This window comes from Vigna unguiculata, chromosome 1 (assembly GCF_004118075.2).
Source record: "Vigna unguiculata cultivar IT97K-499-35 chromosome 1, ASM411807v1, whole genome shotgun sequence".
Classification (NCBI taxonomy): Eukaryota; Viridiplantae; Streptophyta; class Magnoliopsida; order Fabales; family Fabaceae; genus Vigna; species Vigna unguiculata.
The window spans coordinates 10948076-11080000 of record NC_040279.1 but is presented as its reverse complement, the minus strand read 5'-3'; the positions used below and the strand labels follow the sequence as shown (position 1 = coordinate 11080000).

Here is a 131925-nt window from a genome sequence, read left to right as displayed (position 1 = left end):
TAGAAGGCACGCAACATCCTGTCTACTTCGTTAGCAGAACGCTGCAAGATCCTGAAACCAGATATCAAATGGTGGAAAAGCTGGCCCTATCCTTAGTCCACGCAGCCCGCCGCCTACGCCCATACTTCCAAAACCACAGCATCACCGTCAAAACTGACTACCCAATCCAAAAAATATTGCAAAAACCAGATCTAGCCAAACGGATGTCATCCTGGGCCGTCGAGCTGTCAGAATTCAACATTCGCTACGAACCCCATGGTCCCATTAAAGCCCAATATCTTTCAGATTTTTGTCAATGACCTCCAGCACACACCCACAAAGGACCAATGGACGCTTCATGTAGATGGTTCCTCAAATCCAAAAGGTGTCGGTGCTGGCATCGTGTTAGAAGGACCCAACGACATCCTCATCGAAAAATCCCTGCATTTTTCCTTTAAAACATCAAACAACCAGGCCGAATACAAAGCTATCCTCGCCGACCTTTCTCTTGCCTGCGAAGTTGGTGTCAAGACGTTAACATGTAAGACTGACTTCAAACTTACTGTAGGGCACCTAAACAATGAATTCCAAATTAAAGACCACATCCTTCTACAGTATTACCACCTAGTCCGCGTAGTCATACAATACGCCTTCGAATGAGTCTGTATCGAATATATCCCAAGAACCGACAACATCAGAGCCGACATCCTCTCAAAATTAGCCAGCACCAAATTGAAAAGCCGCCACCGATCTTTACTACAGCAAACACTATCTACACCCTCCATCACAAATGCATGCCAAAACCTAACCTACACCCTAACTTACAGCACCACCCCTCCCCAAAACCATAACTGGATCACCCCCTATATCCAATACCTAAAAACCGGCAACCCTCCACAAGATGCAGACAAAACTTGGCTGGCTAAGGTCGCCAGGTATACCATGATAGGCGATGACCTTTACAAGCGCGGATACGGCCAACCTCTCCTCAAATGTGTCACGGCAGAGCAAGCGCAATATATCATTAAAGAGCTACACGAAGGAATTTGCAGCTACCATTCCGGCGCACGTACCATGGCTACAAGAGTCCTTAGAGCCGGGTACTTCTGGCCGACTATAGAAGTAGACTGCCAGGATTATGTTAGAAAGTGCAAACCATACCAGAAACATGGCAACCTCATCCACCAGAAGCAAGAACAACTACACCACATATTATCCCCATGGCCATTCGCTAAATGGGGAATGGATATCCTCGGCCCCTTCTCACCTGACAAAGGGCAAGTGAAATTCCTAATTGTAGTCGTCGACTACTTCACCAAATGGATAGAAGCCAAGCCGCTAACCACCATCACGGCCCAGCAAGTTCAGTAGTTTGTTTGGAAAGATATTATATGCAGATATGGTGTTCCACATACCATCATCACAGACAATGAACGACAATTTATAGATAAGGAGCTAGCCAAGTTCTACATTGGCCTGGGCATCAAACACATCACAAGTTCTGTAGAACATCCACAAACTAATGGAGAAGAAGAGGCGGCCAATAAAGTTATCCTAGTGGAACTGCGCAAGAGATTTGATAGCGCCAAAGGCTGATGGCCCGAAGAGTTAGTAGAAATGCTATGGGCTTATAAGTGCACCCCTTAATCATCAACAAACGAATCCCTATTCAGCCTAGTTTACAGTGCAGACGCCATGATACCGATTGAAATTGGCGAACCATCCCTGCGTTGAGAACTATACGACCCAACCCACAACCACCAAAACATGGCGACGCATCTCGACCTCCTACCTGAACTCAGAAAAAGCCCAGATACGTAATTTAGCTGCCAAACGATGAGCTGCCAGAAAGTATAATGCAAACCTATGTCCATGATCATTCGTAATCATGGACTTAGCATGGAGAATGGCCAGTAGTGCAAGAAAGAAGGATGGCAAGTTCTCCACCAACTAGGACGGCCCATACCGCATACGTGAAGGCACAGGAGGAGGAGCTTATCGCCTTAAACACTTGGAATGTGTCCCACCTCAAATTCTATTTTAGTTAAATGTATACTGCATTAAGCCGAATACTTGTAACCCTGGGTGTACTCTTTTTCTTCACCCGGTCTCTTTTCCCTAAGGAGGGTTTTGGCCAGGGAGGTTTTAACGAGGCACCCCATATTCAATAAATAAAACAAAGGGTTCTCAACTATAAAACTTTCCTATGTTTTTACTCTCATATTCGTTTAAGTTCCCCACCCTTACCACAAGTAAGCCGCCTGGGTCGAACACCCTTAACTTGTGTTTAATTCGCTTAAGTTCCCCACCCTTAGCACAAGTAAGCGGCCTGGGTTGAACACCCTTAACTTGTGTTACGCTCGCGTACGTTCCCCACCACTAACACAAAAAAGGCCTTTAACATCACCCTAATAACGTCTGCCTAAAAAAAGCCCAACGTTAAAAATGAGCGATGACATTTTTGTAAATAACGAGACATTTTTAACGTCTGACGTGGAGCGGGCAGACGTTACTTAACGTCTGTTAAAAAATACCCCGACGTCACTCAAAAAAGGACGTCGGCCCCCAGCTCGACAGACGTCCCTTGACGTCGGACTAGCACGCGCCAAACGTCCCTTTACGTCGGCCCCTCCCACCCCCGACGTCACTTAACGTCGGACATAACACCCCCGACGTTAAGTTTTAGTTTATCTCTGCGCGAAGCGCAGAAACCCTCGCGCTGTTCATCGTTTCCGCGAGAGTTCCCGCTGGCGACGCCATTTCCGACCCCCTCCAGATGAGTTTCGAAAGGTTTTCGCCATCAAACTTGTTGGGGTTTGATTATGGGTTGATTTTACGCGTTTTGAACCGATTATTTTCCGTTTTCATCCCCATTTGCAGCGTTTTGAGATTCGTCCCACTAGCTTTTCATTCCCATTTGGCCAGCAGTGTGCGGAGACCCTAGACTTCCTCCCAAAGTTCGTCTTTCAATAGAAGAGGTTAGTTTTTCATTGTATGTATATATTTGTTCATTGTATGTATAGAATTACTTGTATTAATTTATAAATGTCATTATAGTTTTAGTCTTGGACTATTTTTTTGTTAATTTTTTTGGCCTATTTTTTTATTTTATTTAAAATTTTATAATAATATTTGTAAAATTAGTAAATAAAATTATATTTATTATTAGATATATGCATGTTTAAATAATTCTCATTGCATTTTATTTTTGAATATTATTGTTGCAGTGTTATTTTAGATATGTAAATTTATTATACTTATAGTATACAGTGAGCGAAACTTAGTTCCCGTTTGAGATTTAATACAAATGATTAAATTTTTAATCGTTTGTATTAAATCTTGAATTGTCCGATTGGACAGTTTGAAAAAATTATTTTTCATAATTTGCTACAATGTGTACATTGAGGTTTACGCATAAATTTCATAAAATTTCGATTGAGGCTAATTTGTGTTGTTCTCTGGATGCATACTTGATTGTGATCATGATTAATCACTTTCATTTCGTGTACTTCAGAGACCAATGCGAAATGCTGTCGAAATTTTGTGAAATTTATGATGTTTGACTTATTTGTACATGTGTTAGCAAATTATGAAAAATAATTTTTTCGAATGGGTAGGGCCTCACCTTGTGAGAGTTAAAAGTTTGAGATTGATTGAGTTTTTTACGAACATAGTATGGATCGAAGCTGGATGAATGAGCGTCGCATAAGTGAAGAGTATGAAAAGGGGGTTTCTGAGTTTTTGGAATATGTTCAAGAACACGCAATCTCAAGTAACGGGACATATTTTTGTCCTTGTGTTCGTTGTCTTAATCAAATACGCCATGACTTAGGAACAATGCGTGATCATCTATTCATCTTTGGTATAATGAGAAGTTATACACTTTGGACTTGGCATGGAGAAGTATTAGACAAGCCTACAACGTCACGAGGAACAAATTATGTAGACGACTGGATGAATGATCATTTAGAAGATATGGTACGTGATGTTGGAGAGGAGAATTTTGGAAAAGTTCATTTATATGATTCTCTTAAGTCCGATTCAGAGGAACAATTGTACCCAGGATGCACTAACTTTACGCAACTGTCAGCAACTTTGAAATTATTCAGTTTAAAAGCAAGGCATGGATGGACGGATACAAGTTTCACAGAATTGTTAGAGTTGTTAAAGGAGATGCTTCCAGAAAATAACACGTTACCTATCCGTAATTACGAAGCGAAGAAAGTTTTATGTCCAATGGGTTTGGAATATCAAAAGATACATGCATGCCCAAATGATTGTGTTTTATACAGAGATGAGTTTGCTTCACTGAAGGCGTGTCCAACATGTGGTTTATCGTGGTTTAAAAAGAAAATTGATGGAAATAGTGGTGATGAAGACAAAGATGGTCCACCTGCTAAGGTGATGTGGTACCTTCCTATAATTCCTAGATTCAAACGACTATTTTCCATTAAAGAAGATGCAAAAAACCTGAAATGGCACGTTGATGGAAGAAAGTGTGATAATCTTCTTCGACACCCAGCTGATTCTCCACAATGGAAGAAGATTGATGAAACATTTCCAGAATTTGGTGCTGAGCCAAGAAACTTAAGACTTGGACTTGCTACAGATGGTATGAATCCTTATGGGAACTTAAGTAGCAAACATAGTTCATGGCCAGTTTTGCTGATGATTTACAATTTATCTCCTTTGTTGTGCATGAAGAGGAAATATATGATGTTGTCTATGATGATATCGGGTCCTAGACAACCTGGAAATGACATTGATGTGTACCTAAAGTCGTTGATCGATGATTTGAAACTATTATGGGAAGAAGGTGTCGATGTGTATGATTCATATTCTCAAGAATTGTTTTGTTTGCGTGCAATGTTATTTTGCACCATAAATGATTTTCCAGCATATGGAAACTTGAGCGGTTACAGTGTTAAAGGTCATTTTGCATGTCCCATTTGTGAAAAAAACACGAGTTATATTCAATTGAAGCACGGTCAGAAAACTGTGTATACAAGACATCGAAAGTTTCTTCCTCGAAATCATCCTTATCGTAGAATGAAAAAAGCATTTAATGGAAGTCCTGAGGATGAAGTTGTAGCGAGACCCCGCAATGGTGAAGAAATATACAACCAAGTGGAAAACATTGACATTGTGTTTGGGAAACATCCAAAGAAAAAGACCACGGAAAAAAGCATTTGGAAGAAACGATCAATCTTCTTTAATCTTCCATATTGGTGTAAACTTGATGTACGACATTGTATAGATGTGATGCACGTTGAAAAAAATGTATGTGATAGCGTCATCGGGACTTTACTAAATGTAAAAGGAAAGACTAAAGATGGAGTTAAAGCACGACAAGATTTGGCTGAAATGGGCATCCGTTCTGAGTTACATGCACAATCAATTGGAAGACGAACCTACCTGCCTCCAGCTTGTCACACTCTTTCTAGAAAAGAGAAGCAAATTTTTTGTGAGTGTTTAAGAAGTGTGAAGGTTCCCCAAGGTTACTCTTCAAATATTAGTAGCCTTGTTTCTATGCAAGATTTAAAGTTAGTCGGTTTAAAGTCTCACGATTGTCATGTGTTGATGCAACAACTTTTACCAGTAGCTTTTCGAGCCATCTTACCTACTTCTGTCAGAGGTATTCTAACACGTTTGTGTATGCCATATGCAAGAAAGTTATTGACCCTCGAGTGTTAGACGATTTGGAAAATGAGGCCATTAGACTATTGTGTCAATTGGAAATGTATTTTCCACCTTCATTTTTTGATATCATGGTTCATTTGATAGTTCATCTTGTGAGGGAAATTCGATTATGTGGGCCAGTTTTCTTGAGATGGATGTACCCAGTGGAAAGATACATGAAGATCTTAAAGGGATATGTCAAGAATTAGTATCGACCAGAAGCTTCTATTATAGAGCGGTACATTGCAGAAGAAGCCATTGAATTCTGCTCAAGTTATATGCCAAGTTGTGAACCAATTGGAGTTCCTAAGACTAGACATGAAGGTAAATGTGAAGGTAAGGGTGTGCGTGGAGTGAAGATTCAAAGTGTTAGTAGAAAATTAGTTGATCAAGCCCATTTGTACATCTTAAACAACACTGTAGAGGTCATTCCTTACATAACGCAACACATTGATGAAACGAAATCAGCACATCCACGAATGAGTGAAAAATGGGCACTTAATGAACATAACAAAACATTCTTATCATGGTTTAAGAAAAAGGTTTACGCGACTCCAAATGTTTCTGAAACTCTATTGAGGCTAGCTCGTGGACCGAACAATGATGTCATTACATATGGCGGGTACTACATAAACAATCATTGTTTCTATTCAAAGATGGAAGATGACAAAAGTAGAGTTCAAAATAGTGGGGTTACACTTCAAGCTGAATCTGTACATTTTGCCAGTTCTAAGGACAAGAATCCAATTACAGCATCCATGAGTTATTTTGGAATAATACACGAAATATGGGAAGTTGATTATGTGACTTTTAGAGTGCCAGTTTTCAAGTGTAAATGGGTTGATAGTAATTCGGGTGTTAGCACAAATGACTTTGGCTTTACTTTGGTGGATCTTAACAAGATGAGTGATACAAATGAACCATTTATTATGGCTAGTCAAGCAAGACAAATTTTTTATGTCATTGATCCAGCCAATCAGAAATTGTCAGTTGTATTAGAAGGAAGAAACATGCACGTAAATGATGATGAAGATTGTCTAGACATACTTGAGACAACATCTTTCTCATCAAGAACCATTCAAGACAAAGTTGATGATGTAACTGATGACATCCATGCTATTCGAAGTGATCACAATGAAGGCATATGGGAGAACACAATTTCTTGATAGGTGTTTATTTAATAATATTATCACATTTACAATTTTTTATTTTTCTTCCTGTTTTAATATAATAGAGGTTAATTGAGTATATTTTCATTGTTAACATTTCCTAATGATATGTTTCAGGTATGACAAGCTCCGGATCAGACCAGGAGGGACCTGGTAGATCTGTGACTCGGTTGCCGGATGTTACAAACCGACGAGAGAGGATGCCGGTCCACATTGATCCTCGATCGGGTGAACCCAGTGGCCCTTGGGAAAAAAAGTACCGTAGCTACATAGGAATGTTGGCCAAAACGAAAGTTTCTATTGCATATGCATGTTGGGATGACGTCGTGGAGGTCGAGAAGAACCTCCTATGGCAGGATCTTATGGTATGTTTACTTAAACCAACTATAGTATTTCTTTATGTTACTGTTAACATAACATATTTTATGTTTTAAACAGCACAAATTTGAGATTACTCCGAACACTGAGCGAATTAGAAAGAAAGTCTTATCTCACATAGCCACCAGATGGAGGGACTTCAAGGCAAGACTCACACGTTTATATGTTTTTGGAGATAGACAACATGACACTCCTTGTGAGAAGTACAAAATCTCGGAGGAGGAGTGGATGCAATTTCGTGCATGTAGAGAGTCTGGAGACTGGCAGGTTTGTTTGTTAAATTTGTTTATAATGACACTAGTCATACATTTCTGTATTCAAACTATTAAATAATGTTATGTGTGACAGGAAAAAAGGACAGCAGCCCAACAAAGACAAAGGCTTAATGATACACCACATGTACTCTCTCGAGGTGGTTATGCATTATTGGAGAAAAAATTGAAAAAGTCTCGTGCACAGTCTCTGGGACTTGAGTCCCCTGACCTAGTGGATGCAATTCCTAGGTACGAGATGTGGAAGGCTGCTCGGACTAAGTCCGATGGGCAAATGACATCACAATCAGCTCAAATTATATCTCAAAAAATAGTAAGTACAAACCTTATTTGACTATCATAGTTCATATGTTTCTCCTTTTGATTAAACTTTCTTTTGTGGTGTAGGATGAATTAATTGAGCAAGAGACTCAGGGTTCGTTTGTTGGCCATGGTCGGGACGATATACTCACAACGACAATTGGAAGGCCAGAGCACCCAAGACGTGTGCGTGGTGTTGGAGGTGCCATTGGTCTTCGAGATTACTTTGGTCCTCCACAAAGAAGTAATGAATCGTTGAGTCAAGAGGCCTTGAGGAAGATGGAGCAACAAATGGAGGAAAGATTCAACCAACGCATGGGAATTATGGAGCAACGTTTTATGGAACAACTTCAACAGCAACAACAAATACAAAGAACACTTGAAGAAAAGCTTCAGTCCATGCAGCAACAGAACATGTAATTACCCACTCAAGCTCCAACAGGACAACGTGTGAGTACAAAAGGTTCATGCTCTGGTGTAGATCATACTGACTACACAAGTCAGTATGAGCTATTGGTTGATGAAGACCCCCCGCGCGTAGTGGCCATAGGACGACAACTTCAGGGTGGGGAGACTATCCATGGTGTTCCTCTATTGTCCCATCATGCGCGTGTGATGATTGATGAAGTTCGAGATCCCCATGCCCAAGTGCCTGTGCCAACTTCAGAAATCCAATTTGTTGGGGAAGCTTTAGGCACATTTATTGCTTGGCCTAAAGCATTGATGATGCCATACTTTAGCCCACCAAAGGTATTATGACATCATGTTTTTAGTAGTTCAATCTTACAATTTATAAAACTTTTAACGTCAAACCTTTCTAAATCTTTATTTCAGTCCACTCGTCCTGAAAAACAGCCGGTCCGACGTCCACGTGTTATACGTGAAGATGATGAAATGGCAGAAGCAGAAGATGATCCTCTAGGAAAGCTGCTTCTGAAATTACACAAGTTGAAAAGAGGACCAGTAGAGCTAGAGTGGGAGTTAAGAGTATTTGGCCTCCATTGTCATGTCCCATTGTACATAAACCTGAATGATGCACTAGAGATCATTACAGGAGACAAGATGTTAAATATTTCAGTCATACAACTATGGTGCATGTAAGATTTTTTTTATTGTATTTCATATTTAAAGTAAGGAATTGGTACCTTTTAATATTATACCTAATTGTCTTCTTGTAAGTACATGGACAAAGTCATTGTGGACCAAAGTCGATCTTCCGTCTATGGATTCATTGAACCTCAAACAATTCAACCTTCGGGAAACTCACCTGACCAAATCAAACTTTATTTGCAAACATGGATGGTTGAGTCAAATAGAGAGATCTACTTTGCACCATACATTGATTCGTAAGTGTTTTTGCTAATAATATTTTGTGAAGTATTATTAATTATTTTGGCTAAGTACTTGTGATTGATGGTAGGTATCATTGGCAACTTTGTCTCATCATTCCAAGACAATGCCTAGTTGTATGGTTTTGTTCATGCCATAGGAAGATTCCACCAGCTTTTAAAAACATGTTACAAGAGTAAGTATTTTTTTTTCCAATCCTAACTTATGTATCTACTTAGTTATAAAAACTTACATATGTTTTATGTTTCCAAAATTTCATTAGAATTGTGGGTAAGCCTAGAGGCCAACAACTTAAAGTCATATATCCAAAGGTTAGAACTCATTCATTTTAAAGTTATTAATTTCTGTATGTCAACTTATGACTTTGATGTGTTTATTTTATTTGTAATGTTCAATGTAACAAGCAAGAAGATTCATGGGAATGTGGATATTATGTCATGTCTTGGATAAGAACAATCATTCGAGCTGCAGTTAAAGATGAATGGATAGAGGTAATTATATATATCTTTCGCATATTATAAATCATATCAAACTTTAAAGAATGATATTCATACATAATGAAATTGTATTACTTTTTCAGCGATTCAAGAATCTATCACCTCTGCCAGATGACATTATCCACACACTAAGACAGGAATGGGTGGCATATCTATTGGAGAGATGGAGTTGATACCACATGAATTAGAACTCCTTTCAAAAACTTTATTGTACAAGAATTTCATGTTGAAATTTTTAGTTTGTTGTTATTTATATTAGTTTAGAATATATGTTGAAACTTAAGTTCTATTATATATAACTGTAACTCCAGAATTGTGCTGAAAGTATGGATGTTGTAAAAACAGTCAAATTTAAAAAAAAAAATGGAGCAGTTTGACGTCTGGTGTGCCCTGACAGACGTTATTTAACGTCTGACCATACCAGGGTCGACGTTATTTAACGTCTGACGGGCTCTGACAGACGTTAAACTGCTCAGGTTTTTCCCTCATTTTAGCGCGAAAATTGACGTCTATGTTACTAGCCCCGATGTTGGATAACGTCGGACTCCTAAAAGACCGACGTCAAGTGACGTCTGCTATTTTTCCGACGTTATTTTGACGTCACCGGATACGACGTCGGTGTTTGGGCAGACGTCAAAGGTCGAAAATATCGGACGTTAAAAGGCTTTTTTGTGTTAGTGCACCCTTACCACAAGTAAGCGGCCTGGGTCGAACACCCTTAACTTGTGTTTAATTCGCTTAAGTTCCCCACCCTTATCACAAGTAAGCGGCCTGGGTCGAACACCTTTAACTTGTGTTTAATTCGCTTAAGTTCCCCACCCTTACCACAAGTAAGCGGCCTAGGTCGAACACCCTTAACTTGTGTTTAATTCGCTTAAGTTCCCCACCCTTACCACAAGTAAGTGACCTGGGTCGAACACCCTTAACTTGTGCTACGTTCGCTTAAGTTCCCCACCCTTACCACAAGTAAGCAGCCTGGGTCGAACACCCTTAACTTGTGTTTAATTCGCTTAAGTTCCCCACCCTTAACACAAGTAAGCGGTCGGGTCGAACACCCATAACATACAATCGAACGCGCCATACATACGTCACAAATCATCAAATTCCATCATACACAATAACATACAGAACATTAATCGCATTCAACATAAGTGCAAAAATGTACCAATGTAACGTAATGTACCAACTATTACAGACATAGGCTCAAATAATATTTTCAAATCAATAAAAACCGAGATCCTATTCTGCTGCATCAGGGGCCAGCTCCTCGACATCACCTACTCCCTTCTCCTCTTCAACCGCCTTCTCCTCCACCTCCTCATCCGCACTACTTTCGTCTTCCTTGACAAGCTTTCCGTCAATAACGTCCTTGTTCACATCAAACTTTGAGTTCGTGATGTCAACCTCTTGGTGGAAAAAGGTCGCTTGAAGTAGTCCCTTCTCAAAGCCGTTGATGTGCTCTTGTATAATATAATTCTTCAGGTCGTCAAGCTCACCTACAACACCTTTATACTTGTCTTTTAATTCATTATAGTCTTCCTCCAACTCCCCTATTCTCTTGTTCAATTTTCCTTCTGAATCCAAACAGCGAACCCTCCACGTTGCCAGTCTCTTTCTCTCTTCCTCCCAACCCTCCCTCTCCTTCTTCCACGCAGCCCTCTCTTCCTCAAACTTGTCGACATTCCCCTGCAACTCTTCTACCTTTTCCCGACCTCCCTCCTTCACCTCCCGCCGATATAAAGACCTCACGCAGCGGCTTAATATCAAAGCTTTGCTCCCAAACTCCATCATTGTCCTCACGATATGATCCGCCTCCATACCATCAATAGAGTTTATAATGGTCTTTGGGAGGTTAATCGTGATATCCTTCCTCACAGATATTTTCCGCAACTCAATTAAGCCAGACTCCGGTCCCTTGACCCCACTAGCCAACCCTGCCCCACTGGCCGACCCCGCCCCGAGTAAGGCCGCCCTCACTTTCTTCACATCCTTCCCTTTGCCGGGGAGAGGCAGCAACTCAGCTTTCCTTTTCGTTTCGCCATGTACATGTACTTCCACCACAGACTTTTGCAGGTTGGGAACGTTAGTCTTCCAAGCTGCCTTAGCCTTAGCGACCATCTCCTTCCTCAACGACTGAAAGAGCGCTAAATTCTTCTTCCCTGATTGCGCCATGTGCCCTACAATAACATATTAAACCCCGTTTAAAACAACTTAGAATCATTAACACAGTTTAAGTAACAAACAGATACCTTCAATATCTATAATCGGATCCACCGAATTATAAACTCTAACTAAGCCCTTAGTGGGCAACTTATCAGCAAACTTCATCAAGGTCTCCACCACCTCCTTATCCCCTACCGACAACTCGTCGGTCCCCATATCCTTGTACCGAGAAGGGGTACCCGTCCAACTAAATGGGAATTTTGTACTCCCATCTACGTTCAAGAAATAGGGCTTTCCTTCTTCCTTCACCACAACTTTGAAGTATTCGTCCTTAAAGTGCTTGCAAAACTGGGAAAATGCGTCCAGTCTGCTGATGCTAGGACGACTTATCAGAGACAGCCAAGTAGTCGGCTGGCGGGGTCTAGTATCATAGAAGTACAGGAAAGCGTAAGGTGAAGGCTCCAAGTATAGAGATTGGCACAAAATGCGGAAGGCTTGCAAGTAAGCCCAACTGTTCGTGTGTAACTGTGTAGGTGCTAGGTTCAGCACGCGCAACACACCCATAGTAAAATCATCTAACGGCAGCCGCACATGTAGCTGAGAAAAGTGACACATGTACATGTAGAAGAACTTCTCCGTGGCCCCCTCCTGCCCGTGACACACACGGTCAATAGCGCTAACCCTCTCCAGGGAAACGATATCCTCGCTTACACCCTTTGCGATGACAGGAGTACAATTCAGCCAAGAGTTTAACAAGCGAGACCACCGGAATAAAGATGATTGATTACGGACATCGGCAGCCACCCACCCATAACCGCCTTTGGCCAGCCAGTTGATAATGTTAATTTTTACCATTATCCAAGCTATATTTCATTAGCAAAATCATCTCTTCCAGAGCTTTTAACCTACTTAATCCTCAATTTTACCTTACTTTTGTAAATAAATACATTTTGGGTTACATTTATCTAAATATACCACTAATCCCCATTTTTTGTGTCCTTTTTGTAGATGGGAAGCTTTGTCCAAAAATCCAGATTAATGAGTGACTCGAAATAGCAAGGAGAAGAAGGAAAATGTCAACAGGAAGCGCCTGGCGACACGAAGCAAGCGCCAGGCGGAACAGACCGCCAATCAAGCGCCAACCAAGCGCCAGACAGGCGCCTCTGTTACGAACCGCCTGGCGGTAACTGGACACCACCGGGCGGTAGCGGCAAGACTTGCCCCCTGTTTGGTGGCTTGCGCCTGGCGGTGAGACCCTTCCGCCAGGCGCCCTTTTTCGTTGATGTGTCAAGTGACCCCTTTTTCTTCTGTTTTCGCGGAGGGAATCGGATCTTTGGCATTTTGGAGGCACGAAGAACACATTTGGAGAGCTTGGAGGAGTGCTAGGGCTTGTGGGAACAGCTCCATCTTCCTCTTTGTATCTCTTTCTCTCCATCTCTTCCATTTTTAAGCTTGAGCTCTCCATGGCAATGGAGAGCTAAACCCATTTTTGTTGGGGTTAGATGTAGCCACGAAACTCTTATGTAAATGCAAATGTTTTGATTTTATATATGACTCTTTCATTAATTGCTAGTCTTCTTATTTCTTCACTTAAAGCTTGCATTGATTTAGCCATCTCTTGCATGATTTTTGGTTCATTGGGTGTGGAAATATCTTTTGAAACCTAGATTTGAAATAAGAAAACTCAATGGAGCTTGTACCAAGGAATGGGGCTTGACCCATTGGTTGCATTAAAACCTTTGTGCATAAAGCAAATTTGCTTATTAAGAGTTCAAGGAATTGACTTTTAATAAGGAAATTTAGGTTCAATCTATTAAGGAATTAGGGTTTAAGTAATATTGTGAGTTGGCATTAGCATATTAATGAAGAGGATGTTAAATTGTAGTTGCATGAGAGCATAGTTGGTGAATTCTAACCCCGGCAATATCAAGTCATATCATTTCTAATCTTTTCCATTCACTAAGTGCCTTTAACTTCCAAAGTTCAATTTTAATTATTTATGCAAAGTTTAATTTCATACATTAAAACTCAAAATATGGATTTATTCGTTAGTTTAAATTAGTCACTAATTTTGCAAATATTTAGTATACACGAGTCTCTTGGGAAACGATATCCCGGTCTTACCGGTTACTACTTGCGCGACTTGGTACACTTGCCAAAGTCATAACACCAGTCACTCTCGGCCAACTCCTCTAGGGGGATCTTCTCGGACCTCCCTCACCATTTCCATAGGGATCCCGCTTACCATACCTCTAGAACTGGTACTCTCTTCATCAACTTGCCTACCTTTACTCCTCCCTAACTCCATACTGTCACTACTAGATGTAGACAATGACACGCTATCGCTACTAGACATACCTTTTCTCGTGTTTCCGGAAAGATGTCGGCTGGAATTGGGAACTAGTCGGACAAGAAAACGCACACAAGATCTTTGAATACAAAATTCTAGCAAATGAACCAAGTAAACCCTTGCTTGTTTTGAAATCCTTATTTATAGGCCATAATCCCAAACGGCAAAAACCCCTTCCCGCCAAAACAACAACTCATACCAATCGACACCATCATTACAAGAGGCATGACTATTAAAAACGACAGCGCCAAAACTCCCTGATTTGACCCCTGACACCCCTTCACCTACCATCAAACTGTTATCACCTTTTAGCCTTAACACTGTTCATCACACTTAAAGGCTGGGGGACTGGTGTACCACACCCAGCCGATCCCGTTAGCACACCAACACATAATCACCCTTCACCGACAACCCATATCGGCCAAGGCTGGGGGACTGGTGTACCACACCTAGCCAAACTCAACCAAATAAATAAACGATACATATATGTCAAAGCAGTCAAGTAGTCAGCCTAGGCCGGGTTGGCCTAAGTCTTACCAGATTGAACCGATAACATAAACCGTCAAGGAAAGTAGTTGGCCTAGGCCGACTACTCCAATATACTTAGTAAAATTAAAGCCCCCAAGTGTTCAATAGGTCCTAAGGGCCTAGGCTAGGGCCCATGCCCACTTACAGCCCAAACTAAAGCCCAAGCCAGGACCCGGCCCATGGCATAACCAAACATGATTAATACTCTATAAATACACGTGGACCCCAGTAATTAAAGGTACGCATTCATTAATCACTGATTTTACCTTTTGAGAGTTTTGACTCACTTGAGCTTCGGAGTCCCTTCTGCAGGTAACCCCTCTTAGGTCCAAACAGACATGTACCAACCGGGAAGAGGCCAACTGAGGAGATAACGGACTACATGGGTAAGGTGACGCTTGTGCCTAACTTATCTTGTTTGTTCTCTGCAGGAACAATACATATGACCAATCAATAACTTTATGTATGAATTTCATGTTCTTGTTAAAATTTAGGTGTTTTGTTAAATAATGTTTTATATATTATATTTTATGTTGCTTATTAATGTTTTTTTATGTTTTCATTTCACATATACATGGCTGAACATTATACTTCATCAGAGGATGAAGCACCTACTAAGAGACCCACCAGAGGAGCCACTAGGTTGAGAGAGCTCTTAATTAGAAGAGCTAAAGGTCAGAAACACATGTTGATATTAACGTCGACACTGGTGAGCCTAGTGGTCGTTCTGGGGACGTCTTCAAAAGCTATTTAGGAATGTTGGCACGAGAGAGAATATCAATCCTTACGCCTTTTTTTGATCATGTCACTGAAGTTGGTCGGGAAATGATATGGCAAGATTTATTGGTAACTAATATTAATGTTATTAACGTTATACTTTGATTTTGTTGATAATATGATAAATATTGTTGATGACATTTTCTATATTGCAGCTAACATTTGATATTCCAAATGTGGCAACGCTTAAACAAAAATGCTTGTCATCGATGGCTGAGAAATTTTGTGGTTTTAAGACCAAGTTGACGTCTAGGTATGTCTTTGGACATAAAAAGAATGAAAATTCATTGTTGAAATACACTTGGATTGATGAAGACACATGGCGTCAGTTTGTTGAGCTTCGGACATCTGAGGGATGGCAGGTATGTTTATTTGAAATCATCAATAGCACAATTGATAATTATGCAAAATTTTAACTAATTCATAAATTGGGTTTTATATGTTATAGGTAAAGAGAAAAAAAGGCTCAAAGCATAAGTGCTCAAAATAAAAACCCGTACATATTATCTCGTGGTGGGTATAGAAAACTTGAAGAGAAGATAATGACAGAAAAGAAAAAATCTAGGCCCCTACCTTCTGAGGGTGAAGATACTGAGCCTCCTTCACCACCATCACGTCATCAAAAGTGGAAGTTAGCCCATTTACGATCATTGGGCAATTACACTTCTGAGAAAATTGTAAGATACAATTCTTATCTAAATAGCTCGTTCATGTTTTATATTGTATTTTTTTTATAAATTTTTTTGTTACATTGTAGGATTCATTGGTTGAGCATACCTCCCAAGGAGGATCCATTCTAAAAGGTCGTCATGACATACTTATTGCTGCAATTGGACGACCTGAGCACCCTGGACGTGTGCGTGGTGCTGGATCAGGAGTCGGCATACGCCAATTTTTTGGTTCCTCCTCTCGTCAGTCTTCATGCAGTCATGGTGCTGATTATGAATAAAGAATGAAGGAAATGATCACGGCACAGGTGAGAGAAGAACTTATGCGCCAATTTGAGCATTATGGCATTTGTTCGCCAGTGGATCATCCGCCAGAACTAGACCCATTTGTGCCTCCCACGGGTAAATTTGCTTTCTATAAGTTATGAATTGAATAAATGATATTTAATAAAGTAATTGAATAACATTAATAAATCGTTGACTCTAACAGGTAGAAGCGGAAAGGGGAGTTGTTCAGCTCCACCCGGGGATGACATGGATGACACTCATCCATGTCAGCTATATATTTCGGATGGTACAAAGAAGACACTAGTGGCTCCTAGAAAAGTATTTGAGGCAGCCATAGTTCTTCATGGCATGGAGTTATCAGAGGATGAGGTTAAGGTCACGGTAGAGGAGGTTCTCATGCCGTTTGCTTTAGTTCCTGTGCCAACAGATGAGGTGTATACTGTGGCACAAGCATTCCGGTGTATCCTCGCCTGGCCTAGAGATTTGGTTGTTACTGACCCCCCGGTACAGACTCTTAAACCCACAAATACACTACATTTTTAAGTTTACATGTTTATTATATTCAAACTTAAATTATATTCCATTTTAACTGAAATTGCATCAATATAAGAAAAACCTCAATCAAAGAAGATTCTTCTCTCTTTGGACGATCCTCTTGGTGCATTTCTCCATGTAACATCCCTAAGGAATATTACTTATAATAAATAAATAAAAATCCGAAATCCAACAAGTGCCACATTTAATAAAAACTATTTCCCAAAAATGCGAGAAATTTAAATCTTAAACAATTAAAATCCTTAAATCCAGGAATCCATGATTCATAAAACTGGAATAAAAGTCAACGGCTCCTGCCGGGTTTACATAATATTCTCAAAAACAAAATAGTAAACGTATACATATGTATTTACAAAATATCTCATGCTAGCCCTCGCTTCGAGTCTAAGCATCTCCTGGCCCACCTGTCACATCATCTGCTCCCGGATAACAAGTTATCCGATTATCGCCACACACACACAGAAAGGGTGACCTATGCACAATATATAAATAAAACATGAATAAATATATATTTCCCAACCCAAAATAACATAATTAACTTCATAATTTCCAAATCACCCAAACCATGACCTCATAGTCCTTCATGAGTCATATGCATGAACTACGCCTTGGGACTTCCCTGTGCTCCCACGAAACTAACTCATTCGTGGTCCAACCCTATGAGCCTATCCCGCTCATAGTCCTGCCCTACAGACTCCTCGCCTGTAGTATAAACATCCAAGTCTCACACTTGGACCCTGGCACGCACGCAATCACCATACTATGGACTCCTCGCCCAATAGTAGCCGATTGGAACATCACAGTTCCTTGCCCATCGTGCGCCCGACACATGCAATCACCATACTAAGGACTCCTCGCCCATTAGTAGCTGACGGGAACTCAACTAGTTCCATGCCTATCATGTGTCCAACCACCGAGCAAATCCCAGACCCCTAATGGACTTAGTCCTTCAAGCCCGCACACCACAACACATGCATATACAATCTTATCCTAGTATAACAACCAAACACACTCACAAGCACATAGAAACATAGAAAATCGCATAAACTCGCTTAGGCTAGGGACTCCTCGCCCAAGCTAGACCCTCAATCTCGCTTAGGCTAGTCCACCTCGCCTGAGCGAGTTTAACTCAGCAACCAAAACACGTCATCTTGCTTAGGCGAGATCCTCTCGCCTGGGTGAGCCACCCGTTCGCCCAAACACCCATTTCCATCTCGCCTGGGCTAAAATACACGCAAAACACCACACATGACCAAGACATCTCGCTTAGGCGAGGCCATCTCACCTGGGCGAGACCCAAGTTTGCTCAAACCCATAAAACCCTCGCCTGGACGAGAAATCGCGCTCAACACGCGCAACTCCCTCGCTATCTCGCTTAGGCAAACCTCACTCGCCTAAGCGAGAGTCTATGTCGCTCAAAACTCATTCTCTTCGCTTGAGCGAGACGCTCGAATGGCAATAGGGTATGCGTCTCTACCAATCTCGCCTAGGCGAACCAAGCTTGCTTGAGCGAGAAATGCAGATACCCTCACTGATCACGCACTCGACTCACTCCAACCTTGTCCAATTCGCACCATAAAGCATACCAAACAGAATTCGAGCATACCAAATCAATTTACACAATTTGCAACATCAAATTGGCATAGTATATACTCTAGAAAGTCCCCAAAACCCAATTTTCCACCTCATTCCCGCATATTCCATGTATAACCCCTCTTTTTCATGCATTTAGCCCCAAATCCAAGACACATCAGTACCAAATTCACAACCCCCAATTTCCATCATAAGCATCACCAATTTCCGCACAAAAATCCATCAAAACATACAATACACACAACAATACGAATTTTGGGTTCAGCTCCCCTAACCTGGAATTTGTGCTCAAAATTGAGAAGACAAACACCTTGATTTCCAACCTCCCTCTTGCTTCAGCCCTTGCACACCAAAAATTCTGCTCACACTCTCAATTTCGTGTCCCTCACTTTAGCAGTTCACCACAAATGCCAAAACCCTTCCTTTAACCTAAATTTTGGCTTTTATAGGTGCCTTTTAGACTAGTTTTAAAAATAAAACGAGTTTGGGCTTTTTAATTCCTCCTCAATGTTACTTATTTGGTAATTTCCCAGCCCCCTTGGGGCCCCATTCTGCTAGGCTTTTCTTTACCCTTTCACATTCATACCACACCTATTAGTTAGCAAAAATAAAGCTTATTCTTTGCCCACCAAGGTTTGAACCCGTGACCTTCCACTCATAAGGCCAAAGCACAACCACTGTACCAATTCACTTTTGGTGACATAAACAATCATCACAAGTTTACATTTCAAATTCCACACTCTTACATATTATAAAAAAAAACAAATCATAAAACAACGACACATAATTGGCATATATAGGACTCGAACCCAAGTCCTCTCACACAATCAAAGTACTCTCAACCACTTGAGCTAGTACTTTTCCACGTCACATTATACAACAATTAATGTCATAAAGACGCCTTCCTCCCGCATATTTTAATTAATTAATTAATTTTCTCGGGTCTTACATTACCCCCACCTTTTAAAGTTTTCTTCCACGAAAATAAGACTTACCAGTAAAGAGATAAGGATAAGACTTCCTCATGAGTTCTTCCATCTCCCAAGTCATCTTTTGGGTTGCCTCATCCCAGAGAACTTTCATAGTCCGAATCTCCTTCCCTCTGAGTTGTTTGACTTGAGAATCTAGAATCCTCACCGATCCAACCCCAAGAGTCAGGTTCTCACGCACCTGAACATCATCCTGCTCCAGCACGTGAGTAGGATGCGCCACGTACTTCCTCAGCTGTGATACGTGGGAAACATTGTGCAGGTTTCCCAAGTGAGGTGGCAATGCAATCTCAAACGCCACCGGTCCAATTCGCCTCGTAATCTGATATGGACCGATGAATCGAGGGGTCAACTTCCTTGACTTCAATGCTCTCCCAATACCTGCTGTAGGTGTAACTCTGAGAAATACGTGGTCACCAGCCTCAAACTCGAGTGGCCTCCTCCTCTTATCTGCGTAGGATTTATGCCGACTTTGAGTTGCACGCATCCGTTCCCATATTACCCTTATCTTCTCAGTGGTCTGTTGTAAGAACTCTGGACCAAGTACCACCGCTTCCCCATCTTGCTGCCAACACAAAGGTGTTCGACACCTCCTGCCATACAAAGCCTCGTATGGTGCCATCCCGATGCTAGAATGGTAGTTGTTATTATAAGTGAACTCCACTAGTCGTAGCACATCACTCCAAGTCCCGAGGTGATCCAGAACACACGTTCTCAATAAGTCCTCTAGAGACTGTATGGTTCTCTCAGACTGGCCATCCGTCTAAGGATGGTATGCCGAGCTCATTCTCAACTGAGTGTCCAAAGTGTTCTGCAATGACTGCCAAAACCTCGATGTAAACCTCGGATCTCTATCCGATATGATACTCTCAGGCACACCATGTAATCTGACTACCTCCCTAACGTACAACTCTACCAGTTTATCCAGGGACATCTTCTGATTAATAGGTAGAAAGTGAGCGCACTTTGTTAATCTGTCCACTATTACCCATATGGAATCATGCCCATTCACTGACCTCGGTAGGTGAGTAACAAAATCCATGGGAATGCTATCCCATTTCCACTGAGGGATCTCAAGAGGCTCTAATGTACCACCTGGCCTCTGATGCTCTATCTTCGCTTTCTGACACACTAGACAAGATGCCACATAATCTGCCACATCAGTTTTCATACCAGTCCACTAGAAAGTTGTCCTCAAATCCTTGTACATCTTAGTCATACCTGGGTGTATGCTAAGACGACTCTTATGCCCTTCATCCAAGAGCATTTTCCTCAGTACCCGACTGTTGGGTATACACACTCTCTCTGAATCGCAGGATGCCGTCCCTACCCATCCTGAAGTCTTTTCTCTTCTCTGTGCCCAAATCACTAATGATATGCTGCAACTCCTGATCCTTACCCTGTTCCACCCGGACCTCGTCTAAAAACTCATTAGTGATCCTCAACATGTTGCACCGTATGTGATATGTCTCCATATCTAATCCCAGATTCATATCTCGTAGCTTCTCGATCAACTCCAACTCCTTAATCATCATGGAAGACACATGAGATTTCTTCCTGCTTAGAGCGTTTGCTACGACATTAGCCTTACCAGGATGGTATAACAGCTCAAAGTCGTAGTCCTTCAGGTATTCCATCCAGCGCCTCTGTCTCATATTCAATTCCTTCTGATCAAACAAGTATTTCAAGCTCTTGTGATCATTGAATACCTGAAATTGTGCCCCATACAAGTAGTGCCTCCATGTTTTGAGAGCAAAAACCACCGCCGCCAATTCTAAGTCGTGAGTAGGATAATTTTTCTCATGCACCTTTAGCTGACGAGATGCATAAGCAATAGGCCGTTTCTCCTGCATTAACACACAACCTAGACCTTGGTAGGAAGCAACACAGTACACCTCAAACGTCTTGGTGGTGTCATGAATAGCCAGTATTGGTGCAGTGGTCAATCTCTTCTTCATATCCTCAAAACAATTCTCACAATCGTTAGTCTAAGAGAAAGGCTGGTCCTTCCTAGTGAGTTTAGTTAAAGGACTCACCAGCTTGGAGAACCCTCCACAAACCGCCTGTAATAACCCGCCAGACCCAAGAAGCTCCTCACCTCGGTAACCGTCTGTGGCCTTTCCCACTTCACCACTGTTTCAATCTTCGCTGGATCCACCAATATACCTTGGGCTGAGATTACATGACCCAAGAACTGTACCTCATCCAACCAAAACTCACACTTTGACAGCTTCCCATACAATTTATGCTCTTTGAGAATTCCTAGCACCACTATCAGATGATCTGCATGTACATCCCGACTCTCCGAGTATATCAATATGTCGTCAATGAACACGACAACAAACTGATCAAGGTATGGTCAGAATATCCTGTTCATGTAATCCATGAAAATAGCAGGAGTATTTGTCACCCCGAACGGCATCACTACATACTCGTAATGGCCGTATCGTGACCTAAACGCCATCTTCTGCAAAATTTCTGGTTTCACTAAGATTTGATGGTATCCAGACCTCAAGTCAATCTTAGAGAACACTACGGCTCCCCTCAATTGATCCAACAGATCATCTATCCTCGGCAGCGGATACTTATTCTTTATGGTCAGCTTATTCAACTGACGATAGTCAACACACAACCTCGAACTGCCATCCTTTTTCTTTACTAGCAGTACCGGTGCTCCCCAAGGTGATGCGCTCGGCCGAATGACCTTCTTCTCATGCAAATCTTCTATTTGCTTCAACTCTGCCAACTCTGCGGGTGCCATTCTATAAGGCGCCATGGATACTGGGCCAGCCCCAGGGATGAGATCAATGGAGAAATCCGCATCCCTACTAATTGGCAACTCGGGTATTTCATCTGGAAATACGTCGACATACTCCTCCACGACTGGAATCACACTGATCTTCTCGACGGTACTATTCTTTTCTGCATGAGCCACTATCATAAAGCAGGTGGCTCCAGCTTCTGCTTCGTTTATCGCCCTCTGAGCCGAGATTAACTCCAGTCCTTCATGTTCTGGGAATACTAAACTACGCCATCCACAATCAATTATGACGTGATTGTTAGACAGCCAGTCCATCCCCAAGATTACGTTCAGTCCCTCCAAAGGCAAGCACACCAAGTTCGCATTGAATCTGCGACCTGCCACCTCCATAGAACACCCAACGCATACTGAACTGGTAGCCACTTGACCTGAGGAGGGAGTTGAGACAAGCAACTCACATCCCAAATCATGTGTCACCAATTGCAATCTCCCCACGCACACATTAGAAATAAAAGAATGGGTTGCCCCGGAATCAAACAACACCAACACTAAATTACCACACAGCATACAAGGTTCAAGGATAAGATTACCCGACTGTGCAGCCTCTATGGTGGTCAGAGCAAAGACTTTGCCCGCTGCCCTAGCCCGCTCTGCTGGCGATGCTGCAGGTTTCTTCGTGACAAGACTCTTCTTTTCTGGGCAGTTGTTGGCGAAGTGTCCTGGTTTGTCGCATATAAAACACTTGCGACGGTCGTCTAACCCTCCTACTCCTCATGCTAGTTGTGGGCAATTCCTTTTCAGGTGGGGTCCGCCACACTGGTAGCAAGTGGGACCCTGAGATGTCTGAGGTCGGCTATACGACTTTTTCATCTGCCTAGCCTCCGCGACATTCTTCTGATGTCGGCTCACAATAGGACCAGGGCCCTTCTCTAAATGTTCAGCACTCTTGGCCTGTTCCACCAAGACCGGGAATCTCCTCTCTATCAGAGGCGTCACCACCTTCTTCAATTCATGTTTGAGTCCTCGCTCAAACGTCAAGCACCTCCACTCCTCAGTCATATTCTGTGAGGAGTATCTCGCCAGATGTTCAAATTTGTTGATGTACTCCTGTACTGACATATCTCCTTGCTGCAGTGCAAGGAATTCTGCCTCTCGGTCCTGTCTAGCAGTATCTGGAAAATATTTCTCCAAGAAATGAATCCTGAAGTTTGCCCAGGTTGTCGGCTCCTCCCGAGTCTCCATTTGTTGTTGCATACCTGACCACCAATATTCTGCATCCTCATTCAGCAGATAGGTAGCAAAGAGCAACTTCTGCTCATCCTCACAGTTCATCACCCTGAAAATCTTCTCGCACTTGCGAAGCCATGCATCCACTTCATCAGGGGAGGCCTTGCCAGTGAACTCTGCTGGCTTGTGACGTAGGAAATCCTTCATAGTTGGCACCCTAACTGGTGCAGTCGCCGTCCTAGGCTGTGCCGCTACAGGTGGCTGCATCGCATCCACCATCCGGTGGATCGCCTCCGCGATGTCATCAGCACCACCACTCCTCCTCCTCCTGTTAGCAGCCATAGCCTGGATACGCCACATCACAACTGTTATAAATCAATCACTTAGTCAACAAAACCACACACCTCTTCACATTAAACACACAACAATTCACAATTAAACACATCGATAACTCACTCCCCACTAGCCCAAAATATTTTTAACAAAATATTTTCAAAACTTTTGCTCTGATACCAATTGTAACATCCCTAAGAAATATTACTGATAATAAATAAATAAAAATCCGAAATCCAACAAGTGCCGCATTTAATAAAAACTATTTCCCAAAAACGCGGGAAATTTAAATCTTAAATAATTAAAATCCTTAAATCCAGGAATCCATGATTCATAAAACTGGAATAAAAGTCAACGGCTCCTGCTGGGTTTACATAATATTCTCAAAAACAAAATAGTAAACGTATACATATGTATTTACAAAATATCCCATGCTAGCCCTCGCTCCGAGTCTAAGCATCTCCTGGCCCACATGTCACATCATCTGCTCCCGGATCATCGCCACACACACACAGAAAGGGTGAGCTATACACAATATATAAATAAAAAATGAATAAATATATATTTCCCAACCCAAAATAACATAATTAACTTCATAATTTCCAAATCACCAAAACCATGACCTCATAGTCCTTCATGAGTCATATGCATGAACTAGGCCTTGGGACTTCCCTGTGCTCCCACGAAACTAACTCATTTGTGGTCCAACCCTATGAGTCTATCCCGCTCATAGTCCTGCCCTACAGACTTCTCGCCTGTAGTATAAACATCCAAGTCTCACACTTGGACCCTGGCACGCACGGTATCACCATACTATGGACTCCTCACCCAATAGTAGCCGATGGGAACATCACAGTTTCTTGCCCATCATGCGCCCGACACATGCAATCACCATACTAAGGACTCCTCGCCCATTAGTAGCCGACGGGAACTCAACCAGTTCCATGCCCATCATGTGTCCAACCACCAAGCACATCCCAGACCCCTAATGGACTTAGTCCTTCAAGCCCGCACACCACAACACATGCATATACAATCTAATCTTGGTATAACAACCAAACACACTCACAAGCACATAGAAACATAGAAAATCGCATAAATTCGCGTAGGCTAGGGACCCCTCGCCCAAGCTAGACCCTCAATCTCGCTTCGGCTAGTCCACCTCGCCTGAGCGAGTTTAACTCAGCAACCAAAACACATCATCTCGCCTGGGCGAGCCACCCATTCACCGAAAAACCCATTTCCATCTCGCCTAGGCTAAAATATACGCAAAACATCACACATGAACAAGACATCTCGCTTAGGCGAGGTCATCTCGCTTGGGCGAGACCCTAGTTCGCTCAAACCCACAAAACCCTCGCCTGGACGAGAAATCGCGCTCAACACGCGCAACTCCCTCGCTATCTCGCTTAAGCGAACCTCACTCGACTAAGCGAGAGTCTTTGTCGCTCAAAACTCATTCTCTTCGCCTGAGTGAGACGCTCGAATGGCAATAGTGTATGCATCTCTGCCAATCTCGCCTAGGCGAACCAAGCTCGCCTGAGCGAGAAATGCAGATACCCTCACTGATCACGGACTCGACTCACTCCAACCTTGTCCAATTCGCACCACAAAGCATACCAAACAGAATTCGAGCATACCAAATCAATTTACACAATTTGCAACATCAAATTGGCATAGTATATACTCTAGAAAGTCCCCAAAACCCAATTTTCCACCCCATTCGCGCATATACCATGTATAACCCCTCTTTTTCATGTATTTAGCCCAAAATCCAAAACACATCAGTACCAAATTCACAACACCCAATTTCCATCATAAGCATCACCAATTTCCGCACAAAAATCCATCAAAACATACAATACACACAACAATACGAATTTTGGGTTCAGCTCCCCTAACCTGGAATTGGTGCTCAAAATTGAGAAGACAAACACCTTGATTTCCAACCTCCCTCTTGCTTCAGCCCTTGCACACCCAAAATTCTGCTCACACTCTCAATTTCGTGTCCCTCAGTTTAGCAGTTCACCACAAATGCCAAAACCCTTCCTTTTACCTAAAGTTTGGCTTTTATAGGTGCCTTTGAGACTGGTTTTAAAAATAAAACGAGTTTGGGCTTTTTAATTCCTCCTCAATGTTACTTATTTGGTAATTTCCCAACCCCCTTTGGCTGCCCCATTCTGCTAGGATTTTCTTTACCCCTTCACATTCATACCACAACTATTAGTTAGCAAAAATAAAGCTTATTCTTTGCCCACCAAGGTTTGAACCCGTGACCTTCCACTCATAAGGCCAAAGCTCAACCACTATACCAATTCACTTTTGGTGACATAAACAATCATCACAAGTTTACAGTTCAAATTTCACACTCTTACATATTATAAAAAAAACAAATCATAAAACAACGACACATATTTGGCATACATAGGACTTGAACTCAAGTCCTCTCACACAATCAAAGTACTCTCAACCACTTGAGCTAGTACTTTTCCATGTCACATTATACAGCAATTAATGTCATAAAGACGCCTTCCTCCCGCATTTATTAATTAATTTATTGTTTAATTAATTAATTTTCCCGGGTCTTACACTCCAACTTGCAGAAATCATAGGTAATAAGCCGATGCAGGTTCCTTAGGATGCTAACTTTTTTGGGAGAGATCTTGACATCCCACTTTACTTGCATTCCCAAGATGTCTTGGAGCTTGCACGGGGACAAGAAGAACTCAATATTACCATTATTCAGTTATGGATGATGTAAGTCTTTTAGTCATTTAATATAATTATTTGATATATTTATCTATTTACTTATATCAAATCAATTTTTGGTTTAGGTATATGTCTGGTGTCACTGAAACTATGGGGCTGAATGATCTATATTGGTTTATAGACCCCCTACTCACTCATGAAGACAACAAGTTTGATGACATCCAAGCATATGTGACCAAATGCTATCAACGCGGAAAAGAAATTTATTTTGTAGCTTATGTTGTTGGGTAAGTCTTTTTTTGTTAACTTATGAATATAATCAGTCATTTTAATACATAAGAATTAATTTATTTTCTTATCAGGCGTCATTGCCAATTACTTGTGGTTTCCCTAAGGGAGAACCTTGTTGTGTGGTTTTGCTCTTTGCATTGCCCTCCCCCCAACCATCTTAGACAAGTGATAGATTGGTAAGAACCTCAATATCAATCTTATGAATATGACATGTTATATAAAAATATCCTAACTTATTCCCTATATCATAGTTCAATTGTTGCACATAGCATGTTGTTAGGGAGATCAACGGCTATGGCAAAATGTCTTATATGGTGTTCTCTCCAGGTTTGATATTTCTATCCATATCTTTATAATTGTTTGCTTGATTTTCTTCCTTAATTAATTGTAACGTTGTTGATATAATGTAGTGTAATAGACAAACCGACTCATATGAGTGCGATTACTATATAATGCAATGGATGACAACCATTGTGTGTCCTCGTATTACAACAAATTGGGAAACAGTAATATATATTTGAATTAAAACGAATACTTTGCAATATTTCCTTTTTATATACTAACTTAACTTAATCTATTATTTTGTAGACATTCAAGAGTCCTACCGCAATTCCCGCAAAGTCCATAAAGTTTGGTAGGATAGCATGTGCCAAATATATAATTGAAATGTACAATAGTATTGATTAGGACATGTATCTGGATTGTAAATGATTTGTAATTGTCTTTTAAATGAATTTGAATTGTGGATGTGTTATAAAATATTTTGTTCTGGTCTGTGCTGGGTGCTGAACAAAATTTGCAGATTTAAATGTGGGAGTAACACCAAAATAGAAACTGCATTAAAAAAAACACCATATTAGGCCTCGGTTCTGTAAGAACTGAGGCAAAAAGCCAACATATGGCCTCAGGTCAAACTAAAATCAAGGCCAAAAGGTGATCAAATTTTAAAAAAAAATTAAAAATAAATTGCACATATGGCTTCGGTTAGGCTTGAACCGAAGCAAAAAGCTAGCGCTCTATGGCCTCGGGTGCCTCCGAACCGAGGCAGAAGGGTGCTCTATGGCTTCGGTTCACAACCGAGGCCAAAAGTGATCCTCTTTTGGCCTCGCCCCAATATGCTTCGGTCCAGAAATCGGTGCAGAATATTAAAAACAACCGCTGCCAAAGCCCCTTCCTACACTGGTGTCATTTAATGTTTAAATTTAGGGATTTAATAGAATTTTTGTGCTTAAGGATTGATTTAATTAGAAATTGATTTTAGTTGCATAAAATATTTTGGATATTGTAACGTTTGTTAATGCAACTTAAGTTTAATTTGGGTCATTACAAGTGTGGATTTGAAATATTCAAAGTTATAAAATAAGTCCAAAATTAAGAAATTCTGGAAAAGAATAATTCAGGAGCTAAATGCACCCCCAGTTTTATTTTACACACTCCTCCTGCAAGTGGAACACAAAAACCTCTTATGTACCCCCAGTTTTTACTAAGTTGCACCTCTCCTACCACTTAAACCCGTGTCAACTAGATTATGCCATGTGGCAATCTCCACCTTTCAAATCAGGCTAACCATATGCTGACACGTGTCATTATCCTTGCAAACACATCTACACCAATTATACACTGCCACATCATCATCTTCCTCCATCTCACACATGAAACCCTAACCCTAATTTTTCTCCTCTCCCACCATCACCATGCCGGCAGCCGCTAGGGATGGCAACGATGCGGGGCGGGGACGGGTTTCGCTATCCCATACCCATCTCCGTAAAAAAAATGCATCCCCATCCCCATACCCAAACCCAACAGGTATCAAAGTTTTATCCCATCCCCATCCCCGCCGGGTAACGGGTATAATCTCGTACACATACCCGTACACGTTTACTTATTACTTTAATATAAATTTTAATTAATTTTTATAAAATAATAAAATCTTACGATAAAAGAAACATAATATTATCAAATATTCAATAACAGGATGATGATTATTTCTTCGATATCAAATACTTTGAAATAAATTATAATTGTTTACAATTTAGATTAGAATATCAAATAAAATTTCATGAGAACTAAAACATTTATTAAATTTGCAAACTACAAACATTAATGAAACCTAGTTGATAAAATTTAAAAATATTTTAAACAAATTTAAAGGAAAACAATATTCAAATTAAAAAATATTTTAAATGTTTGTTTACTTCAATTTTTTTAAATTCTAATGAATCTCTTCTTTTATACACTAATAAAAATGATAATACATCACTTAATCAAAATGACGTAAATAACAAATAATAAACATAATAATAAAATTTTAACATGGATATTATATCTTTTGAACTCCAAAATATGTTGGATGGTGATGAAAAAATATTAATGACAATTACATTAAATTTTGATATTGTAGTAAATAAAAGTTATTTATACAATTATAGTGAAAAATTACAGTATAATTGATATAATGAGTTAGAAAATAAAAAATAATTAGATAAATTATACTGAAATAGTATTCTACATGATGAAAATCAACAACAAATAAAAATATTAAAAAATTAACAAATGTATGTCTTAGAAACAATTTGAGAAACTATTGAAAGAAATCGCACAAAAAAAAGAATGTATAATTAAGGGTATGATAAGATAAAAATTACCTTAGACATCTAAGAACACTTTTCAAATATCAGCATATATAATCAATGGTTGAGAAATAATTGTTTTAGCGAAACAAAAAAGTTCTTCAAATGAAACAAAAATTAATAAAAATAAGTGAATAATTTATTTTATATTACCTAGTAAATGAAATGTTTATGCTATTAAACACTTAAATTGAGAGTATTAATAATACTAATGTGAAAAGAAAATATAGAATAAATAAAAATATTAAAAAATAATAGAAATATTCAAATATGAGACATAAAAAAAATTTAATTGACATACATCATTTTAATATAATTACATAAATGTTATGATAAGATGAAAAATATATTGGAGATCTAAATGAGTTTCATGACAAACCAAATAACTAGCAGAAATAAAAAATTGAATATATATATAGGGTTACTTAATTAATTGTGAATATTTTTATAATTTAAATGATGACGGAGATATAGCGGGGACGGGTATTATGGCGGGGATATGTACATCCACATAACCATCCCCATACCCAATTGAAAAAGTCGGGGATTCCCCATACCCATACCCATACCCATACCCAATCAATGCAGGGATTCCCCATCAAAACGGGAACGCGTTCGGACAATACCCACGAGGCAGGTTTATTTGCCATCTCTAGCGGCCGCCACCTCCATGCCGTCCACCTTGCCAGAAATGGAAACTGCTGCAACCATAGTGTTCACGCACCTGCAGCAACTCCACACCACTGCGCTTGCAACTCACTTGAACTAGAACAGCCACCATCTTCAACCTTCATCTTCAGCCATTGAATCACCATCTCCGTTCACAGTCGCATCTGCGCCCCAACCACCATCTTTGTTCTAGATCTTCGTCGTCCACGCCACCTGCATAAACCAGAACAACAACACCTTCATCTTCACAGATTTGCGCTTGCGAGAACCCAAAAGCACTCGCGCCTGAAGTAATCACGCTTGGAACAAGTTGTAGCAGTGAACCTCTGTACAACATATTGTGGAGAACAAGAAATACTAGCACCATTTGTGCACCTGTAACCATCACACAACTTCTTCCTTTCTCTTCGCGAAGCTTTTCGAACAACCACCATGGAATCAACGAGAACGAACCAGAACAGAGCACCACGCAACAGCAGCCACGCCGTGAACCTCTGACCTACAATCGCATCGCACAGCAGAAGCTCCACGCATGAGGCAAGCCAGAACCATCTTTTGCAGCGCCAGTCCACGCAAGTGCAACGCCAGCACAAGTCCCTCCAGCCGCAACACCTCCATCCAACACAGAACCAGCATCTCCATCACATTCACGCAGCAGTAGCAACGTGACCAAAATCGCGAGTCAAAACCAGTGCAGATTCACGAACCTGTGGCAGCAACCAGATATAGAAGAGACGCGTACCATCTTGTCTTGCGCCTCACGTTCCACCAACGCAAATATGAAAAGCATCCATGGCCTCTTCGCACCACAGCATCCATTGAACCAGCAGCACACAGATCCACGCGTGCAAAGCCATTGTTCGCCGGAAAACACATCGTGAGTTTGCACACGATCCAGCAACCACCGCATCTGCACCAACAAGCATGGCAGCACCACCGTCAGCCGCAATCAATGATGGTAACGCAGAAATCGCAACCGTCATTGCATCTACACCTCCAACCAGCGGAAATCCTAATTCTGGAAAGAGAAAGTGCACTCTGCCACGTGTCAGCTTCTCATAGGACAGTCAAACTGGTCAACAAGTCAACTAGTCAAAGCAGCAGTCAACTCTGATCAAATTCTGGTCAATATTGTAAAAATGGTTAAACAAGAGGGAGTAGAATTGGAAATTGGACAAAAATTAAGTTACTAATTAATTAAATAAAGATAAAAGATTTTAGCAACGGAACATATAAATTCAAAGTCGAATTAAAGTCTATATATAGAGGCCTAAGGGAGCAGAAGGGACACTTGGCAACTCTCTGGTTTTGGCATATACCGTCACCGACCACATCTCTCATTCTTCCTCTCTTTTTATTTTTCTTTCCTTCACCATATTATCATGTATTCCATCCAAGCCATGGAGGGCTAAACTTTTAGGGTTGATTCACTATAATTTCTTAATTGGATTCTAAGGTTAGATGAATTTATGTATTTGTTATTTCGATTATTGTAACATCCCGGTTAGGGGTGTCAAAACGGGACAGCCCGGCCCGTTTTGGCCCGGCCCGTTTTTGGCCTGTATTAAACGGGCCGGGCCGGGCTGGCCCGACATGGTAAAACGGGTTGTGTTTCTGAGCCCGGCCCGCAGGCTGGCGGGCTGACAGGCTGGCGGGCCGACCCGCCAGTTTTTTCTCATCTGTATAATTTGTGGTCCAATCAGATTTTAATTTTTTTCATTTCAAATTTAGTTGACTGAATAATGTCCCAATTTTATATTACCAAAAGAAATTCTCCTGCAATTAAGAATACAACAACAATGATCTATTAAACAAGAAAATTATCACAACACAAACAGCCCTGCAATGGAACCAGAACGCTACGAAGTTGAAATAGAACCAGAACGCCGTGGGTGGAGGAGAAGTGAGCGCAGAGAAGAGTCGAGAAGAAGAGACGCAATCACAGAGTGTGTGAGGTGTCTCGGCGCAGAGTGTGTGTGAGGGAGGGATACTGAAAAAATGTGCACGTGCTGTTTTTTTTATTAAGTGATACAGCCCGCGGGCCGGCCCGTTTTGGCCCGCGGGTTGGCCCGACGGGCCAGCAGGCTTGACGGGCCGGGCTGTCATGGGTTGACGGGCTGAATTTCTGGACCCGGCCCATGTATTTACTGACGGGCTAGCGGGCCGGCCCGTCGGACCCGGCCCATTTTGCCATCCCTAATCCCGGTAGGATATTAATTAAATTAAATAGAAGCAAACAAATTATTGAAATAAATATCTTGTTTATTATCAAACCATTTCCCAAATAAAACACGGGATATTTTAACACTTTAAAAAAACTATAAACCGCCATAAATAGTCAAAATACCACTAATTCACTTTTACAATTTAGAAGTCCAAGGCAGTAAAAGCAGTAATTAAATTACATGAAAATTAAATAAAAAGTCTTTATAAAATTCCCATGTACTATGCGCCCACTCTCCATCCCTAAGCATCTTTTGGCTCACCTGTAACATCATCTGCTCGCCACATCATAAATATTTATCTATCTATAATAGATACCCAATTTCTCACACACAGAACCATTATGAGTTCAAGCATGCACTCTAAATCTTGAGACTTTTTGTGCTTCCATAACCCTCCTAGCTCGTGGTCCAACCTACAAGCCTATCTCGCCCATAGTCCTACTTCACGGACTCCTTCGCCCGTCATCCGAACTCCTTGCTCGGACCCGGATCCGCATACCCGCTATTCCTACTATGAACTCCCTCGCTCATAGCATTCTCAAGTTTGAGCATGAAGTCAACTCCCTTGCTCACTCATCCCAATGAGAGTACCTCCGGTGAACTAAGTCGTTCATGTTCCGCATGCGGTCCAACCATCACAAACTCCTAGCTCGCTACTCAAGCCAAGCACACCCTAGATTCTATGGACTTAGTCCTTCAAGCCCAACATCACAAAACACATGCATAAAATTCACGTAATTGTGGAAATATAAAACAATCAGCTCAAACAGTACACAAAAACATGAAATTTCATTGTTCTCGCTTAGGCTAGAAACCTTCGCTCAAGCGAGTATATCTGTCTCGCTCAAGCTAGACCCCCTCGCCTGAGCGAGCGTGATATAGTGGCTCTCCACGAGCTCTCGCTTAGGCGAGACCTTCTCGTCTGAGTGAGACCCTCATTTGCCCAAACATACAATCCCTCGCCTAGACGAGGATTCAAAAGGAAAACATGACATGTTTCATCTCGACCTCGCTTAGGCGAGCCATTCTCGCCTGAGCGAGTTAACGTGACGCTCAACACCAAAATGGTTGCCTGAGCGACATTCGTGAACAAAAACCCATGATGAGTTTCTATGATTTTTGCTTAGGTAAGAGTAACTCGCTTGAGCGAAAATTGTAGAGGTTCTCCCCTATTCTCGCATGAAATCAACCAAAGTAATACCAAAACATAACCTAATCAGTATCATGCATTCCATATCAATAAGCAACTCACAGGAATATGGTTTATATCCATATGAACCACCAAAACTCGAGGTTTAATCAACAATAACCATTCAATTACCAAAACCCTCATCCTAATCATATGAGACATAAAAGGCCTTTGCAGACAACATCACACAAACCAATTTTCAATCTCATCACACATAACACGAAATTCTCAACACACATGAACCAAATTGAGAAGAGCAAAAACGTAAAAATCACAACCCATTTAATTTACAGACACATGGAAAACTTCCCCTAACCTGGAATCCTTGCTTAAGATTGGGGAAAATGAATGTTCCTTTGCTCACCAATGCTTTGCCTCAAACTTTCTCCCAATTCAGCCTCTTGTGCACCCAAAACTCACCACTCACTCTCTAATTTCGTTCTCCTCTCAAAAGTCAAATAACAGCACTGCAAAAACCCTTCTTCTCACCTAAAATTAGCCTTTTCTATGTGTCTTAATGATGAGTTTAAGTGCTGAAACGAAAATAATCATAATGATAGTTTTATTTTCTATTCAAGGACCATTATTTAGTGGTTTTTAAGCCCTTTCTGCTAGGGTTTTCTCAGCCCTTTCACCTTCAAGCCAAAGCTAATTCTAACAAAAAAAATAAGGTTTAATTCATGTCTATCAAGATTTGAACTTGTGACCATACCAATGCCAATTCAATACACCACCACTCAACCTACTCATATTTCGTGATAATTATTACAATCCTATGATTATACTATCTCTCAACAGGCTCAACCACAAGTCCTCTCACACAACCAAGTACTCTCAACCACTTGAGCTAGTACTTTTCCACATCATACCATTTAACATTTAATGTCATTAAGGTTTCTACTACCCGCATTTATTAATTAATTAAGTATTTAATTAATTAAATTCCACGAGTCTTATATCCCCCCACCTAAAAAGAATTTTCGTCCTCGAAAATAGAACTTACCAGGGAACAAGTGAGGATAAGACTTCCTCATGAGATTCTCCATCTCCCACGTCATCTCTTGTGTCGTCTCATCGCAAACCATTTCCAGTACGCGAACCGGTCTGACTGACATGGTTAGATCCTCCCGTACTTGCACTTCATCTACTTCTAACACGTGATCTGGGCTTGCAATGCATTTCCTCAACTACAATACATGAAATACATTATGCAAGTTTTCCAGGTGAGGTGGTAAGGCAATTTCATATGCCGTTGTTCCAATCCTTCGTGTAATCTGATAAGGTCCTATAAATCTCGGAGTCAACTTCCTTGATTTAAGAACTCTTTTGATACCCGTGGTTGGGGTAACTCGGAGAAATACATGATCTCCTTCATCAAACTCCAATGGTTGTCTTCTCTTATAAGCATAAGACTTCTGCCTACTATAGGTGGCTCGCATCCGATCCTGGATCAATTTGACTTTACTAGTCGTTTGTTGCAGGAACTCAGGGCCAAGTACAAAAGCCTCACCATCCTGATACTAGCATAATGGAGTTCTACACCTTCCATAAAATGCTTTATATGGCGCCATGCTAATACTAGACTGGTAATTATTATTATATGTGAACTCCACCAAGGGTAACACATCATTCTAGTTTCCCAAGTGGTCTAGCACACATGACCGCAATAAATCCTCTAAAGATTGAATACTCCGCTCAGATTGACCATCCGTTTGAGGGTGATAAGTTGAGCTCATTCTTAGTTGTGTACCCAATGCCGCTTGCAATGATTGCCATAACTATGAGGTGAATCTAGGATCTCGGTCTGACACTATGTCCTCAGGTACCCCATGTAACCTCACCACTTCTCGCATATATAATTCTGCTAACTTGTCCATCGACCACTTCTGATTCATAGGAAGGAAAGGTGCACACTTTGTCAGTTTATCTACTATCACCCAAACTGAATCATGACCCTTCGACGATCTCGACAGATGTGTCACAAAATCCATCGAAATATTGTCCCACTTCCATCTAGGTACGTCAAGTGGTTGTAGTGTACCACCCGGTCTTTGATGTTCAATTTTGGCCTTTTGGCATACCAAACATTGAGCAACAAAGTCAGCCACATTTGTCTTCATTTCATTCCACCAAAAAGACTCCTTCAGATCTTTATACATCTTAGTCATACCTAGATATATGCTAAGATGACTCTTATGGCTCTCCTTCAGAATCTGCCTCCTAAATCTTAGTCCTCCAAGTACGCACACTCTACATTTAAAACGCAGAATGCCATCCGTCCCCTTATGATAATCTTTCCCTTTCTTTGTACCAGCCACCCCACAAACTATTGTAACTCCATGTCACTTTCCTGTGCCACTTTGATTTCTTCCAGGAATTCATCAGTGACCTTTAATAAACTACACTAAATGAATTCTTGTCCTGACTGCATTCTGAGATCCAAGTCTCAAAACTTCTCAAGTAACTCCAACTATTTCAACATCATGCACGACATGTGTACTTTCTTCCTGCTCAAGGCGTCAGCTACAACATTTGCCTTGCTTGGATGATAGAGCAACTCGAAGTCGTAATCCTTCAAATACTCCATCCATCTTCTTTGTCTCATATTAAGTTTTTTCTGGTCGAACAAGTACTTCAGGCTTTTATGGTCACTGAATACCTGAAACTGGGAGCCGTACAGATAATGTCTCCACGACTTAAGAGCAAACACGATAGATGCTAACTCAAAATCGTGAGTCGGATAGTTCTTCTCATGTACCTTCAATTGCCGAGAAGCATAAGTCACTAGCATCCTCTCTTGCATCAATACACACCCCAATCTTTGGTATGAGGCATCACAGTACACCTCAAATTTCTTAGCAGTGTCTGGAATCATAAGTAATGGGGCGGTAGTCAAACACCTCTTCATATTCTCAAAACATTTTTCACACCTATCAGTCCAAGAGAACGACTGATCTTTTTGGGTAAGTTGTGTTAGTGGACTCACTTTCTTTGAAAATCCTTCCACAAACCTTTTGTAGTAACTCGCCAGACCCAAGAAACTCCTTACCTCAGTCACGGTCTTATGTCGTTCCCACTTCAGCACAATGTCTATTTTAGCCGAATCCACTACAATGCCTTTGGCTAAGATTACATGTCCGAGAAATTGCACTTCTTCTAGCAAAAACTCGCACTTAGACAGTTTCCCATACAGCTTATGCTCCCTGAGTATCTCCAGTACCACTTTCCGATGATCAACATGTTCTTTCTGATTCCTCTAGATAACCGATGAAGAATCCTATTTTGAAAAAGTAGTGGAATTGAGCTATTTTCTATTACTGTGTTTACAATCTTTTATTTGTGTGACATTCATTCTTTGCATATCAAAACCCCATATTTTTATAGTTACTAGTTTTAATTACATTTTTATAAGAATCAAATATTTGAAATCAATTTCGTATTCATTGAGAGACGACTTAGGGTTATCCTAACCCTAACTACATCCCAACAGTTGGGGGTATATACAAGCGTTGAGGGTGCTATGTCGATCTTTGTGCTTGAATCCTTCTCCACAATGTTTCTCATATTTTTACGACACACGTCCAAAACATCCAGCTACTTGGTTGTCTCTGGTCAGTCGCCCAAGCATAAGTATTATGGATGCTTTTACTCAATCATTCAAGCATTTTAAAGACGAATTTTTTAAAGTTATTGTGAAGGAGTCGGGTCGTGCATTCTTCTATAATGAGGATAGGAGTACTAAGTTCCAATTCATCTAGACAAATAATCCTGGTCGTTATAAAGGGATGAACAAGAGGGACCTATCTGCGGAGGATAGACTATTAGTAGAAGTGTTAGGGCGTTTTCGCGATAAGTTGCCCACTAAGGGCTTAGTTAGAATTTTTTTTGTCAATACATCCACTTGTTGATTTAGAAAGTATCATTTTTTTTTCTGTTATGTTAGGTGTAAAAGAGATAACAAAGTGTGTTTGTTTTGTAGGACATATGGCTCAACTGGGGAAAAAATTTAAAAAGAATTAAAAAATTTTAAAAATTTAAAAAATCAATGAAATGACACATGGCAATCACTGTTCATGAGCGTTAATAATTTAAATGGTGTTAGCAAAAAATGACCAAATTAAACAAAATTGATGAAAATTGGGACCTATTTGAGCACAAAAACAAAATTATGATTGATTTGACAAATCTTGACGAAAATTGGGAGAAAAAAGTTATTTTAACCAAATAAAATCTTGAAACTATATATAAGGTCTCTTCAATTTATGGAAGACGTTAAATCAACTAGAACATCAAGGACCTTTCCAAGAAGGCATATGAATCTTCAAAGTTTGTTCGGATAAGAGATTTTAAAAACATCCATGAAAATATCTTCAAAGTTTGTTCGGATAAGAGATTTTAAAAAAGGTAATTATTTATTTTAGAAAATTTGAAATATTTTATGTTAAAATATGTTGTTTGATTATGAATTTTGAAAGAAATTTATATTATTATTAGAGTAATTGGATTATTTAAAATTAAATAATTTAGAATTTCATTTATAAAGTAATATTTAAAAAAATTTCATATTCTCAAATTTATATCTTGGTTGACTTGGGTCCAAATTAATTTGACTTGGGTCTGAATTGATTTGACTTGATAAGGTCCTGGTAGACTCAATTGGACCTCATTTGAGATCACCTCAACTTAGTTTGACATGATTACGATCCAACACGAGCTTAACTCAACTTGGTGAAACCTAGCCCAATTTATCTCAATTTCATTCAGAATTAACTCGACCTGGACCCAACCCGAATTAGACTCAACCGAACTTTACTTGACATGGTTCTAGTCCAACTCAACTAAATGTGATCTTGTCTCGACTTAGCTTGACTTATACTCAGATCAACTTGGGCTCGAACTAACTTGGCTCAAATGGACTAAGTTCAACCTAGATGATGGACGACTCAACTTGATTAGGCTAGGCCAGACCTGGCCTTAATCAAACTAGTACCCATTTGAGTCTAGTCCAACTTGACTAAACGTAGGTCAGTCTCGACTTGGATGAATCTGAAGTTGTTCCAACTGAGATCGACTAGGTTCGGGCCAACTCGACTTAGTCATCGTCGAGCCTACAGCTCAAGCTTGGCCTAGACTAACTTAACTTGATTCAAACTCATGCTGATTTGGCTTGACTTTGATTAGGGCTAACTTAGTCTGACCTTACATGAGTCCAATTAGGTGCTATCTTACATGGATCTAATTTGATCTAGCAAAGTAATTTCATTTAACATAAATTGAGAAAAAAAAATCAAATATGAAATTAAAAAATCTTAAAGAAATTTGACAAAAATATAATACCAATCAAGATCAACTATAAAATATTATAAATATTAATATTTTAATTTTTAATAATTATTTGTTATTTCAATAGTTTTTTGAATTTGGTTATAATTAAAATATTTTATCAAAACAGAAAAATGAAAATTCACTTAATTTGAATTGTGATATCCAAACACATTTAAAAAAAAAACAGATTAAAATAAAATCAATTCAAATTTAATTTACTTTTATATGTCAAAAGTTGTGAAATTTTCTAACCAAACTTAAAGTCAACTCTTTATATTCACACGTCATTTCTTTTTTATTTTTTTCAAAAATAAAAAATAGAGTACATGAGCCTTTTTCTTATTTCGGGGAATTAAAAAATCAACCTGATGCACACAAAAATTTATTAGTTTTAACTTAAGAAAAAAAAGAAAACTAGTTCATTATTGCCTAACAAATTTATATGCATAAGCATTATCATCGTCACAAATTAAAATTTCCAATTCCTCACTGCTCACAACCATCACTAATTCATCATCAGCCAACTACACACAAAAACCTTTTTCCATTTTTGTCTCTCCTTATACACCTAATCCGAAGAAAAATATCATACCCCTTTTAATGTTGTGGGAACCGAACAGCTGGCATGCAAATACAAACAAGCATAAACTTTGCTCTCAGTCAATAATACGTAACACATGTTTGTGAACCCTAAAATACAGTACAATAGATAACCAACCAACCAAATTAAAGTCTCCTTTTTCAATTGCATGGTCTCAATAATGCCACCAACAATCATTCAACTCAAACTTCATCACCACTCCAATTTCTCTTGAGCTTAGGTCCTGTGGGTCCTTCCTCTCCAAACAACTCATTTGGCAAAATCCTTTGAAGAGAATCCAATGCAGGGAACACCTTCTCCAACTTATCTAACTCCTTTGCAGTGTCATAGGAAATTTTTGGACCCCATTGCCTCAAATAGTTCAGCCAAGGTGGTTCTACAATTGCTGACCCCAAATACTCACCAGCAACAATTTCAAACCCTGATCCCAGGTCAACCACCTTGTCACTCTTTGCAGACTCATTCTTCAATCCAGCACCATCAAGGCCTTGCATCACAACTCCTTCTTTTGCATAAATGGCATGCCCATTCAAGGAGGAATAAATCACTGGTTTGTTTCCACTTTGGAACTCAAGCTGAGGGGCCTCAACCCATTCACCACTGCTATGTTGTGACACATAAACCTTTTTCAGTTCTCCATTGAAATTGCTTACCCTTAGTGTCACATGCTCCCAGTCCCCAATATGTTCTCCTATCACCCCAAGTGGAATATCTATGAGCCCTACTTTGGCTGTTCCAGGACCATTGAATGGGTAGAAAACCCACATGGCAAGGTCAGTGAATGTTCCTCCAAACATGGGTTTTGCATTGACATAGGCTTGGAAACTCTTGAAATCCCCTTTCTTCACCCTCTCCTTGTTGGCTTTGTCTGCAGGAAGGTCCAACCAATACTCACCATCATTGCTTCCACCCTGAGGAAGGTTAGAGCCTGTTGGGTCTATTGCCACAGGTTTTGACTCTTCCCCTTTCTTGAAAAGCAATGCCCCATTGCTAAAATACCACTTAACAGAAGCAGGTTGGAACTTTTCTTTAGGATGCAAGTACATAAAAGGAGAGTAAGCTTGGAGTAGTGCCTTGATTTGGGTTAAGTTTGGCATGGAGGAGAATTCCATGTTGGGGTTCTTCAAACAAGCAATAGGGAGTGAGGAAGGAGTTTCACCATTGTGTGCAAAAAAGGTTCCAACAACAACACCAGGAGCTTCAATGCCTCTATTGCTTGGCCTTACTTCATGAACACCAAAACCTTTCCCATCATTGCTCTTGTCTGGTCCCCAGATCCATGAGTTTATCTCACACTGCTCTGTGAGATCTGTCCTCACACACCTGATTTTGTCAAGTGAAGGCTTCTCAGATGTGGTGGTGACAACATGGCCCAAGGCTTTGTAGCCATCAGGTGCTGTTGGTAGCCAAACATATCCATCTTTGTCTTGTTTGATCTTTTTTGATTTGCTGCTCCACACCAGTGTGTAATCAACTGGTTTCTTCAAAGCTTCATTGCTACCTGAAGATGGTTCATCTTTTGCCACCAGAACTGATCCAAAAAGAGGCTTGTTGTTGGGTTGGCTGTAGTGGCCTAAGATGAAGAACCCTTCTGGTATTCCTGCTGGCTCAAAGAAAGTTGCTCCTGCATCACCAGGCCCACCTTCTAAGGTTGTCCAAACCCTGTTGAACGTTGAAATTTGAAACAACTTAAGACCTCCTATAGTTATAGTTCCAGTAGCAAATCCACCACCATCACCACCACCTAAAGTTGCAATTCAAAATCCAATAAGAAACATGTATGCAATCAACAGAAGTAATAAATAACAATCTTGCAGCAAAAAGGAGAGCGAAAAACACCTTGTGGCCAAAGTGGTAGATTTGCAGGAAGCTTAAAAGTTGTATCGATGGGAAGAGCTTTATTTGAAGAGTTCCCCATTGTTGAGTTTTTCTAGGATGATAGAGGATTGAGCAATGTTTGTGTGATAATAAATGATTGGTTCTCATATATAGCGAAATTATAGTAGGTATATTCCTCTCGTGGCCAATTTGATATATAGTATAAAATTGAACCATAAACGTGCAAGTTTTTTTTAACGTGTTGTAGTATTGTACCAATTATTTCAAAATATGTGTTCACATACGAAACTTCTTATTGCATAAATGTTATCCTCAAGAGGTAACTTGCTCAAAGGGCTTGTGTGAATGAGTGTGTTTCTTCGAACTATTTAAGTGCTAATTGCTGATAATAAAATTTTCCACGTTTATTATTAGATAAACCTTGCAAAGCTAGCTATCTGGCAGACATTTTTGACTAAAGAAAGAAATCTTATAAAAAAAAACAAAAAAAGCAATAACTGAATAGTTGAACCTGTCAAGTGCACATTGTGTCAGACAGGTGTAGTTTAAATTGTATAGTATTTTTTATTCAAAATTCTACAACCATGAGATCGTGAAAACATACTGATTATCGAATATAATCACAAAATCATATGAATCAATATTTTTTGTGTGCTTTTCATTTTACGGATTCGACTTTTTAGTTGAATGGAGTTCATTTACAATAAAACCTAAATTCAATTAATAATTAATGCTACTAAAAACTTAGTTATTATGTCTCTTTTTGGTCCCACTACCTACTCTCTTTATCATGTGAAAGAAGTTTTAATTAAAATCTCAAACCTAGCTAAAAGTTAAAGAAATTAAAAGTTCACTTTTTTGTTCTGAGTGCTTTCTGTTACATTAGTTCACTACTTTTGTTGGATGAATGTATTTTAATAAAAATAAATTTCAATTAAGACAAACATAATGCATCTCTTCACATAATGATATACACAGACAAAAAAAATGATTTTATTTTAATTATTTATGTTATAATATTGTTTTTATAAAAAATAAAATTTATGATCTCACAATTTACTATTTTTAATCAAACCATTCCTGATCTTAATCATAATTTCAAGTTTAATTTCCTATACGTCAACTACCAAAGTATTAATATGTAGTTAGGTACATATGTCTTAACATGTTTCTTGTTAAGTATTTAAAATGTATTTTAATCTCAATAACATATCTAGCCCAAAATGTCAATGCCAAATATTAAAATCACAACAAACATCCATATGTGTTTTTTAATCACAACAACCAAATATTAATTCAAATACGGGGAACATAAGATCTCTTATACAACGTATTTAGTAATTTGAAATTATCATCGTGTTGTTCTACGCATACATAAGTTTTAGTGAAAATGGTGATTTAAGTTGTAGTCAATTATCCTTTAACTAACATGGAAATGATGGAATGTAGCCCATGTCTATACGTTATATATTGAAAAACAAATACTAGAAAGTCAATAGAGGATAAGCTTTGTGTTAAATTTATTTGTATACCAGTGTATTTTGAAAATAATTTAAATATCTATCAATTAGTTGGTAACTAATTTAAGAAATTGTTTAACCGTTTGATTATTGCTAATTAAAGCTATATGATCATTTGCATTGTCGTCCATAACTCTACTCATGGATCAGAGATTCCACCTAATTAAGATCTCAACAAAAAATGTTATTTAGTACGCATTGGGTCTTAGTAAAGAGCTCCCTAGGCCACATATATTCATAGTTTCTATATGAAGTCAAACTATTTCAAATTCAATAAAATTGAGATTAACATCATTAATACAACAACTTTAAATCTCACATCAAAGGGAATACGATGAATGTAAGTGTGATTTGCAGCTCTAAAACAGTGAGAGTCATGCAATAATACAAATAAAAACAACAAATGACTTGGAGACGATTAGAAAACAACACGAATCCAAGCTCAAAATTCTCCAAGAAAAAATTCAAACATTGGTAAAAAAAAAAAAGACAGAGAAATCCACCAACTAGTACTCAGTCATGATCTTGTTCAATCCACACACGAGGCACGTCTAAATGGGCATAAACCAATTCTCAACGCAATGTTCAACATTCACAACATCTTCATCAAATTGAGCATTTCACGAAGCAAAAGATATTACAATAATCTATAATTACAAGAGCATTAGGTTAGGCACATAAAAAGTTACTTTCAAGTACATATGATAGTTGTAACTTCCTTCATATATGACTTTCCAATGTATATATATATATATATATATATATATATATATATATATATATATATATATATATATATATATATATGATTGTAACTAGTTTGCATGTCCTTGTAAGTGCATGGAACAAAATTGAAGTTATTCAAGTGACACATGAACAGTTTGTAACATATCATTTTCAAACATATGTGAAGTTTGTAATTGCTGACATCTCTTCTTAAATATATGATAATTTTTTTTATTTAAAAGATAACTATATTATACTTGAGTTTAGATAAAATGGAAATATAAAATTAAAGAGAAGCTTATACATATGTCATTTATCCTTGGCTAACATAGTTAATGTAATCACTATTATTTTATTATAAAACATAGGTGTAACATTAAGAACATAATTATATATATGTCTATATATTACAATGTTACACAAAACAATGTACAATAACTTTATATATTTTACAATACTTTTTATATTCCATAGTTTACATCATATATTTTACATTCTACATTTCTCTAACATTAGTAAGAGAAGGAATGCTATTTATTTATTTTTTCTTCTTACTCGGATACATAGTAATAGGCTTCGGTCGTTAAGAGGAAATAAGTTAATCGAAGGGTTAATATGAACCATGGGTGGCATAAAGAAGGTGACCACTCTAGGTCCCTTGTATGAAGATGGGTATGTATGGAGTTGTCACAAAAGTGAAGATTGAACTTCATGTTCCTTGAAGGTCATCGAGTTGTTAACCACATTTGTTTGCCAAATATTTCCTGGGAAAGTGGATACAATATCTGCAGTGAAAGAATTGACATGTTTGACATATCCATCTAATTAAAGTGAGATTTTCAAATTTTATTTTTCATATACAAACAATAAAACGGAGAAGTGAGATCTCCGAATTTTGTTATTCATACACAAATAATAAAACAAAAAAAGTGAGACAAATATCATGTAGAATTACAATTTATTAAAATAAGATAAAAAAGAAAGATAAATTCTTTATAATCCACCAAACTTATCTTCATATTTTATAAAGATTTCAATTAATTTTGTAGTGACTAGTCAAGATAAATGAGTTTCACTATGGCTAACCGAATAACCTAAGAATATCTTATCTTGAGTAAAACATACTCATTTAAATCATGAAGGTTATAACTCCAGCTACAATAATCCAATATATATTTATCCTAAACTTTATTATTGCCATAAGCAAATAAAATAATAAATATTTGAAATCAAACAATATAATTATTAAATAAATAACAGTGTGTAATTGGACATAAATATAATTAAATAAACAGTGCATGACTGAAGTTAAATATAAATTAAATAAATATGATCAGTACGTGAAGTTAAATATAAATTAAATAAATATGATTAATGCGTGACTCACTACAAGAAAAAATATTTTTAGCGGAGGTTTATTTTTACATTACCCAGGGTTCAAACCTCTACTAAGTTCTTTACCCGGGGTTTCGATTTCTCCCGCTAAACCATCCCTGGAGAATGTGTTAGCCGAGGTTTTTACGAACCCCAGGAAGCACCAATCAATAACGGAGGTTTTTTATCCTCTTGTATTTAACATAGGTTTTAAAACCTCAGTTAAGTTTTGTGGGTTTAAAACCCCGGTTAATTACTATGAATTTTGAAACCTCCATAAAATATCGTGGATTTTGAAACCTCTATAAAATACTATGGGTTTTAGAATCTCCATAAAATAACATAGGTTTCAGAAACCCCATAAAATACCTTAGGTTTCAAAAACCCCTAAAATACCCTAGGCTTCAAAACCTCCGTAAAATACTATAGGTTTCAAAACCTCCGTAAAGTACCATAGATTTTTAAATTATTATTATTATTATATTTTTTTACTCATTTATCATTTATGTATTCATATATATTTTTTCAATCACAATTATTTACATTTATTTTATTTTTTTAATCTATATTTAATGAAATTATACATAAATAGATATAAACTCATCAAATTGACAAATTATTTATAGATGACTAAATGTATATCAAAGTATAACAAATATATGAATTCAAATTCAAATTCAAGTACAATATTAGTCAGCAAAAACTCTCATGAAGTACTGCAATGGTTCTCAAAACATAAAATGATTCAATTAACTTCCACATTATATTATTCAACTATCACATATGATTTTCCTCATGTCCAGAACTTGTTGTATTAGTTGGCACACTTCCTTGATTAGAAACCTACAATATAAATGTGAATCATAATTACAAATGTAAACTCTGAAAAATAAAAGTTATGTAGTCTTAAACATTACCGGTGTAGGATTGAACATAGTCAACTCAGGAGGGAATTAACCTTGATAATTTTGAGAAAAGAAGTTCATGATTACATCAAGTCTTTTGTCACGTTCTTCATTTCGTTTATTTTGTTCATCCAATTGTGACTTTAATGCAGTGACCTATATTAGAACACAATCTATTGTTAAAATCATAAAAAACACATAAACATTATAAAACACTCAATCTATCAACAAAAAATATACTACATTTCTTACTCCTACTTATAGAAAACAATCCAAAGCAACACAACAACAACATTAATAGTGTCCAATAATATTCAACACGACAACATTTACAACCTTGGCATGACAATCCAAAGCAAACAACATCATATTGCTACACATGACAATCCAAATCAATAACCTGATTTTGCAATTCTGAATAAGAAGGACAAGATGAGGATGTCCCAAAATGAAAATTCCTAGTATATCCAAACACGCGAGAAAGGCAAGGTCCCAATCCCATTCCTCGGACATGATCACAATGTTCTTTACTTCCTAGAACATGAGCTAGTGAATCTTCAATTGATATATCTTGTGAAAGGGAAGATGTATTTGTCTCATATGATTTAATTTTTTCCTACAAATAATACAAAATGTTATCAATGAAGGTAACATTCAATTTGATTCAGTATTTGTCTTTAGAAAACTTATACTTACTCCAATCTCTCTTGCTCCATCATTCACAAATTCCCCATTAGCATGTTTATGTGTTGCTATCCAAACTTCTCCCCTACTAACTTTGCGACCAAGCTCTTGCTCCTATAAAACTTAAGAAAATCATGAATCATATATGATATAACAAAAATGATTGATGAATAAAGTTACCATCTCATCCTTCTTTCGTGCAATGCTCTTCGATCCACTTGTGTGAGGAACTGCTTGCTTCTTTCTATTATCCTTATTTTTTTTGGCAATTTCCTAAGCATATATGTAGAAAATTACTAAAAATAAGTGAAGTAACACTTAAAAGAATAGAAAAGATAGTTTTATTACCTTAGTCCTTGAATTTAAACGGTAGTCAACAAAAGAAGCTCATTGGTCTTTATTCATTCCTTCTGGACACATTGTAATAATTTCATCTCTATTACGTGTTCCATCATCTCTTTGTTGCCATAGTTGTTGTCTATACTCACTCCATTTTATGTTAAGTGATTTGAATATATATATATATATATATATATATATATATATATATATATGTCACATGAGCATTAGATTCCACTAGAAACTTAGCTTTCAAAATTATTACAAAACTAGTTTAACAACAATTGACATATAACAAGAATCAAAACATATAAAAGAAATTATAGGTCAATTACTTGAATGGTTTTCTTAAGAATATCTTCTTTCTAATCATTGGGAATCTTCCTCCAACTTTGATAGCTGATTGGAAAGGCATTAACATTTCTTGCAACACGACCTAAAAACATATTCAACAATGCTCCGGTATCATCAATTGGTTGGTTATCACTATTCCATTTCACAAGAATCCTTACTAATAATTTGCTCTTAGTCTATTTGTCAAGTATTACTAATAAATAACTGAAATTTTGCTTTGTCTAATTAAGGGTAGGCTAATAGGGGTATGTTAGTTGACTAGAATAGAAAGTTAGAACAAACTAGTTGCACTGTGACAAGAAAACATGATGTCGTCTCGTGACTACTAAAATACAACAATCTGTGTTTTATTCTTTTAAAGGAGAAATAATTTAATTTTAGACAATGAATTACTTGCAATGTTTTCCCCAGTCACATTTCATCTGCTAAGAGTAACCAATAATTTAAATCTAACTCCATCAAGCATGAGAGTGGGAAATATCAAATTTTCATTATTCACTAGCAAGAAGACTTAAAGCACAAGGTTTTAATACCTCTTTAGAAGATACAATATGCTCTATGGCCTCTTAGATGCTGAACTCTTACAACGCTTCAGATATGTACAATAACATCTGATTTTATAGTTCATGTACCTGTAAAACAGAATTTACCCATATAGCTCACTTTCACTGTGAAAAAACGAGATACACAATTCATCATTGTCACATATACATGCAGACTTATGTAACAGAAGAAGGATATTTATATGTGTAATAAAATGACTTATACTTGAACTTGACTGACTGGCTGTTTTCGCACTTTGGCTGGCTTCTTCCGCTATTGTGGAATTTAGCTTAGATATTGACTTCTAAACCTGGCTCCGGTCATTTTTTATGATATCATCTAGGACTTGCCTCACTGGATTTTTGGAACCTCCTAAATTTTGATGCCATACTTGTTGTCCAATGCTCAATATGTTATTTGTTAACCTGCACAACACAAAAAACAATGGGTAAGTATAGATATGGGCTAAATAATCAAAACCAACTGTGAGCTTTACCTATACTAACCAGTAAAGGCTAAGACCAGAAGGAATTGAGAGAGCAAAGTAACCAATCATTAATGGAAGGAACTTGGTCAAGACTTGAGAACTTTTCATGTTGGGATCAGTAGGCTGAAAATTGGCATGGAAATTACAAATAACTCAGCCACCAACTTAAATACATAGATGCCTTTTAATGTGCAGACACACAAAGTAAATCAACACAAACAGTTTTCTTTAATTCTTGTAGCAGAGGGAAAGGGTTGGGTTACATGACATTGGATGCAAATTTAATCTGGCTGTATAGCCACACTATGGATACAAAATTGACAAAATTAAAACATAGTGTTAAATTACCAAGCAGCTTGAAATGTGTTCCATTTAAAGCTATAATAGAGAATGGCTAAATACCACTCCCTTCAACTCCGTTTCTTTGACATCCTTCACAAAGATGTTCCAAACAAGGGTGTGGTTGATTCATCTACTTCCCATGATGATCAAAGCGAAGAGGCTGAGTTTGTCAAGTGGAACAGATCATTTTTTATTTTGATTCGCCTTCATTGTTTTAGATTATTGTATGATATTTGCCATATTTTTCTTTTGGTTTTTGTTCACATTATTGGTGATTTATTGCAGATTCTAGGTGGATTTAAATGTGAATTATGCTTTAGTGATTTTTTTCTTTACTCTTTCTTCAATCTCTCATTCCCTTCCCTCACCGCACCCATTTCAGTTTTAGCAGATTTGACTTTATCTTCCTAGAATTCAAAACAACATAATTACAATAATCAACTATTTGGATCCTGGAACAAGGGCCAGTGACTTTGGATCAAAAGTTTCTTAGAAACTGACATTAAGAAACTAAGAATTCTTAGTTCCTACCTTAACTGGAAACGGTAAGCTTAAAAGAATGTCAACACCAAAATTTAATTATTTGATACGCTGAATATTTTGAATTTTGTATTTGATAGTTTATTTATATGTGTTTACAGATATAACAAGTAAACAGAATAATGTATAATGCTTCCATTAGGTCCATCTTTAGTAAACCAGACATGCTTTTTATCTATATGTGTTGTAGCATGTTATAACAAACATCACTTACTTATTGCAAGTGAAGTTCTGGCATGTTCCTTTCCATTTTTGTGGTGGCGGACCAACGCCTCCGTCGGTGAAGCTAGTGGAATTAGGCCAAATTCCAGTATCCAGTACTCCAACGATTACGTTACTTTCTTCTTTTGTTCTTTGGACATTTTCGGGGAAGCCAAGAAAGTCCCAGGACCTTGATGTTTGGATACTGTGGATTCTGTTTGGAATAATAGAAACCACCCCGTCCATTCCTGCCAAACATTCCAAATTTTCACAAAAGGTATACATCTATATAGTTATAGATTCACAATCATATTAAAACTACATTTCATTCCTTTTTATTCTTCTTTGGTCAGCCTTGCCACAAATCCATTGAAACTCTTGTAGCTGTGCACCAAAGTATCTACTGCAACTCTGCTACATGGATACCATTTTGAATTTTAATCAAAGTTATTTTAGAAGCGAATAATGAAAACTAGGATCAAGAATTGTGTGATAATATGTGACCTGGTGATGACACTTTGAATCGTAATAGTATGAAGTGACTCTGTGCGTTCCATGCCCTTCGGATGTTCCCCCATGTAGACTATGTAAATCTGTATTAAATTAATTAGAGTACCAACAACATAAATTAAATGCAAAGTGCTGATCAATAAAATTCAAACAAAGCTAAATTTAACCTATCTAGTGATTGGAGTGAATAGCAACGTATATATGATTTATGTAAGCAAACGGGAAAAACGTTAATAATATGTTAGGTCAGATTAGGTTTATGTCTATATGTGATAAGTAGGTAGGTTTTAGTTCTGTAGATCATAATCTATCTTGTGTACATTTTTCGCATTTTTATCTATTTAGTCTAAATGAAAAACAAAATAAAGTCTAAATATGAATAATTGGGATGTTCGAACACAAGATTTAAAAAAGAAAAGGTTGATACTGAGAAAATTTAGTATAGCACAATCAAATGTTTAGTTGTGGTTGAGAAAATTAAATGTGACATTCTCTATTTCAGATTAAAACCGACAAGTATTTAAAAACTTTGTGAAAGCATAGAGTTTAAATTAGAAGGGACCTGAAAAGAGAAGCAAAGCGTTTGGAGGATAAAGTTAGAGAAGCAAAGAGTTTAGTGTAGGATATATAAATTAGAAGGGACACTGAAAAGCAAGTTGCGGACCAATAATCCAAAGCTCTCGTTAACTTGAAAGAAATCCAACATTCCTTTAAGAAAAAAAGTATCACTAGAACTGTTTAAAAAAATCATAATAAGATAAGAACGTAAGAGTAATTTATGGAAAGATATAGCTTCTGAAGTATTGTACACACTTAGAAGATATATATGTTTGCAATAAGAGTAATTTATTGCAGATAAAAAAAAAAGGATTTGGAATATATGTTATTTACCTTTCGATCATCTTTAGAAAATGAGGGAGTAAGTAGCAGAATGCATGTAAGAATTTGGAGGAGATACCACCACTAACCACACGATTGAATCTGATACAGAGAAAAAAAGAGAGGAAAGGTTATATCATTAGTTATGGATGAAAGTGATCCTTAAACTTGAATTTTTGTTCTATTAATGAACTTCTTTACTTTTATTTTTTGTGGAAGCTTCTTAAATTATGAACAACAGTAGATGAAGTATTTAGATATTAAAAACTCCTCACCGCATCTGTTGGGCACTGCTAATTTTGCATTCATATTCTATTAATGAACTTCAACGACTTGCTCTTCTTGGACGCATTTGACCACGACATCTCCACGCTTCCCTTGTCGCTCCCTCTGTCTTCGTCGGTGAACTCCAGCGTGATGCCAATAACAATAGATTTAGGTTTCGAATCTCGACGAAAATGGTCTTCACTCTTATTAGAGATTTAAGTTTCAGGAACAGAGAAAATTTTACTTAAACTATGAAAAAATTACCTGGAGAAAAACAATGAACTTGTGATGAGCCAATAATCGCATATCGTAAGCAAATTTAAGTTGTTGCGATGAACATGTGACGGAGAAAGCATAACATGTGAAAATCACAATAATAATGTGAATCACAGAGAAAGCATACGAGAGGGGAGAGAGAGAGCAAGAAGAGAAAATGAAAGTGCAAACAAAAACCTAAAAGAGAGTGAACCACTGAGATTAAAATTCAAACTTATATGCCAAGAGCGAAAGACTGAGAAAAATGATGTTGCCAAGAGCAAAGGAGAAAGCAAAATGCGTAAGATTGTTGTTAGGAAGTGCGAAAAATATTGTGTCGTGGTCGTGTGAAGTAGTTGAAGAAGAAAGATGGACGTTTGACAGATGTGAGAGGAAGAATGTCTTATAATTTGAAAAATGGATCTTTAGTTTGCTCCAAATTAATTTTATTTATTATAAAATTACTTTCATATTTTTTAAAATAAAAATTATCATAAAAATAAAACACATTTTCTTTAATTTGATAACGACACTTAATTTAATTATTAAAAAATAAATCATAATAAGTATAATTACTTTAGGATAATTTTATATAACAAAATTTATGTGAATTAATTGTGGAAGGCTTTTTTTAAAAGAAAATAATCTACATGTATTTTTTTAATAAATAATTTTTAAGGAACATTACATATATTTTCATAGAAATAAATTGGCAAAAAAAAAATATTAGAAGTAATAATTGTATACATTTTATGGAGTTTGAACTTGGAGTTTGAAAGAAACCTAAACTATTTTCTAGAGGTTTAAAACTAAATCTTTGTAATTTAGCAAAGATTTTAAAACCTATACTACTTTTTAGAGATTTAACACTAAACCTTTGTAATTTAAGGGAGGTTTTAAAAATCTATACTATTTTTTAGAGGTTTAAAATTAAACCTTTGTAATTTAACGGAGGTTTTGAAAACCTACACTATTTTATAGAGGTTTAACACTAAACCTTTGGGATTTAACAGAGATTTTAAAAATCTCAGTTAAGTTAATCCATTACTAAGGTTATATTAACCTTCGCTAAATAACTCCCGTTAAATGCAATTTTTTTTGTAGTGACTGGAGTTAAATATAAATTATATAAATATAATCAGTGTGTGACTCTCAAGATAAATATAAATTAAATAAATACGATCAATATGTAACTGAAGCTAAATATAAATTAGACTGAAGTTAGGAACATCTCACTTACTATAAATATAAGAATAATTATGAACAAATAATAGATAATAACATAAAAAGATAAAATAATAAATGTTTTCTTGATGTTAGCTTGCTTTTCTTTCTCCATCTCTTTCTTTTCTTCCTCTATTTCTCTCTCTTCCGTTACTTGGACTCACTCTAACTTCTCAATCTTATTTTTCTTGACCTACATATTTTATTAGATTGAACTTATCTTTTAATAGATAAATATCTTATCTACATTTATGGTGATTAAGGTATTGTTACCTCATGTTATAAAATGTTATAATAGAATGGTGTCACATGCTACAAATGAACATCATGAAAGCAATAGTGTGCTATTATTATAATTGTTAGTATTTCATATATAATATTATATAATTTATAAAAATAATTTTATAATATTAATATTTCTATTTCTTTTATTTCTAAAATTAATTACTATTATTTTAGAAATTTTATTATTATTATTATTATTATTATTATTCAGTAAGAAGAAAAATTGTCTTTAATCAATTATATAAAATCTTAACCGATTAATACAAACTCAAAACCTTTTTACATGTTTTTAACCTTTCAATTTTTTCTTAATTAATTTTAAAATTGATTGTATGCTAAAGTGAAACTCTTGTCAGTATATAAGACTCTCAAACACATGCAATAAAAACTTTAATACATAATACATCTTCAACGTCAAAATCTTTAAACATCATCACCAAAACAATTTTTCTTAAGGCATGCTTTGTTCTTTAGTCCAACATCTTTAACATGTATTTAGGGTATAATCATCAAGTCAACTTTATAATAATTTGTTAGACCAAAATGTACATGTATCAAAAAAATAATTTCTTTAATTTATGACATCTCAATCCATTTGCTGTACACGGTTTAGTCGTAGTGAAATAATATCAAGAGACAAACTCCTAATCCTTAACTTTGCCTTTATTCTTCATAACTTATTTTGTGAGATCATATGTTCTTAAAGTAAGAATAGCATTCTTCATACCTTAATTTGTGACATCATATGTTCTTAAAGTAAGAGTAGTGAGCAATTAATGGTGAAGGTTCTTTAATTTTTAAGATTTTTTTTTTAACTTCAGGTAGTGTTTGGATGGACAATTTAAATTTGAGTTTCGTTTAGAGAATTTTTAATATAATTAAAAAAAAAATACATGAAATTTAAATTAAATAAATATCTTATTTAGATAAAACAATTTTAGTTTCTTAAATTTCATATGCTAATATTATTATATACGTAAAAATATATCTTAACAAAAATTAAAACTTCAATACTAGGCCCCACATATTAATATCAGTCCGTAAGGATAATGTCCTTGCACATCTCATAACTAGAAGATTTGATTAAATATGACAACCTAGCACATTTATTGTCGTCAACTTCTTTCCACACTTCTATAATTTCACTCTAGCTGTATTTCAGATTATATAGATTTTAAACTCATAATTTAAAATATATTCTTTCTTTCATATTTAAAGATCTAGGGTGTGTTCTTTTGGATAGATTGATTTGAGAGAGAGGGAGAGGAAGATATTGAAAGAATTAGAGAGTGAAATTGATGTGGTTTTTTTTAAGAGATTTGGAGGTGATTTTTGAGTAGATTAGAGAGTGAAGTTTGTGAGTGATTTGATGGAAGCTATAATGCACAGATATGATACGTGTATCTGATACGTCAATACTGATACGTCAATACGTTTATTTTCAAAATAATATAATACAATACGTGATAGATACGTGATATATAAATATTGAAAAGTGTATAATAATTCCTACAAACATAATAAATATATGATTGTTAATGTCTGAATCCAAATTTTCTAATTAAAGACTAATTATTTTGATAGTCAAAACCTTGTAACTAATGTTAGTGACCAATTTAAAAACAATTCATAATTGAAAATATTTTAATTATCAATTTTGAGACCAATTATAATTTTTTGAAACTACTTTAGTTGTCAATTTGGTCACTATATAGTGACTAATTATTTTTTGTCACGAAAATTTGGTCATTATTCAAAGATTTTATTGTAGTATAATACTACTTTATAGATTAGATATTTTACTGATAAGTATCATTAAAGTATCCTGAAGTATCGGATACAATACGTGTTGGACACGGATACGTGACCCAAGTTGAAGTATCGGTGCATCATAGGATGGAAGTAATAGATAAAAAGAAAATTTGAATAGATAAAAAATAAAATTGACTGAATTGCCCTTTTAAAAATATGAAATGAATTTTAGATGAGTTAATTTTTTTAACATTATTATTCATTAATTTTGAAAAAGATAATATTTATTTTTAAATAATGTCTTTACTTTTTGAAAAAAAAAATTAACATCTAAATATTTAGATATTAATGATTATTATGAAAAAAATAAAGTTATTTTTTTATTTTTTTGTGATATAAATAATATTTAGTTTGAAAACATTTTTTATCTTTAAAATTCGGGTCTTTTTTGTAAAAGTGTAATTTTTACATGCTAATCTCTTTACACGAGAGAAGATGAAAAAAAGTAACAATTGTGCATTTCCGCTCGTTTCATCATCTATAAATCAATTAAAAAAAAAGTGAACAAATCTTCAAATCTTCGCTTACTATTTTCTCTAGACAGTAAATTTATTTAAAAGAACATGACCCTAAATACATAATTTAAAATGAAAATATTATATTTCAGAATGTACATTCAAAAATAAATAAATAAAATTTCAAAATGTACATTCTAAAATACAAAAGTTTATGAAAATCATTTCAAAATACTCACATATCGACTTTTAAGCTTGTTTGGGCAATTGATTTCAACTTTTCTTTCAAATAAATTCTTTATTAGAAAATGAATTCTGTGTAAAACTGGTTTTGAAATAAAATAATTTTATATTCAGACGCTTTGTTTTTAAAGCTAATTAGTAAATAGTAAAATATAATACATTTATTATCCTTCTGCACAAAATTATCTAAAATTACTTCAGCTCAAAATCAATTACTCAATATAAGGCCAAATATATAAATGTTCATCCAAAATCAAGATTTTAGATTATCTAAACATTAATGTAAACGTGCAATCACTTGATCGATACCGCAAAAACCCAGAGAAAAAAACCGTTACCGCAGAAGGGTCAAAAGGCTATTTTTGCATTGTTTTTTTAACCTCGTATCTTATACAGAGCAATTTTCAATATTGAATAAGATCTCAAAGAAAGAAATGAAAAACAGAAACAGAAAAAGGAACAGAACAAAGTCTGTTTTTATTTGTGTACAACAAGCACGCAGATCTATGCATATGCTTCAAGTCCTCTCTTTTAACTTGGCACCGTCATACTTCATTCTTTGTTCATGTTTCCCAAGCACACATATTTTATCTGGAAAAGTAAAATAGGGATAAACATCAATAAAATCACACGTAATAATGTAAAATTTCAAAGTAGAGCATGAGATGAAGCATTAGAACACCAAAAGAGAAGGCGTGTACACGTTTGGAATAATACATACACTAACTATATATAACACAATGACACCTCTGAACAGGGTTATTAGCAAAATTAAATTAAATTTTAACATACGAAACTTTATATTCTAGACAGTTTAAAAACAAGTAGTAGCATCGAGCTGATAATGTGTGTTATACGTTCATGTATATTTCTGCTAGAATACGAATGTGTTCTCTTTTCCTCACACTAACATTGGGTGCAGAAAGAAACGACCAGTGTGCAAACTTCATTTTTGGCATAGCCTATGACCCAAAAATGTTAGGCCAAAAAAGTTATCTAAATTGAATCAAAACTATTTTTGGCATAGCCTGTGACCCAAATGGACTTAGATCAAGCTCTAGGCTTATGAGCAAGCCAGTTTTCTAAAGTTAAACATAAATCATGTTCCGCAAAGCATATTCCATAATGTATTTCATGTGTTATGGAAATCCCATTCTAGAAATCTTAGTCCAGAAATCATATTGGAGAAATTTCCAGAGGTAAATCTGGGAGTTACTTTTACAAAGGGTAAACTGGTCATTTTAACTTAGGGGGTTGAGCAATGACATTGTGGAAGTGCAGGAAGAAAAAGCCTACTTTAAACCACAACCAAACTGAGTGTTACAAACCTTGAAAGAGAAAAGTTGCAGGAGTATAATCAGCATGGACTTTGAAGGAATTTTGTTTGTATAGTAAAATTACAGAGCTGAAAATTTTTCCGTACCTCTAAATATTCATCCATTCCATATTTGGAGCCTTCTCTTCCGAGCCCGGATTGTTTAAAACCACCGAAAGGAGCCACCTACATCAATGCATGGATAAACCCATAAGCAAAAACAACATTGCAACTTAATCTCGTTGAATAAGGAATGGAACGCACCTCAGTTGAAATTACTCCTTCATTAATACCAACAAGTCCATATTCTAGAGCCTCAGCTACACGCCATGATCGTTGGATACTGTTTGTAAATACGTATGAACCCAGACCTTCATATGTATATGCGGTTTCATGGTCAAAAACATTTGACAACGTTAAACCAAACTAGTAAACAAGAATCAAGCTAGAAAATATAGTAAACAAGAACTACCTGCGTTGGTGTCGTTAGCAATTCTGATAGCATCCTCTTCAGTTTTGAATCTCAAAAGGGGTGCAACAGGTCCAAATACTTCCTCTCTGGTATAAGACAAATCATATAGAGGAATTAACCAGAGAAAAAAGTCCACTGAAAATTGAAAACAAAATTCCTTCTATGACAAGGCAAAGTGAAATGAAGCTATACTAAAATTTCTGGAAATATACAACAATAAATTGAATTAGTTACATTGGTTTGAAACCTCATACAGCAAAGACAGGTGAAGGCTAGCTTTTCAGAAGACGTACAAACAATGTAGTGAAACGATTCAACAATTTTGCAGTTGCGTTTCTACAAAACTCATTCGCAGTTTGTACTTCATAAAGACTAACCTTGTGTATATAAAAACGAATCTATAACCCCAGAACATCCAATTTATTATCTTAAAAAGAAAGCAGAAAAAGCACAAATTATCTGTAGTGACAGGGAAACTATAATTCACGTGTCAATAATTAGAATATAACTAAGGAAGTTTTACACAAAAATCAAGGTGATAAACTGGGAAAGGACTCTAGGTGAATGAGTGGAGTTTGATTAAGGAATGTAAGAATGACAGTGACAGAATATGCTGATAATATGTTGGTAAGAGTCCCAAGTGGTACTTTAAGCCTTTAGGCTCTCCCACCTAATGGACTAGTTTCAAGGATTGGGCTCTCTTCTTATGCTCAAGGCATACATCCTACATCCGCTTTACATAGTGTCTTACACCCTATATCTCTCTAATTCTCTGATAAAACCTTTTCTAACTATCATTCTTAGAAAAGTCTAATAGATACAATATAGATACCACCATAGTACATCTATAAATAAGTTAACCTATTCTAACAAGTTAACCCATCGAAATAAGTTTCACAATTCTGACAGAGATAACACACAATATCCATTTTAGAGTAGTTAAAGTGCTTTAGAGCTGATTAGGTGTTAGCTTGAATTCCGCTAAACTCGTTGGCATACAACTGAGTATGCACTGGCACTGCAAGTATATTATTGGACGTAGTCTCCACTCCTGCAACTATATTTCTAACAATCCATAAACGTGGGCATTGAGCATATTAAAAAGAAAAGAAAAACCTTTGAATTTTCAATAACAATTATGTTGATCTTATCTTATTCCTGACTATTTAAGAAATTTAAAATTTGAATTCACTAATGCATGGGCACCAGATATCTAAGGTGCAGCATCCACTAAACTAACAAGGCCAGATATTATAATATACCCAAGCTGAGGTATGTTGTGCGAATATCAGTTAGTGAAGAAAACAATCAAAATATCATGTCCAAGTTGCCAGTTATTTCTTAGCAATCTAACGAGAAACACAAATAAAAAACCTAGACAACATCGCAAAAGATTTACCTGGATATGCGCATATCAGTGTTGACATCACTGATCACCGTTGGTTCATAAAATGTAAATCCAAGGCTATGTCTTTTACCCCCAAGAATTACTTTGGCCCCCTTCAGATAAAGAGGAAATGAATTGTGAGAATTATAACCATTTGTTACTAGACATATTTATCCACCTTGGAATATTTTTCAAAGAGCAAAAGAATTGTACTGTGTACATCTGAAACAAAATGAGAAAACATTTTGAATATAAGTTTTTCTTTTCATACACCATAGCTATAAAGACGAAGGCAAATAGACAATTGAAAGACCTTGGTTTTTCATAATAACATTGTTTGGATGTTCTGTTTTCATTCACTAACATAATCCTAATCGTAGTAAATTAGATTCAGGTGATGAAGTCGTCACAAATGGGATCGAACCAACCCATGGCGAGAAAAACTATTTAGAGAAGACAACTCACTTTGACTCCAGAGCAAGAAGAGTTGTCTTGCTCAGAGAAGAGGAGCCTCAAAGGTAATTAATGAGGACATAAGTGTTACTAAGAATTTACCCCCTGCGTTGAGCAAGGGAAAAAGATTGTATGTTAAATATCCTATTTCTCATGAGAAGTGAACATTGGACTCAAATCATGATAGAGAGGATAGATTTATTAGAAAGAATCTCAACATGTGAGATTGCTAACAAACCAAGAGACAAAAAGTCCGTAGGGTTCTTTTGGATATTTTAATGAAAAAATAAGGGAAATGGGTCAGTAGACAAGTATAGAGAAAGATTAGTTGCAAAGGATACACACAAACTTATGGAATTGACTATGAGAATACTTTTTTCCTATAACAAAGATGAATACAATTCGAGTTGTTCTTACTCTAGCAACTCATCTTGGGTTAGACCAGTTGAGTGTGAAGAATTTCTTTGCTCATGGAGATTCCTTCCGAATTTGAAACTCACAGCGGAAGGAATAAGGCATGCCTCCTAAAGAAGGACTTCAATGGTTTTAAACAATCTCCAAGAGTATGGTTTGGGAGATTTAGAAAAGGGATGGTTTCTTTAGGATATAAGCAAAGTCAAGTAGATCATACTTTATATTCACAAAAGACTCCTTTAGAAGTAAATTTACACAACTGGTTGTCTATGTGAATGACATGATTATTGCAAGAGATCATTAAATAGAGAAATTGGCTTTAAAGGAAAAATTAGTGGCTCAATTTGAAATGAAAGACTTGAGAAAACTTAAGTATTTCCTTGGAACAGAGGTTGCTTATTCAAAAACGGGGATTTTCATCTCCTAAAATAAATTCGTACTTGAACTCCTCGAAGAAACAATTAAGTTGGGATGTAAAACTTCAGGACTTCATGTTAAAATCATAAAATTGGAAGTGAAGACACTTCTGTAGAAAAAAACTCAATATCAAAGATTGGTAGGAAAACTTGTTTATTTTTCTCCTATAAGGTTTATAACCAAACTCATCCACAAGAGAAGAGGAAAAAACTTATTGACAATCCGAGTTCCAAATCAACACTACTTCCATTTTCAGCTCAAAGCTTTTATCTTTTTCTGAATTAGCAAAATGTTTATTCTCTGAACAGCAACGAGAAGCAAAAGTCATTAACTACAACAAGCTTTGTAATGGTTATGAAGAACAAGCCACTAATACCAAAGGAAGAGGGAATCATTCACTCCAATAGCAAAAGATTATATAAATAATAAATTTCTCCAATATTCAAGCAACAACGTCACCATTCAGTAGAGATGCTGACATATTTATCAGTTTAGCATTTAAAGACCACAAAAAAATCCTACAGGTACACTATGCCGTAGTCAGTCCTATCACAAGGTATGTCACATGATGAAGATATATGACATGTTGATAAGTGAAAAGATAAAGTTCAGATTTTAATAAGAACTGGTTAACCAAACCTCAAAATCATTTTCGATCATAACAATTTCAACAATACTTCTAAGCTTATAAAGTCAATAAAATTTGGTTCAATAACAGTTCAGTTTAGCTTAAATCAGAATCGACCATACCCAGCCTTACATAGGGGGGAGTCGGGGAGTTGAAGCAAATAATCACATGCAGGAATAGCAAAGACTACAAACCTTTGATGTAGCATCATGAATTAAGGACTCAACCTGTAAGTAAAAACAACAAAGCAAAAAGAAAAGGTTCCTATCAGTTAGGAGACCCTCTAACAATGCAAAAAGAAAATGAAATATTAAGAGAAACACAAACCTTTTCCACAGCAGCTTCATTGATTAGAGGGCCCTGTTTAGAGATGGATATGAAATTGAGTTACACCATGACTCATTTTCTCTAAATTTAGGAGAGGACTCTCTACACAGTAATGACACTCAACATATTATATATATATAAGGGAAATATTGGAAAAGAAAGTAATTATTTATCAAAAAGTACCTGAATTATATTTGATTGAAGATTACCCCACTAAGATGAAAGAAAAAACAGAAACTAGCATAATAAATTAAAACAAAAACAGACCAATAACTACCTGTGCCACATCTTCACTAAAACCATCACCAACTTTCATATTCAAAACAGCATCACGGAGTGCATTTGCAAATTTTTCATATATACCTTCACAAAGAAAAGATGAAGTAAAAAACAAAACAAAGAGTATCAAGACAAATAATGTACTAATTTGTGTGAACTTCAAACAGCACACAAAACCATCAAAAGTAATATAAAAGCACTTTTCTTTGGAGAAAAATTTCATAAGAATGTCACTGCAATTATCTTTATTGTTTATTTTGGATTCTCCGGTTTTATTTCTGAAATTTTTATTTTTCAAAACGCAACAAATTCAATGTCATATCATGAGATCATAACTAAATAAGAATCCATTCACACAGTAGCCATGATCAATTAGCCTAGTTAGTGATTACGGTATTGAAAGGCTACACAAGGCTAGTAAGAATCGAGAAAAGTTTCACAATGTCATCATGATCATATCAGCAACACTGATATAAAAGAGCACTTTTCATCAAAAAGATAGAATGTACATTTCCGAAACTCATACCATTAAGGAGAAGGAGCTTAATCAAATGGATTAGCAAACAAAAAAGTATCAAATTCTCTTAAAAGTCTTCATAAATTGGGAATCATAAACATGTAACATTAATACATTTGAATGAGAAGTTACAAGAGATGACAGATATAATTGTAAAATTGACAGTTTACTATATTTTAAATCTAACCATCTTGTACAATAATTCTATTTGCACAAACGCATGTTTGTCCACTATTACGGAACTTTGCTGCAAGCTGCAATCAAATTAATGACATCTTATAATTAGCGATATCATCATAACTGAAGAACAGGGACAATTACAACATGCCTCTTAACTTTCAGTTTTAGACACTAACAAAAATTGGAAGCTTATATTCAATTTTTTAACATTTTTATGAGCTTTGTTGGTTGTTACCATGCCACCCCATGGTCAACTTGCCCAACCACAAATCTAGTGCTGATGATTCTAATAAACAAAATAATCCATGCACAGAAACCATAATCTTCAAAAACCAGAAATTCCACATAAACACGAGCTCCAAAATTGCTATATTAAACTGGGGAGGTTTCCCCCAAGTTGTGGGAGTTCTGTTCATTTGATAGATATAGAGAGCATGTTATTTTTGAGCATATATTAAAATCTCAAACATGGTTAATAAATAATCCTCTACTAAAATTTTTCAAGGAAATAAAATCTACAAAATGGATAAAAACACAAAAGGCTAATGAAAAGACAGTTTAAAAAAATCACTTCACCAGCCCAGCACATCGTGCTAGATATAAGACCTGAAGCAAAAGAACACATACTTAAACTACATCATCTAACAGTTGCACAAAGAAAAATCTAGTGAAGGTGATAAGATGACTAGGAAAAAACAGCATGAACTTGTCTTTGTAATGTGGGTATTTAAACTTATGTTGGTCATCACTACTTCTAGACTCAAGTAATTTGAATAACAAACATAAAAGTTATGCTGTGGGAGAAATAATGAACGATAAGACCCACATTGCATTAAAAATATTGAGCTATTTGACACTAGCATACATGGAATCAAGTAATCCAAAACTAAAATTGAAACTTCCTAGTCAAGCAGGCCTCAGTCATCAATCCAAGACCAATAATAATCATATTGGTAATTGGAGTTTCCGGAAAGATAGAATGTACATTTCTCCATGAAATTTGGAGTTTGTTTTCTTTTATTTGAGACAACCCCATATTTTTTGCTCAATCTAACAAACTATTTGGAGCACAATCACCATACATGAAATGACAATATACAACAATAATTATAATATTAATTTTGAAACCAGTGATAATACAAGTCTGAAAATAACTCAGTCATACAAAATTGACTTGCAAAGTAATGTTAAACCCCCTTGTATACTATAATATGTTATATCTCTAGTCAACGTGGAATCTCCAAATCACCCCCTCACGCAAAGGACAAGACATCTCTAGTGAAATTAGACATTTTTGGGTGGGCCAATAGCAACTCAATAGAAAGTGGTTCAATAGACCAAACAAACCTTATTAAGATAGAAATACTTGACTAATTACATTCTCAACTCCTCTATTTGTAATAATCACATTCTTTTGAAAAAGGAAATAAAATATACTAGAATCCTGTGTAGATTCTAGGAATGTTTATCCTCATTACTATAGAGATATTATGATATCCCTCTATTTACAACACCTCTTCTCAAGTTGGTAAGTGAATATCAATTATTCCCAACTTGTCTACAACATCTTGGAATCTACCCCGAAGAAGTCCACTAGTTAAGATGTATGCCAACTGAAGTCCTGTAAGGATACAAGTTGTAATGACCAGACCTCTATCAAGATTATCAATAATAGTGTCGATCAATTTCAATATGTTTGGTCCTATCATATTGTATTGGATTATGACAATGCTTACGCCTGACTTGTTAGAATAATACTATTGCATAGAAATGTTAACATTTATTATAAGGTCATTTAATATGATCTTCATCCAAAGTAATTCACACACAACTAGAGCAAGGGCTTGAAGTTCAACTTCTGCAAGTGAATGGAATACCCTATATTGTTTTTGTGCTTCTCCAGATCACCAGACTTTGTTGCAAGAACATACAAAATCAAAGAGGTAATTTTTTGTTATTAACTATTAAGAAGTGAACTTTAAGCCTAACTCAATCCCACAAAACTGGCTTGTAGGGTGAGGGAGGATTGTACCCACTTATATATTCTAAATTGGCCTTATATCTAGTCGATGTGCGACTTCCAACACATCACCTCACGCTGAAGTATATACATCTCGTGCTTGGAACTAGACATTAATAGATGGTCCGATAGCAGCCTGATAACGGATAGAACAATCAACACAACAAATTTCGCTAGGATAGGCTCTAACACCGACTCTAATACCATGTTAAGAAGTGGACTTTAAGTCTAACTCAACCCCACAAAACTGGCTCGTAAGATGAGGATTGCACCCACTTATATATTCTAAATTGGCCTTATCTCTAGGCGGTGTGGGACTTCCAACAGAAATAAAACATGCATAATTTGCATTAGTACATATCTCCATGGTCAAATTATCTCTTTTTCCTAATGAGTGCCCCTTTTCCTGGACTTGACTTCACATACTAAAGAATTTTGTCAATTGTTGGCATGTGTCTTTCTCTCATATCATGCATGAATTAGCTTACCACCTAACAACATAAGAAATGTCTAGTTTTGTATGTGATAAATAATGAAGTTTTCATGGGGTTTTTTTCTAAAATCAAACTCTCTTCATTTTCAATTCAATGAATTTGTTCAAAAGAAACTTCTATAAATCCCAAACTTGCTTCCTTCTTTGAGCAGATCAAGTATATATATTTTGAGAGATAAAAATTCTCCTTTTTGATTAGGCAACCTCTAAAGAAATATTCCATTTTTCCCATGTTCTTTATTTCAAATTGGGCCTTCAATTTTCCGTTAAAGTAAATTTCTTTGCTCATCATCTTCTACAATAATATGTCATTCATATAGACCAATAGAAATGTAAGTTTATCTATATGGAAGTGTTTCATTTCAAATTGGGCTGACAATTTTTTCTTTAAAGCCAATTTCCTTGTTTCAACATCTTTTGTAAGAATGTCATCCGTATAGATCAGTAGTAGTGTAAGTTTATCTATAAGGGAGTGTTTAATGAATTAAATATGACCTCATTGGCTTTGCTTATATCCTAAGGAAACCATGCGTTTTGTAAATCTCCAAGTCATGCTCTTGGAGATTTTTAAAACCATATAAGGCTTTCCTTTGGTGGCATAACTTATTCCTTCGACTCTAATTTTCAAGTTCAAGAGGAATCTGCATGCACACTTCTTCTAAAGTTCCATGCAAAAAGGCATTAGTCACATCCAAATGGTGTAAGTCCCATCAAAAACTGACCTACTACAGCAAGAACAACTTGAATTGAATTCATCTTTCCTAGAGAAGAACAACTCCATAAGGTTGAGAGTATCCATTTGCAACCAATCTAACATTATACCTATCTACTGGCCCATCCACCTTATGTTTCACTGAAAATATCCATCTGCACCCTATGACATTTTCATCTCTTGGTTTGTCAACAATCTCCCATTTGAGTTTCTTTCTAATGCATCCACTTCCTCCCACATTGCCTAAGTTCAATGTTTGGTTTCCATGGCTTGTAGACTGTGGTAGGAATTTTTGTGACATCAATGGCAACAATAAAGCATTGATGTTTATTAGAGGTATTGTCAATGCATACATATTGACAAATAAAATATTAAACACAAGGTCTTTTTCTCTTTCTCAATACAATGGGTAAATTCACAAGACTTACATCCTCACTATTACCTAAAGGGATAGAGATGGCAACTAAACCATTACATGTGGGTATTATTAAAACCTGTCCCAACTTTGATGGTACTAGATTTGATATCTTACTTATCCAGTTTTGTAAGATTAAGTTCCACTTAAATTCCACTACCTTAATATGATACCAGAATCAATAGTTTGTTTAGGTGACCAACTCAAAAAGTGAGTGAAGAATCCTAGGTTTGTGGATTCACTGTATTTGAAAGTCCTCTAATGTGGAAAAGACTAACACTTAAGAGGGAAATTATTAGGAATCCAAATAAGTTTGAGTCGCACATTAAGTAATAATGAGAAAGTTGAACAACATATAAGAGAAGAAGACTCACAAACTCATTGCAAATGTTTTGGGTAGGAGTTGGCCTCAAGTCACTTATATGACTTTGCTCATAACTCATTGGTATCAAATCTTCAGTGTCTCCCATAGAAAAAGACCCAACCAATGTTAAAAAGCCCACGTCGACAAGATATAAGGTCAAATTATAGTAAATAAGTAGATGTAAATATCTCCTACAAACTAGTTTTATAAGATTCAGATAGACTTAAATTACACTTTCTTAAATTAGAATCAATTATAGTCTATCCTACCAAGTTGTTGGGCCTCGTGTCACCTGCTATCGGAGTTACCCCTAGTCCAAAACTCAAGATGCCCAGTCCTCAGCATGAGGACGTGTGATGAAGAGCCTACCTCAACAAGAGATAAAGTCAAATTATAGTATACACTTATATGTAGGTGCAAATTTCATCTTACAAGCCGGTTTAGTAGGATAGAGTTAAGCTTAAATTTCATTTTATTAATAGCATTAATTTTGTCTTTTTAATATAAATAAAGCCCTTGAGCTTTCAAAGAAACACGTGGTTTCAGCTCAAATTTTTAAAGTTAAACAAGAACTCTAAATTATTCTTGATTCATTGTCAAATGGTTTTAGGCACTCCATACATTAATTTGTAACCAAATTAGACACAGAAAATCAAGAAATATCTTAAAAGAAAAACATTATTTCAACCACCATGCATTCTCGTGATTTCTAGCTTACAGTTCCTTTTACTGCAACATCAAGGTCAGCATCATCAAAAACTATGCAAGGTGCATTGCCACCAAGTTCCAGAGATACCTAGAAATTCAAAAAACATGCATATAAGGGTAAAATATTCTTTTCAATATTAGATGCACAGAACCAGTATTTAAAGAAATTAATGACAAAATCAAAGCATACTTTTTTAACTGTCTCAGCTGAACCAGCCATTAATTTCTTTCCAACAGCTGTCGAGCCTGTGAATGTGATCTTCCTTACCTAAATAAATTTGACAATTTCTTTCTCATGTATTCAACTACATTCACAAGGTAATTGCTTCATAAAATCAAATGGTCACTAAACCTGTGGACTTGCAAGCAAAGTGTTCCCAATTTCAGGAGCATTTCCCATTACAACATTCACAACACCCTGAGTCATAAAATACCACACCCATTAAAATCATAAACAAGGGCAGGAAAGATGAAAAAAAACAGGGAAAGTTTATTATGGTAAAAGACTGGAAGAAGTCTCAAACATAAAGCAACATAAGAGATGGGTAACCAAAGACTTTTGTAAAATTTACACAATCTAGTGGAAGAAACTAATGATGACCTATTCACATGTGCAACAAGTACATTGTACAGTACCAAAATATTAATAGTAAAACATTAAAGTTAGTAAAAGACATGCAAAGGAAACAAAATAACTGCATACAGTTAAATATAGTTTCAACAAAAACACGTAGTAGATTACATTCTAAAGTATCAAAATGAATCACATACAAACATCACAATCAAGCTGTTGACATATAATAAAATAATAATTTTCAATTTAATTACAAAATTACAAAACATCACACGGAAAAAGATGGAGCCTGTAAGCAAAATATGCAATGAACTTCCATTACAGTCATAAAGATATCTTTAAGAAACTACCGCTGGTATTCCAGCTTGAATGGAGAGTTCTGCGGCGGCTAAAGCACTGAGAGGTGTCAGTTCAGAGGGTTTTATGACCACTGTACAGCCACATGCAAGGGCTGGACCAACCTGATATATTAGAAAACAAATCATTGTTAAAATGACTGATGTTCAAAAACTCCTAAAATCACTTAAAAGTGAAAATGGGTCAAATTTGGATGGTAAAGATTCAAAACTAAAGAGATACCTTTCGAGTAATCATAGCAAGGGGAAAGTTCCAAGGTGTAATTGCACCTACAACCCCTACAGGCTGCAAATCCCAAAGACATTAACACAAGCCATCTACGTAAATATTAGGATTCAGGACTATCAAGCAGAAATTGAATATTAGAATCGGTAAAATTCAAATTCTAGAACTTCTAGTATAAAAGGCAATTGAAACAATCATTTCCCGCAGTATTCGCATGCACTAAATTATTGGATATCAAGACAAGAATATATATTTCATTTACTGAGGAAAAAGCCTCCTCAGCATTCACATGAATATACCTTTCAATTACTCAAGATATAAAAATGTAGCTACACCCTAATGTCATCTCCTTTAATAAGATGGGAATATACTTCCCATTTGCCAGGGAAAGTGCCTCCTTGGGTCCTACTTGATATATGACCTAAAATAAAAAAATTCAGTCGTACTTGAAAAATGCCATATTTTGGCTTTATTAATAGGCATTTTTCACATCAATATAATTTAAAAGCAGCATTTCCTATTTAACCAAGCTGTTCTTTGTTTTTCTCCTACAACAGAGAAAATGGAGGGGTGGAAGTACAACATGTATTTGTATATTTCACTTTTAGTACAGTAAGAAATAAAATTACATCCTTGGTACAAAAGTTTTAATTTCGTTAATTTTGTTTAAACAGAGTTAATGGTTAAGTTAAAGAAGTTAAACACATGTTTAGTCTTTTAGTAATTGTAGCGTGTGTTTATTAAATGAACCCCTCAAGTTAACATGCAATTATCCTTGAGGGGTTTACTTTTTGCTTTTTAAATTTAAAAATCCTTAGTGGTTCATTTAAGAATAATTGCATATGAACATTAATTTTTCCTTTAATAAACACACGTGACAAATACTAAATACCAAACACATGATCAATTATATTAAATATTAACGAAGATCAAACAAAACTAATAGGATTAAAGTTGTTATGCCAAGACTGTAGTTTTTTTTTTCTTATTGTGCTAAAAACAAAACATGTCAATATTTACCATGTAATTCTGGCTGTGCTCTCATTTAAAAAACTTTTTTAATCCTCAAAATTGGAAAAAAAGATATATGATTTTAGTCCCTAAACACTAAATTTGAGGAATTAAAATGAATTTTTAAGGGATTAGGATTTAAGATTTAAAGTTTAAAACTAGTTTTTGTCCCTCAAATTTAGTGCTTAGGAACAAACCCTATATTAATAAATTTGAGGGAACAAAAAAGAACCTTTTAATTTGAGGGACTAAAAAGGGATTTACCCAAATTTCAAAACCTAAGAACATAATTAAATGATAAAACAAACAGGGAAAATAAATAAAGACAACAATTAAATAAAGCTCTCAATCCCAATATGTATATATTAAGGAGACTTCCATAAAGATACTTTTCAAAGCACAATCAGAAATAAAAGATCAGTAGTTAAAGACAAACACTAATGATGAAATGTGACTATTATGAATGCATTAAATGGAAATACAATAGAATAGAAGTTCCTACTGCCAAGAGCTAGGCCCCTTTGAAGCTACAAATGCTCCCCACTCATGATTAACTATCCAATCAGTAATTCCCCCTCTTATACCACTAAGCAACTTATAACAGAATTTTCTTCACGACCAATCCACTACTCACTCTCTAACTACCCCCAACAATTATGCCCAATTTCCCCTCTTATTTCATCTGGAATAAACTCTCCATATTGTTGACCAAGAGACCGCTAACAGTGTCCGCTTCTTGAATAACATTCACGTCCTCAATTGTAAAAGGTTGAAACTGACTTCAAAAATTGAACACCGTCGTCCAAATGACTCCTTCAAATGCACCAATAATTGGGAACTAAATCACCTGCTTTGGTTATGCTACAAGCTGCCACTATTGCCTCCGAATCTGAGGAACTTGTTGTGTCACCCTTCAAATCAGTAGGTTGGTCCTCTTCAACTATATAACTTCTAACAAACCTTCTTTAACAAAGAAACATGGAATACTGGATCGATCCGACAACTGAATTTTCTCCGCCACTGCTCCTATTCTTTCAATAATTTGGAAAGGACCATGGTACCAAGGAGCAAATTTGGGGAAAATGCAAGCTTCAACTGTTTTATGCCCATGGGGCCATAACTTCAGAAAAAAACAAATATGCTAACTAAAACTCTTTGTCTATCACCGTGAGGATGTTGTTGCCTATAAATAGTCTCTTAAGGAGTGGTAACTATTGAGACATGAAATGTGATATTGTAGTAATATTATGGCCATGGAAACCACAACACCAAAGTTTAGGGGTTGATCAACAACAAAACAATGAAGAAAAGTCTTGAAACACAAATCAGTCAACTTTGTTTGCCTATTCTTTTGCAGATGATAGGTTGTAGCTATCAAAGTCAATAACAACAAAGTTTCAAGCATAGATTGTGTTGCCTATAAATAGTCTCTTAAGGAGTGGTACCTATTGAGACATGAAATGTGATATTGTAGTAATATTATGGCCATGGAAACCACAACACCAAAGTTTAGGGGTTGATCAACAACAAAACAATGAAGAAAAGTCTTGAAACACAAATCAGTCAACTTTGTTTGCCTATTCTTTTGCAGATGATAGGTTGTAGCTATCAAAGTCAATAACAACAAAGTTTCAAGCATAGATTGGTGTAGGTGCGTGAAGATCACATGTCAAGGAACTAGTTGCACATGGCATCATTTGGTAGAGTAGGTGTAGTGGTCGCTAGAGAAGAGCATCTAAAAGTGTTGGACGGCTCAAAAGAAAGTTTTGATGTCGACATAGGAAGATTTGAACAACTCAAAAAGTGAAAGAGACAAAGCAAAAGAAACAGACAACCTTATTTTAGGTGGCATCAATTGTCTTGTAGTAGAGGCTAAGTGAACCAAGTCATAATTAAATCATAGCGCTTGAGCTGCTGCCACACTCTTAAGTAGAAAGAGTTGCACCTTGAATATTAATTATAGCTTTTGACCAAGTGGTAAGCACTTGGTATCAAAGCCAAAGTCACGAGCTTGATTCATAGCACAAAAATTGTTGTGGGGAGAGATTGTTGTAGGTGACATCAACGGTCCTATAATAAAGGTCAGATTGATAGGAGACTACCAAATCTAAGATGATTTTGCATATTTACATATCAAAGCACCAACATATCAAACAATAAATGTATGAGTTCATGATTGCAGTCTAGCTTTTCGTATAGTTTTGGATACTATAGCTATGCTCTAATAACACAGTCTCGGATACTCATTATAGAATTCATACTAGATGCACATGTTATCTTGGCTTTCCTTGGCCTTGGTCTGCATTATTACAAGAGAACACTAGAAATTTGCAAACTCACTCTACAAAGTTGCTACCTATGCTTTCGTTTTCTTCAGTGAAATTCACTAACTCCTTGACAATAATTTTTCACGAAATAGCATCCTCCCCAATTGAGTTATCCAACACAATGGACCAATTTGTTAGAAACCACAATCAGAAATAAAAGATTAGTGGTGGAATCAGGAAAACGAGTGTATTATGAATGCATAAGAGGAAATGCAAAAGAACTGAAAATCTCCTTCAAAGGCACAAATGCTCCTTACCAACAACTAACTATCCACAATCATTAATGCCCCCTCTCCTCCTAGTGACCTCCACAACCAAACCATTACTCACTCTCTCACTACTACCTCAGCAATTATTCCTTGCTTCCCATCCTATTACTTTAGGAATAAAGTCTTCATATTATAGACCTAGTGACTAAGGCCCTAACAAAGACCATGAGCCATATAGTGGTCATGAGAAGGATTTTGGTTCACGAGATGTTTAAGCTGAGAAGAATCCTTAATGATGATATAGACAATTCATCTAAACCAGATGCACCATAGAGTGGCACAGAAAGCAAAATCCCATTATCCCATAAGCCTTACCTTATTGGTTAAGGTATAATAAAATTGCTGAAATAAAAATTTAAGACACCAAGTCTACCTGCTTAAGAACAAACAATCTTCGATCAGATAAAGGTGCAGGAATTATATCCCCATATACACGTTTTGCCTCCTCAGCTGAAAACTCAATAAATCCAGCCCCATAGTTTATCTGTAAAATAGTCACTCACATATATATTGTCAACATAATGAAATTCAATCAGGGAAAATACATAAGAAAGAAAAAGAAAAATAATTGGCCAAGTACCAAATAATAGAAGTTCACCCATCATGTACCTCACCAATAGACTCTTTAAAAGTTTTCCCCTGCTCCAAGGTTATAAGTTGTGCAAGTTCTTCTTTATGTGCCATTAGCAAATCATACCTTGAAAATTGAAGACAAAATGTAATTATTATCACAAAAGAAAATACAAATCAGGAACTTCCATCATGATAGGTCAAGCTACCATGCATAGAAACATATGCAGGCCTAATCAACTCATGAAATCAGAAGAGAAAAGCCATACCATTTCCTCAAAAATTTGCTTCTTTCAGCAGCAGTGGTTTTGCTCCATGCTACACAGGAAATTTTAGTCATAATAATGAGATGGTCCAAAATGGCAGGATTTCATTTTTGCTCAGAGAACCAAGAACTAATACATGGTGGAAGGAGCTCATTATAGTCATGGAGGGAACCATGAAACCATACAAGATAAGCAAACTAGGCTTCATACTAGTTCTCATGTTCCTAAACTCATACATCATCGTTGCAATATTCCTTCAGTCAATAAAAAAATGTTCTTGATTTATGGTCTTGTTGTATAGGGAAGTCCCAAAGAGTTCATTCTTCTACCTCTGAAACTGTTTAAACAACTCCTTTGGACTTAAGTTTTACTAAGCTCTAGGGACCATCGCATATTACCTCACATTTTGGTTACACTTACTATGTTACCTTTGTTGATGCACGTTCTAAGTTCACAAAGATTTATTTTGTAAAGTCCAGATCTGTACCTCTTTCAGTTTTTCAAAATTTTGAAAAATAAAGAATATAAAAGATATTGTTTTCTCTCTCTCTCTCTCTATCTTTCCGGTACACTAACACAATATTCCCCTTTAGTTTGTTATTTCCAGCTGTCCCTTTTAGGTGATTATGTTTTGGTTTTTGGTATATTTGCTGTTTAGGGTAGCTACTATAAATGCTCCCTTTGAATTGTGCTTTAAGTATCACACAAATAATAATATATTACATAGTTATTCTGGTTTTATCTTTTCTATAAGAGTTGAAAAGAGATAAACTATTATTTTTATAAACTTCACCACGAAGCTTAATGAAAAATGATAAAAAGAGATTATAAGAATAAGCTCTTTTCCAAACACCCTTTATGTTTCTTAGGCAAAGACATATCTAGTTCCGGTCATTACTTGTAGTCTGAAATATACCAAACTGAAAAGTTTCATAAAGAACTCAAATAAGCTCCTTATTTCCTCCTCCAAATACACAGACCCTAAGTATCTTAGGAAACGGCATATATATTCGATATTTCTGTTAATATATTTTAATACTATCCTATAATTCTGTTTGTAGCTTGAAATACAACATACAGCATCAAACTAGGATGTTTCATACATCGATATGCAGTATAAGCTGCAGAAATTGCATCATTCGTCTCTCTTCCACCCATGCATGCAACATCTGCAATAGATTCACCTGTTGCTGGATTATAAACCTGCCACGGCATCAAATATATAAGATGGTAAAACAATAACATTATTAAAACAAAGAAATTTCAAGTGAAAAAACAGGCTGCATGGTTATACTACTATTATCAGCAACATTAATAGACCACGAAGCCGCAAGTACATGCTGCCCCTCTTCCATTGCACTTTGCAAAAAAACATTGGAAGAAGAAGAGAGAAAAAGAACATCAAGTATACCTGTATGGTTTTTCCATCATAAGCGTCACTCCATTTCCCTCCAATAAGGCCCTGAGTCCTCAGCAATCCAGAACTATTAAGCTTGGAAGCAACACTCTGTGTATTCATGCTCATCTGCCATTCAAACAAACCTGACTCATGAACAAGTAACAAGAATATCCCAAATAATAGTAATAAAATAATAAACACCCATTTGTTAGTCCCTGTGAAACCCTTAAGTATATTTATTTTGGTCCTCTAACGATAATTACATCAAACTAGTCATTCAAATATCAATTTAAGGCATCGAACCATTAACAATAATAATAAGAAATTAGATTCAAGTCGTTCACACTTTAAATAAAGAATTAAATGTTGCTTGTAGTATCGTCATTCAAACATGGATTATCCTATAATTGAAAATTGTTGACTTTCATAATAATTACTTTAAAAAATTGAAGAGTGATTGATTTCTAAGGACAATATAGTTGAAAATTATTGAATTTAACTTTAAACTCACTGAAAAGGTTAAGATAAGCGTAAAATTCCGTTATATCAAAATTATCCCCTTGAACAAATGGGTGTAAATATGTCCAATACAGGTAAAAAGATTGAAACTTTGTAATCAAATTCAAACATTAAGACACAGTGAGAAGTGGGTAGGTCAGAAAATGAAAACGGTGCAAAAGTGAAAAGACGGAAAAGGGCTTGCCTTTCGGGTGAGAGGAGGAGAAGAGGACAGCATCTGCATCTGCATCCGCATCTGAACAGAGAGAAGATGGGAAGGGCGAGAGATATGCTTTGACGATCGCAGTGCCATGCAGCAAAGGTTCCGTGCCGCCATTAGCGATAGTTTCTAATTGTCTGATGAAAATGAATCAGCAAGAGTGTCACAAAGGTTAATGTGGATGCATGATTGGCATAAGTTAATCTAAATATAAGGAATGAATGCCACAAATGTGGTGTTAATTAGGGTCACTACAACCGTTCTGGCTTAAGTCCGCAACAGACAAGTTTTAGGTTACTTTCCAGTGGCAAGTAGAAAGTAACCCAAATTTTGTGGATTACTTTTTCTTTTAAAAACAATTAGCTTATTTATTTTATTCTGACACGTGGGTTACGTGTATTCACGGTGATAAAAAATGTATTACAATCATAAAGGTCTTCACGCGACTTTCATACCATCATATATAAGACATAATTATCACAGGCTCGGTATATTGATTAGAATTTTTACTTGTTATACTCGCTCTTCACCTACATATTCGTCCTCATACGGCCACATTTTATTTATTTTTTATTGTATTAACATAATATTCAATTATAATATATGTGTATTTAGAACAAATACTTTTATATATTATTTTATAATTGCTTAGAGTACCTAGGTGTACGCTTGAACGTGAAAAATAACTTATGTTTTCTTAGATTCATTGAATGTGTGGATGCATTGTAATGTTATTATGTGTGTGGGATGACAAGAAAATTGCAATGGATGATATGGTTTAGAGTGTTGTTTGAATACTATGGGTTGTGTGTTCAAGTCCTTTTTAGAGCAAAAAGGGAGAAATTATAGTAAAAGAAGGTTGGGTTTTTGGTGTAAGGGGTGCTAAACCATTTTCTTGATATTACATGATTGTGTGTTGAGAAATTATTGTAAATTGATTTATGGAATGGAGGAAATGTGAAATGCATCTTTGGGTTATGATTTGGTGTAAGGAAGTGTTAAGTCTTGTTCTCATTATTTTTGTGATTATGTATGGAGAATTGGTTGCTTTTGAAAATATGGAATTATAAAGGGTAATTTCGTTCTTAGGGATAGAATATGATAACAAATTTCTTTAATGGTTGAATTTATGGTGGTAGAGTTGTTTGGGATTAAGTTTATTGGTAAGAAAATATACTTTACGTCTATGATTGCTATCAGGTTGGTGGGGTTGAGTGTTTAATCTAATTACTTTAATATTTGGTTTGGATGTATCAATGGGGAATTAGGGATTTTGATATTCATCTTGTTACCATGTGAATTTATTTGAGGTTAGAGCAATGCTTGTAAATAGAACTTATTTTCCTTTAGAGTGTTAATTATGGTTGAAGTAAGCATGATTTGATAATAGTTTTTGGTTGTGGCTACAAAATTTTTGTGAAGTACAGGGCGTTGAAGGTAAGTTGATTGGAAATTCTGTTTAAAGTATTTGATGGACTGAATTTATCATTTAGAAAAGTAGATGTGAAATGTTGTATGGAATAAAATTGTTTTGTTGTTGTTCTTGAGCATATGGGAAAATCCATGGTGTAATAGCAATTGGAGATGTTTCCTTATGATGATGAAATTATGGTTTGTGTTGGAGTACTATGATTTGGTCAAATTTAGGGTCTTAGATAGTTAGTTGAGTGAGTCTGGTTCCTAAGGGTACTGTTAATTTGGGTTCAGGTGCAATAAGATTTTATATGTTTATTAAGAATCCATCAATTGTGTCAATGCTTGGGTGAATTTCAGCTATTGGTTTGCTTCTTTCATTTTTGAAGCCAAATCCACAAGTTGTGGGAAAATACATTGGTCACTTATGGACCTCGCTATTTTGACTCTTGTATATTCGAAGCCAAATCCACAGGTTGTGGAAAAATCCACTAGTCACTTATGGAATACGTTGTTTTTACTCTTGTATATTTGAAGCCAAATCCACAAGATGTGGAAAAATCCACAAGTCACTTATGGAACTCGCTAGTTCACATTTTGTTTTCTAAAGCTAAATCCACAAGTTGTGGAAAAATCCACTAGTCACCCCATGGAACTTGTTGTTTTGTTGTTGTGGTTTGTTTTAACATGATGTTGTTACTAGTTTAAAAATGTGATTGTTTTTGTATTATTTGGTGCATAATTTTTGAGTGAGTTGTATGTTAAAATGCTTAAGTGTAAGGAAATAATGCTTGGGTTATGATATGATGATGATTTATGATTAATCTTATGACGATGTGACATGATATAGTGTAATTGCAAGATGAGTTGGGGTATGTTTGATCTTGTGATGACGTATGATATGTATGGGTGTACATATGTGATGAGACAATATGAACTCTCTAATAGCTATAAAGTCATGATGGTTTCTTTACCTATAGGACTTTATCGAGTCAGGGTAAAGGGGTTTCGTTCCTTTGTAAGTATTTAGCATGAGCATAGCAAGAGTGCTCCGCACAAGGTTTTTGTCAAGCGAGTGGAGTTGTTGCTAGTAAGTCTATGGAAAGTAGGGGAAATGACTTTTCCAAAAGGCATTAGTGCATAGGAAAGGTATAATGGTTGGTTATGAGAGAGTGACATACCATTAATATTACTTGGTGGTAATATTCTGATGAGTTCAAGTTATGGTGTTGAGAACATGTATTGGTGGATTTTTATGAATGAGTTATGTTACATTATAATATGCAACATGAGTTACATGTTAATATGCCTGTTATGTGATGTGATACATGGTTAGTTCACCCTTACATGTTTATGGATGTGGTTTCCACCTGCGATAATCGTATGACTTAAGTTGTACGGAAGTAGATGTGGATGCAGATGCTAGTGGAGAAGCATAACCGTGAGGAGCTTGTGAGAAAACTTTATGGGAGTTTTTATGAAAAACATTTGGAAGTGCTACTTTTGAATAAGGCAAATGTATTAGTTTGGTTGAGTTTTGAACTTGAAATTACTTGTAATGAGTTTTGGTTTTGACGACTTAAACCGATCTGGTTTATTTTATTAATGCCTTATTTTGAATAATAAAGTTTTGTTTAAATGCCCTTTTTAGCAAGAGGTTGTCGAAAAATGTGGTGAAGTTTCTTATTTAATAGGTGGTATCAGAGTTTTATATTTTGGAATTTTGGAAATAATAAAAATTACACATGACATCTCGGAAGGGGTGTTACAACATGCAAATCACAACTCATCATATGGCAATATATTTTAAAATTTAAAACTAGCTTTTCTTACCTTGGTTAAACTTCCATTTTCTTTAATTATTCCTTAGAGCTCTATTTCTCACAAGATGACCTACCTAGACAAAGAAAACCCTATTAAAAATATAAACATATCACCATGATCATAGAGCAATAGAGATTCACTTTGACCACATTTGAGCCACATGCATTGTAGTATATCCCACATGCATACTCAAAGAGTGAAACAACCTCAAAAAGGAAAAAACGTGAACTTACTAAGTTCTTCACTCTAATCAGGTGGATTGTAGAACTCTTCGCAAGGAACAATCCTTTGGTCCTTGATCTTCAAAAGGATGAAGATTGAGGTTAGAAATCTAGAAAGGAGGTAGAGGAGAAGTTTAGAAAGGACATCTAAAGAGATGGTGGTTTTTATAAAATGAACTTTAGTTTATAGAAAATCTATTTATAGTTTCAACCTTTTATTATTTAAATACTCTAGTATCATCTTTTAAATCACCATCATTCCTAGACCATTTCTAGGTTCTCACAATATTAAATTATAAAATAATATAAATATAAGTTTCTGATAATTAATTTTTATTTCCTTTATAAATAATTTTGTTTATTATAAATAGTTATTTTTAGTTTAAAATAACACATATTTAAAAGGTAAAATAATAATACATGTTTCAATGTTACAAATAGTTTTATATATATATATATATATATATATATATATATATATATATATATATATATATATATATATAAAAGAATATCTTATTTATTACAAATGTTTATCTATTTTATGGTAGATGTTTCAATGTTCCTGTAGTTCAATAATTGTAACTCTTGAAAATTTGAGAGAGTGAAGTAGGTACATTTCTATTTAAAAAAGTAATAATTAACTTCATTGAAAATTTATCGAATAATACATTTTTTATAAATAATTTTAAATAGTTTGTGATAAAATGTATGTCACATTCTTTGAATTATATTGTTTGAGTAAATTATAAATTAGATTAGTTTTGATTGCTTTTCCACTTGCGCGACAATTAAAGATGTTCATCCGAGTTTTGAAGCTTTCCATAGTCAAAAAAGGATGTGCAACAAATCTTTCTTTTGTGCAACACTTTGCTTTTCAATTAAAAACCTTTCTTTGGAAGAAATGAAAGGATGAATATGGAGGACCACACTGTCTCCCAATCGGATACCATTCACACCACAAATTTTTATCTAGTTTTGCTTAAAATTTAAGTCTATTGGTCCACAAGAGACATAAAATTTAAGTCTGTTGGTCAACAACAAACCTAAAATTTAAGTATGTCGAATCTATGTCTATTTTAAAATAAACTTAAAAGGCAAAAACTAACAGACTTAAAAAACTTGTTTTCTAGTAATGATATCATATAAATTTAATGTATTTTTGTCAAAAATAGGAACTACATCTATTAAATGAAGACAATGAACCTACTCCAAAGGCATTATGGAAAAATTAGAACAAAAAAAAATTGATAAATTTTAAACCAAGAAACTCCTTGATATGTGCAATGGCAAATGATGAATTCTCAAAGGTGAAAACTTTCAAAGGCATAAGGAAGATATAGGACACTAACAGTATTGTGTGATAGTTCCTCCAAGATAAAAAGAAATAAACATAGTATTCTTAGAAGCCAATATAAGCTTTTTAAATGATTTCAAGCCATATTATGTAAACAATATGATTATATAACCATATTTATAAAATATTACTAAGTTTACCTACATTAGTGCATAAGTCCAACAACCCCATAATTTTGATTAAAGTGTTTTTCATAACAAACTAGTAAACATGAAGAATCTTCTGAAAGACATTTAAATACAAAAACAAACATACATGTAAAACATAAGTATTTCATTTGATAAATGATACAACACCTTGTAGTCTCCATTTCATCTAGTGAGTGAAACATTCATTAGAAGATAAGTACGCACAAACTTTTAGTTTACATGGTTCCTAACGAAAACATTCTTTAAATTTATTACTATGTTGCAAGGATTGTCTTCATCTTCTATCTATAATATAATTCATTCAAAATGCAAGTTTACATCAAGATCTCTTGATAGGTAAGCTAAAGTTGTTGTCTTTCAACAACCATCCTGCATAAGCTAACTTCATCTTTAACCTAGTTATCTACCTTTTACAATGTTTACTTTTACTTCGTTTTAATTAAAAAGTTATTTGACCTTGCTCTAATAAGTACTCTCAACAATAGGATGCTACTTGAAGAGGAGAATGACATTTAATATTGCATGGAGCACATTAAATGCATTTCTATGTCAATGTTTGATAAACGAAGGAGATGAAGTTATCTAAGTTCAAAAACTCTTAATAATCAAAAAGAGAATTGCAACTAGGGATGTCAACGGGGCGGGTAGGGTACGGGTAGTAGTTCCCCCGTACCCTACCCGCTAGAAAAATATTTGCCCCGTACCCGTACCCATATCCGTCGGGTATCCGTTATGCGGGTACCCATCTATTTTTTTCATATCCGCGGGTATCCACGGGTATCCGCGGGTATTTACAAAAATATTTTAAAAAATAAATATTTAACCATAATTAGTGCTTAGATCAATCAGTCTCCTTTCTCCGATTGATTCTTGAAAAACAAACAAATAAAAAATCACTACCAATTTATATTGTAGTTTATTTTTGAATAAAATATTAAAGAAATTATTAACTTCATCAATGTCCACCTCTTGCAACATTGTATAAAGTTTCATGTTGTCCAATTTTAATCTAGAAAAGCCTTAAAACATAAGAAGTTCAGTAAAAATTTCTAACAATCACTTAATTAAAATATCTAAGTAAAAGTGTTAATTTCATTACCTTCCATGTTGGTCTATAACCAGTCTTAGAGACACATCAATACCTCCACAGTATATGGAAGTAATTTACTCATTTGTGGGGTAAGAATCTGACCACCATTATTGGACGAAGACTCATAATGTTGTTTACTAATATATATATATATATATATATATATATATATATATATATATATAAGGTAAAGTTTAGCGGGTACGGGTATCCACGGGTACGGATACTATGATACCCGTACCCGCCCCGTTAACATGCGGGTATCAAAAATACCCATACCCGCGGGTAGCGGGTATCCATTTTTAATATCCATTTCCTACCCGTTGCGGGTTTTATCCGCGGATACCCGCGGGTACGGATTTTTTTGACATCCCTAATTGCAACAACTCCTTCTTTCATATTCTATATAAGATTATTTTTTGAAGAATACGAGAGACAATATTAAGTTAAAAATGCCAAAAGACTATCAAAATATTTTTGTAATCTTAAAAGCTTTGTGAAAGAAAATTGTGTTGTTCATATAACAAACTATAAGAGAATGCCTTCATTTGTATATGTCGTAAGACATTAATGCTCTCTAGTGAGCTAACTCTTGTGATCACATATTTGCACAAATTTTGTTTATTTAGCCAAAAGTGGTCGTGGTCCAAATAATATTCATTTTTAGCCAAGGGTGGTTACAATCCAAATAATATTCAGTCTTAGTCAAGGGTGTTTAGGGTTCCAAATAATAGTCAGTCTTAGCCGAGAGTGGTTGTCGTCCAAATAATACTCAATATCTTAGCCATGTGTGATTGTTGTCCAAACAATACTTTGTATTAACCAGGAGGGATTGTTATCTTAACAATACTTTTTATTATTATGAAAGTTACTCTTATTGTTTTTAGAGGATAAGGTGTTTGTGTTTATGTTGCTTAAGAAAGTCTCAAGAAGGTTCCCACTGGATATTAAGATAACAATGTTATCTAGATGTGAAGGTTCACTTCATAGAGACTCCAAAGAAAGAAGAAATTATGGAATCAAAAAGAACAAAAGACATGAAAATAAACAAGAACAACACAGTATAATATAAGTTGAAAATGGAAATAAAAGGTGGAAAAGAGTGAATGGAAGAAGATAGGTAAGGTGGCACACGACTTGGGGACAACCCAAGATGAGTGGTGGTTGTGCCACTTGATCCAAAGTTCAAGATAAAACTAAGGATAAGATCACTCTAGAAAGAGGCACGCCAAAAATGGCTATAATAATTTTACTTCTTTATTCAACAACCCTTTACAAGTGGAAAGGAGGTCCTCTTAAATAAGCCAAGAGAGGACCTCCTAGCAATAATGCAAAGATAAATTGCTAACTAGCAAAATCACAAAGTATCTTCTAGATACTCTAATGATGAGATAGGGAGAGAATATTCTCCAATCATTGCACAAATCCTCAAAAGTGCATTCTCTCACTTCTATGTGTGCATGGTGGTCCTCACTTCTAAAACTCCTTCCTTTTCTAGTTCCAAGAGGTCTTCTTATCAAAACTAGGAGTGTGGTGAGAACACTCCCTTGGATTAGGCTCCTCCTAAGCCATTCATTCTTTTAGAAGGTGGTAAACTCAAAAGAGAAGGTGTCACTATCAACCCTACAAAACACAAGAAACAAACATGAGTCTAAAATTTACTTAAAAGCTAAATAAACTAAAAGAAGAAAAGTGGAAAAATTTCCCTCCTGATCATGCTTAATTTCCCTAAGCATTTTCCTCCTTCTTTAATAGGTTTTAGGAGCTCATCATATTAACTAGGAGTAGTTTCATTTCAAACAATGCTCAATGGGTTAACCAGAAATGACTAAGGTCTAATTAATACTCCACTTTAACTACTAGTAGTAATTTGTAGAGTGAAACTTAATCATTTGATTGAGAACTAAACATTGCATACACTATCAAACAAACTAATATACAAATCAGAGAGTGATTTCTTTCTTCACTTACTCTTTTCTCATTGCACATTATTGTATTAACGAAAGAATGAGATATTTACATGCTAATCTTTAGAAAAAATTTTACATAGGTTGTCTAAAAGCTTGATATAAGATGATACATTGTTAAAATTTTAAAAGGATTTAAAACATAACTCAAACATCCTTTCTCAAGTTTTAAATTGTTTTTCACATATGTAGTTATTAAATCAAGATTCAGTTTACTTCTATTTTGATTTCTAAAACAAAAAATATGAATTAACATCATAAATTGCAAATTTGAAATTAAGAGAAAAATAACAAACTTTAAGTGTTAAATGATTGATGACACTACAAAAAAAAAATTATCAGGGGTTAATTTTGGCATTTTCGGGGGTTTTAACCTCCAATAAAGGAATTACCCGCGGTTTGGTTTTTCCCTAAAAAAACCAGCGTCGTTAACAGATTACCGGCGGTTTTGAGTAACCCCTGGTAAAATCGTACTTACCGGCGGTTTGAAACCCCTGGTATTTACCAGCGATTTGAAACCCCTGATATTTACTGGCGATTTGAAATCCCTGGTATTTACCGGCGGTTTGAAACCCTTAATATTTACTGGCGATTTGAAACCCCTGGTATTTACTGACGGTTTGTAACCTCTGATATTTTTCGACAATTTGAAACCCCTGGTATTTATCTGCAATTTTGGAACCCCTAATATTTCCTGACGGTTTTAGAACTCCTAGTACTTTGAGGGGATTTTACAAACATTTGCTAGTTGTCAAAAATTTTAAATCTTCTATTGTATTACGGTATTAAAAGTCCCTTTTCAGTACTTTTATCCCTGCAATGCAATTTATTATTTATTGATGTTTTTACTTATATCCCAAATTCTCTTTATTTTATTTGTTACCCCTGTAATGCATATAATTACTAAAAAATGGTATAAAAAGCAAAAATTCTAACATTTTGACATTCATGTTCCTAAAGTGGCATTGATTGCTTCCTGAATCAGAAATAACCTTTTCCTTTTCTAAATCAAAGAAACATGTTCAGTGTGAATCTTATAGGTGATCTTAGGTTATGTGCAAACACAATAGAGAAGGATTTTGAAAAAGCCATATTGAATCAGAAGGCATTCATGATATGATATTAAACAAGAAATAGAATGTGAAAGCAATTTTAGCCACAAACTTGAGATTTTTATAATCACTTTGGCAGTAGTGCAACTGAATTATGGCCACATTAGCCATATTTCTTCACAAGTTTTTGTAATAACAAGATCATAATTTAACTGCCAACTCAATTTAAGAGTTTAATTTCAAATATTATCATGGAAAGAAACATAGAAATATAGACCATGCATGCCTTAAAACAATTGGGATGCAACCTTCATGTAAATGAATCCAATTAAAACATTACCAAAACTTACATATGATGATTAACATTCATATCTATATCTAGAAGTCAGCCTATATAGCTGCCTTGGTAGCACCGGAAAGCTTGAACCTCTTCTTGGCTAAACTCTCACTGCGACGTTCCCTCTCCTCCTTCAACATAGAGACAAAGAGTTTTGGGTACTCTGCTGCCTATGATTTTGCCTTGGCAATTCTCATTTTTTTATTAGCAATCCTTGCCCGCTTCCTTTGGAGAGCAAGAGGACTAATTGTCCTTTGGATCTTTGGAGCTTGGCTCACCTTTTTCCCTGCAACCATATGTTCAAACCCATTCAGACCATAATCCATCATAAAGTATGATTCTTGTCCAGTTCCCAAAGATACCATGGTCTAACTATACCTCAAACTCTTCATTTCAAATTAAATCAAGTGATATAAGGATCTAGCATATAGTTTTTTAGCAAGCGTGCATCATCAGAGCATATTTTTAAAGAGTAAACTTCATTCAAGACGTCGGCAAGAATTCTAGAAAATAAAGAGCATATTTTTAAAGAGTAAACTTCATTCATTAAGTGGATACACTATCTAGTTAGACAAAAAATAAAGAGTAATTCTAGAAAATTATACAAATGGTTGACAAATTTGATACAACTAATTTCATACCTATCTAATTATATAAAAATATAACTAATTTTCTTTGATAGAAAAAACTATACAAGCTTCTCAACTTTGAGTGACATTAAAAACATAATTTATACCTCCTTCATTTATGGTACAACAAAACCATATTTTGAGAACCAACTTTTTATACTTTTAATAATAAAATACTATATTTAACTTAATTAACAAACAAACTAATAGAAAAAGGTATTTAAAATTTAAATAAACTATGTAATGATTATAGAGGATAAGTTAATGCTGAAAATATCATAACTACGATACATTTCAATCATAACTACGACTTTAAAATTGTTGAAGAAAGTCATACAATCACTTCATATAAATACAATATCAATGATAACAATTATTAATTAAATTTTGATATAATTAACATAATCATATACCTGAACTGCAAGAGCTTTTGCTGGTTTTACTGTTTATGATGATCATATAGTGCATTCATGAGGCATATTGATTTTGTTTATTTATTTATTAATCAGTGTATATCTGAATTCCTAATATTTCCACGGATGGCACTTGAGATTGGAGCTAGCATCATCCCATGTGGTTGTACATTCTCCAGCTTTACCATCACAGCATTTGCACACCATCCCCAGAGTGGAATAAACTTGGCGTTTTGTTTACCCTACACACATTAATAATCAACATTCATTTCAGGTTTATAAACATTCTACATATTCTGCAAGAACCAATGGAGATAAGAAAAGAAGAAAGAGAAAAGAGCAGAAACACGTGCGCATATATAGAGATAGATTCACCTTTAAAGTGGCTTCTGTTTCTATTGATGGTTAGAACCTGAGTTGCTTCCACGGTATTAGGGTTGACAGATAAAATTGTTAAAAAAATTGTAATACAACAATCAAGTTTAACTGAAGAAACAAGCAAACCTCCAGGTGTATATATTTCTCTTCTCTTCATTTAGGTCTCGAAACTGAAGAGACTGCTTATAGTCACTTATAATTGCAGAACAGCAAGAAAAGAAAGAGGTTAACAGGTCATTCGAAGAAGAAACTAATAGAAACCATTATTATAGTTATAGTTATAATAACATCTACAGTAAAAGACCCGATGGATAGAGTGGGTCATGAACTTGGACTACACCAAAAGCTTATCAACGAGGAACTTGCAAGAGTCATAGAGCAAGTAAATTAACACCGTGTATTATATACCCCTTACAAAGCTACTATAATACCTGTAACAACAATAACAAGAATAACTGCAAAAGCAATGCTTCCCCATCATACCATCTTTCCTTAATACCCTGCAACAATTTTTTTGTCAAAATGAATGGAAAAAAAATCTGAATACTAAAAAAATGTTCTCTTCATCAAAGATTATAAAGAGAAGGGCCAAACGTAAAGAAAATAGGGTAAAAGACCAGACAAATTAATTAATTGTACAAGATAACATTCAAAAGAATGCATATACATAGTAAAAAATTCATTAAGTCTGGAAACCATTGGATAGCCATAGAGAAATCCAAGAATGCCAAAAAGATAAGGAGTAAGGTTTAAGGATTAATATATAATTTTATAAAAATGTCTAAATCAGTGGGAGAGAAATGGAAAAAAGTAGAGAACAATACAAAATTTGGAGAATAGTATTTGTAATATGAGAGACTCACTTTTAACACTTTCAACCAAGTACAAACAATTACATCATAACTTCGCCAGCCAATCTCACCTCAGATTTTATCCCAAGTGCCAATGAAGCTGCTGCAGCTACCATTAAAATAACCAAGGTCAGGTCCTTACAAGCATCCCACATAAACATCTGTGAAAAAAAAAACATTGAAAAAAGAAAGGTCACTATAGTATCCCAATCACAAAGAAGAAACTTGTCTACCCTGAAATCATCAAGTTTTTAACTACTCTGAAAAAGTTATTACCAGAAAACCTCTTCCTTTTTTCCGAGGATAATTGTTGGAACCTGTAAAATAAGATGAAATAGGGTTTTGGGATTAATCTCCCTTGTGTAAACCCTACACAAAGGACAGTTTATTTATATTGATAATGGGCCAAATCTCAGAAATACATAATGGACTGAGCCCAACTATTAAACACAATATTATATCATCTAACACTCCCCCTCAAGCTGGTGCATACAAATCGTATGTACCAAGCTTGTTACAAAGATAATCAATTCTAGGTCCTCGAAGAGACTTAATGAAAATATCTGCTAATTGATCACTTGAATTGACAAACTCGGTCTTGATGTCCCCGGATAGGATTTTTTCTCGAATGAAGTGACAGTCAATTTCAATGTGTTTGGTCCTCTCATGAAAGACAGGATTAGAGCTAATATGAAGAGCAGCCTGATTGTCACATATGAGTGTCATTTGAGTGACATCTCCAAATTGCAATTCTTGAAGCAATTGCTTAAGCCAAACAAGTTCACATGTGGCTAAAGCCATAGCTCTATATTCTGCTTCTGCACTAGATCTTGCCACAACACTTTGTTTCTTGCTCTTCCAAGAGATCAAATTACCACCAATTGAGACACAATATCCGGAAGTAGATCTTCTGTCGGAAGGAGATCCTGCCCAGTCAGCATCTGAATAACATACAACTTTTGTATCAGAGTTGGAATCATATAGTAAACCTTTTCCAGGAGAGCTTTTGATATACTTTAATATGCGAATAACTGCATTCCAATGTTCTTCACATGGGGAATTAAGGAATTGACTCACCACGCTAACAGCAAAGGAAATATCAGGACGAGTAACAGTAAGATAATTCAACTTTCCAACTAACCGTCTGTACTGTTCAGGATCTGAGAAAGGCTCCCCCTGTTTAGGTAGAAGTTTAATATTAGGATCCATGGGTGTTTCTACTGCTTTAGAATTCATTAATCCAGTTTCCTCCAGAATATCCAATGCATATTTCCTCTGAGATATGACAATACCACTATTGGATTGTGCTACTTCAATACCCAAGAAATACCTGAGTTTTCCAAGATCTTTGGTCTGAAAATGACGACAAAGATGTTGTTTTAAGAGGGAGATGCCAAGGTTGTCACTTCCTGTGAGAACAATGTCATCAACATACACTATTAAGTAGATACATCCAGCACTGGAGTGACGATAAAAAACTGAATGATCCACTTCACTGCGAGACATGCCAAATTGTTGAACAACACTACTGAATTTTCCAAACCAGGCCCGAGGAGACTACTTTAGGCCATATAAAGATTTGTGAAGACGACAAACCAATCCAGAAGACTCCCCCTGAGCAACAAAACCCGGAGGTTGCTCCATATAAATTTCTTCATTCAAATCGCCATTGAGGAATGCATTTTTGACATCAAGTTGGTGAAGAGGCCATTGGCGAAGAGCAGCCATGGCAATGAATAAGCGAACAGATGCCATCTTGGCCACTGGAGAAAAAGTATCACCATAATCCAAACCAAAGATCTGTGTAACCTTTGGCAACAAGGCGAGCTTTGAGACGGTCAACAGTGCCATCAGGGCCAACTTTGATAGCATAGACCCACCTGCAACCAACAACAGATTTCCCGGATGGTAATTGAACAAGATCCCATGTTCCACTATGCCTGAGAGCACTCAATTCATCAAGCATGGCCTGACGCCAACCAAGGTGGGCTAATGCATCACCTAAAGATTTTGGAATTGACAAAGAGGAAATAGACGAAAGGCATGTATAGAAAGATGGAGAGATTCTATGATAACTCAAAGCAGCATAATGAGGAGAATGATTACGGGTAGAACGCATACCTTTACGAAGGGCAATGGGAAGATCAGACTCAGTTGTTGGAACCGGAGGAGACAAATAACTCGGCACTTGATGTGAGTCATGAGTTGGTGGTCGGCAACGATGTCTTCTGCTATAAACCTGAAGAGGTGGTCTATCCGCAATAGGTACACTCGGAGGTGGCTGAGGAGAATCCGAGGTGGCACTGGAAGTGGGCACACTAGGAGGATCACACACAATAGGGATATCTATAGTAGTAGATGGTGGCTCACAACGAGAAGAGGGGTGTGTGAAGTAAAAAGAAGACTCGTCAAAGGTGACATCAGCGGAGATAAAATGACGATTGAGGGAAGGAGAGAAACACTTATACCCTTTTTGTGAGCGGGGGAATCCTAAGAAGACACATTTGTGGGCTCTCGGAGACAACTTATCCAAGCCAGGACTAAAATCATGAACAAAACATGTGGACCCAAAGACTTTAAGAGGTAAAGGGTGAAGAGGGTCGTGAGGAAATAAAATAGAATGAGGAACTTGGTTATGCAAGACTGAAGAAGGCATGCGATTAATAAGATAACAAGCAGTAAGAACCGCATCACCCCAAAAATGTGAAGGAACTGCACCATGAATTAAAAGAGTGCGAGTTGTTTCAATAAGGTGCCTATTCTTGCGCTCAGCCACTCCATTTTGTTGGGGTGTATAAGCGCATGATGTTTGATGAAGAATGCCCTGAGAAGCATAAAATGTTTGAAGGATTGAGAGAGATATTCACGACCATTATCACTCCGCAAATTTCGAATAGAAACCCCAAACTGTGTTTTAATTTCATGAAAGAATGATTGAAAAATAGAGAACAACTCAAAACGATTTTTCATTAAATATAACCAAGTACATCTTGAATAATCATCAATAAAAGTAACAAAATACTGAAAACCTAAAGTAGACTTAACACGACTAGGTCCCCAAATGTCCGAATGAACTAATGCAAAAGGGGACAAAGCTCGTTGTGAGACACTACAAGGAAACGAACTACGACTATGCTTTCCTAATTGACAAGACTCACACGACAAACTAGATAACTTGGACAAGCTGGGGACAAGTTGTTGCAGTTTGGCAAGGCTGGGATGACCAAATTGTGCATGAAGAAGGGATGGTGATTCCATAGCCGCGCCAACATGTGAAGGAGGACGAAGATGATACAGACCATGAGACTCACATCCGGTGCCAATCATGTGTCTCGAACTCCGGTCCTGTAAACAAACAGAATCTTTGGTAAAGGAAATAATACAATCAAGAGAACGAGTTAGTCGACTGACAGATAATAAATTGAATGGAGACCCAGGAACATAAAGAACATGATCAATGGATATGGATGGAAAAATATTAACAGTACCAACACCATGAGATGAGACTCTAGACCCATCAGCCATTGTAACTGAGGGTAAATGATCCGGACAAGACAAAGAAGAAAACAAAGATTTGTTACCAGTAATATGGTCTGTGGCGCCTGAGTCAAGAACCCAAGGACCAAGAGAATCAGAGTGAGTCAGGCCAACGAATGATGTACCTGTGCGTGCAACAGAGGCAGATGTAGTGGAACTAGAACTTTGACGTTCCTCATACCATTTGAGAAAGTCGTTGAAAATGGCAGGGTGCCCTGCGGTATCAGATGAAGCAGGATCCACAGTCGCTGATCGGGGAGGAGGATCAGAGTGAACTACTGCAGCAGACCGAGGAGGACGTCCATGTAGAGCATAACATTTGTCAATCTTGTGGCCTAATTTGCCACAATGGTCACACTTGGGTCGTCCCTTTCCTGGCTTGCGAGAACGATTGCGATCATCCCGCTGAGAGACCAAGACTAAGGAATCATCAGCACAAGTAGATGTATCAATGATTTGTTTTCTTGGCACACGTAAAAGGGCAGAACTAGTAGCAGTGAAGTTGGGCACAACAGGAGACCCCAAAATCTGGTCGCGAACATGGGAATATTCATCAGAAAGACCATGTAATGCCAATAACATAAAGAACTTTGACCGTTGCTCAAGTTCTTCAGCTGGAGTGGAGGCCGGAGGCAATAACTCATTAAACTCATGCAGAAGGGCATGAATTTTGCCCAAATATTCAGCCATGGGTCCAGGACTCTGCGGAGCAACAACTTTGAAAAGATCCTGACAAACACCATAAAGACGTTGAGTGTCATTGGTGTATAACAACTTGGCCTGTGCCCAAACGTCTGAACATGTTTCATATGAACGAAACATTTGTTTCAGCGAAGAGTTAATGGTGGACTTAATGACGATGCATAATTGGGCATCAATTTTCGTCCAGCGGGAAACTTCATCTGCAGCAACTGTAGTTACACTCTGGGTGAGATGATCTTCATATCCTTGACTCTTGAGCCAAAGTTTGATATCGGATGCCCATGTCGCGTAATTTGTGTCATCCAACTTGTTAATGGATAAATGCACATTGACGTAGTTGGTATAAACAGAGGGTTCAGACAGCGGAGTGCTTGAAGATGACACACTCGAATTGGCAGCGGAAGAAGCCATAGAGGGAGAAACCCTAAAAATTCAAGGTGCTCCGATTGAAACAACAACCACAGATTCAGAAAGAGCTCAAGAAGGCGATTCAGGCGAAGTTGATCGGCGCAGAAAACGACCGGCGACGCGCCGTCACGCGCGGCGGAGAGGTGGCGGCTGCCGGAGCTTGCGGCGGCGCGTGGAGGCGCGTGAGAGCTCCGATGGCGGCGATCTCTGCGGCGTTGGAGTCGCCTGGCCGAGACGAACAAAACCGTCTGGTCGTCGGTCGAAACTGCAGCTCCGGCGACGGCGGCGACGGCGGCGGCAGCGGTGGCAGAGGCGGCGGCGGCGGCGGCAGAGGCGACGGTGACGACGACAGAAGCGGCGGCAATGAGCGGCGGCGGGACGGTGGCTGTAGTAAACTAACCTAAGCTCTAGATACCATGTAAAATAAGATGAAATAGGGTTTTGGGATTAATCTCCCTTGTGTAAACCCTACACAAAGGACAGTTTATTTATATTGATAATGGGCCAAATCCCAGAAATACATAATGGGCTGAGCCCAACTATTAAACACAATATTATATCATCTAACAGAACCAAATGAATTCCTACGTTTTAGTAAATCAGCATCATCACCATGAATTCCCTTCTCTAAATTGGTTTTCAACAAAACTGATAGTCCTACAACCTGATAATGATCCAAAAGCAACACTTCAAAATTTATGACACTGAACAATACTACCAAGTGGAGAAAAAATATTCTTGGCAAACATACCCCTTCATATTGTTGCAGAGCAGCAGTGTCATGCTCCCTCGAAATTGAAGCAAGTTGTTCTTGTCCAATTGGAAATTATATATATTTCAACAAAAACTTAATACCATTCTGATAAAAAAGTTGAGACAAGAAATTGGAATCAAAATATTTAATGCATAGCTAGCAAGTCAAGCAACACCCCATTCAATTAACATGAAACAGAGAAAATTATAGAAACCCACAATTTCAATAATCAACATGAATAACATCATGTTTCAATGTAACATATATGATCTTTGGAAATTATTATTATATCCAATGTAACATTAAATATTATTTCATTGTGTTCAATTTTTAGGAAAATCATTTTACTGTACAATTTAAGAAATCATCTTTGAAATACTACTCCAAATTTAACTTTTGAATACCAAAAGGTTATAGTTAATGCCATATCATCTGGCATAACTTTTAAAATACTTTTAAAATAGTTATTTAACAAGTTCACTAACTTACCGTTCAAATAGTTTCTAATTAGATAATGGGGTATATACAATATTAAGCACACTTTTATTAATTAATTAAAAATCACTTTAAATGTAAATTGTAAAATAAGGATTATAAAAGTCAAGACTTTTCAATTAATGTGACAGACGTTCACAGTGGTGTGTTTGCAATTAGGCATTACTTGAGTATTCCAAATAATAAAATACTATAGAAAAGAAAAGGCAAAGGACTTCTATGTATCATATGTAGAACTATCATGATATCTTGGATAAACAAGATAAACAAAGGCTTTCATTTACAGGGGATAAGGCATATGCAAATGGAATGAGATCATTTTCATTGATTATTACCTGCAAGGTTATGTGATCAGTAATATCACATTACGAGTGAAAATAATGTTAATGTGAATAAAACAATAGGAAAAAATTGCAGAACATCATATTTATGAGAAGAAATCATAAAAAGTGAATAAAAACGATTGGCCTTATATGCAGTAAAAGATGCCAAAACAATTAAACTAAAAATAGAGAACGTTAGATGAAAAAATTTAGGCTGAGAATTCCACCATGAATAGTAAGAGCGCACCTACACCTTAAGCAACATTTCATAGAGGGTTCCACTGCCTTTGCGAAAAACCTCTTTCTTTCAGAATTTCACTTTCCATATCTTTGAAATTCTTTCTGCGTTCAAGATCTTCACATGCATCAACTAGCTCACAAACCTTTCCTTCAAATAATGTCTCATTAATCGTAGAAATCTGCAGTCTGGTATAAAGTGTGGCAGCCTGAGTTTCCCATTATTTAATCTCATTTGTTCCCTTTAGTAGTTCACGACTTAGCTTCTCTTCTTCCCTCAGTTTAAGTTCTTGGTGCAAGTGCCTCATTTCAGCCTCCAACTTCTTATTCACATCACCAAGGCATCCAAGCTCATCATTTTGTCGATCCTTCAACTGCGAGCACGGGAAGCAGCTGTGAAGCAACATGAACTACAAACACACGAACCTGCAACGCACAAATCAGAGCCACTAAACCAGCAACCGTATAGCGCAAAAGAGATTTGGATGAAAGAGGAAAATGAGAAATTAACATGAAAGTGAAAAAAATAATTGAAGCCATTACAAGCGATTGACCGATAAAGATTCAAAAAGAGAAATAGATGCAACGATTGAGCGATTGAGAGAATGAGAAATTGAAAGCAAACAAAAGCTTGTTTAATGAGGTTAAGAGAAGGCAAACGAAATTTTTTTACCCTAGATAAGAGCTGAAGTAGAGAATGTAAACTCTATCAGGTCACAAGTAGGAGAACAAAATGTATTCTATTAGTGAAAAAAAACACCACAAACGTACATATAGTAACGTAAATTTCAAAATGGAGTAGTCGCAACAACTGCAAACACACGAACACTATGAAACAACTGTGAACAACCAAACTTGCAACGCAGAGGCCACAACCACTAAACGGGCAAAACAATCGATCTTGGACACCACATATTTGGAAAACGAAACACAACATTTGAACCTGAATCTCTTCGCAAAATCAAACATCAAAGCGTACAAAGCGGAAAATTAAAAACAAAGTGAAAAACAAATTTGAAAACCTAAAGAAAGCAAAGGAAAAACATTATTGATTTGGAGCTACAATTGACAGAGCAAAGAAGAATCCATTAGGATAATAAAGGGAAATCGAGAAAGGGAGAAGGGAAATGAAGAGGAAGATTTGAAGAGACATATTAGGGTATGCGAAGAAAAGAAGAAAGTGGAAGATTTGTTTTTCTATTTACAAAACAATAATAAAAGAGGATCTGTTAAAAAATGTAAAAAGGGTTTAAAAAAATATGGAGGAAATGAAATTTTCTTGGGGTTCATTAAAAAACCCCTGATACTTAGCATAGGTTTAAAAAACCTTTGTTACGTGCATAAATTGTTGGAGGTTTTATAACCTCTGTTAATGAACCCCACTTAAAATTAGTTTTTCTGGTAGTGTGAAAAATCAATTTGAATTATATGATCTTGATTCCATGAATTGAATAACAAGAATTAGTTCTCCATTGATGAAGAACGAAGAACATGAAGGAGAAAAGAAAGGGAGGAGGAAATTCCAAAATTTAAGAAACGAAAACAAAGAAACAATTCATGACACTGAAAAACTAAACAAATGATTTTTGCCTTTGTTATTACAACACATTTAGGCTATTTATATGGTCTCCATATAGTTATAGACACGGGCTTAATTAAGTTTGTAAGTCCAACTACAAAAGTTCAAACTAATACAAGGGAAATCAAATTTGTATGGTTTTATCTATAAAAATTAAGAAATTTTTTCTCAACTTAAAAAATCATAAAAAATAAAGTAAGACTCCAAATCTAGCAAACCATATGTCAATTTCAAAGTTCTTGGAATTTCGAATCCAATGCAACTTGAATCAACCAAAAATAATATCTATAAAAAGTTGTGGAAAAAATAGTAAGAAAAGATTAGATTACCAAAATATGCAAAATTAAAGCAATTATGTACATTGAATCCAATTTATTTCTACTAAAAAAAGGTTTAAAAATTGAAAGTAAATCATATTAAAAGTTTTAAGTGTGTGCACAAAATATGTCATTAAAGAGGGACAAAGGGTAAGGATGATGAGTACATGCATAATGAAGAAGAAAAGAATCAAGAAAACTTTAAAAGGATTACAAGAAGCATGACTTTAATTATCATTACTAAAAAGGTATATTTTTCTTATTTTATGGATTTAATAATTCACATAATTTGTTTTCTTTGATCATATTTTCTTTTAAAATTGTAATTGTAGTTTAGGACTTGTTGTTGGGCCTCAATTAAACACATTCAATCAAGGTCCAAGGTGATGATGATTCTTCACTTCAAGATATAAAAAATGCATAAATTATAGTAAGGAAAACATTAAGTCAAGCATGATAAACATGTCCTCAACGGCACACCCTTATTTTAGATTCTTTATGAAACTTAGCATGTAAGGAAATTGGATGGGAATGAGCTTTATTATCTTTAACTAAATAAAATTCTTGTTTGTAGAATATAATTTACTTTGATGGTAATTTTTTCATGAGAATATATAAATATATATATATATATATATATATATATATATATATATATTTATTTATTTATTTATTTATAAAATAAGTGCAAATGGTAACTTTTGTGTTGAGCCTATTAAGCTTAATAATACTAGGGGGTATGAAAATTTGAAGACTATGAAACAAGGAACAATTTAAAGTTATTCAAGCCCATTGGAAGCCCATTCATTTTCCAAAGAATATGTAACACAAAGCTAAAGTTGGACTATGAATAGATATAAAGGATTGTAAAGACGAGGTAAAGAAAACAAGTGCTACAAAGAGGCAAGGAAAGTATGACAAAGGCATTTGTAATGCCTTCTCATTTTCATCCAAGATAAAGGGAGACCAAGCATGACGAGTGTGGGAAGTATGACTCAAGAATGGGGAATATGCATATAATATTAACCATTGATCTAGATCTAGAATTTGAATTTTCATTTTTGAAATTTCCCACCTGTATATTTGAATTTTATCATAGGGTTGATGTGGCGTAGAAGCTACATTTGTATGTCATCATAAATGAATTAGAATGTTATTTATGGTTTGGTTGGTTAAACTTAAATAACCATCAATACTTATTATAAATAACCTTGGGATATTTTTTATGTAATGAGCTTATGTTCATCTCTTTATATTTTTCTATCTATAAATGCATAATTGTATGTACTTTACACATATATTGAACTACTATAATCTTTAATACAACTATCACTGAGATGAGCACACAACCTACTCAACAAAAATATAACACCACACCTTCCATAGTTCGTCCAAGGTTCAAACTACTCTGATACCAAAATATAACATCCCAAAATTTCTCCTCAAAACCATAGATTGTTATTTAATATCATCCAATCTTAATACTATCTATATATATATATATATATGTATATATATATATATATATACATATATACATATGTATGTATGTATATATACATATACATATATATGTATATGTATATATACATACATACATATGTATATATACATATACATATATATGTATATGTATATATACATATATACATATATATATAATGTACATATATACATATATATATATAATGTACATATATATATATATACATATATATATATATATATATATATATATATATATATATATATATATATATATATATACTGTATTTCAAAATATATTCTCAAAAGAATTAAAATACTTCAAAGGATAAGGATATGGTTAATAAAGTTTCACAAAAAGATAATAAACTTCATTATTTAATCTACCACTACTCTAAGCCTTCATTGATCATTTCTAGCTCTTGTGTTAATACTACCATCTATTCCTTCCACTGCTCATGTATCAATATATGATCATTGCAGAAAGGAAATTAAACAAACACAAAGAAGAAAATCAAGGGTAAGATAATGCATTTAGAATGAAAACAAACTAATATATATCAAATAATAACATAACAATATTATTAACTAATATTTGAGATAAAGAAGAAGTTCTATAATTAAATTATATAATTTCTCCATATTTTGATTCTCAATCACTCACTCAATATATATTATATACCAAGGCCAACATACAAATTTACATAATTCTTATTCTTCAAAATCCAATATCAACTTGAACCTGCATGTCTTTTGTAACATCCCTCAGGAATATTACTTAATTAAATAAATAATTATAGAAATGAAATTCAAATGTCGCAATATTATTATTCCCAAATGCGGGAAAAATTAAAACATAGTTTAGTGCGCCATAATTTATATAAAGCTGAATAGTAATGTCAATACAAGTTCCAAAATCCGACAAAAACAATGAAAAACATAATAAAATCCCTACCTCTAGTTCCCAAGCTAGCCCTCACTCCGTCGTCTGTGCATCCACAACATCACCTGTATCATCATCTGCTCCCGTGTAATGAATCACACGATCATCGCCAAACACGATCTCTAGTCCAATTCACTCTAATAACTTTTCACGCACCTAACCATGTAATGACACAATTATGCCTCTGAACCAGTTGTCACCTGACGGCAAGTAGGGTGCCCCCAAGCGGTGCATCAGTACCTGGACACAAACCTGGTTTTTGCACCTGTTAGGGAATCCTACTTCCTTGATTTGACAAACAATCACATTACACCAATCACACCAATTTACATACAATTCATCAGACGACACACTACATTATTATTCCCTGTATCATATAAACATTGTGTTAGGACGATTTAATTCATTCGTTTTTCCTTCCAAGGATCCAATTTCTGCCCATGATTAATCTTATGAGACTCCCTCCTAGTACCATTAAACCGCAATTATATAAGCTTTATAATGTCCAACATACAATATTAGTCACAAAAACATATTCAGAAGTCGTCAGGACTCCTGCACCAAATAACACAACAAAAGAACCATGAATAGTGTCGCACCACCTGGTGGATATTCATCGCCGCTAGGCGGTTCATCTCAAAACCAAGAACACAGTCAAGAATAGGATGCATCGCCTGGCGGTAGGGGTTGAGCCGCCAAGCGGTTTCTGGGAAAAAACCCAAAAACCCACGAAAACAACGCGGAAAGGAGTGGAAAAATCATACAATAATACATGGCAACACACAGTTATTCGAGCATGAAAAAAAAACACGAAAGACACCTCCCCTTACCTGGATTTCTTGCTCCAAATTCGAATTTGATGTGTGTCTCTACCCAAAACCACTCTTAACCTCTGCTTGCACCCCCAACAATGGCTTCACTCCAATTCTTCTCTTCCACCAGTTCAAATTCCCTAAAACTCTTTTGCCCAATGGTTCACATGAAAATTCCAGGCCTCACTCTCTCCAATTTCTCTCTATCTCTCTCAATGTTAATGCTCTCTAAATTACCCATTTAACCCATTAAAACGAAATTTAATTATAATTTAGCTTAATGGGTATTCAATAGTCATTAACAAAATGATTTCCAGCCCCCCAAGCTGCCTCTCTTGGCTACTAGGGTTCCTAAACCCTTTCATATCCATACCAAACGAAAATGTGGCAAAAAGAGAGTAATTCAATCATTCAATCAATCATGTTTCATGATAATTCCTTTCCTCAACCCACAACCATTCAATCACAAAGCAAGTGCACAACCAATTCAACCAATCATGTTTCGTGATAATTCCTAAAATTTTAGGATTACATTATCACTAACCACATTCAAACATATCATTAAAATAATGCATAATTTAAAATAACATACAATTGGCATACATAGGACTTAAACCTAAGTCCTTTCACACAATCAAGTACTTTCAACCACTTGAGCTAGTACTTTTCCACGTCATAGCATCCACATTAAATAAAGGCTCCTACTACCCGCCTTTATTAAATAATTATTTAATTAATTATTTAAATTTATCGGGTCTTACAACTTTATCCAATCATCTCATTCAAACTCAACCAAAATGATTTAGTTCATTATACAAACCAACTTAAAGTAACACAAAGAATCTAGACTCTGCTTTCAGAAGACTAGTTATTCAATAGCCTCGTGAGACTCTACACTTCTCATACTTACCACACCTTTCTTCTTTCAAAACTATATCATGAATAAACATATATGATTCCTCAATTCATGTCAGGGTTAACTTCACTAACTCCTTAAGTATGATCCTCTTTCATATCATATTGTTTGTCAAGTGAAGCCTTCTTTGACTATCACCACCTAGTTATCTTCCTCTATATGAGTTGAACACCAGTAGAGTCAGAATAGTCTTACATAACAAATCTCTGTCAATATACTTTGACACACCCTAGATTAGCATTTGTACTCAAAAATAACTAATCCAATAAATATCATCACACTAATTTTTCAAACAATCATAGATCAACAAACACAACTCAATCCAATCATAATACTATATATAGGAAAAATTCAATCAATCAAACACAGAGTAACAATTATATCCTACAATAACCAAAATCACTCTTATTGTCCAATTATATAAACATGTTTATCAATTAAGCATAATCAAACATTTTCTATCCATTTCATAAACACTATAGTTACTTGTACAACCTTCATAGTGCTTTGATCACATTAACATATCTTATAATCTCAACTTTTATAGATATATTGCATAAATTATTGCATACTAGGCATATTGATTTTTTTCCATTCATTATGGAGATAAAATTCGTTACACATAGTTATAGCTGTCAATTTGGCCCAGCCCACAAGGCTTGACCCTGACCCACGTGGGCTGGCGCTAAAAAAGCCCACAAGGCCAAAAAGCCCCCATTAGAAAAGCTCACAAAGCCATATGGGCCAAGGCCATCTCATGGACTTTTTTAAACACGAAAAAAAATTGTTCATTGGCATCGATAGTATAATGAATTGGTTGGACCCTTACCTAAAAGTTGAAGTTACAATACTTATACCAAAAAGAAAACACAGCAGAAATATTAGAAATTTTATCTTTCAAAACTAACCAAAGAATGAAATATTTTGTCCACATGGAATCATGCTACAATTTTATACTCACCAATCCAACAAAATTCGTTTTCATTTTCCACTTCTTTCTTCACTCAATTAACTTCCACATCTCATTTTCTAGGGACAAAACAAAAAAGCATTTATTTAGTACAAGAATAGAAAGTCAAATGAACTTTTTACTTACTCTTATCCATGTACAAAAATTTAAATGGGCAGAAATATGTTGGAAAAAACACCCGTTGCAAAATTTCATACAACCATTTTAACATTTTAATAAACTATGTAATTTGTAAACAAAGGAACTTTTGAAAGGAAGGAACTTAAAAATGTCTCACCATAATGAAAAATTCATGAAAAGTAATGCTTAAATCCCTTCACAAGTTCAACTATGATGCATAAGAATTTGAAAGTATAACCCAAAATATATGTAACTAATTAACACATTTTTGGGTGTGTGATAACCGTATGAAGGCTGACTAGTTAGCAAGAACACTTTTACGCATTTATTCTGCTAAAGCCTTCTTCAACTCCATGAGATAAAAGCACAAGTGTCTTATCTCCTAAAAAACAATATAACAACCTTTATTAAATTTGAAGACAAAACAAGTTCCTCTATTAAATGGATAAAAAAGCAATGTACTTCTATTTTTCTATTATCCCAACTTCATTCACCAAGAACCATTTTAGTTCCTGGCATACAAAATATAATAATAATAATCACATTTTTAAAAGCATAAAAACCTTACTGATTTTTGTAACATCTCAGTCGAATATTAGTAATTTAACTAAAAATAAAATGATGCTAAAATAAATTTCATTTAATAACAACAATTCTTTCCTAAAAAGTGGGAAAATTTCAAACTTTATGAAAAGCGTTAAAATCCAAAATCCATAAATTAACTCAATGTTTACAAAATCCAACATCGGTCTATAAACACAATTTACAAAATAGTGAAATACATAAAAGAGTCCCCATGCTCGCCCCTTTTCGACCCTAAGAGTCACCAACTCCACCTGAAACATCATTTGTTCTCGTGTAACAAGTTACACGATCATCGTGAAACATAAACATATAGAGTGAGCTCAAAATAAAAGAAACAACGACAATATAAAAGATAGCAACCCCAAAAACCCCGATTTACTAACTTAAACTGATGACCCTCTCTATAACTACCATCTTTGGTCACTAGGTCCCCCACTGTCGTTACTGTGAGCATCCAAATTCTACACCCTCTGATGATTCCTTTAGTTGATACTTGTTGCCACGAGTGTCTACTCGCCCCTCCGACTATAGGCCACCACCCGTAGTCCACATGTGGGAATGATCTTGTTACGGACTACAATCCGCAACACCAAGTGGAGTTCCCCAATACGAACCATAGTTCGTATTCATCCCAAGAATACCAAACACGCCGGCTAACACCGAAGAGGACAATCTTTCGGGACCCATCGGTACGAGTCACGATCTTGCACACTCACACTAGACTTCCACAACCACCAGGCTACAACCTCGAGCGGTCACGTGTTACCTCAATACAAGCTACACTCATAACTAGGCTCCCCGTAAGTCATCTCCTCAAAGACCATAATCCAAAGTCTTGTAGCAATCCCTAAACGAATCCACCAACATGCTTTGTGTTACCTGGCGCGACCTCAGCGTCGCCTAGCGCGACCTTAGCGTCGCCTAGCGCGACCTCAGCGTCACCTAACGCGACCTCAATGTCGCTTGGTGAAAATGACGTAGGCCACCTGGCCAAACTTGTCGCGCCACCAAGTACCAGCCCACTAGAATCTGCTCCAGGTCTAAAACTCGTGTAATTGCTTGACAAAAACTTCTTTTTGTGGCCTATATCGCCTGGCGGTTTACACCGTTATGCTAGGTGCCACACCAATAATTGGTAATTTACTAGTTTTTGGCACTCTAGAATAGGTTTCAATGAACCTATTTACATAAGAAACTCAATTCACACAAAACATGCATAAATGGCAAGTCAATACACTTTCATATCATTAAGTTGAACTCAAGTATATGACATGATCATACATAAAACACAACCACATAAATATCCACATTCTTGATCAATATCCACCAAACACATCAATGTCTCTCTGATACGTGTATCTCAACACATGAACACCATATCCTTGCTTTCATACATCCTGGAGAATCACAATAAATTAACGTAAAACCATCAAAACAAAGTGTTATACCCAAGACACAATCATGAACAACCAATCAATATAAAAAACCAGGAAGAACATATAATCATTGCCCCAAAATATCGTACGAACAATAAAATAGTAATAATAATAATAATAATAACAACAATAATAATAATAAATGAAACAATAAAAATAATGAAAATAACAATAAAATAAAATAAAATAAAACAATAATAATAAAGCAATAATACTAATAAGATAAAACAATAATAATAAAATATTAATAATGATAAAATAAAGCAATAATAATAAAATCATAAATAAAATAAAAATGATACTAACAACAATAATAATAAAAGAATAGTAAAATAAAACAAAATAGTAATAATAATAAAATAAAATAAAAATCATAATAATAATAATAATAATAATAATAATAAATAATAGTAATAAAAATAAAAATAAAAATAATAAAAATAATAGTATTAATAAAACAAAAATAATAAAAATAATAGTAAAAAAATATAATATTAATAATAGTAATAGTAATAATAAAATAATAATAATAATATAATAATAAGTAATAATAATAATGATATTAAAAATAATAATAATAAAAAATAATAATAAAAAATAATAATAATAACAAAAATAATAATAATAATAATAATAAAATAATAATAATAATAATAATAATAAATCATAATAATAATAAAATAAAATAAAAGCATAATAAAAATCATAATAATAATATTGGTAAAATAAAATAAAAATAATAAGAAGAAGAAGAAGAATAACAATTATAGTAATAATAATAATAATAATAGTAATAATAATAATATAATAATAATAATAATAAATAATAATAATAGTAAAATAAAATAATAATAATAATAAGAAGAAGAAGAATGATAATAATAATAATAATAATAATAATAATAATAACAAAAATAATAATAATAAGTGTGTCGTATTTAAAAGAAAAATTATAAATATCACGCCAAGCCAAAAAAAAATTATAATAATAATTTAAGTTAGTATTATTCCTTGTCTTCTTTATCTTCCAGAGTCTTACAATTTTAATTGAGGAGTACTCAACCAACCTGTTATTTACCTTTGGTGTTATTGTATTAGGGATAATAATTAAACAATGAACTAAAAGAACAAAAGTTCAATAAAATAAACCTGTCAATCTTTAATATACTCGTCAACAATTCCCTCATGCCTAAAGATATCATGCACAACTTCATTTATGTCATAAACAATTGAAAGACAATCAAACTATTAGTCTAGAGTTCATTATTTAATGTAAAGTAATTTAAAAAACAATAATATTTAATGATTTACTTGATGAAAATTATACTATGAAGCTATTCATCAGAAAACAAGATTTACATGATATTATACACAACTATAGCCACCAAAAGCCTTGTAAAGCAATAGCTTTGACTTCATTTTCACCAAAATGGACGTGTTTTGATAATTCATATAGGATCCAGAAAGGTAATAAGGGTGATCAATTGTCTTAATTCTCATTGGCGTTTTTTGTCTACTATCTTATCATTTGCATTTTTTTTCTAAGCTATACATATGTAGATGAAATTTATAAGTGTTCCTGAGTGAATAAGAATGTCTTTCATATTTTAGCCGAAAGTGATATGATCTTTAAAAGGGTGTCTTTTTGAACCTTAGAGAGACATCTGGCTAACATGCGCATCCTTTCCATCATATCATCCAAACAAATTAGGTAGGTTGTGTATTTATCTATTTTAATTTTTTACACAATACCTAGCATCCTTTACCATAAGACATGGTTGGTTGTAGAGAGAAATGATTAGAAGTGGGAAAGGGGTTGAAAAATTGACATTGTCATACCATGTATCGTGCCAAGATACAAAGTTAATTTTCACCCTATTCCCTCAACTTAGTTCATGTTCACTTGCACAAGTGCTTGCTTAATTTACCAACCTAATATGTTTTGTAAAGTCTTTTTCATAACTCATGATATATGCATTAGTACCACATAAAAGCCATCATATCTAGGTAAGAAAAAGGTAAAGAATTCAATTTGATAAGAAGACCAATGGAGGCCCCTATAAAAAGTTGAACAAGGATCTTAGCCTGATAGTTAAGATAGAGAGTAATGGAAATTCTGAGTGGGACCATTTGCATCTTGAAGGAACTGAAGGAAAAGCGTATAGTCTAACTATATTATGTTCATGCTTAAGGTTTTTCTAGGATCAAAATACATTTTCTATTTTTTTTCAATAGTAATTCCTGTAGTTTTGGTTTCCTTCTATAGTTTTGAATCGAAAAGTGACACATTGAATGGAACATTGGATACTAAGATTGTAATAAATGATCATGAGGATTCTACTTTGAAGGATAAGGAACTAATCCCAATAAATAATGACTGAAAAGATTATGGGAATGAACCTGGCGCAGGAAACCATCAAAAGTTTGTGACCACTTTAGATAATGGAGTTAATGGCACTGGTACAACAAATGGGACTGTTGCGCAAAAAAGGTAGAGTGATTGGTTATGAGAATTTCATATCGTTTGACATTACTTGGTGGTAATATGTTGATTATTACATGTTGTGGTTTTGGAACATTTGATGAGTTGTTATTTTGGTGAAAGTTATGAATATATTATGTAATCATGCTAGGCAGTGGCAGATCTTGCCCAATAATATTAGGGGAGCCAAAAAATGTACTCAGTTTATATTTTTAATTATTATCACTATACAATAAAAATTAATACATAATTTAATATAACTGTAACTACAAAACAAATCACACATATCTAAAGTATTATTTTTTCAGATTTTTAAACTCATCAATAATTAAATAAAAACTAAAAATTTTAGCTATTTCTTTTAATATAAATATGAAAACCTTTCTAAATAATTAATAGGAAATTTCTCATGTAACTCGTTGAACTTTAAGAAAAGGATCTTCTAATTGAATAATATGATTATTAGTATTATGTTTCAGAATATGTAAAAAATTGAATTAGTCTTGTTTTCATCTTCACATGTAGCTTTCCTTTTATCACTTTAAAATAATGAATCTATTATCTTATTCTTTATTAATATTTATCACAACCTAATAAAAGATTGAGAGTTCTTAAAAATGATTAAAATCAAAAAATAATTTATTACAATCTAATAAAAAATGAGAATTCTTAAAAAAATCTATGATAATAAAGTCATAAGTCAAAATCGGTTATGAAAAAACACATCATACATTACTTTTACTTCTATATTCATAAAAAATAAATATAAGACTCATGAGATAAAAGATAATGCTAACTATTAAACAAATATTTCAGGATGAAATAAGACATGAGAATTTCTTTTTTTTCTTCAATAGTAAAAGAGAAAAAATGAAATTAAAAGAAAAAAATAATAAGTTTGTATCCAACTTCTTTTTTAAAAGCGAAAAAAAAAAACATGTGAGAATAAGAGATAAATCTAATATGTAAAAAAACTCAAAAAGATAATAAAAAAAGAAGTATCTTAATAAATATTTTTAATTTTTATTATATTTGATTTTATGTTTTATCATTTATTATTATTAAATGTTATACTTTATAAAAAATTAAAAAAATACCTAACTTAAAAATCATATTTTTTTAATATAAACTACATATAATTTAAATTTTTTTAAAATATTAAAATTTTCTAAATTACATATAATATAAAAAATTAAAAAAATTTGGGAGGGGGGGCCATGGCCCTCCCTGCTCCTTAAAACATCCGCCACTGATGCTAGGTAAGTTGTATGTTGACTTTTTATTGCTATGCGTTGTTTTATCTTGATGGCTTACCCTTGCATGTTTGTAGTTAAAGTTTGCATGTGCAATGATCGTATAACTTGTGTTATACGGGAGTAAAGTGACGTTGCAAATAGTGTTGATTTGGATGCATAACAATGAGGAGCTTGGGGATTGCATTGGGAATGATGTTTTTATTTCTAATATTTTTGGAACAATTTTATTTTAGAAATGTATAAGTCAAATGAGTTGGACGTTGGATATTCTTGAAATTGGAAAGTTTATTTTTTGATGAAATAAACAATGTTTATTCTTAGATTGAAAATTTCCTACGTAATTTAGTAGCATCCTGACGGGCAGTGGCGGATCTTGGCAAATAATGTTGGGGGAGCCAAATGATATACACAAAATTTATATGTTTAATTATTGTCATTAATACAATAAAAATTAACACATAATTTAGTATAACTATAACTAAAAAAATTGTATCTACAAAAGAAATCATATAATATCATATATTAAATATTCCTATATTTGAAGATATTTTCTCATATCACGTTCCAAACAATAAATACAAGACTCCTCTATCATTTTATTTTTCATCAATATATCTATTTTTTCAAGTTTAAGATTAAAAAATAATTTATCATAATAAAATCAAATATTCAAAAACGCAATTACTAAAAGAAAACTTTATGATAATTGAGTAACAATTAAAAATCGGTTATAAAAGAACACAACACATTATTTTTTTCTTTTATATTCATAAAAAAAGCAAATATACACATGCTTAGACTCATGAGATTAAAAAGATAATGGTAACTATTAAACTAATATTTCACTATAAAGAGAGACAAAAGAGAGTTATTTCTTTTTTAAGAATAGAAGAAAATAGATGAAATATGAGAGTAAAAATAATGAGTTTGTGCCTAACTTACTTATTTCTTCGTAAACAAAAAAGAAACATGTGAAAGTGGAGGATAGGTGAGTACAATATGTGATAAATTCAAAACACAATGAAAATGAAAATAAAAAATATCTTAAAAAGTATTTGTATTCTTGTTTATTAGTATTAAATGTTGTGCTACAAAACGAATTAAAAGATATCTAATTTAATTTTTACCAATATCTAATGTATAAACTACATTATAATTTAAAACTTTTAAAATATATTAAAACTTTTAAAAAATTTAAAAAAATTTTAAAAATTTTAAATATATAAATTTATTAATTTAAAAAAATTAATTTTGGGGGGGGGGGGGGGGGGGGGGGGGCGGCATGGTCCCCCTAGTCCCTTTTAACATCTGCCATTGGTGATAGGGTGTTATAAAACACACTACAGAACAAGAAACGATCAAACTTGAAAAGCTCCCCTAGCTTTCTCAAGATATGGGAACTTGTCCAAAGAACACAAGAATGTAGAACTAATCACATGAAATGTACTTTTCATAATTACTCAAAGAGTTTTTTAAATGTTTGTACTTTTCATTAAGCCACAATTATGATTTAAAGGATATGATGACAGACAAATTTAATCGATTAATGTTAACTACCAATCAATTGATTTTGATTTCACATAATTAGTGAAATCAATTGATTATAAGTTAATTCAACCGATTGGTATGTTCATTACATATCCTGTAAGAAAACAATTAACATGCTAGAAACTCATTTTAACAAGTTAACAAACCCTATTACATTTGTATGAACCTAATTACAATTTACTCATTTACAATTCTTCTCTTATTGTTCTCAATCAAGTCTTTAAATTCCTCACATGGATTCATCAAATCAAAACTTCATGACTTCTTATGATAAAAAATTCCAATTTAATGGAAGGACCAACATTGCACAATTTTAAACAAAATTGAGAATAAATTAAGTAAAAAAAAGAAAATATTGGGACACAATTGAATATTTGCCTTAAATATAGGTTCCAACGTACCAATTTAACTTATGTATTACTTCTTTCTATTAATTTACTCCATTCTTCCTTTCTTTTTCCTGCCCATCATTTTAATGTATTGTACTTTGATTTTCTTTTGTACTATTTTTGGTAGTAAAAAACCAACTTTTATTGATAAAAGTGACTATTTTTTATTTTCTTTTAAATTAGAAAAGGTTAAAAGAACCATTTAAAAGATTAAATGAAACACTAAATATAACTAAAAATAATAGATTGAAAAATTAAGTTCATCTTACCTTATTATATGGGTTCACTCATTTCCCTTATGAATACCTTAAAATTTGTTTATAATACATTCAATATTATATATTTATTTTCAAATTATTGTTATATGTTACAACTATTTTCATCCTTTTATGTAAGCTTTAATAGATTTGATACCATCATTCAAAACTCAAATTGTGTTTAACAAATGGAACAAACTCCTATCTATAATAAAGGACATCAACCTAGGAGTATAAAAATGGTTAAGAAAATGAAGTAAATTTTCTAATCATGCGTTAACTCCACAAATCATGATTAATACTCTTAACACCTTGAAATTAGAGAATGCACATGGTTAGTTCCTAGAAATTAAGGAAAAGTAATGATTACAAGTAGAAAATATTGATGATATGGACAAATACATCACATGTGACACCTACGAGGAGTCTTAAAGGGCACAACAAACTATTGGAAGTTAGAAGGGTCACCTAGAAAGGTCAAACTACCATTGTGCTTGTGAAAGTGCATGCGGGTAGTTTAACAACTTAAAAATACACGACAAACTACCTTGATTTCGTCAAAGCTTCTCTCAAGTGTCATCCATAAAGTTTTCATCCTTTGTTAAGTTCCTCTAAACACTAGGAATGTACTCATGTACAATTCCTCTAATCTCATACTCCAAACTCTTGAATATTCCACTTGTTAGTGTTCCTTGGAATCTTTCTTTTATTTCTTATTTATTCTTCTTTGTCATCCTTCTTGCTTGTATTCCTTGAAGCTCCTCTTCTCTTCCTTCAACAAGCTATTCTTCATCTTTATTTACATCAAGACCATCCTTTCCTTTTAATCTTTTTCTTTTTCTTCTTTCCCTCCCTTTACATTTTCTTCTTTCTCTTTCCCCCTTCTTTCTTGATTTTTCTCTTCCCCTCCCCCCAAATTCTCTTGAAGTATTTTTGACTCCATTTTTCATCTCTTGTAGAATTTGATTGCATCTCACAATAGTTGAGAAACCAAGGATCATTCCTATCCAATCATATTTTCAATCAGTGAAAGTTCTTGTTTACTATTAAGATTATTTATTATCTTCCTTTCCTTATGATTTTGTCACCAGTATTGGTGTGGTTAGTTAAGAAAAATGATCCTCTCAACTTGGTTAATCACATATTGAAATTTGGTGATGTTCATATACTTTACTCTAGGTCCCTAAATTTGGAGTAACTTCGTGCTTGAGTTAGAAATTTCTTTGGAATAAGAAATTATAGATAAAGGAAGCTATTTATGTTTTTGATAAAATCTTAGGATATATGATATAGATGCAAAGGTGACTTAATCACAAGATTCTGGTTTTTATGCAGGGATAATGTCTTGTTTTACAACTATTTGAATGCTTGGAATTAAATGTTACTTAAGTTTTAATTAATACATGATTGGTTTTAGAATGCTTGAATTGAATGCTCTCAATGAAAAACTTATTTAGTGGTTGGATTATGCCCGTTTAGGTATATAATTATTAGAATAAAGTTAATTTCTATATTTTTTCATATAATAATTAATGAGTTTGATGTGGATGAATATACACACACATATTGAATTGAATGACCAAGGTGTTAGTTTTGAAATCGTGATTTAAGCTAAGAAGGGGGGTTGAATTGACTTTATAAAACTTTTTCGAAAGCTTAAATCTCTTTTCAATTGAATCAAATAGACTGAAAAGTTAGGATGTAAATGCAGCAGACCAATACACTTTCAATCGATTAAAACATAAAACAACAGACTAATTTGTTCTTAAACTATGAAACAATCGATTAAAAAGACAAATCAGTCGGCTAAAATACTGGAGATTTATGCAGAATGCAAAATTCGCAGATTTAACTCAAACAACAATCTTTTACATACAAGACTTGTTCCAATCAATATTTATAACAAGTATACAACCTTAGATTACACAAGAACGCATTAAATCACACCAAAGAACGAGTTGCTTGGTTTTCTTGAGTTTTTAAAGAGATTCAAAGTGAGTGAGATGAGGGATAGAGAATTGCACAATTGTTTTTATATTGGTTCACTCAATCACAGAGCTACATCCAGTTTATCAGGACAACCTGAGCTTGGTTTTCACTATATTCAAAAGTTTTACAAATCACACACCAAGATTACACTTTTGAACAAAGAAACTCATAAGATTTTTGACTCACACAAAAATCTAGACACACACCCTGTAAGAATCACACTTACAGACTTGAATCACATCAGACAAACCAACCAGAGGTACAAGAACATCCAAATATGATGGTGCCTGTGCCTAGCCAACCATACATGTGTTCTTCAAGCTACTCACCGACCAAAATGCCTCCAAGATCAACCAAGATCTTCAAACCACGAGTTGCAGCTGTGTATTGCAGAGAGAAAGGGTTTTCTAGAGAAGAATGACAAAGTTTCGTGCTTAAAAACTCATATTCGCACCTCTGCTATCGAAAACACAACATATATAGTCTGGTTTAAGTAAAAATAGTCGATTGAATTTTCCGTACAATCAGCTAATTTTACTTGACTTAAGTGAAATCAGTTGATTGAAAAATAATTCAACTGACTGAATGCATTCATACCAGAAATTGTATACTGCAAGCCTTTTAACCTGTTAAAACCCATTTTAACAGATTAAAAGAGACACACTAAGGCACACAAGACATCTAACCTATGTCATATAGTCTAACAACATGATATAATAACAAAATATTACATTTAACATGTTATTTTCAGATTTAATACACTAAAACTTAATTTTCAAGTGGATCTTCATTGATCTTCATCAAACACCTATAATCTTCATGCATATGACTTTATCAATTCTTTGCTTCAAGTTTGCTTGTACCAACACAAGGTTGAATTGGGATGCGTGAAAGATGATAAGTGAACAAATTATAAATTATATTGATCATTTTGAACTATTGAAAAGTATTTGTTGAAATGACTTCGAATAAAACATTTGAAAAATGATTTGTTTTCCACGAGGTTGATTTTATGATATTATTGCTCAATTGAAAATAACATTGCAACTCAACCCTATATTTGGTTACATTTTAGCTCAAACGAATTTAATTTTTCTTTCTTTATTTTCTTATTCTATCTTTAATAGATTGTATGTGGATGTTTATTGTAAATGTAAAGTGAATATTAATTTGTATATTTAATTGATTTATGATTTTGTTAAGTCATGTATGTTATATGAAAATGGTTGTTTTAGACTACCGGTAAGAATTGTATGAATTTGTAATTACATATATGATATGATATTAAAACTATGATTTGATTTGTGTGTTAAGGACTAACACCTTTATTGTAACCAAAATTCCCTTACGTTGTTGATAATCTAGGTCACATAAATATTAACATTAGGTGCTCAGGAACTAAAGGGGAGTTCTTACGCACCATGACATGTGTAGATGCATGAACCTAGATTCTAATAAACTTACTTTTATCCATTATTTTTAGATTCACTTATATATCTAGGTACTAATTTAAATTAAATATAGGTTTATATTGAAATATAATTTATACTAGTCTTTTGGAAGATATTGGTCAATATTATGGTTATTGAATAATTTTTTATGTATATTTGATGTATAAATCCATATGTAGTCTTTATAATTTTTGTGTTTTGGTATATTAATGAAATTATAATTTTTGTATATTTGTGTATTAATGAAATTTAATTGTTTTTCGTGGTTAATCATAATATTGCCTTATATATATATATTGTTTTTCTTAAATTAAAAACTTATTTTCAATAGTTTACTCTTTATGTGTGTTGTGATATACGATTGTTTTTCTATGTACATGAACAATACAAAAGACATCTACACCAACATCTCTTATGCAGGATATTGAAATTTATTTGTAATTTTTTAAATATTTGTATTTATATGCATATATTATATATATATATATATATTAAATTCGTATTTTTAAATGTTATATAATTATGTAAAGGAGTTACAAAATTAATCAACATAGAAGTCAAAATAACACTTTTCCCAAACATTAAATAGGAAAACATAATGAAAAATTTTAAAGATAAAAGGTTATGTGAAATCTAATTGAATAGATAAAACACCATATGTTTTATGAAGTAAAATTAAATAATGAGAATTCAAATAATCTTTTACAATAAAAAGTATTATATTATAAAATAACAAAATGATTAGAGCCTATAAAAAAAATGTAAATTGAAATACAGGACAAACGATTTTTATAGCTATTGTTGAATTTTCCCATTAAACACCTAACCTGAACACGGTAATTTTGACTCCATTTTGAAACTAAGAACCCGTTTGAAATGAAGTCTCGATGAGTCTTTCATTTGTCAATCAATGAAGCAAATTTAACCAAAATAAAATACAGATGATTTAGGAAAATAATTATTTAACAAAAAAAAATTAAGTGAATATTTGAGAAAGTCTACGACATGGATGGGTTAAAGTTAATTTGTCGTTTTTAAAAAAAATAATGTTTATTCAAAACTATAGAAAACATTAACTTTTACTCAAGAAATTCTTTAACTGTTAAACTCCTCCTGTCTATTATTATTTCACTGGATCTCCAACAAGTTTCGAGCCTCTATAAATTAATTCCACAAACTCAATTATAAAATTTATGGCAAAATCAAAAAACTTGTAATGAAAAAGTTCAGTGTAAATAAAAAACCTAAATAAAATTTCTCAAATGATTTAAAAAGTTATTCACATTCTGAAGTTTTAGCCAAATGCACCAAAACAAAAAGCGTGCCTATGCTTTTCGGATAAGCAAAAAAGCGTGCGTAATTGCATTGTAGTTATTTTGACTGTCTCTGTTGTGGGCACCTTTGCGTTCTTGTTGTGGTCTGTCTTTTCTTCTTCAATTCACAGCAAAGTTAGAGAGCGAAAGGGAAAGCAACCGAACACGCTTGTAACTTCCCTAATTACCAATTTCCCATTTTCACTACGAATCTCGAGGGTTTTATTGGAATCGAAAGGTCTCTGATCGATTCTGATTCGGAAAATGGCTTCTTCGAGTGCAGCCGGTGCTGGATCCACCGACCCCACAGCTGCAAGAAGAAACACCAAGCGACCCAAGTGTAATGCACTCTGATCTCTCCGATCTCTCGTCGTTTTTCGCCTTTTTAGCTCCATTTTCAGTGGCCCTTTTCTCTTTTTTTGGCTTGTGATGCAAATTTCGTATTTGTTTTTGTTTGAGTTAAATTGAGTATGTGTTAGGAGGAAAAGGGGTTTTGGGTTTTATTTAGGTGCTTGGGTAAGGTGTATCGCTTGTGATAGTTCCCGTGTTAGTATTTAGTGCCTGAGAGTTCCTAGATTGATATACCCTTTGATGGAGTTCTATTTCATGAAGATATGATACTTTGTGGAAGCTAATGTCCTTTTTTTTATTTGATTTGATTTTCGGGTGTCGGTGTTTGTGTTACAAGAGGCTTCTGATGTGCATCGGTGTTTGTTGACTTAATGGAAGAGTTTCACGCAGTTGGATAGTGTGTGATGATTTGAGAACATTGTTTTTGTTTCTTTTTGTTCTTTTGGGTAGCAACAGAAAATTGAACTGATTATATCTTTTTGAAAATATAATGCTTTTCAGATTCAAAGTTTACCCAGCAAGAACTTCCAGCGTGTAAGCCAATTCTCACGCCACGAGCGGTAACACTAACTACTACTTTTTTGTAATTCACAGCTCGTGACTATATGTGTACCCTAAATGCATTTGAGTCCTTTTCTGTTGTCGTGATATTGCTGGTACTTAATTTTAGTTTTTCATGCAGGTTATTTCTGCATTCTTGCTTGTCAGCATAGTATTCGTTCCTATTGGAGTTGCTTCGCTAATTGCTTCGAGGAAGGTGATGTTGAGTGTTTTAAATGTGGTGATCATGCTCATAGTTTTATATAATGCTGAGTTTAACTTTCAATTTGTTGTATCTGTCAGGTTGTTGAAATTGTTTTTAGGTATGAATCCACGTGCATACCAAATAATGTTACTGACAAGGTAGCATACATTCAGAGTTCTGCAAATAAAGCATGCAACATAACACTACATGTAAATCTCCTTCGCACCTGTTTATCCATTTCATTTTACTCACATCTTTCTATTAAATCTGTTCCCATGATTGATAATAAATGGAGGTCTCATTGAGGCAATCTTTTCTTTCTTCAAAAAATTTTCTTTTGAAAAGGTGCACAAGCATATGAAGTCACCTATTCATGTCTACTACCAGCTTGACAACTTTTACCAGAATCATCGCCGGTATGTAACAACCCTTGTCTTCATGCTTCAGACATTCATTTTAACTGTTTCTAATCCACATTTACAAAGGGAGGGAAAAAGATCCTTTTATGAAACAAGGATATCCTGGTTCTTTCTCCACCAGTTTTTCCAAATATTTATTGGATGGGGGACTGCCCAGAAACTGATGCTTGTCCACCATCTTTTTTTATAATGCTTCTTCTCTCGAGCTTATTCTCATCACATACGTTAACTGTTTTGAAATTTATAAACCTAATGTAAAACTACTTTTCCAGTTTTACTATATACTCTGTATCATAGTAGGTAAATCCCTGATAGTAGTGTGGAGTAGCCAAGCCTGAAAAAGGCCATAATGGTATAGGTATAGCATCTTGGACAATCCTTACACCGAATAATGCCCATAGTGCATATAGTTTTTCATACATACACAAAATTTTATCACAATACAACTTCAAATGTTGTGTTTCACGTAATTTTAACTCTTGAATAGTTGTTTAATCCATTCAAGCTTACAAGTAATTAATGCCATACTTCTCTATTCAACTTCTGCACTAGATTGAACAACAACATTTGTTTTCTTGCTTGCTTGAGAAATAAGATTTCCACCCCTAAATACTTGATATCTGGTAGTAAAGTGCCTATATGTCGGGCATCCTACCCAATCAACATCACAATATCCAAAAACTTTGTTATTTTCCTTATCCTCATGTAATAGTCCTTGTTTAAGAGTCTTTTTGACATATCTAAGAATGTGTATGACAACATTTCAACGATCAATGTGACTATTCCACATAATTTGACTAACAACCCAGCTACAAAGGAAAGATTGGGTCTTGTGGTTGTGAGGTAAATATTTCCCAACCAATCTCCTATATCTCTTAGGATGTTTGAACAACTCACCATGATCATCATTAGCGTTTGATTAAGATCCATAGGACTATCAATGCACCTACCCTCATGCCCTCGACCTCCATGTCCGCCTCCTTTAGTGCCACATTCTCCTCTTCCTCGTGTGATAACCATGACAGATGGTTCCTCTAGTGCATGAGCCTCCTAGGGTTGAGGCATTGGGACACGAAGAAGGCGTGTGGTCAAGGTATCCATGGAAGGGACCTCATGACTAGTTAGAAGTTGATCTCTGATATGACCAAAATCTGGATGTAAAGAACAGAGGATCATCACCATATAATATTTGTCCAATCTCTTCTTAATTTTATCCCAAGATTCGACTTAAAAGAACATCCTCTGTTCTTCCATAACTGATTGGGCTTCAATCATGAAGGAGACTATATCATGGTCTGTCATTTGGAGTGATGGAAGTTTGTCAGCAGGTAGAGACGTTCGATGTTGTTGGCATAGATGTTTTGAGTTTTCGCCCAAAATGAGTGGCATGTTTTAAAAGCTCTAAGAGACATCAGAAGTCTTGGTTCCACGGATTGCACAACAAGGCACATAGTTGGAAATCGGTCTGTTTCCATTGTTCAGCTTTTTCAGCAGGCACATTACTTCCATTTTGCTCAAGGTGATCTTGATAACCTTGGCCAAGGAACCATATTTCAACAGATGCAGCCCGCGGTAGATAATTTTGTCCATTTAGCTTCTCAGAAGTAATGCGGGGCTTCTAGAGAGTGAAATAGGATTTCTAGTGGCCATTATTGACGAAAACAAGAAACCAGCGAGAAGGTGTGAAAACAGTAGGAAAAAGGAAAGCCCTAGGGTGACTTTCACAAGGGGTGACATTGAACCACGTTTGAACGAAACTTTGAAGGTCAAAACGGAGACAGGAAGGCCCGACGAGACTGGCAATAGCGGTGCGATGAAGGTCCGGTGAGCAGAAGGCGATGTGTGGGCGTCACGCGCCTAGTAGCAACGGTCAGAAGTTGAGCGCGTGACGATTGCGTGGATGAGAACTAGCCTCCGGCACTGGCAGGGTTGGCCTTCGCTTGGAGAGGCACTCCATATCCAGGGCTTGTCGGCGAAAGCTGTGGTGGCCGACGTTAGTGGCCAGTAGAGGATGATGAATTACAACAAAAACTGTGTCGGAGATGATGGAGACAGGTAGAGCGGGATCGATCCCGCTTTGATACCAACTTAAGATTAAACATAGAAAATATATGATTAAAGGACTGGAAAAACCCTCTCATGTATTTATATTTACATAGATTAAGAGTTGATACAATAGGGAGATGGGAGGTCAAGAGGCTACCCTAGACTCCTAGCTACAAAACTAGAAGCAATAATTAGAGGTAACCTAACACACTACTCCCGACTTTAGGTAGACTTAATAATTATTCCAACAATATTAAAGGGAAATCAATTTCCTAAAATGAAGGAAATAAATCTCTAGAAATAAAAACTCTATATTAGGAGCAAATTTACCAAATAAACTTACTCCCAATCCCTTAATTTTAGGGATTTCTTACAAACAAATCTATTTATTAATCAATTGATCTATATTTATTGTACAATAAACGTGCAATATTTACACCCAAATTTTTAAAAGTTTAGGTATTTGAGGATGTGAATGACAACATTGCAATGATTAAGACGAGAATCCTACATAAACTGACTAACTAGTTTGATTGCTAAAGACAAGTTAGGTGTAGTAGTGGTAAGATAAATAGGTTTCCCAACAACCTTTCCATATCTTTCTAGGTTTGAGAAGGACTCACTTCTGCCATTAATTTTTGGTTTGGATCCACTAGACTATCCATAGGCCTATAATCAATCATACATGTTTCTTGTTGGATGTATAAGGCATATTTTCTTTTAGAAATTATAGTACCTTCCTTTGATTGAGTTACTTCAATACCAAAAAAGTATTTAAGAGATTCAAGATCTTTGGTTTGAATGTGATTGTGTACACGCTTCTTTAGTTGAGAAGTTTTAGTGGCATCATTCCCGATAATGATCATATAATGAACATGCACAATCAAGTATACACATTTCTCAGGAAATGTATGATAATAACAAATTGAATCATTTACATCATACGTTTTGGCATAAAACTTTTACAATGTGGCTGAATTTTTTAAACCTAACATGTGGGAATTATTTAATACCATACACAGATTGGTGTAATTTATAAACTAACCCACACATCAATGTAGATTTCTCCATCAAGGAAGACATTCTTAATTTCCAATTGATAAAGAGCAAGTACCTTCTTAAAGAGCCATGGGTCAACCAGGATCGTCATTATCATGAGTTGTTTTATGGGCAGATAGTGGCCAAGGACATGAAAAAGACGACTCATTATGTAAATTTGGATCAGTCCTGTGCGTTCTGTGCTAATAATGGATTGGTGGAGGTGATGATGGTTTTGGTAGACTTGGAGGAGAGGAACCTAGTAGACATGTAGTACTTTTAGTTTTTGGAGAATAACAACGATACTCTTTTTAGAGATGAAAATATTCCAAGAAGACACATTTGAGAGCTCTTGTAGAGATGTTATCCAACCTAGGGGACACATCATGAACAAAACATACATACCCAAAAACACAGTGAGACACATGAAATAATGGTTGATTGAGAAATAGGATAGAATGGGGAATGTTATTGTGAAGGGAGGAAGAGAGCATTCCATTTACGAGGAAGCAGCAAAAATAGCATCACCCCTATAAACTAACGTTATGACATCAATCAATAAGGTACAAGTAGTCTCCAACCAAATGTTTACTTTTGTCTCTCTACCATACCATTTGGTTGAGGTTTATGAGGATTGATATAAAATGCCATGTAAAAAACTTAGAGGAGTAGAAAAGCTAGAAGAATAGTATTCTTTGGCATTATCAATCTCATAAATTTTTATAACTTAGTCAGATTTATTTTTTATATTTCATTAAGGAAATGCACAATCATATACAATTTTGGATTGATCTTTCATTAAACAAACTCAAGTACAATGAGAAGATTCATCATTAAATGTAGCAAAATATCAAAGCCAAAATGAGGTGACTTGGCTTGGACCTCAAATGTCATAATGAATTACAAAAAAGGTATTATTACATGTCTTGTTTTAAGTCTCTTTGGGAAGGAAGATCAATCATGTTTGCCTAGTTGACATGGCTCACTTTAAGAAATGAAATTTGTCGAGGTTAGGCACCATTTTTTTAATACATGCAAAAGTTTATGAGATGGGGATACAAAACATGATAAGGAAATTCTGGTTCCATATAGTAAAGCCTCTTAGCTTCATGTCCTTCACCAATCACTTAATCCTTATTGCGCTCATATATTCAAAATAATTGGCATCATATGTTACAGTACAATTTAATGACTTATTTAATTACCTTAGAGAAAGACGGACTTGACCAATTCCCTGAGAAACATCATTAGACCCATTCACTATACTAATAAAATGGGAACTTTAGGAGAAGAGATGGAAGTAAATAATGAAGTTTTAATAGAAATAGGATCAGAAAGAAGCACCTGAAATGTCCATGGGCTTTGACTTTTCATGTTGAGAAATGCAAGTTGTTGACAAGCTAGATTGGGTGGAAGTTTGTGCCTAAATACTATACTTTAACTTCAATACCTAAATTCATGGTAAAACTTTGGTTCTACCCTCTCGTATTTGAATACAATGGTTGTCTTATCAATGAAGTCATGTAAAGAAAAGCAATTTTCTTTGGTGTGACTCGTTCTCTTAAAATAAGTGCATTGAGGACGTCTGCGATCACTTCATTCTCTGCTATTTCCATAATCTCCTCTTTTGTAGAAAATACCATGATAGATGATTAAGTAGAATAATGAATATTTCTGCTGGTAAGAATGTGAACACGAAGTTGTTATGCTTTCCATATCATGGAATTTCTTGACAAGTTAGGATTCGGTGCCAAACTGACCAAATCTTGGATGCATGGGACAAAGAATTGTAACCAAATAGGACTTGTCCAACCCCATAATCTCTTCCAAGGATTCAACTTCTATAAACATCATTTCTTCAGCAGCTGGTTGTACTTCAACAATAAGAGAAGTCATTTCATGATGTGTTTGTTTGAAAGATGCTAATTTATGAGCAGTCATATGGGCATAGAATATCATTTGAAAAAAAAAAAAACTCTTAACCTTCAAAAAAGAGGGACACGATTTGAATGCTCCAAGAGTTCCCAATATATTGGGTTTCAGAGATTGTCTCTAGGCGTAAAGCTGAAATTCCATATTTTCCCACTATTTAACTTGGTCTGATGGAATTTTACTACCATCTTCCAAGTGGTCATGAGAAACTTGGCCAAGAAGCCACAATTCATCAAATGCAAACCAAGACGAATAATTTTTGCCATTAAGCTTATTTGAAGTAATTGGGGGTGATCCAGGAAATTGTAGGACAAGTGCAGAGGTCAATGCAAATTAGAAACAAATATTGCAGGGGTAAAGAAAGAACTTTCGAGGTGTTCAAATGGGGGCCCAGACTTTAATAGGTGAGAAAGGAGGAAAAGGAGGTTGGAATAAGGGACAAGAGGGGCTGACAGGAGCAATGAGGCAGAGTAAGATCGTTCCAACAACTGGAAGGTGGCATGTGGGCTACACACACCCTGGTTGTTCATTCACGATGTTATGCATGGCAGTGTGTGAGGAGGATTATGCCTGTTTGCTCAGTTGGTTCTCCATCGCACAGGGACGCACCCTAGGTATGGTACATCGAAAAAGTGGTTTTACACAATGGACAACAACAGATGATGATGGTGACTACTGGTTTACATCTCTCGGCAAGACGAACACAGTGAGATGCTCATCAGAGAGAAACAACAGTGATAGCCAGCAACAGACAATGGTGGACTCACATAACATTGACGAAGAAATCAAGATTAACCAGCAAAGATATGAACTGGAGATATAAGTATAGAAAATACGCTTTGGAGAGTAATTCATCTGTCAGCTCATTCATTCATTTACAGGAGTTCGTTACATCGAAGATACACGAAAATGTAATGTTCAATCCTACACGTATGGGTCAGATGGGTAATACTATGCATAAGTTGACCTATTCTAACAAGTTAACCCATCTAAATAAGTTACACAATTCTTACAAAGTCGCAACTATCATTAAATATATTATTAGATAACATTATTATTTGTAACTCCTAGAACTATATGGAATTGTTAGATAACAAATTATTATTTGTATGCATGTAATGTATAGAGGCATCCACATATCTGATATTTTCCCCCTATACTCATCTTATATTTAGAGTACATTGCCATTTTAATGTCTTTGATTGGTTGTTTTCCTCAACTGTTTCAGTCTCTTAATATATTCTCTTATAAGCATGGCAATTTTGTTTACTTTAGATATGTTAAAAGCCGAAGTGATGAGCAATTGAGGGATCATAATGAAGAGAACTCCACAAGTGCGTGTAAGCCTGAAGATACAGCCAATGGAAAGGCAATTGTACCTTGTGGTCTTATAGCTTGGAGTTTATTCAATGACACTTACAGTTTCTCCCGGGACAACAGGAATTTGACAGTGAACAAGGAAGGCATCTCTTGGAAGAGTGATAGAGAGCACAAATTTGGAAAAGATGTTTTCCCTAAAAACTTCCAGAATGGTTCTATTAGAGGTGGTGCAATCCTCAATGAATCCGTACCAGTGAGTATTTTTATGAACTTTTGTTTTAATTGGATTACAATTCTATCCTCAAGTGTGTTTACTTTTCCTCACAAGGTTCAGCTATGAAATTAGATTTTAGCCTTCATTTACCCTTGCATGGGCTTTGTGTTATGCATTTATCTTTTAGTTTATTTGTTGTTGCTGCTACTACTGCTCTTTATACTTGTATTCGTAATTTATATATGGCAATGATTCTTCACATGGAAAATTATTGATGTTTCACATATTTGCATAGTTTAATATAAAAATTTCAATTGCTTCCCTTGATATTCATATGTTTCATCTCGTAATTAATCAAAGTTTTGTCAATCAATGGGGGATATTTTACTGTCTTTTTTGGAATGTTTTATGGAACAGTTGAGTAAGCAGGAGGATCTTATTGTCTGGATGCGAACCGCTGCTTTGCCAACTTTTAGGAAGTTGTATGGAAGGATAGAGGAGGATCTGAATGAAGGTGATACCATAAATGTAATACTGCAAAATAACTATAACACATACAGTTTTAATGGCAAGAAAAAGCTTGTATTGTCAACTACTAGCTGGCTTGGTGGGAAGAATGACTTCCTGGGCATTGCCTATCTCACTGTCGGAGGATTGTGCTTCTTTTTGGCTTTGGCTTTTACCATTGTATATTTTGTCAAGCCAAGGTAAATACTTGAAATCCACTATATTGCTTTTGGGTTCAGACCATGAAAGTTCATTTTGTGACTAGCACTTGTTTTGATAGGTTAGGGAACTTGTTTTGGTCTAATTAAGGATACATGTAGGGGAAAAACTTGATGTACCAATGTTATAGTAGACATAAATATTAAGGTATATGTTAGTAGGGGTATGAAAGGGGGAGGAGTCCAGAAGGTGGCAAATTATGTTTCTCTTTTTTTTTTTTCTTTTGTAGATATCATTTTGGTATACATGTTGGGGTAAACCAATTGCCTCTTCTCAATATATACTTACTGTTACTGACCAAAAAAAAAATTGAAAGTAAATTTTTATGGAAGGGAAATTCATGGGGTAGCATACTAATATTAAGAGTGCCTGCATCTATTTCGGTCTCTGTTGACTCAACTGTTTGTATGAAGTAGTTTAGGATCTTGTTCTTAGCTCCTTTCTCCAATTGAAATATGTTTAAAAAAATTTACAATTATGATTTGTAAAACACGCAAAAGCCTCAAAGAATACCTGTTTTAATGCTTTTCTCATGAATTTATTTCACATTTTTCTTTTTATTTTCTTGTTCTTTTTCTAGAAGTACTTACGGAGAACTGAAATTCACCCATGCTTAAACGGCTACTTGAAGTAGCAATTTTGAATTATTATCAACGCCTAACTTATCTTTCCATCTTTGTAGGCAACTTGGAGATCCCTCATATTTGTCATGGAATAGAAATCCAGGAGGGCACTGATCAGAGAAACTCATCATGCTTGTTTGTCATTTTCCATGGTTACAGGGCTCTTAGGTAATTCTACAAATGGGGTAGTAGTTTTTGTACATGAATGTTACCCAATTACTAGTAGCCCTTGTCAATTTAGGTGTTCTTATCATCATCTACAAGAAAACCAAAACACTTTTTTGTATGTTGTGCATCAGAATTTAATGTTGTATGCCCCTCTCACAATATATAGCATTCGAGTATATGTTCTAGTTGCACTTCACACCATGTAGAAAAAAATCGTGCTACTCATAGTTTAGGTTAAGGAAGAAATTAAACCTGGAAAAAGTGGATTTTAAGAGTTCAACTGAGCTGTATACTGAACTGTTCATATGTTAGTAAACGAGCTCTGTATTAAAATAAGAGACTAAAATATACGGTTATACTTAGGATTTTACCAATTGCTTTCTCTTGTGGATTTTCTTCTGTTGGGTGACATGGACAAAACATGCATATGGAAAAAAAGAGTGGTGGATATGGTAAAACAAAGTGGCTTGACAATGAATCCAACAAAATTTCTGAAAGTTTCTGCAACGGCAAATTCTTTTTGTCCTATACTTTTGGGAATATTAAAAATTTCGTTTTATTCTTTTTGGATTATATAATTCAGTAGTTGGAAATGACTTTTAATTATGTAATTTGGAAACTATATTCTTCTTATTCTTCGTTTTGAAAATCATTTTAAGCTTTTGAATCATACCATTCAAAAGTTGAAAATAGGTTTTGGATTATGCAATTTAGAAGTCTTTTTGTGAGAAAAATTTTCTAGATTGTGAAGTTAAAAATAATATTTTTGTACAATTTGAGATGTTTATTGGTTGTACGATATTTTTTTAGAAAATTAAGGACGACCATGTAGGACAGATTGAATCATAAGTTTACAAAGTGAAATTTTTCATTCATAATTTTTTTTTATAATAATTAATTAATAATTTCTTATTTTGTAAATTGGTAATTAAATTTATCATTATAGTAATTAATAATGTTTTTATTAATTTTAAAATAATGTTTTTATTCAAGATTATAAATCATTTTCTTTATTATTATATGAAACAAAATTATGCTTATATATATATTTTAAAATTATATTTATATATTATTATATTATTTATATTAATTTTATATTATGGAAGTTATAATAAAAAATAAAATAAAGATAAAATAAAAATCAATTTGATGGAAACGTTGGTTAATAGAAGAGATTAGGTATTTGTCTCTGACTATAAGGTTGTTTCATACACTAAGTCATCATCAAAGTGTGAGAGGAGAAAGAAAGATAAAATGATAGTTTGAGAAACTCAGGTTGGAGAATAGAGATTGAAGTATACATTCTCACATGATTTTTTACGGATCAAGGTTAGTATCTATTATGATTTATATATGTTAGATTTATGATTCCCCTATTATGATATTTGTCCCAAATTAAGTTTTCCTAAATTATTGTGAACTCTAATTATAATTTTAGGAATTCTTGAGATCGGCATGAAATCTAATTAAATTCTTCCCATAATTAGTATAACCCTAATTATGAAATTTAGGGAGTTTGTGTCTTTTGCTGCGTATGGTAAACTTTTGAAAGTTTTCAATTTATATAGTGATGTTTATTTAATTAAAGTGGTATGGGTTTTGTTAGGTTTTTCAATGTGATAACTGTGATTTGTGAAGATAAATTTTATCTTTATCTAAATAGGTAAGAGGTGATAAATTTATATCAGAAAAATTATGATAAAGAGTAAAAGAATTTTTTTTTTCAAGAGGAAGGCATGCTTCTACAAGAACAAAACTTAAAAATTCCATGAGAAACCAATAATTGAGAAAATGAAAAATAACTCTCTAAAGTTCCTATAGTTACATATAATGAATTGAAAATTCATTAGAATGCAATCCAGGAAAACATCATCAAATTTGACAATACTCCCAAATCAAATTGATGAGTGCGTATTTTTGCCCTGTTTAATGTTTAATACTGGATTTTTAATTGAATTTTGTTCTTAAAAGATTGATTTAATTGGGTTTTCTTATAATTGTGTTTATTAAGCATGAGATACAAAAAGATGTTACAAAAATATTGATTTAATTGAGATTTTTTATAATTCAGTTTATATCATAAAATATAAAAAATAATAACTACCAAATCTTTTTAAATATGACAAGATCTTCTTAAATCTTTTTAGATCCACAACAAACAAATATATCTTGAAGATATTAAATTAGTTAGAAGATAATTTGAGAAGATTGCAAAGGGCTGATTTGGAAAATTAATACAAATATTAGTTGGTGATAATTTATCATTATCGCAACCAAAATCGCGATGGGAGACGAACAAAAAATTAAATTTTGAAAAAAATATAGTTTGGAATCACCATTTTATTATGAAAAACTACGAAAAAACAAAAAAGATAACAAGGTCTGCGAAAAACCAGATTTTTTATCCGGGAGTCGGTTACGTGTAGAGAAGTTATTAGCACCCCCACAACGCCCGTCCTAAGACAGTACCTTTAATTAAACATGCAAAGGGATGTGGTTTTCAAAATATTTAATTTTCCCAAAAATAATAATAAAAGAAACAAAAATATTTTTTTGATTTTTTGGGTCCGACAAGGATTGATCCTCACTCCTACATATCTCCAATTACAATAGAAAATCAAGGTTACAGAGTTCTTTTATGAAAAACTATTCGGAAAAAATATTTGGAAAATGATTTGACTTTTTCGGTAATTTTGAAAACTTTTTTATTTAAATTTTTAGTATTTGGAATTATTTTAAAATTGGTGTCACGCGACGCGAGCGACCAGACAGACACTGAAAATATTTTTTTTAATCTTTATTTTTTCACTTTTTTAATCTTATAAATTTTTAATATTTTTTAAGTTATTTAAAAGTCGATGTGAATGTCACTACGACGTGAGGAACTAGATATATATTAGGGAGTAAACAAAGAAAACTATTTTTTTTTTATTTTTAGATCTTATAATATTTAAAAAATATATAAATTGGGTGTCACGCAATGCAAGCGGCCAAACAAACACTAAAGAAAAAGGAAAAAATATTCTTTAGCAATTTAAAAAAATATAATGAAAATTGAAAAAAAAAATCAAAAGAAAAAAGAAACTAGCAAAATTTTCAATATCTCTTCTTTTATATCAATCTCACCCTCTCATCTTTTACATTACAACTACCTTTTCTTTTATCTTTTTCTTGTCTCCTTTTATAATATTTTTGTTTTTTTTTTCAATAGAGATAAAAATGAGATGTGTCTGTGTGGATGGTAATAAGAAAATGTTTTTTTTTTTCTTTTTCAATGTCTATCTATATTCACATATTGCACTATTAATGCAATCCTAGTTTTAATTGTAATATAAGGAAGAAATTGATCATGGTAACAACATACTATGAGAATCAAATCATAGCACAATATCAATCAAGATTTGTAATATTGATTCTAACCATTAAAGCACAAAATCAATCCCAATTAGTAATATTGATTCTAACCATTGGAAGAAATATTGCTTCTAATTAGTAGAATCATATCACTATACTACTAAAAAAACTCATATTTCCTGCCAATTTTGTTTTGAATTTTTTTTTTTGCAGAAAATACTTACAAATTTTGTTATGAAAAAAAATTTGCAAGAAATTGCTGCCAATATTTTTGCAAAATATTTTGTATAAAACACTTTTCGCAACAAATATTGTAGAAAATACTTACGAATTTTATAATTTTGTAGGAAATAATTACCCACGAAGGAATTTCCTACCAATTAAGATTCTTAGAAAAAATAGCAGGAAAAAGTCTTTTCTTGCAAATTTTTTTAACAAATTTGCAAGAAAATTCCCATGTAATATGAGAATTTTTAGTAGTTACTTTCTCTATTAGAAACAAAAGGTAGAAAATATGTTGAGTTATTGGGTTCATGAAGAAGAGTGTGATAATTAATAACAAATTAGGCTCTTCATTCTTTTTTTTTTCTTTTAAAATTAAAGTTTGAAAATCTTTAAAGAGTTTAGGGTTTAGGGTTTAGGTTTAGGGTTTATGGTTTAGGGTTCAACTTTTTTTTTTTACCATTCACTAAAAAAACATTTTTTTTATTTTTTTATTTTTTTTTTGAAATGAAATTTATTCATCCAGACGAAATTGAGTGTTGACAATAATATATCTTTAAGTAATTAACTTATTTAATTATATCAGATATTTACATTATCAACCAACTATATTTGTCAAATAGTCTATATCTCTCCAATTTTTTTTTAAATATTCATAATCACTATAAAGCTAAATGATATTTATCTTTATCTTTATTTTAAAAGATATTTGGCAGATTTTAGAAACAGAAAAGTCCTGTCCAAGTCCTATATAGAGAGACCAAGGGAAAGTAGAAAAAACAAACTCGACACTTTGGAGTTTAGGAACCCTTAGGGGGCCTAATTCCGCTCTCTCTTTCTCTACATTCTCTTCTATTTTTATTTTATTTTATTTTGTATTTCATAGAGGGCTAAGCTTCAAGGTTTGATTCCATTGTAATTTCATTATGAATTCTAAGGTTAGAATGAAATAATTTCTTTATTCTTTTTCTTATTGTTGAGGATTTAATTTATTTATGTCTTTTATCTTTGAATTACGTGAAAAGTAATGGGTTTTACATTATATCTAATTTAGTGAGATGTTTTAATGTATATGCATATCAATCATGAGTTCAAGGGTTTTTAATATTAATTGAGAATTTACTTTGATTAAATTTAGAAACTTTTATGTGATTGAATGTGTTTTTGCCAATGATTGAGAATGTACTTTGGTTAAATTTACTATGATTAATCTACAAAGTTCTTGGTTTGGATTGAGAATTTACTTTGGTTAATAGTGAGAACGTCAACAAATTAATTGAAAATTTACATTGATTAATTTGTAAATCTATAACAATCATTAATTGAACAATAATCTTTAGATTACCACCGATGAATCTATTTTGAAAAAGCAGTAGAATCAATCTATTTTCTTTACTATTGTTTTTATCTTATTTTATCTTTTTCCAATTTTATTTCTTTGTTCCTTATTTCATTTGATTAACTCTTTTGTATAGTTTTTATAAAAACTAATTTGTTAGAAATCAATTTCGTATTCGCTGGGAGATGACTTAAGGTTACTTTACCCTTTCTATTTTCTTTACTACTATCTTAGCAATACTGAAGTTGCTATAGTTTAGTAGTATTAATTTGATCGCGTCAACGACAGTGTTATCAATGATGTACAAAGGGTTATATAAAATGGTTCATATCAAATGCATTTAAAAAATTATTTGTGGTCTGATATTATGATATGATAATGAATGATAGTCATATTTTTTTGGATTATACTATCATGTGTAAGTTTTGTTATGTTTTGCAATGTGATAATTGTAATTTGTGAAGATAAATTTTATCTTTTTCTAAATAGGTGAGAGGTGATAAATTTATATAAGAAAAATTATGGTAAAGAGTAAAAGATTTTTTTTAAGAGGAACACATGTGATGAAGATGAAAAAAATTATCTACATAAACTAAACATAGAAAAATTTCATGAGAATTCAAGAATTGAAGAAATGAAAAAATAAATCTTTAAAGTTCATAGAGTTACATATAAGGAATTGAAAATTCATTAGAACGCTATCTAGGAAAACGTCATCAAATTGATGTCGTACAAAGGGTTACTAAAATGGTTCCTTCATATCAAATGCATTTAGAAAATTATTCGTGATCTAGTATTATGATATGATAGTGAATGATAGTCATATTTTTTTGGATTGTACTATCATGTGTGATTGTTTTGAGGAAATGAAGATAGAAAATGAAGAGTTTTCTTTTTAATTAAAAATAATAATTTATTTGTAAAAAAATTAATTTAGTCCTCTAAATTTGTTGTCCAAGTTTCATCGCTGAATATATACCAACATAATAAAAAAATATTATGCATATTCATGACTCTCGATCAATTTCATTATTGATAATTGACATTATCATGTTTTTAATTAATTTACTTTTATGTTTGGATTTTATTTGATATTTCAATGTTTATTGAATAAAATTGAAAAAGATAAAACATGGAATACATTTTGCAAATAAGTGCAAATAAGTTGAAATATTGACTAATCAAATATTATCAGCATAATAAGTGGAATATTGGCTAGTCAAAGATTATAAAAAAGGATATATATCCACAAAGTTAGTTATTCAAATTACAAATGATAAGATTTGAAGAATATATAAAAGATATGAAATTTACAAAGATTAAAAGATATATCCCAAAGATTATCTACTACAATTTATTAAAGTACAAAATCAAGTCCATGAAAGTCTATAAATTAAGGGTCTGGCATAGGCCAAACACAGACTTGGAGAGAAAGAAATTTCATATCTCTACATTTGAAGGTAGAAGGACATTATGAAGGATGAATGCATTCAATTTCAACATCAGTCTAGTATTCAACATGCCTAGGAGTAGCTAACTCCCTCATTCACGGGAGTTGGGTGTAATGTATTCTTAATTCTTTGTGTATTCCATTAATTAATATATTTTTTTCCATCACTCTTGTGTTCTATTCTTGTTTTAACTGCATGATAATTATTGACTGCATATTTGTGGGTAATTATAGATAACTAATTGATTGTGCATCTAGACATAGAATACATCATTGGTCATTCATAACATCAGAATTTTGATCAGTAATGCGAACTCTTAATAAGGAAAGGTATAAGACATTAGGGTTCTTATTAAAGTTTAGACTTGTCGCTAAGACATCAAAACTTGTTACATAAGGTGTAAATACGAGAGTACGAATTAGAAGAATATTATTTTGGTGTTTTTGCTTTGAATTGGATCATGAAACCCAATCCAATGAAGCTTTTATATGATATTTTTTCTCAATGAATCTATTTGTTTCCATTGTGTCAATTTCTATCTATATTTTACATTTTAATTCTACATTTATTTTTCCTTTAAACCATAATTGATTTATCGATAATAAATCAATTAATTTAAACCACATTAGTACCTATGGGATACAATATATGGACTTGTCTATTTTATTGTTTATACGATTTGGTACACTTATAAATCCCGTAACAATTATTATAACATTTTAATTTACATACACTTTCCATAAATACAAATTTTATTACTATTATTATTATTATTATTATTATTATTATTATTATTATTATTATTATTATTATTATTATTATTATTATAATAGTAACAAATAATTTCTATATCGTGAATCTACGATTAACATTAATAAAAGACAAGCTAAAACATTTCATTTAATATAATGTTTAACTAAAATGTCTAATTTGAAATTTTAATCATATAACTCACATCACTGATCACTTATTATATCAATTTTATAATTTAACATAAATAAATCTATATCTAAATATTATTAATATCTTTGATTTCATGTGTCAATATATATATTTGTTTGACTATATATGCATGTCTTCTAATTACAAATTTCAACATCAATTTTATATTTTTATTTTGTACGGGATTATAATTCATAATATACATACATTTTACTTTAATATTGACACGGGCATACACATTTTATTTTAAATATTATATCTATAATTATATAATTACAAAATTTAAATCTAATTCTTAAATAAACAAATTATTTATACAAATATAATAATAATTACATTAACTTTTTCTAATAACATTTTCATTTAAAAAAACTCAAAAACCATGACCTGTGCATAAGCACGAGTCTCAAACTAGTGTTTGACAAAAATGAAGGTAGTGCAAATGATGAAGGAGAATGCAGGGTACTGCGTTGAAGTGATGAAGAATAGAATCTCTGGATTTCGTGAGTCCTTAATGGCAACAATAGTTTAAAGCAATGCTTTTCATTTTTTTAATTAATCATGAAAAGTACGGACTAGGCCGATAGAACAATTTTAAACTTTTTAAATAAACTCAGAAATTAATCCGGAAAATTTAATTTTAATTAAAAAAATTACATAATACATGTTAGACACATGTCACCCCATTTTTCAGTAGCCCAAGTGCTAAATTGAAACGTTGTTGGCCTAGGATAAACTTTAATGTCATTGAAAAATTGGGATCAAAACTAATGTTTTTAAAAGTACAAAGACCAAACAATATCAAAGTTTCAACCAAGGACCATTTTCAATTTTACGTAATACTTTAAGAATTGAAAACATATTTATCCTTAATAATAATAGTAATAATAATTATATTATTAATATTAGGTTAAATTACTCTTTTAGTCTCTCTATTTGTTATGAAATTTTAGTTTGGTCCTCAAGTTTTTTATTGTTTCAATTTGGTCCTCATTTTCTTAAAAATGACTCAATTTGGTCCCCACCGTTAACTTTGATCAGATGGTGTTAAAGTCAATGCCACATGTTAATTTCTGATTTTTTTGATTTTTTGATTTTTTTGAATTTTTTTAAATTTTTTTGAATTTTTTACACGTGTCACTTCATAGTTGTGCTACGTGTTAAAGTGACTCAATTTGATCCCTATATTTGTTTTTAGTTTCAATTTAGTCCCAATTTTTGTAAAAAGTGAAGTAATATTGTCCTTCCTTAAATTGAAACTAAATTTACTTTTTTATAAATTTTATGGTGATATTCTTACTAAAATTAATGTTTTTAATAAATATTTTTATAAATATTTTAAATTAACTTTAAATTCTATATAAAACATTAGATTTTGGTTTTGCTTTAAACTTGAAATTTAGTTCGTAAACTTATGTGTGACAAGTTATTTGATTTTTAATCTTCACTAAGTTTGTATAATATGATACACTTGATGTCTTTATATATGATGACAAAATTGTTAATTTTTGAAATTAAGTTTGGGGTTTAACTTTGTTTAATAATAAAACTAAAAAAAAACTTATTTAAAAATATTTCTACAAATATTTAATAAAAACGTCAATTTTATTAAGAATATGATCATAAGTTGTATACAAAGATTAAATTGAGTGTCAATCTCAGGAGGGACAATATTGCTTCACTTTTACAAAAATTGGGACTAAATTGAAACTAAAAACAAATATAGGAACCATTGAGTCACTTTGACACGTGGCACAACTATGAAGTGACACGTGTAAAATATAAAAATAAATAAAAATTTATTAAAAAAATATTTAAAAAATTCAAAAAAATCTGAAATTGACACGTAGCGTTGACTTTAACACCATCTAGTCAAAGTTAATGGTGAAGACAAAATTGAGTTAATTTTAAGAAAATGAGGACCAAATTGAGACAACGAAAAACTTGAGGACCAAACTGAAATTTCATAACAAATAGAGAGACCAAAAGAGTAATTTAACCTTAATATTAATAATAATGATAGTAAGAACATTTAATATTAATAATTATTATTATTATTATAACAATATTGATAATAATCACTATTAAAATTTTGAATTTTAACGTCAATTTAATGTTGTTTAGTGGTGGTTCTAACCGCCACTATTTTTTCTTTCGTCAATTAATTAACTGCCACCGAGTTTGGTACCACAAAATCATCATAATGTCGGTTTATTATAACTGCCAGAATAACCGTCACTAAAATTGTTAAAGTCGATTTTAACCACCTCTAGACTAATTTTTAACGGTAGGAGGTCTACGAATTTTAAAAATTTGGTGGCGGTTATAACTACCACTAAAGTAAGTCTAAGTCTAATAAGAAAGTTAGTGACGATTGGAACCACTAGTAAGTCTAAAACTTTTAAAAATTTTGCAACAGTTGTAACCGCCAAAAAGTCTAAAAATTTTAAGGTTAAAATACCTTTTTGGTCCCAATTTTCGTAAAGTTGTCAAATAAGTTCTAATTTTGGTTATGTTCAGGTCCCAATTTTCGTCAATTTTGTTAAATTGAGTACTTTTTTACTAGCACCGTTTAAATCATTAACAACCATGAATAGTGACCGCCACATGTCACTTCATGGTTTTTTGAATTTTTTGATTTTTTGAATTTTTTAATTTTTTTTTAAATTTTTTAAAATGTCCATGTGTCAACCTAAGAGCGTACCACGGGTCAAAATCAATATTCTATATTCAATTTGGTCCCTATATTTGATTTTTTGTTCAATTTAGTCCCAATTTTTAACATAAACCAATTTGGTACCTCTCCAAATTGAAACCAAATTTAATTTTTATATTAAAATTCATATTTTTTATTAAATATTTTTATATAATATATTAAAATTCACATCATTATAACTTTGATATAAAAATTAAATTTGGTTACATCTTCGATAAGGACAAAATTGGTTAATTTT

The 131925-nt window shown here is 34.2% G+C and overlaps 7 protein-coding genes and 2 long non-coding RNA genes across 36 annotated transcripts; 2 read left to right on the top strand and 7 right to left on the bottom strand.

The window, feature by feature from the left end:
* Nucleotides 1-3654: 3654 nt before the first annotated feature.
* Nucleotides 3655-7261, top strand: LOC114188152. The gene is made up of 3 exons (XM_028076704.1): nt 3655-5614; nt 5908-6798; nt 6945-7261. The coding sequence occupies exons 1-3, from the start codon at nt 3655-3657 to the stop codon at nt 7259-7261; spliced, it is 3168 nt and encodes a 1055-aa protein (XP_027932505.1).
* Nucleotides 7262-19509: 12248 nt separating this feature from the next.
* LOC114188143 lies at nt 19510-20157 on the bottom strand. Its single transcript, XM_028076692.1, has one exon. The coding sequence runs from the start codon at nt 20155-20157 to the stop codon at nt 19510-19512; it is 648 nt and encodes a 215-aa protein (XP_027932493.1).
* Nucleotides 20158-21567: 1410 nt separating this feature from the next.
* LOC114188127 lies at nt 21568-30301 on the bottom strand. The gene is made up of 4 exons (XM_028076671.1): nt 30211-30301; nt 23130-23888; nt 21946-23015; nt 21568-21879 (listed from the first exon to the last, which is right to left on the bottom strand). The coding sequence occupies exons 1-4, from the start codon at nt 30299-30301 to the stop codon at nt 21568-21570; spliced, it is 2232 nt and encodes a 743-aa protein (XP_027932472.1).
* Nucleotides 30302-39290: 8989 nt separating this feature from the next.
* Nucleotides 39291-41481, bottom strand: LOC114162148. Its single transcript, XM_028045940.1, has 2 exons — nt 41335-41481; nt 39291-41239 (listed from the first exon to the last, which is right to left on the bottom strand). Exons 1-2 carry the CDS (start codon nt 41411-41413, stop codon nt 39678-39680), a joined length of 1641 nt encoding a protein of 546 aa, XP_027901741.1. The 5' UTR covers nt 41414-41481; the 3' UTR covers nt 39291-39677.
* A 4097-nt stretch (nt 41482-45578) lies between these two features.
* Nucleotides 45579-51634, bottom strand: LOC114175394. 27 transcript variants are annotated; one of them, XR_003602835.1, is made up of 14 exons: nt 51270-51634; nt 51014-51145; nt 50751-50840; nt 49854-49942; nt 49363-49760; nt 48286-48389; nt 48005-48204; nt 47218-47868; nt 46892-47030; nt 46724-46816; nt 46556-46657; nt 46260-46475; nt 45872-46015; nt 45581-45797 (listed from the first exon to the last, which is right to left on the bottom strand). It is a non-coding gene; the product is annotated as an uncharacterized LOC114175394 (long non-coding RNA). The 27 variants fall into 27 exon arrangements; XR_003602833.1 differs by having other exon boundaries at nt 46892-47021; XR_003602841.1 differs by having other exon boundaries at nt 46724-47021; nt 51270-51287; nt 51459-51634.
* A 3979-nt stretch (nt 51635-55613) lies between these two features.
* LOC114175660 (succinate-semialdehyde dehydrogenase, mitochondrial) lies at nt 55614-74400 on the bottom strand. 2 transcript variants are annotated; one of them, XM_028060447.1, is made up of 21 exons: nt 74355-74400; nt 74082-74233; nt 73391-73504; nt 73083-73182; nt 71983-72031; nt 71753-71840; nt 71517-71627; nt 67534-67596; nt 67305-67415; nt 66733-66798; nt 66571-66648; nt 66391-66468; nt 61676-61742; nt 60970-61055; nt 60693-60725; nt 60560-60592; nt 58466-58566; nt 57067-57152; nt 56859-56965; nt 56703-56780; nt 55614-55870 (listed from the first exon to the last, which is right to left on the bottom strand). In XM_028060447.1, exons 2-21 carry the CDS (start codon nt 74211-74213, stop codon nt 55832-55834), a joined length of 1620 nt encoding a protein of 539 aa, XP_027916248.1. In that variant the 5' UTR covers nt 74214-74233; nt 74355-74400; the 3' UTR covers nt 55614-55831. The 2 variants fall into 2 exon arrangements, with proteins under 2 accessions (XP_027916248.1, XP_027916240.1); XM_028060439.1 differs by lacking the exon at nt 74355-74400 and having other exon boundaries at nt 74082-74350.
* LOC114175675 lies at nt 64698-66384 on the bottom strand. Its single transcript, XR_003602875.1, has 2 exons — nt 65942-66384; nt 64698-65771 (listed from the first exon to the last, which is right to left on the bottom strand). It is a non-coding gene; the product is annotated as an uncharacterized LOC114175675 (long non-coding RNA).
* Nucleotides 74401-90506: 16106 nt separating the features above from the next.
* Nucleotides 90507-92640, bottom strand: LOC114188114 (formin-like protein 3). Its single transcript, XM_028076645.1, has 5 exons — nt 92490-92640; nt 92295-92384; nt 91176-91234; nt 90993-91088; nt 90507-90809 (listed from the first exon to the last, which is right to left on the bottom strand). The coding sequence occupies exons 1-5, from the start codon at nt 92638-92640 to the stop codon at nt 90507-90509; spliced, it is 699 nt and encodes a 232-aa protein (XP_027932446.1).
* A 19454-nt stretch (nt 92641-112094) lies between these two features.
* LOC114193643 (ALA-interacting subunit 3-like) lies at nt 112095-121859 on the top strand. The gene is made up of 8 exons (XM_028083525.1): nt 112095-112421; nt 112934-112992; nt 113115-113189; nt 113276-113386; nt 113523-113593; nt 119888-120185; nt 120564-120853; nt 121555-121859. Exons 1-8 carry the CDS (start codon nt 112346-112348, stop codon nt 121607-121609), a joined length of 1035 nt encoding a protein of 344 aa, XP_027939326.1. The 5' UTR covers nt 112095-112345; the 3' UTR covers nt 121610-121859.
* Nucleotides 121860-131925: the final 10066 nt, after the last annotated feature.

Excerpts from the sequence above, each read along its gene's own strand:
- LOC114188152 (XM_028076704.1), top strand. The coding sequence starts at position 3,655 with ATGGATCGAAGCTGGATGAATGAGCGTCGCATAAGTGAAGAGTATGAA. Across the intron at positions 5,615-5,907 it reads CTTACCTACTTCTGTCAGAG|AAGAAGCCATTGAATTCTGC; the intron begins GTATTCTAACAC and ends GGTACATTGCAG. Across the intron at positions 6,799-6,944 it reads TCGAAGTGATCACAATGAAG|GTATGACAAGCTCCGGATCA; the intron begins GCATATGGGAGA and ends GATATGTTTCAG.
- LOC114188143 (XM_028076692.1), bottom strand. The coding sequence starts at position 20,157 with ATGGCACCATACGAGGCTTTGTATGGCAGGAGGTGTCGAACACCTTTG.
- LOC114188127 (XM_028076671.1), bottom strand. The coding sequence starts at position 30,301 with ATGGTGATTCAATGGCTGAAGATGAAGGTTGAAGATGGTGGCTGTTCT. Across the intron at positions 23,889-30,210 it reads GTGGTGTGGAGTTGCTGCAG|TTGTGATGTGGCGTATCCAG; the intron begins GTGCGTGAACAC and ends GATTTATAACAG. Across the intron at positions 21,880-21,945 it reads ATGTAGTGATGCCGTTCGGG|TTTGTTGTCGTGTTCATTGA; the intron begins GTGACAAATACT and ends TACCTTGATCAG.
- LOC114162148 (XM_028045940.1), bottom strand. The coding sequence starts at position 41,413 with ATGGGGAACTCTTCAAATAAAGCTCTTCCCATCGATACAACTTTTAAG. Across the intron at positions 41,240-41,334 it reads TCTACCACTTTGGCCACAAG|GTGGTGGTGATGGTGGTGGA; the intron begins GTGTTTTTCGCT and ends TTGCAACTTTAG.
- LOC114175660 (XM_028060447.1), bottom strand. The coding sequence starts at position 74,213 with ATGGCGGCACGGAACCTTTGCTGCATGGCACTGCGATCGTCAAAGCAT. Across the intron at positions 71,628-71,752 it reads TTAAAGAGTCTATTGGTGAG|ATAAACTATGGGGCTGGATT; the intron begins GTACATGATGGG and ends ACTATTTTACAG. Across the intron at positions 66,799-67,304 it reads TTCAAGCTGGAATACCAGCG|GGTGTTGTGAATGTTGTAAT; the intron begins GTAGTTTCTTAA and ends TTTATGACTCAG.
- LOC114188114 (XM_028076645.1), bottom strand. The coding sequence starts at position 92,640 with ATGTTGCTTCACAGCTGCTTCCCGTGCTCGCAGTTGAAGGATCGACAA. Across the intron at positions 92,385-92,489 it reads GGAAGAAGAGAAGCTAAGTC|GAAAGGTTTGTGAGCTAGTT; the intron begins GTGAACTACTAA and ends CATTATTTGAAG. Across the intron at positions 91,235-92,294 it reads TGAAATTCTGAAAGAAAGAG|AACAACTTGCTTCAATTTCG; the intron begins GTTTTTCGCAAA and ends CAATTGGACAAG.
- LOC114193643 (XM_028083525.1), top strand. The coding sequence starts at position 112,346 with ATGGCTTCTTCGAGTGCAGCCGGTGCTGGATCCACCGACCCCACAGCT. Across the intron at positions 113,190-113,275 it reads CGCTAATTGCTTCGAGGAAG|GTTGTTGAAATTGTTTTTAG; the intron begins GTGATGTTGAGT and ends TGTATCTGTCAG. Across the intron at positions 120,854-121,554 it reads GTATATTTTGTCAAGCCAAG|GCAACTTGGAGATCCCTCAT; the intron begins GTAAATACTTGA and ends CCATCTTTGTAG.